Source organism: Somniosus microcephalus, chromosome 26 (assembly GCF_052327205.1).
Source record: "Somniosus microcephalus isolate GS21.2 chromosome 26, FLI_Smic_1.0, whole genome shotgun sequence".
Lineage (NCBI taxonomy): Eukaryota > Metazoa > Chordata > Chondrichthyes > Squaliformes > Somniosidae > Somniosus > Somniosus microcephalus.
In genome coordinates this window covers 36,775,024-36,919,202 of record NC_141012.1, presented here as the reverse complement: position 1 = coordinate 36,919,202, position 144,179 = coordinate 36,775,024, and the positions used below count along the sequence as shown (strand labels likewise).

At 47.3% G+C, this 144,179-nt stretch overlaps 1 long non-coding RNA gene across 1 annotated transcript; it reads left to right on the top strand.

Annotated features, from left to right (window-relative positions):
- The first annotated feature begins 71,176 nt into the window (after positions 1 to 71,176).
- LOC147100395 (uncharacterized) lies at positions 71,177 to 137,996 on the top strand. The gene is made up of 3 exons (XR_015073756.1): positions 71,177 to 71,240; positions 124,499 to 124,620; positions 137,536 to 137,996. It is a non-coding gene; the product is annotated as an uncharacterized LOC147100395 (long non-coding RNA).
- Positions 137,997 to 144,179: the final 6,183 nt, after the last annotated feature.

Sequence of the window (144,179 nt, the reverse complement as noted above, 5' to 3'; positions counted from 1 at the left end):
GTGGCGGGGCCGCACTGACCTGTAGCTTGAGTCCCCTGCAGCCTTTTGCTGCCAATTGGGGACTGCGTCTTTCTAGGGATCTCCCAAGTCGGTGTCTGCTGAAGTAGTGGGAATCGGGCCAGGGCTTTACTGGCTGAGGCGTTCGAGACAACCTGCGAGGGGGTGCCTTGGGCGAGGCTCCCTTAGTGACTGGACCTGTGGTTGGGACTTTAGCCCTCACAGCCCGTGGCTCCACCACGACTGCCGGCTTCGGCTCCCTTCCCTCGGGCTCCGCCCCTTTGGGATTTGGGTCTGTGGCAGACGACTCCTCCCTACCTGTCCCTACAGGTGGAGAATCTCCGCCCCCACATTCTAACTCCCCTAAGCTTGAGTCGAGGGCGGGACCTCCGTCCTCCGACTCCACCTCCTCCAGGATCGTGTCAAGGCCGGGGTCTAGCTGTTCGGGCTCTTCCCCGTCCGAGTCCCAGGCCAATGGGGAAACCTCCCAGGTGGGCAGGATAGCTCCTCCCCTCAAGCAGGCTGCGGTTCCAGCCTGTGTGGTCTGTGACTCTTTACACGCCTCAGGCTGAGGATTTTTACCCTCAGACCTGGCTTCGGTTGTTGTTTCTTTTGCACCCGGCTTAAATAGCTTGCACTGATTTATGTGAAACCATTTAGTGCGTCGGGGCAACTTCACTGCGTAAACCATGGGGCTGGCTTTATCCACGATACTGTAGGGCCCCATGTACAGTGGTTCTAAACTCCCTACTCGGGCATAGATTCTCACCATGACCTGATCTCCTACTTCCCACTCCTGTGTCTTACGGGGTTCGAGCAGCAGTCGGTTGCCCTGATGCTGCTTTCCCATGTTCCCAGCCGCTTGCCCATAAACCTGTTTCAGGCGCTCAGAAAGGGTCCGGGCAAACTTGTCCCGATTTACCTCCCGGAGCTGACCTTCAGTGAGCACCGGGGCTAGTACATGGGTGGGGGTTCGCATGACTCTCCCAGTCATTAATTCGTGCGGGGAATACCCCGTACTTTTAGACTGGCTAGCCCGGATCCCCATGAGGACTAGAGGCAGGACCTCCGCCCATTTCTGGGGCGAGTCCATCGTCTCTTTCCTCAGTTTTTCTTTGAGGGTGCGGTTCATGTGCTCCACAATCCCGGATGACTGAGGATTGTGGGCCACGTGCCACTTCCCTTCGATACCTAAGAGCATGAGGGTGTTCTGCATCACTTGGCCGGTGAAATGACTCCCTCGGTCAGACTCCACAAATCGTGGTAGTCCCCACCGCGAGAACACTTCCCGGACCAAGAGCCTGGCAGTACTAAGTGCCGTGGCTGTTTTGCATGGGAAGGTTTCTACCCATTTGGTGAACACATCCACCAGGACAAGGCAATACTTATAGCCTCCATGGGCGGTGGGCAGGGGCCCGATGTAGTCGACCTTTATCGACTGCCATGGTCCCTCTACTCTCCTGATGTGTCCCATGGGCACCTTCCTTTTCTGGGGGTCTGGGTTGTTGGCAGCGCACACAAGACAATTAGCACAGAACTCGTGGACATCGTCCCGAAGTCCCAGCCACCATCCCACCTGTTCTACCCGTTGCCAGGTGACCTCAGGCCCGGGGTGTCCCGCTCCTGGACCCTCATGGGCCAGTTGAAGGAATTCCCTCCGGTGCTGCTGCGGCACAACCCACTGTTCCTCTCGGAATAGCATGCCTTCCTTGATGGAAAGGGCTGCTGTACCGTACGGACCTTCTACTTCCTTGCCCTCAGTGATGGCATTGAGGACTGTTTTTAGGGTGGGATCTAGGGTTTGGACGGGCTTGAGGTCTGGGGGCAATGTTACCCCTGTGGTCCCCTGATTCCCTTCCCTGCCTCGGATTAGTGCCACGGGTTTGGACCCATAGGGATCCCAGAAAGTGCCAGTGCGGGCAACTTCCCTGGCTAGCGCATCCGCTTGCTGGTTACCCTGGTTGCGGGGTTCCGTGGAGGAATGAGCCTTCACCTTGTGGATGCAGACTTCCCCTTCCTCCCCCACTGCGGCCAGGATCTTTTCTAGTAGGGGCTTCACGGTCAAGGGTCGCCCATCCACAGAGGTATATCTGCGGCGAGACCAGATGGCCAGGTATTCCGTACACGAGTTGCATGTGAACATGCTGTCCGAGCAAATCGTGTATGGGGTGGGGAAGATTTCGGGGTGTGTAACGACGTACACTACCGTGGACAGTTCAGCCTGCTGGGCGCTCATAGTGTTGGGGAGCTTAATCGCCAGGGCAATGTCTGCCGCGGGGTCATAAACTCCACACCCTGTGAGTCGTTCGCCAGCAGATACCGTGCTGGAACCGTCTACGTAGATCTTGCAGCCCGTGGGATGTATCCCGGCCCGTAAACCTACGTTCACTTCCCATACCCCTTCTACAGAACACCGATAGGCTGTTCTGGGATATACCATGTTGGCCGCGAGCTTGGGCTCGCAGAGACCCTTCACCTTCAGATCCATCTGTGAAAGGAGGAGTGTCCAGCGCACAATGCAGGCGCTGCTTACTGTCCCATCCTTAATCCTTCCATCCAGAAGCATCTGGGTGGGTGTGTGATGGGTGAGGAGAGTGATGGGAGAGGTGCCTGTGAAGATCAAAGACCTTTTCACAGCCCAATGCGTGGCCAAAAGATGCCGCTCGCAATTGGAGAAACTCCTTTCCACATCTGTGAGCACCCTGGAGGAGTAAACCACCAGCCTTAGCTTGCCGTGTCGCTCTTGAAGCAGTACAGCGCTCAGGCTATCCCCGCTAGCCGCTACCTCCAGCAAAAACTCTTCTCCTCCATCTATGGCCCCCAGAGCTGGCGTGGTCTGCAAGTCCCCTTGAGTTTTTCAAATGCTGACTGGCAACCCTCATCCCAGGACCACTCCACTCCTTTGTGTAGGAGTCGGAGCTGCTGTGGCTGCATAGTCCTCAACGAAGTCTCTGCAGTACCCGGTCAGTCCCAGAAAGGACCTCACACCCGTTACGGTGGTGGGGATCGGCAGATCTTGCACCGATTCCTGTCTAGCCTTGTCTATGGCTCTCTCTCCAGCGCGGATGGTCAGACCCAGGAATTTTACTTCCTGCTGGCCGATCCGTGCCTTCTTTGGGTTCACCTTGAAACCCTTTCTGCCTAACAGCTCCAATAGCTCGGCCAATAGTGGACCATGCTCCTCCCTGGAATCTGTGAACAGGAGCAGGTCATCCACATACTACACTAGCTGATTGGGCTGGCTGAACTCCTTTAAGCTTCCTGCCATACATTGATGGAAAATGCTGGGGCTGTTATGGAAACCCTGTGGCAAGCGCCAGGGACCCGGGTTCGAATCTGGCCTCGGGCGACTGTCTGTGTGGAGTTTGCACATTCTCCCCGTGTTTGCGTGGGTTTCCTCCGGGTGCTCCGGTTTCCTCCCACAGTCCAAAGATGTGCGGGTTAGGTTGATTGGCTATGATAAATTGACCCTTAGTGTTAGGGGGATTAAATACGTGGGGTTACGGGGATCGGGTGGGATATGTGTCGGTGCAGGCTCGATGGGCCGAAATGGCCTCTATCTGCACTGTGGGGTTTCTGTGATTTCTGTGATACTGTTGCCCTTTAAAAGTAAAGGCAAACTTGTGCTGATCCTCCCTCCTTAAAGGGATGGACCAAAACCCATTGGAAATATCCAGCACCGTGAACGTGGTCGCGGATGCTGGAATACTCCCTATCAGGTCGGCAACTGCTGCTACTGTCAGCGCGCAGGCTGGGATGTTACTGTTGAGGACTCTGTAGTCCGCCGTGGCTCTCCATGATTTGTCCGGCTTCTTCACCGGCCACAAAGGAGAGTTTACGTGGGTGGCTATTGGCCTCAACACGCCCTGCTGCACCAGTGAAGACATTGCTGTCTCCATGTCGGGCTCCGTTTCCCTGGGGAAGTTGTACTGTTTTTGGGGTCGGGCCATGGGGTCCCCGTCTATTCTGAGCTCAAACCCGGTGACCCTCCCGCAATCGTGTTTGTGAGTGGCAAACGTAGTCAGGTGGTCTGACACGAATGCCTGCAGATCCTGTGGGACACTGGCGACCATGAGCTTGAGGTCGCATTGTCATTAAAGCTATGGGTAATAGTTCAACCCATTTGAGTCCAGTTTCTTTGCATAATTTTGCAAGCTTATTTTTCAGTACTCCGTTGTATCTTTCCACCAGTCCAGCTGACTGCGGGTGATAACTGCAATGAAGGTGCTGGTTAATCTGTAAGGCTTTGCATAGTTCCTTAATCACTGTCCCCGTAAAATGGGACCCATTGTCACTTGACAGTTTTGCTGGTATCCCAAAGCGAGGCACAATGTCCTTCAATAAACATTTAGCAACAGTGGTAGCATCATTCTTTCTACAAGAAAAAGCTTCAATCCATCTTGAAAACATATCAACAATAACTAATACATATTTAAAGCTCATACACACAGGTAGTTCAATAAAATCCATTTGCAAGTGTACAAAAGGACCCATGGGGTTTGGGTGGGATGCGGGCTGTACCTTCTTTATTTTCCCTGCATTCATGGTCTGGCAGATAGTACAATTTTCGCATATTTGTTTTGCCAACTTTGAGATTCCTGGTGCATACCAGGTCTTGAGGATATAGTCCGCCATCCCCCCTTTGCCCGCATGGGTGAATTTATGAACACATCGTCAATTGGTGATAATAATGATTTGGGTGCCACCATGCGGCCGTCATGATGGACCCACAAGCCGTCCGTGTTTTTGAAACAGTGATTAACATCCCACTTCGTTATTTCTTCAGGGCTAGCCCTATCTTGATGGGCTAGCACATCATTCAGGGATGGGGTTTGTTGTTGATCTATACTTTCTCTAACTGGACAAGTTTTAACCTGCGATCTTATCTGTGATAAGGCTACGGTTTTGGCAGCTTGATCTGCTGCTGCATTTCCTAGTGCAACCTCATCCAAATGCCCTGTGTGCGCTTGGCACTTAATAATCGCAACTTGTTTAGGTTTTTGGATTGCCAATAAAAGGTTTTTCACCTCTTGTGCGTTTTTAATTTGGGTTCCGGAAGATGTTAAAAAACCACGAAGTTTCCAAATCTGTCCGTAATCATGGGCTACTCAAACGCATATCTAGAATCGGTATAAATATTAACAGATTGACCTGTAGCCAATATACATGCTCTGGTTAGCGCAAATAATTCCGCTTGTTGTGCTGAAAATGAACTTGGGAAACGAAACGCTTCTATTGTTTCGTTCTGGGTAGTCACTGCATGTGCTGTTTTTGGACTTCCCTTCAAGTCTCTCAATGCTGATCCATCTACATAAAATATACAATCTGGATTTGGTACAGGGTCTTCAGTCAGATCTACCCTTGGTTTAGAAACCAACTGGGTGACTTCTACACAGGAGTGTGGTTCTCCTTCTCCCTCTGTGGGTAGTAAAGTAGCTGGATTCAGGGTGTTGCATCTTTTAATTACCAATCTTGTATTTGACAAAAGTTCTACCTCATATTTAGTTAACCTGGCTGAGGTTAGATGTTGGGTAGCACATTTGGTGAGAAGAATTTCAACCGCATGAGGAACATACAAAACGGTCTGGTGACCTAGAGCGATCGTCTGTGCCTGCTGAACGGCATAATACGCTGCTGCTAAAGCAGGCAGACAACCGGGTAATCCTCTTGCTACTGGATCTAATTGAGTGCTAAAAAATGCTACCGGCCGCTGTTTATCTCCATGTAGCTGCGTCAGCACTGATTGTGCGAACCCTGATTTTTGATGCACGAATAAGTTAAACGGCTTGTTATAATCTGGGAGTCCCAAAGCTGGGGCCGATACCATAGCTTGCTTAACTTGCCGGAAAGCTTCCTCGGTACCTGGGTTCCATTCCAATTTCTCCGGCATGGTGGGCATACTAATGTCAAGTAATGGTCTGGATATCTCAGAATAATTTAAAATCCATTGTCTGCAATAGCCAGACATTCCTAAGAAATGTTTCATTTCCCTTTTTGTCACTGGCTTGGGTGAGTTGCAAATTGCCACTACTCGATCACTTGTTAGTTGCCTGGTATTTCGTTCTAACTGATGTCCCAGATATTTTACCTTTTCTTGAACCATCTGTAAGTTGGTTTTGGAAACATTGGCCTAGAAATTCAGTGCCCTTAGCACCGATTTTGCGGCGCTAGAGGGCCTAGCGCTGCAATTGGCGCCGGTTCCTAAATTGCCTGGGGCCCTTCCGCGGCGGTAGACCGGTAGCGCTGCGCCGGCACCGATGACGTCATCGGTGTGCGCAGCGTCCCGGTTGCCGTGGTAACCCGGCCCCAAGCCGAAATTCAGTTGCGGCCGCCTCGCCAGTGGCAGCCGCAACTAAGACTCCGGCAAACGAGTGTTGCCGGAGTCTGTGCCGGCGCTTTAAGGAGGCGCGGCGGCCGGCCGCTTTCCCGCCGGCCGCCTGCCCGCAGCTCCCTCCCCGGACTTCTTCCCCCACCCCCCCCGGAACAGATGCAAGCCCGGCACTTGTCCGAGGTGCCGGGCTCATTTTTGCAGAGATTTGCGCGGGCCGCGGCCGGGTGCAGGCAGCTCCTCCTTAACGGAAGGAGGAGGCCTGCACTTCCCGAGCCTGCCGCACCGCATCGGGCGCCGCAGCGCCGGAATAGCGCCGCAATGTGGCGCGTAGCGCCAGTTTTCAGGCGCAAACAGCCTTCAGTAGCGCCGGCAGCCGTTTGGGCGCGGCGCTACTGAATTTTTGGCGCGCACAGCGCGACTTAGCACCGGCGCTAAATTTCCGGCGTTAAGCCCCGGCGCAGCGCAACCTCAATTTCTAGGCCCTTATGTCCTTTGTCTGCTAACGCCGTTAACAAAGTTAAGGGCCTAGAAATTGAGGTTGCACTGCGCCGGGGCTTAACGCCGGAAATTTAGCGCCGGTGCTAAGTCGCGCTGTGCGCGCCAAAAATTCAGTAGCGCCGCGCCCAAACGGCTGCCGGCGCTACTGAAGGCTGTTTGCGCCTGAAAACTGGCGCTACGCGCCGCATTGCGGCGCTATTCCGGCGCTGCGGCGCCCGATGCGGTGCGGCAGGCTCGGGAAGTGCAGGCCTCCTCCTTCCGTTAAGGAGGAGCTGCCTGCACCCGGCCGCGGCCCGCGCAAATCTCTGCAAAAATGAGCCCGGCACCTCGGACAAGTGCCGGGCTTGCATCTGTTCCGGGGGGGGTGGGGGAAGAAGTCCGGGGAGGGAGCTGCGGGCAGGCGGCCGGCGGGAAAGCGGCCGGCCGCCGCGCCTCCTTAAAGCGCCGACGCAGACTCCGGCAACACTCGTTTGCCGGAGTCTTAGTTGCGGCTGCCACTGGCGAGGCGGCCGCAACTGAATTTCGGCTTGGGGCCGGGTTACCACGGCAACCGGGACGCTGCGCACACCGATGACGTCATCGGTGCCGGCGCAGCGCTACCGGTCTACCGCCGCGGAAGGGCCCCAGGCAATTTAGGAACCGGCGCCAATTGCAGCGCTAGGCCCTCTAGCGCCGCAAAATCGGTGCTAAGGGCACTGAATTTCTAGGCCAAAGAGTCTTGGACACAGGCTTCTCGGTTTGGTGAAGCTAATAGCAAATCATCTACATATTGAATTAATGTTGAACCCGCTGCTAGGGTTACATCATCCAGATCCTTCTTTAAGCATTGAGAGAAAATCGTAGGGCTTTCGGTAAATCCTTGTGGGAGTCTAGTCAAAGTGTACTGCTGGCCTTTATAGGTGAATGCAAATAAAAATTGTGACTCTGGATGTATTGGTATTGAAAAGAAAGCGGAACATAGATCAACTGCCGTGTAGAAAGTAGTGTCTGCCGGTATGCTGATTAAAATGTTGACTGGATTGGGGACCACCGGATAGGTAGGGAAGACTGCTTCATTTACGGCCCTTAAATCTTGCCCAAACCTCCATTTGTGAGACTCTGCCTTTTCTACTGGCAGAATCGGGGTATTGCAAGGGCTTTTAGTAGGAACAATGATACCTTGTTCTAAAAGTGATTCGATTACTGGCTGTATCCTCCTTTCTGCTCTTTCAGACAATGGGTACTGCTGTCTTCGTGGTAATGGTGCCGCTGGATTTATGGGAACTTTATAGGGTTGTGCCGTATACATTTTTCCTACTTCGTTAGGGTGTTGTGCCCATAATTTCCCTGGGACTTGTTCAAGCCATTCTTCAACCTGTTTGGATAACCATACTCCATTGTGTCCCAACTCTCTTCTTTCGAGAAATCCATAAAAAATTTCCTTTGTAGCTAACTTTACTGCAAATCTATTACTACCGTTCTGGAGAAGGGCGGCTCCCTCTTTATACCATGTATACGTTACTGGTAGTGAGCTCATTCTCAGTACCATTGGCCCTAAGTCCTTTGAACGGTATCCTTGTGCCACAGCTAAAGTCAGATGTGGCTTAGAATGTTTTATCCTGAACAACGACCTTGAAGTCATGTTCTGTCTATATTAAATGTTCCATCTGGTGGAAAGGGGTGATTACTACCTGAGGTCCATTTGGACCAATTTGGTAAGTGGTCAATAGCTGACTGACCACAATGTTTTAACATAAAAGCGGCTGGCGTGCCTTTTTCAGGCAGTTTACTGTCACTAGAACCCATTGTAGCAGCTTAAATATGTTAGTGTTAAAACATACAACAATTCCGTAACACTCTATGATCTGCGTGGGACGCCTCTACAGATCAGACATGATTAAACATTAATACATATGACAATAAACAATACACTTGTTAAGCAACAACCAAAGTGTTACTAAATCCCCAACCTATGCAGCCTTACTGGACGAAGTTGATTGATAATAACAAGTAGTTAAATACACACTCTCATAAACATTAAACATTGACACTGTGTTTCAGACAATCACCCACTCTCTCTCCCTCTACCCTATTCCCTTTAGCCAAATCTTTAGCAAAAAGGGCCTTCAATTTGTCCCAACTAACTTCAAGCTGGAACCTTGCTAGTTCAATTTCCAGTAAATCGCTAGCTCCTTAGTTAATCAAATTTGTGACTTAACCTTCTCTCTCTGGTACCTTTATTTCAGCGCTTCCTACCGTCCTTTTCTGCACGATCCTGTTCGCGGGGCGTCAGCGCCTCATGGCTGATCCTCTGTTCCGTTTCTGAAAGGGAAGCAGTCACAATGGCAGTTTAACCTCCGAACCTTGTGAGTCAATTACCCGATGGCAGTACTGTCCAATGGAATAAACAGACTATGCGCAGCTATGCTTCTGGCAGGGAAAGTCCCAAAAATGTGGCAAAACACCACCTTCGGCCGATGGGATTTTCCTAACCGAGCAACGTACTCGGTGTCTGTTAACTCACCAATTGGTACAGCAAGCCATCTCAGTGGAACCTCCAAATTGTTGAAGTGCCTTTTTCTTTAGCTCTGGGTAATGACTCAATACACTCTTGGATTCGTCAGACGGACAAGCCTTTTATTTCTCTTGCAGCAAGGGGAATCAGTATCTCCACTCAAGGGGTGAGGCTACTATTCCAAAGACTCACTTTTCAGGCCGTATATTTATACAGTGTAACAAACAACAATGATTGACACATCATTATCATACATCAAACCGTTTCATGCACAAGAACAATGAATAGAACATCATATCACATTTCTGTACGTACACATAGTTAATCATTGCTACATACACAAAGACATCTGTCACTACAGACTTACTCCTGTTCTTCTCACAATTGTTCAGTTCCTCTTATCTTACAGGTTGTACATTGGGAGCAGTTTCGGTACCTAGCACATTCTGTTCTGACCGTGTTCCAACAGTCTTGCATCAGCTATTTCAATACTTAAACTTTTAACCCATGTCAACCAGTCCATCATGCTTTATGAAATTGACACAAAACTATACAGGATATTTTATATTTCCACAGTACACAGGATCCCTTTCCCTTCCTTTTCTGGGATGATGACTACCTCGCCTCTCTTACCCGTGCTCGCTCCCCAGAGACAGTGATTTCTAAGGTCCATGAGAATCCCGTGTTCCACTAAGAAATCGGACCCAAGGATCCCTTTTCCACCCTCCACCTCCCACTTCATCAGTATACACTTCCATGTGGTGCGGACTGGTCTTAAATGAATGGAGAGAGGGATGGAGAATGCGCCAGCCTGTTCTTTACCTGTGAAGCCCGACAAAGTATATGGAACCCCGGTGGACAGAGGTGAGGTAGTAGGGTTGGCTGTGTGGATCAAGGTGCACGATGCCCCTGTATCCAACAGATAGGTCCCCCTTTCCCGCTCTACTTCCATCACCACGAGGGGCCGTCTCCATAAATCATATCGCAACGGACATAGGTAAGCGGGCTGCGCTGGCTCTAGTCATTGGGGTGAAACGGTCGGGTTTGTGAGAACGACAGGACCGGTGGTGGCTGCTACCCTCCCCTGTGAGATCATAAGAGACCACATTGTCTCTAAAATTTACTCTATTGCAGCGGGATCCATAGCTGCACTGGTTCCCTTTTCTGGGGTAGCGGTCTGGGCTTGGGCTTGGGCTGTGGGAGATCTTCCCTTATTATCCTTCCATGGATTTTTACAGTCCTTGCGCCAATGTCCATCCTTCCCACACCCGTAGCAATTGAGCTTGGCTTGGGGAAGGCGATTCCCCTCCTGATGCCACTCCTTTTTACTTGGGGCTGTGGGTTTTGCCTCATGCACTTTTCCCTTAGAGGGAGGTGCCTCCTGACTCCTGCAATTTTTGCATGCAATGGTGAGCTGTCGGAGCACTGTCTCCTCTGTGGTACCGGGACCTTGGGGGTCAAACCAAGATTTGGCTTGGGCCTGTATCTGTGGTGAGCTGTTGGCAACCAGGCAGCGGAGCCAATGAACCTGCTGGATGTTGTTCATTGCGGCCTGTTCCGGCATGCCCGGACAGCTGCGCCGATACACTGGCCACAGCCTTTCTGTGAAAACCCGCGGGGGTTCTCCAGTTAGCTGCACAGTCCCTTCCCCATGGAAGAATGGATTGCCGTCGTCAACTCCCATAACCTCCAGGACCTCGTCCCTGAGTTCCACATACCCTTTCCGTCCCCTCTTACTCCCGTCTGAGAGGCACTGAAGGATTGCGCTATCCAGGGAGAACAGCAACACCTTCGCCTGTTCAAGATCATCACAATCATTGATGGCGGCTGTCTCCTCTATCTCCCTGAAATGGACTGAGGGATCTCCCTTCTCGGTGAGTTTTGGGAGGTGGCTCACCATCGCTCTGAGTTGTTGGGCACTGTGGGGCAGCACGATCTGGTTCATGTGGGGTCCGTCCGCGCCATTTGCGTCGGTGGGACCGTACCTCTGGTGCCGAGTAGGACACATTGGTGCCGGCTCCGGCTTTACTACCAGGGGTTGTTCTTCCTCCGGTTCTACTTCGGCTTCCTCCCCTTCTACCACCCCCCCTTCGGGCCAAACATCGTTATAGCTCAGTGGTGCTGAGGGTTCAGTGGCTGGTGCCACAACTACTTCGTGTGGAATCGGTCTTTTGGATTCCTTCAGGAAGTCTATTTGACTCGCTTTTGGGCTTACAAGGCATACCATGCCTTTTGCCTTTGCCAGGGCCATTCTTAGGTCTTCTAACGCCTTCTGGCAGGGGCCGTGGTCTGCGCTCTCAAACACGTTCTCAATGGCCAGCTTGTAAGCTGCCTTGACCTCTACTACTCTCTCCTCCTGTGCTCTTAGCTGTTGTGCAAGGCGGGCGCTTTTCTCCCGTACCCTCGCTTCATGCAACTTTGCCTCAGTAACCTGACATTCCAGGTACTCTATTTTAGCCTGATGTTGGCTGGCTACAGTTTGGCGTTCCTGATTCAGCGCGTGAAGCGCTGCGATAAGTTTTTCCCCACCCATGGCCTTTTCCTCTATCTCTGAAGCCTGGGTTTTGAACTTGGCTGTCTGCGCTGCAACGACCTTGTCCAAAATCTGGATTTGTCTTTTGTAGCATATCAGCCACACTGCCTTCTCGACTGACTTCTTATGTTCTTTGCTCTCTGTCCACCTGATGGCTGCGTCTACCGGACGCTCATCCCGTAAGAGATCGGAAATCCACTGCTTAGTGAGATTTACCTTGCCAAAAACATAATCCGCTATCCTCTCATCCATAACATTTTGTCCATTTAGACCTGGGTCTAATACATTGCAATCCTGCTGCCAATGTCCTGCCGCGGTCGCCATTTTCTGTAAGGGGTTTTTAGATCGCAGAGGTTTCTCTCTCTAGAAGCCTCTCTCTCTTGCACAGTAAAACCTTGAGTGGTTTGACCCACTCGCCCCTTAGGTTCTATAGACTGGCCTTTGAGGCAGGAACTACAATGCAGAGAATACTCTATAGACCAAGTTTAATGAAAACGAAATGACATTTTATTGCATAAAGGAACAAAATTGAATGTAAGCCAAATAAGGTACATGGGAGGGGAAAAAAACCAAATCATAATACAGGACTAACCAACATATATACAGGCATGTTATACTTTACAAAATCATCTCGAAATGGGGAAACACACGGAACATCGAGGGACAACAACTCATAATTTATTATACCCAAAATGCCCACCCCCTAAGCCTAACTAGATCAGATTATGAGGGGCCAGAAACATGCTCACCAATCCAATGAGAAAATATAAGATTTTGAAAGGTCTGCATTTTGATCCTCTCAGGCGTCCTGTCTCCACGTGGTCAACGCTACGGGCTGTGACTCTCTCTCTTCTTCCTCGAGGTGAAGGTCACAGACAGGCTGGATGCTGGCGGGCCTGGACGGTGGCGTGGATGGAGACCACCTATTTGATCATGGTCAAATAGGTTACTTCGCAGAGCCCAGCTGGTTTACCATTTTCAGATAGGTTTCTTCTGAAGGGCTGCTGTATTTGTCTTGTCAACGGCCCGGGGTTTGTTGATGATCTCCCGATGGTTACCCCGGGGCGGGACGCAGACTCGAATCACCTTCTTGGCTGGTCTCCGGATCAACGTTCCTCCACGGCTCTCAAAAAGCTACCAGCTACAAGCTCCAGGCTACAAAAGCTACCGATGGCTACCCCAGGACTCCAGTTATAACTTTTCATGGAGGCCCTTATCTCCCGCCAAATCAAGGTTAGTCTTTGTTTAACTTTTGGTGGGCTTGTAGCACAGCGGGGTAGTCTTTGTTTTTAAAGTATCTTCGAATGGCCGGTAACGGCCATCTCTGGTCTGGAACGACCCTGTATTGTCTTTAATGTCCTTCTGATGTCTTAAACAGTGCTTGAGGTTCCCCCTATGAATATGAAACTGTTTCCCTTTGTCTGGGTAAACATTTTGATGGCCTTTATCTACAGGCCGATCTGATCGGATCTGCATCCAATCTATATGTATGGGGCTGTGTCTGGTTTCGTTTCCCCTGAAATTGCCTTCCAGAACCTACTGTGGGCTGAATCCACAGAAGCTGTCTGGGGACTGCAGGAACCATTTTAAAGTGTCCCAAAAGCTGGTCACGGGGTCTGGTGGCCATTTTGTGTGTCCCTTTCTCTGGGCTTCTTTTAAAACAGTCTTTAAAAGTTAAGGCCTTTTCTGCCAATAGACCCTTATAGGACAATGTTCAATTTTGCGAATTCTACACATGGACTGTCCTGCTTAATGTCAGGTTGTGCAACATTTATTAGACCTTCACCGAGCAATGACGTTCTTGAAGAATGTCTTCAGTTTGTATTGTGTTGTAACTCAGTACCAGATCAATGCAGACACTTCGATCTTTGTTTAAGGTTTTCAAAGGTCACTTCACAACCAACCCTATCATTTGATGAGCTTGGTTATAATACTTTTTGGCCTCAGTCTTGTGGGTTCTGGAGCTCTGTGGTCAGCCAGCGGATGAATCAATACCATTGACCTCACTCCCCAAATTACCATCAGTTAAATTGTGATTCTCCTCAAACATTGGTGGTAAACAAGAATCATATATTGATCCAGGATATGTTACATTGAAAAATGTAATATAGCTTTTCACATCACAGACTTGCATATTGAAGGAGGGTTAAACCTTCTTAATAAAGCAGGCCAACTAGATGGACTGAAGTGGTCTTTTCCGGCCTTGTACTTCCTGTGCTCACAAGGTGCCTACATTTCACAGTACACTCAGTTCATGACAACAGAGCTGCAGGAATCCGGTACGTGCATGAAACTCTATCTTTGTAACTATTGATCTATCCTTAAAAATGAATGAAGCATTAAATAAGCACCATCAAAGCATCACTCACCTCCTCTAAACTTCTTCAATGTTAAAGGAAACTCTGAACTGTGGTAACTCAGCTATAACTTCCAATTGCTACTCACAGACCCGTTGGGCTGGAGTTTATGAATGGAGACGTGTTGGAGGCGGGACTGCTGCTTGCCGGCTTTCAGTCCCGCCTCCATCAGCTTCTGGCCAACTTGCGGGATTTTCCCCTGATTGACCTTGTTAAGCCCGCCTGGCGGGCTCAGCAGGTCAATTAGGGGTAAATCAGTGACAGAGCATGTCACCGTATGACGTGTCATCTGTCAAGAATTTTTGGAAAGAAGAAATGTCATTGTTTGACAGCTCTGGGAAGCTGTCAAACATTGACATTCTGTGTAGTTTGATGAGCCCTTGTGTTCAGGACTCATCAAACCTTTCTACTTTGCAGAAATCAGCTGGCTGTTGTATCAGAGGATGCAACAGCCAGTCTGTGATCTCTACAATGGAGATGTCGAGGACTCCGGCTCCACAGCGGCTGAAGGCTGTAGGTAGAAACAAAGGTAAGATAACATTTTCTAACACTTTACACTCACCTCACATACTTACCACTCCACATTTGCACCCATCACTCACCTCTACATCGCATTTTCAGACCCCTCCGACCCCCACAGACCCACTGCTCGCCTCCTACACCCTGGCGGGGTTCCCCCAGGTCGGGAAGCCAGCACTTCAGGGTGAAAAATGGGGATAATCCTATTTTCTGCCTGTTAACTACCTGTTAACAGGCAGTTAATAGGCTTTAATCCCTTCCCACCTCCAAGGAGACGGGACCCGGGGCGGGACGGCTTTCCGCCTCCAGGCAAGAGGGCACGGAGGCGGGTTGGGGGTGGGTTTGCCACCCGCCCCCAAATTCTGCCACTTTCCCAGCAGTCCCGCCTCCATACCCGCCTCCTCGGGGCTGACAAAATCCAGCCCGTGGTGTTTACAGAAATGGTATCGGGCCATCTCAGTACTGGCCTCCCTTGATCAATTGTGGCCAGTACTGCCTGAACTCTGGGGAATCTGGTCTTTTGGCGTCCAATTATGCTGCTGTTGGTTGTCTATGGGAAATGAGATGGAGCTGGTTTGCAATTTTAAACAATGCATTAGTTAGTTGATTTACTCATCTGACATATCCTGTAGCGCCCTGAAAGGATCCGGTGGCATAAAATCTATGGGCTAATTTAGCTGCAGGTCACCTTGCAGCTAAACTCTGTCAGAACCTCTTTGGTGGACCGCAGTTAATCGAGATAGCATTTTACAGGCAAATCCAGGTACGTGATCCTCAATCGATAGATGCAGGTTAGAAGCTAACTTGTGGATGCGTTAAGCACATTTCTGGTGCCACCTCACTGGCCGGGTCATTCCACCTTTGCTTCTCCTCATTTTCCCGCCTTTGCTTATCTTTTTCCTCAAAATCCCGTGAATGCAGATAGATTCTTACTCGGACACCTACGCTGTTGGATGAAATGGTACCTAAAGAGAAGGTACTGACAAAACTCTAGCCAAAAAGTGAATCTTAACGAAGGTTGGCAAAAAAAACAAAAATCAGCCGCCACCAATAATACACTGCAGACTCAAACAGTGGGACACAAAAATATGACAGTGCAGCTTTAAATCTTCAGAGCTATCACAACAGGGCCTTGGAACTCCAGCCGCCTGTTTTATATAGTTGTAGTAATTATGGTACAGTCCAATCCCAGCATCACAGGTGGGAGCAGTATGATTTGGACAGGTTGGGTGATTGGGCAGAAGCATGGCAGATGCAATATAACGTGGATAAATATGAGGTTATCCACTTTGCTGTCAAAAACAGGAAGGCAGATTATTATCTGAATGGCCAAAAGATTGGGAGAAGGGGAAGTGCAACGAGACCTGGGTGTCCTTGTGCACCAGTCGCTGAAGGTAAGCATGCAGTTGCAGCAGGCGGTTAAGAAGGCAAATGGTATGTTGGCCTTCGTAGCGAGAGGGTTTGAGTACAGGAACAAGGATGTCTTGCTGCAGTTGTACAGGGCCTTGGTGAGACCACATCTTGAGTATTGTGTGCAGTTTTGGTCGCCTTATCTGAGGAAGGATGTTCTTGCCATGGAGGGAGTGCAGCGAAGATTCACCAGACTGATACCTGGGATGGCAGGAATGACGTATGAGGAGAGATTGGGTTGATTGGGCTTATACTCATTGGAGTTTAGAAGAATGAGAGGGGATCTCATTGAAACTTATAACATTCTGACAGGGCTGGACAGACTAGATGCAGGAAGGATGTTCCCGATGGTCAGAGAGTCCAGAACCAGGGGTCACAGTCTAAGGATAAGGGGTAAGCCATTTAGGACAGAGATGAGGAGGAATTTCTTCACCCAGAGAGTGGTGAACCTGTGAAATTCTCTACCACAGAAGGCAGTAGAGGCCAATTCATTAAATATATTCAAGAAGGAGTTGGATGTATTTCTTAAGGCTAAAGGGATCAAGGGATATGGGGAGAAGGCAGGGACAGGGTACTGAATTTGGATGATCAGCCATGATCTCATTGAATGGCGGAGCAGGCTCGAGGGGCCGAATGGCCTACTGCTGCTCCTATCTTCTATGTTTCTATGTTTCTATGAGCAGGCTCGAGGGGCCGTATAGCTTAATCCTGCTCCTATTTCTTATGTTCGTAAATGGATTTATTTCCCTGAAAATGAATGTAAATGTGATATTGTAATGAAGCTGTTGCCTGTTTTCCTCTGGTGCTTCCTTCTCGACCAGAAGTAGTGTAACAGTGTGTGAGAGACGGAGATTGGCGAGTTCCATTTCCCAACCTCGTCCCCTCCACCACCCGACTGTTGGTGTCAACTATCAGAAAATCGTCCCCCCGGCCCGAGCTCTTCATTGATCTATTTACATTGTCTAATCAGATTGTCCAGCTAAGACTCAAATTGATCGCTTTTAAAAATAAGGTTTTGGTAAAAATACTGCCAGCTCAATTCCTGGTGGTCCTCTGATCCATCATCAAAGACCCTACCCACCCCAGCCACAGTCTGTTCGCCCTCCTGCCATCTGGGAGACGTTACAGATGCATTCGCACCCGTACGACCAGATTTAGGAACAGCTTCTTTCCCAGGGTTGTCATCCTACTGAACTCCACAAATAAACTCTAAAGCCTGCACATCTGCCAATGCACTTTATTATGGTTATATTTATGTTAATACACTACAAGCCAAATGTATGTTGAATGTTTAAATGTCTTAATCCAAATGTACACTCTCGGGAGCCGTAAGCCTACATTTCGTTGTACTGCACTTGTGCACTAACAATGACAATAAAAGTTGATTTGATTTGATTTTGATTTGATTTGATTAAAGCTGCACGGATAGGGAACTCTGTCAGCTACTGGAGACCTGTTTATTAGTTTGTTTTACTCCTGCTGGATGAAGTACCCAGGGGGCAAAATTCAGTTACACCCCGTTTGGGGGCGGTAACCGAATTAGCGCCTCACATTTAGCGCCGCCCCAGCCGCTAAATTGGGTTTACCTCTGCGGCGAGGAAGCGGAACGCTATCTTGGGCGCTCCACTTCCTCTCGGGGTGGTGCATGGGGCGCAAAGTGCGCTGGCCCCGGAGCGCTACGCAGCCGCTCTGCCTAGCGCTGATGTGTTTCAGCGCCCCTCCCCTTCCATTAAAGGGGAGAGCCGCTGCGTATTTTGCAGGCCATTTGACAGACCCCACTAGCCCACCAGGGCAGAGCGGTGCCGTGGCCACAGCTCGGCACCGAGACGCAGAGCCGGACGGCACGATGGCTGCCACAGACCACACCAAGAGCCGCCAAGAGGGGCCCACCTGGAGGTCGGCCAAAATAAAAAATATCGGTGCGGGACGCAACCGGACCGCCCCTTTAATTAGCGCCCCGCCAGTGGTGTGCGGCCCGGCTCGTGACTCGCGAGACTGTTGCTGACATCGCCCGCGGCAGCCTCGCAGGGTGCAGCTGAATTTCGGCCATGGGGCGTTAAGGGGCCACGGCGGGGCGCCCCAGGGCTCTATCGGTGGTGGCGCGGTGCTTTCGGCTAGCGCCTCAGTAGTGCCCCGCCAAATTTCTCAGCAGGCACTATTAGCGCCCCCGCCCGGACGATAAGCACTTTGCGCCCCGTTAACGCCCCTCCCCCGGAGGCGCTTGTAGTGTATGTACCTTTAAGGCAGAACTACTTTTACAGCTCCTGTATACTGTAGTACCGGCAGTGACCACACCTGTATATAAGCCTTGCGCATGCCTCTGTACCCCCAGACTTGAGACTACCCTCCTCCAGTAAATACATGTTTATTGTTAAGTTACAGCATCCGTGTGGTTATTGAAAAACATCATACTCTCAGAAGCACGGATTTAACAGTGGCGACGAGTGTCGATTCGAATCTACCTGCAACTCTGCATTTCCCTTCGAGGATTCGCTCCGGGAGAGCGGTGTAAGAAAGTCGAGGCCAGAAACACGGGCGTCGACATCGAGCAACCGCCCAGTCGTCCGGCAGAGAGTGAACATCGCAGGGGAGGCTGTGGAGAGCTGGGCTTGGTTCCCCAGCCACGATGATCAGCAAGAGACTGACGACAGGTCCAGCGCAGACCCTTCCCGGACAGCGGCGGCTGGAGCCGATCGCCGGCGGAGAGAAAGCCGAGCAGCGTCGACAGGGTAAGACAGAGGGTGAAGCGCACAGGGTGCAGCCGGGGGTTGAAAACCGAGCGGCGTCGAGAAAAAAAAAAGAGAAACAAAACGGAGAGAGAGAGAGGGTAAAGCAACAGCTGTGTTCAGGACTGAGCGGCGGCGAGAAAAAAAAAAGAACGCGCAGAGCACAGCCAGGGCTCAAGGGCTGAACAGTGTCCGCAGGGAGAAGAAGGGAGAGCGCGGGAGACGCCATTGAGCCGCGGAGAAGAAGGAAGAGCGCAGGAGACGCCATTTTGCGAAGCCGCAGCGGAGAAGAAGGGCGAGCGCAGGAAGGAAGGAAAGCACGGGAGACGCCGTTTTGTGCCTGCGGAGAAGAAGGGGAAGCGCGGGAGACGCCATTTTTGACAGTTAAATCACACCCAGGGATGCCGAAGAGTGGCAGTATCTCTACATTCGACAATGAAGTCGAAGATTGGGCGACATATGTGGAATGTATTGAGGTGTACTGCAGGGCGAATGAAGTGCCAGATGCTAGGAAAGCACTGGTTTTGTTAAATTCCATGGGTGCAAAAACTTATGGGTTACTGCAAAATCTAATAACCCCAGAGAAGCCGGTGAACAAGAATTTCGAAAGCATAGTAGAAATCCTACAGGACCACTTAAACCCCACACCGCTGCTGATAGCAGAACGATTTAAGTTCCATAAAAGGAACCAACACAAAGACGAAAGCAATGCTGAGTACCTAACGGAACTGCGCAAGCTATCGAAACACTGCCAGTTTGGAGCGGGACTAGCAGATACGTTAAGGGACAAGTTTGCGTGTGGGCTACAAAGTGAAGGAACCCAGAAACGGTTTCTATCAGAAAAGCATCTTACGCTGGACAAGGCTTTCAGTATGGCAGTATCACATGAAGCAGCCGCAAGGGGCGCTGCAGAGATACAACGGAGACCGCAAGAATATGGCACCAATGAAATGTCCTATGGAACAGGGAAGTGCTATCGCTGCGGCAGAACAACACATGACCAGAAGGATTGTTGGTTCAAGGACCAAGAGTGCAGACAGTGTGGAAAAGCAGGACACATAGCAAGAGTCTGCAGGTCTGGGAAGAAAACCAACAGTAAGAAATCTCCACAGGAGAACTACAAAAAGGTATACCAGGTGATGGACAGTGGTTCAGATGAACAGAAAAGTGACACAGACTCCGGAAGCAAGGAGCTGGGTTGTCTGAAACGACATAAGGTAACCAAAATGGAGGATCACCAGACTGTCTGGGTTACACTCAAGATAGACGGAGTCCAAGTGAAAATGGAATTGGACACAGGATCAGCCCTAACAGTCATAAACCAAAGGGACTACAACCGGCTATTTTCACCTGACCCTGAACACGGGGGCCCCACAAGGATGTGTGCTGAGCCCCCTCCTCTACTCCCTCTTCACCCACGACTGTGTGGCTGTTAATGGTTCCAACACCATCATCAAGTTTGCAGATGACACCACAGTAGTAGGCCAGATCACTAACAATGATGAGTCAGCCTACAGGGAGGAGGTCCAGCATCTCGTGAAGTGGTGCGCCGACAACAACCTGGCCCTTAACACCAAGAAAACAAAGGAAATAATTGTGGACTTCAGGAAGTCCAAAGGCGGAAGTCACACCCCCATCCACATCAATGGGGCGGAGGTGGAAAGGGTGGCCAGCTTTAAGTTCCTCGGAGTCCACATCACGGAAGACCTCTCCTGGTCCCTCAACACCTCCTCTCTGGTGAAGAAGGCCCAGCAGCGCCTATATTTCTTGAGGAGGCTGAAGGGATGTAATCTGTCACCCCCGATCCTCTCTAACTTCTACCGCTGCACTATAGAGAGCATCCTGACAAACTGTATCACGGTATGGTACGGCAGCTGTAGCTCCCATGACCGGAAAGCCCTGCAGCGGGTAGTCAAAACTGCCCAACGCATTACCGGCACCCGGCTACCGACCATAGAACATATATATCAGAAACGCTGCCTACGGAGGGCACGGACCATCATCAAAGACCCTACCCACCCCAGCCACAGTCTGTTCGCCCTCCTACCATCTGGAAGACGCTACAGATGCATTCGCACCCGTACGACCAGATTTAGGAACAGCTTCTTTCCCAGGGCTGTCATCCTACTGAACTCCACAAATAAACACTAAAGCCTGCACATCTGCCGATGCACTTTATTCACTTTATTATGGTCATATTTATGCTAATATATATGTACAAATGTATGTTGAAATGTTTAAGTGTCCTAATCCAAATTGTACACTCTCGGGAGCCGCAAGCCTACATTTCGTTGTACTGCACTTGTGCACTAACAATGACAATAAAAGTTGATTTGATTTGATTTGATTTGATTTGATATACCCTTGAAAGCTACAGAGATTGTCTTGAAGACGTACACGGGGCAAAAAGTCTACCCCAAAGGAAAAATAAGGGTGAAAGTGATATATAAAGGCCAGGAAATACCTAAAATGGATATATATGTATTGCCAGATGGAGGACCACCACTGCTAGGACGTGAATGGATCCGGAAGATACAATTAGATTGGCATTCCATACAGGCACTGAAGGTTGACGCCAAAAAGGATGACGACGTCACACCTGGACTGTAAAGTCCGCGCCTCAATAATACACGGACTTCGGGAGAACAGTTTAACAGGTACTTTACTGAACAGGAGGGCAACGTCAGTCTTAAATACAGAAGCCTGCTAGGGCCTTTTATACAGGGGTGGTCACTGCCGGTACTGCAGTCTAAAACCAGTTATTCCCTTAAAGGTACATATACAACAATTCCTCCCCTTTTAGATAAACAGTACATAACATTCATTTAACAACTAAATAATAACTAATTACAATTTTCTCGGTACTATATACATCAACTGAAATAGTCATTTATAAGTTCAGTCTTTGAGGAGGCTTCCTGATCCTTACTGGATAGCGCCTTTCTCGAGTATCCTGTTCTTGCGGTGGAGTCGATTCTGGCTCATTGTCATTGGTTGGTTCGTCAGCTTCCAATACCCCTGCTTCTGAGGTAGACGCAATCTGTACTTCTGGCTCATTACCAGGTGCACATGCTTGTGGTATAGGTTTGGCTTGTTCCTGTGACTCTAGAATCTGGTCAGCATGGCGTCTCACGATGCTCTCTCCAACATCCACTGTGTACATTAGTGGTCCCTGTTGTGTGCATATCGTTCCTGGCTGCGATTTTTCTGTTTGGTAGTCGCGGCACAAGACTGGTTGCCCTATCTTGAAGCTCCTGGTTGGCTTCTCATTTATGTGCTGGAACTGCTTATCCTCATTTGGTTTGAGCAAATCCAAGCGACATCTTAGTCTTCGGTTGAAAAACAGTACGGCTGGAGTTTGGTTGGTTACTGCATGTGTCGCATTCCGGTAAGCAAACAAGAAATTATCCACCTTGTGTTGTAGTGGTATGTCGTCATTATACATTGCCTTTATGGCCTTTTTAAAGGTCTGAACAAACCTCTCAGCCAATCCATTTGTGGCTGGATGATATGGGGCAGATGTGTAATGTTTCACCCCATTATTCTTCAGGAACCTCCGGAAATCCTCAGACACAAACTGTGGCCCATTGTCGGAGCAAATCTGTTCTGGCAACCCATTCCTGGCGAAGATGGTCCTTAGGACTGCAAAAGTTTTCTCCGTGGTGGTGGAGGACATTTTAATGACCTCTGGCCATTTCGAATGGGCGTCCACAGCGATTAGAAACATTGAGTCCATAAATGGACCAGCAAAATCAATGTGTACCCATTGCCATGGAGATGAGGGCCACTCCCATGGATGTAGCGGGGCCTGTGGTGGAGCGTTTTGGACCTTCTGACATCCTGTGCATCTCTTGGTCATATCCTCGATTTCTTTATCGATTCCCGGTGTAATGAAATCTGTTTGTCTTGATCCTGTATTCGTTTTGCACTCATGTATATTACCCTCCCCCACTGTGTATAGTTTCACTTCCTCTTTCCCGACTAACCTGGGAGGTTCCAGGTCTTGGCTCTTGGCTCCGCCCCTGACTTCTCTTACATAAAGATCCCAGGATCTGTATGACTCATTCCTGTGAACCAGTCGGCGTGTTGAGATGTTAGCTCTGATCTTAGTGATTAAAAGCCAACTTGTTTAAGTCTATAACTTCTAGTTTTGTGGTTATTGAAGGCCCATCAATTTTAATCACTAAAGAATACTAGGATGGATCGACTCCTAAAACCAGAGCATCTGGACTTGGATCCACATTCTGCTGAAGCATCAAATCAATTTGGACACTGGCTCAAATGCTTCGAACTCTTCGCGGGGGCCTCATCCACTCGCGAGGTAGATAAACTGAGTCTACTGACTACTTGCGTAAGTCATCGGATTTATTCGTTCATCCGGGACGCCACCTCTTACACGGAGGCCATCACTATCCTGAAGACCCAATACCAGAGGCCAGTAAACGAAGTGTACGCCAGACATCTGCTGGCTACATGCAGGCAGCGACCAGAGGAACCAATGGACGATTTCTTACAGGGCCTAAAGGACCTGGTCCGGGACTGTAACTGCAAGGCCGTGACGGCCAACGCGTACTCTGACGAATTGGTCCGCGATTCCTTCATCACGGGCCTCAAATCGAATTATATCCGGCAGAGACTGCTGGAGAAGGAGGTCCTGGACTTAAAAAAGGCAGTGGCCATTGCGCGATCGCTGGATGTGGCCCAGAGAAACTCTGACTCTTATTCTTCCGGCCATGCGGCCCTCACCGCCTCATGCACGCCGAGGGGGCCGCCATCTTGGAATCAGCCATCTTCCCCATCCAGGTCTCAGACCAGCTCTACGCCGCCGGAGTCCCCACACAGAAGTTCACCCAGGAGTCCTACTACAGCGGCAATGTCTCGAGGCCTGAAATGCTACTTCTGCGGCCAGGCCAAGCACCCCAGACAACGATGCCCAGTGAAGGACGCTACATGCTTCAAATGTAAGAAAAAGGGGCATTTTAGCAAAGTCTGCAGGGGGAATCCGATTTCCAACTCCGTCACCGCCTCGTGCGTGCTGTGCGGGCCGCCATCTTGGGATCCGCCATCTTTTCCCGACTCAACGGCCGCCCAGGGCCCAACAGTGGCTTCGATCACGGTGGATCAATCCAGGCCACACCCATTGACAAAATCCATGATGGACATACAGGTAAACGGGAATTTAACGAAATGTTTAATTGACTGTGGGAGTACCGAGAGTTTTATCCACCCTAGCCTGGTACGGCGGCACTCATTAACGGTAACCCCCACACGGAGCAGAATTGCTATGGCTGCTAAGCCCCGCACTTCGGACATTTTGGGCTACTGTGTGGTAACACTGACTGTAAAAGGCACGAACTACAAGGATTTTAAACTCCTCATGATGCCAGAACTCTGTGTTAATGTAATCTTGGGCCTGGACTTCCAGTGCCACCACGAAAGTGTCACGCTAGCATATGGCGGGTCCCAGCCGCCACTCACAGTCTGTGGCCTATCAACCTTAAAAATCAGCCCGCCCTCTTTATTCGCTAATCTCGCTCCGAACTGTAGGCCCATAGCGACCAAAAGTAGACGGTACAGTCTGGAAGACAGACACTTTATCAAGGCGGAAGTGGACAGACTCCTGCGGGAAGGCATTATTGAATGCAGTACCAGCCCGTGGCGTGCCCAAGTAGTCATAGTTAAAAATAGCGAAAAGAAACGGATGGTAATTGACTACAGCCAGACTGTTAATATTTATACCCAGCTGGACGCCTACCCTTTACCCCGCATATCAGAAATGTTCAACCAGATTGCGCAATACCGAGTCTTCTCGACTATCGACCTCAAATCCGCGTATCACCAGCTCCCCATTAGAACGGAGGACCGCCCATACACCGCCTTCAAGGTGAACAGGCGCCTCTACCATTTTCTCAGAGTGCCCTTCGGGGTAACAAATGGGGTCTCGGTCTTCCAACGTGAGATGGACCGCATGGTTGATGAGAATAAACTACAAGCTACCTACCCCTATCTGGACAATGTCACTATCTGCGGGCACAACCAGCAAGACCACGATCTAAATCTTGCGAGATTTTTAAAAACTGCCCTAAAGCTGAATCTAACCTACAACGAAGACAAATGTGTCTTCAACACAACCCGTCTCTGTATCCTCGTCCGTGTGGTGGAAGATGGGGTAATTGGACCGGGCCCTGACCGATTACGCCCCCTAAAGGAACTGCCACTGCCACACAATCCCAAAGCTTTAAAAAGGTGCCTGGGATTTTTTTCGTATTATGCCCAATGGGTGCCCAATTACTCTGATAAGGCCCGACCCCTCATTAAATCGACGTCCTTCCCACTATCAGCTGAAGCTCGGGAGGCTTTCACCAGTATTAAACAGGACATTGAAAGGGCTGCAGTGTGTGCAGTGGACGAATGCATCCCCTTTCAAGTCGAAAGCGATGCGTCAGACTTTGCCTTAGCTGCGACCCTCAATCAGGCTGGGAGACCTGTGGCCTTCTTCTCCCGAACCCTTCAGGGACCTGAAATCAGGCACTCTTCTGTCGAGAAGGAGGCACAGGCTATAGTGGAGGCAGTGCGGCACTGGAGACACTACCTAGCCGGCAAACGTTTCACCCTGCTCACCGGCCAGCGGTCGGTGGCTTTCATGTTTAATAACAAACAAAGGGGGAAAATCAAGAATGACAAAATACTCAGGTGGAGGATCGAACTATCCACGTTCGACTATGATATTATGTACAGGCCGGGAGCCCTTAATGAACCCCCAGACGCCCTATCGCGGGGAATGTGTGCCAGCATTCATACGGACAAATTACAGGGTCTCCACAACGACCTCTGTCACCCAGGGGTCACCCGACTATACCATTTTATAACGTCCCGCAATCTGCCCCACTCCATCGAGGAGGTCAGGGCAATGACCAGAGCCTGCCGCATCTGTGCGGAATGCAAGCCTCGTTTCTACAGGCCTGACCGTGCACACCTCATCAAAGCCACACTGCCATTCGAGCACCTAAGTCTGGACTTCAAGGGACCCCTTCCCTCTGCCGACCATAACGTATACTTCCTCAATATCATTGATGAATATTCCCGCTTCCCCTTCGCCATTCCCTGCCCAGACATGACCAGTGCCACGGTCATCAAGTGTCTCTGTAATCTATTCTGCATGTTTGGCATGCCGAACTACATACACAGCGATAGGGGGACGTCATTCATGAGTGACGAGCTGCGCCAGTTCTTGCTCTCGAAGGGGATAGCCACTAGCAGAACCACTAGCTACAACCCCCGGGGTGATGGGCAAGTGGAAAGGGAGAATGCTACTGTTTGGAAGGCTGTCACGTTAGCCTTAAAGTCAAAAGGCCTTCCAACCTCCCGCTGGCAGGAAGTCCTCCCAGACGTGCTCCACTCCATAAGGTCTCTGTTATGTACTGCCACTAACGCTACCCCTCACGAAAAGATGTTCGTTTTCCCCCGGAAATCCACCTCGGGCATATCTCTACCCGCGTGGCTGACGTCTCCGGGGACAGTACTATTGCGGAAGTACGTGAGAGGCCATAAAACGGACCCCCTTGTGGAAAAGGTACAGCTCCTCCATGCAAACCCTCAGTACGCCTATATAGAATACTCTGACGGGCGAGAGGACACTGTTTCCATAAAAGACCTCGCTCCCTCGGGGAGCGGAGAGAACGATGGGAGACGACCCGATGAAGACCTACACTACAAAGAGACAGGACGCCCAGAGGTATCAATACCCAACTTTAACCTGGAGGACACTGCAGATAACCTGGAAGACACTGCGGAGGCCCGGACGGCGGAGGAACCAGAATCCACTCCCCTAGAGGCACCCCAACCGGCTTTGCGCCAATCACTGAGAACTGCAAAACCTCCTGACAGACTCACTTATACCAACTTTTAAGAAACATCACCCCGATGGGCTAAATCTATAGAAGGGGTGAATGTAATGAAATCTGTTTGTCTTGATCCTGTATTCATTTTGCACTCATGTATATTACCCTCCCCCACTGTGTATAGTTTCACTTCCTCTTTCCCGACTAACCTGGGAGGTTCCAGGTCTTGGCTCTTGGCTCCGCCCCTGACTTCTCTTACATAAAGATCCCAGGATCTGTATGACTCATTCCTGTGAACCAGTCGGCGTGTTGAGATGTTAGCTCTGATCGTAGTGATTAAAAGCCAACTTGTTTAAGTCTATAACTTCTAGTTTTGTGGTTATTGAAGGCCCATCACCCGGCCACCACACAAACGCCCTGGCTAGGCTCTTCATTTTTACCCCTCCCAGATGACCCTCATGAAGCTCATTGAGCACTCTATCTCTCAACTTGGGTGGAATTACCACTCGGGATCCACACATCAAGGTTCCCCGGCACACTGACAGCTGTTCTCTCCTTGGCGAGAATGCTGGCAACAGTGAGTCGCCATATGCAGGCCATCCCTTCACCGTCAAATCATAGACCCGAGAGAGTGTCGGGTCATTTCGGGTTTCCTTTTCTACACTCGAGTTTGTAACAGGCAAACATTCGACTATGGTCGCATGGAATATCAAACATGGTCCACTGCAGGTGCTTCTTCTGCCGTAGGCAACGGTAGGCGCGACAGACCATCAGCGTTCCCATGCTGTTTCGTACCCTTGTACTCTATGTCGTACTGATGTGCCCCTAGGAAAAGTGACCATCTTTGCAGCCGTTGCGCCGTCATCACCGGAACGCCCTTCTTTGGGTTAAAAATGGAGACCAGGGGCTGATGATCAGTCAGTAGGGTGAATTTCTGCCCGTGCAGATTATGATTGAACTTCTTCACCCCCCACACCAGGCTGAGGGTCTCCCTGTCAATCTGGGCGTAGTTACGCTCGGCTGAGGTTAGCGAGCGCGATGCAAAGGCTATTGGCCTCTCTGAACCGTCACAGGATTTGTGTGACAGCACCGCTCCAATGCCGTAAGGTGACGCATCACATGCCAACCGAATCGGTAGTGTTGGGTTGTAGTGGGCCAATACTTCTTTTGAAGTGATTAGGCATTTACATTCCTGAAAGGCACGCTTACACTCATCACTCCATTTCCATGTTACTCCAGTTTGAAGCAGGGCATTCAGTGGGTGCAGAATTGTAGATAAATTCGGCAAGAATTTATGGTAGTAGTTCACCAACCCGAGGAACGACCTCAGTTGCGACACATTTTCTGGTGCTGGAGCCTTGACTACAGCCTCAATCTTGTCCGGCAACTTATGCAACCCTTCCTCATCAATCATTTGGCCACAATACGAGATTTGTCCCCTGAAGAACTCGCATTTGGGGCGGTTGGCTCGTAGCCCATATTCCTGCAATCTCGTGAGCACCTGCTCCAGGTTGGCAAGGTGTTCATTGTCATTTTCGCCCGTAACCAGGATGTCGTCCAAATAACACTGGGTCCCCGGGATCCCTTGCAGGACTTCTTCCATTGCCCTCTGCCAAATAGCCGGGGCCGATGCTACCCCGAATACCAGTCGATTGTACTGGTAAAGGCCTTTGTGAGTGTTTATCGTGAGGTATTTCCTAGATGCTTCTTCCACCTCCATTTGTAGATACGCTTGAGCCAGATCAATCTTTGTAAAATGTTTCCCTCCAGATAGTGAGGCGAAAATATCTTCTATCCGTGGAAGTGGATATTGTACTGTGTGCAGGACTGGGTTCACAGTCACCTTGAAGTCCCCACAGATGCGAACCTTCCTTGGCTCCCCAGGCGTGCTGCTCAATGCTTTCTTCATTACAGGAACGATGGGTGTGGCCCACTCGCTCCAGTCCACCTTGGACAGCACACCCGAATGCTCCAGGCTCTCCAGTTCAGATTCAACGGCTGGGCGGATCGCGTATGGCACCGGTCTGGCCTTGAAAAATTTTGGGTTTGCGTTATCCTCAATCTTTATGGTTGCCTTTACTCCTTTTAGAGTCCCAAGTCCTTGTTGGAACACCTCTTCTGCGTCAGATAGAATTTGTGACAGACGTCCAGGTGCGACGTCATCATCCTTTTTGTCAGTCACAGTTAGCGCCAGAATGGAATGCCATCCAATTGTATTTTTTGGATCCATTCACGTCCCAATAATGGTGGTCCTCCATCTCGTAGTATATACATATATAGTTTCTGTGTTTCCTTGCCGTTATATTTAACTGGCACCCTTATTTTTCCTCTGGGGTAGACCTTTGCCCCGTGTATGTCTTCAATACAATGGACGTGTCCTTTAAGGGTATGTGTGAGAATAGCCGCTCATAGTCTCGTCGATTCATGACAGTTAGGGCTGATCCTGTGTCCAATTCCATCTTTACTGGGGACCCTGCTATCATGAGGGTGACCCAAATGGTTCGGTGATCTTCCTTTGCGATCACATTGTGTAACTTTAGACAACTTAGTCTCTTGCTCCCGGAGTCCTTATCACTCTCCTGATCTTCCGAACTACTGTCTGTCAGTTTCTTTACTTTCCTGTACTGTTCCTTAGTAGTTCTTGTCGTGTTGATTTTCTTTCCCGACCTGCAGACTCTTGCTATATGTCCCATTTTTCCGCATTGCCTGCATACTTTGTCTTTAAACCAGCAGTCCTTCTGCTCATGGGTTGTTCTGCCGCAGCGATAGCACTTTTCTGCTCCATACGCCATTTCGTTAGTGCTGTATCCTTGTGGTTTCTGTTGTATTTCCACAGCTCCCCGTGCTGCTGCTTCGTAGGATACTGCCACGCTGAAATCCTGTTCTAGCGTCAGGTCCTTTTTTGAAAGTAGTCGTTTCTGGGTTCCTTCACTCTGGAGCCCGCAGACAAACTTATCCCGTAAGGTGTCGGCCAGTCCTGCTCTGAACTGGCAGTGCTTCGATAACTTGCGTAGTTCCGTAAGATAGTCAGCATTGCTCTCATCTTTGTGCTGGTTTCTTTTATGGAACTTGAATCTTTCTGCTATCAGCAGTGGTGTAGGGCTTAGGTGTTCCTGTAAGATATGAACAATCTCCTCAAAACTTTTCTCCATTGGTTTAGCTGAGGTAATTAAATTCCGCAATAGGCCGTACATACTCGCACCCATCAGCTTTAATAATACCGACGCCCTCTTTCCATCGGCCACCTCATTTGCCTTGCAGTACACTTCAATTCTTTCCACATACGTGGTCCAGTCTTCTACCTCGTTGTCGAAAGCAGTGATACTGCCACTTTTCAGCATCTTGGGTGATTTAAAATGGCACCTCCCGCGCTTTTGCTTCTTCCCCAATGGAATAAAATGGCGCCTCCCGCGCTTCTGCTTCTTCCCCAACGGAATAAAATGGCGCCTCCCGCGTTTTGCTTCTTCCCCTTGCTGCCACGCTGCTCCTAGCATTCTACAGGGTAATGGTGGCGACCCGCGGCTTCGGTGCGTCTCGCTTTCCTTCCCCCCGTTTATTTTCTCTCCGCTGCCCAGTTCTTGAGCACCGACCATGCCCTGTGCGCTCCACCCTCTCTCTCTCTTGTTTTCTTTTCCCGGCAACGCTGTGCGGCCCGTTTTGTAGAGCCGCTCGATCGAGCTTGAGCCCGCCGCAGTCCGGAAGGGTCAGCGCACTACCTGCTACCAGCACGATTTGCTGGAACACCTTAACTGGGGAGCCAAGCACAGCTCTCCACAGCCTCTCCCGCAATTCTCTGAACACCGATGAATTCTTTGGGCGGTTGCCCGTGGTCGACGCCCGTTGCTCAGACTACGACCTCCAAGAACCCTCCTCTCAGGGCGAGATCCCCGTGAGATGATGCCACACTGCAGGTGAGTTTGAACTTACTCGTCGCCACTGTAAAGTCCGCGCCTCAATAATACATGGACTTCGGGAGAACAGTTTAACAGGTACTTTACTGAACAGGAGGGCAACGTCAGACTGAAATACAGAAGCCTGCTAGGGCCTTTTATACAGGGGTGGTCACTGCCGGTACTGCAGTCTAAAACCAGTTATTCCCTTAAAGGTACATACACAACATGGACGACTGTCAAAAATGCTAACTGACGCAAAAGAAGTGTTCCAGGAGGGACTCGGAACACTAAAAGGCATAACAGCAATGATTAAAATAGAGGAAAATGCAAGCCCAAAGTTTCTTAAGGCCAGACCAGTGCCTTATGCGATCAGACCAGCTGTCGAAGCAGAGCTGAAAGGGTTGGAACGTTCAGGAGTACTGTCCAAAGTGGACTGGAGCGAGTGGGCTACACCCATCGTTCCTATAATGAAGAGGTCGTTGAGTAATACGCCTGGGGAACCAAAGGAGGTCCGCATCTGTGGGGATTTTAAGGTGACAGTGAACCCAGTCCTTCACACGGTACAATATCCGCTTCCACGAATTGAGGATATTTTCGCCTCGCTATCTGGAGGTAAACGCTTCACCAAAATTGATCTAGCCCAGGCGTACTTGCAAATGGAGGTAGAAGAAGCTTCGAAACAATACCTTGCGATTAACACTCATAAAGGTCTCTATCAATACAACCAGCTGGTGTTCGGGGTAGCCTCGGCTCCGGCTATCTGGCAAAGGGCAATGGATCAAGTCCTGCAAGGGATTCCAGGGACCCAGTGTTATTTGGATGACATCCTGGTCACGGGCGAAAATGACAGTGATCACCTCGCCAACTTGGAGAAGGTGCTCACCAGATTAAAGGAGTATGGGCTACGAGCTAATCGCCACAAGTGTGAGTTTTTCCAGAAACAGATCTCGTATTGTGGCCACGTCATCGATGAAGAGGGGTTACATAAGTCCCCTGAAAAGATTGAGACAGTCGTCAAGGCTCCAGCACTGGAAAATGTGTCACAACTGAGGTCGTTCCTCGGGCTGGTAAACTATTACCACAAGTTCTTACCAAATTTGTCCACGGTATTACACCCACTGAACACCCTTCTGCAAACAGGGGTACCATGGAAGTGGAATGACGAACGTAGACGAGCTTTCCAGCAGTGTAAAGAATTGATCACATCAAAAGAGGTGTTGGCCCATTTCAACCCAGCACTACCAATTCGTTTGGCATGTGATGCATCACCCTATGGTATTGGAGCGGTGCTGTCGCACAAATTCCCAGATGGGTTGGAGAGGCCAGTAGCCTTTGCGTCTCGGTCACTAACCTCAGCCGAGCGCAACTACGCCCAGATTGACAGGGAGGCCCTCAGCCTAGTGTGGGGAGTAAAAAAATTCAACCACTATCTGCATGGGCAGAAGTTCACCTTGCTCACTGACCACCAACCACTTGTCTCCATCTTTAATCCTAAGAAGGGCGTTCCAGTGATGACTGCACAACGGTTACAAAGATGGTCCCTGTTTCTAGGGGCGAATCAATATGAAATAGAATATAAAGGCACGAAACAGCATGGGAACGCTGATGGGCTATCGCGCCTGCCACTGCCTACTGTGGAGGAAGCACCAGCAGTGGACTCTATCGAGATATTTTATTCGTCAATAATTGAACGATTGCCAGTAACGAACGCGGATATAGAGAAGGAGACCCGCAGTGATCCGACGCTGTCTCGGGTATATGATTTGATGGTGAGGGGATGGCCAACACATGGCGACTCACTGTTGCCAGCATTCTCATCCAGAAGAGAACAGCTGTCAGTATGCCAGGGTACAGTGATGTGTGGATCCAGAGTGGTGATTCCACCCAAGTTAAGGGAGAGAGTGCTAAATGAGCTATATGAAGGTCATCTGGGGGGAGTGAAAATGAAAAGCCTTGCTAGGGCTTATGTGTGGTGGCCGGGAATCGATCAACAAATCGAAGACCTAACTAAGAGCTGCTCAGGATGCCAGAAGGTCCAAAATGCACCACCACATGCCCCTCTACACCCATGGGAGTGGCCCTCCTCTCCATGGCAATGGGTGCATATTGATTTCGCTGGTCCATTCATGGACTCAATGTTCTTAATAGCAGTGGATGCTCATTCGAAGTGGCCTGAGGTGATAAAAATGTCCTCAACCACTACAGAGAAAACGATTGCAGTCCTACGGACCATATTTGCCAGAAACAGTTTGCCAGAGCAGATTTGCTCTGATAATGGACCACAATTTGTGTCCGAAGAGTTTTGAAAATTTATGAGAAGGAATGGGGTAAGGCATTACACATCCGCCCCGTATCATCCAGCCACAAATGGATTGGCTGAGAGGTTCGTACAAACCTTTAAGAAGGCGATAAAGGCCATGTGCGACGATGAAATTCCACTACAGCATAAGGTGGACAATTTCGAAACGCGACACATGCAGTTACCAACCAGACCCTGGCCATGATGTTCTTTAACCGAAGGTTGAGATCTCGTCTGGACTTGCTCAGACCAAATGTGCGAAGAAATGTTGTGGACAAACAATTCCAGCACATCAATGAGAAGCCGACAAGAAGCTTCAATGTAGGTCAACCAGTCTTGGCCCGTGACTACCGAACAGAGAAATGGCAACCCGGAACGATATGCACAAGGCAGGGGCCATTAATGTACACAGTGAATGTCGGGGAGAACATTGTGAGACGCCACGTCGATCAGATCTTAGCGGCACAGGAACGAGTCAACCCCATGTCTCGAGTACCTGGGGATGAACCCGACATACCGGTAGCATCTACCTCAGAACCAGTAGCAGTGGAACCCGATGAACTACCTGATGAAAAGGGGCCAGAATCGTCTCTGCACCAAGAACAAGAACCTCAGGAAAGGCGCTATCCCGAAAGGGTCAGGAAGCCGCCCCAAAGACTGAATCTATAAATGGACTATTGTTGTTTAATGTACATGTTAAAGTGTTCATTGTTATTTGAATATTAGGGGTACTACTAATCTAAAAGGGGAGGAATTGTAGTGTATGTACCTTTAAGACAGAACTACTTTTACAGCTCCTGTATGCTGTAGTACCGGCAGTGACCACACCTGTGTATAAGCCTTGCGCATGCCTCTGTACCCCCAGTCTTGAGACTACCCTCCTGCAGTAAATACCTGTTTATTGTTAAGTTACAGCATCCGTGTGGTTATTGAAAAACATCATACTCTCAGAAGCACGGATTTAACAACGCTAACCGCGGGCGCAATGGAGGTGAATTTCGCCCCCTACTACAGTCTGCAAAAATCAATCAAAACTCTCAATTGCACTTCAGCTGTTTTATGCAAAATTAAGCCCAGACTCCCATGACCATTGTTGCAGGATAGTGGAAGAGTCGATATTAGAGGTTCCTCAGCACGGAAGAGGAACGAGAGTATTAGTGGCACTATCAATTAAGATTGGGATTCCAACTTGGGTTTCCTGGAAGGGAGCCCAGGCTTCTAGATGCACAGTATAATTTTTAAATTTACTATTCGACCCTACTGCAAATTCTATGCTGCAACGATCTCAATCACAAGCTTCCCAGCACCAGTCAGAGTTAGCCATTGCTGTTTTTAAATGTTTGACATGGGCAATCTCTGTTAGAATGATTCTGTGCATGTCTGCATCTGTAATCCCAGTGGTTTTAGCCTTGGCCCAATTGTTAGCAACAGAAATAGAAATCACAGTTCTACTGCCACTAACAGACACTATTTAAAGTGCAGATCAGATCTAAGTCTCAGCAACAGATGAACACATTTGGAACCAACTCCAAGTTTTGGATTCTGATGTTTTCACTTATGTTCAGATTTTTTTGTTCAACTGTCTCAGGAAAAACAAACTTGACACTTTATTTCCCAAAACCCACTTGTTTACCCTGTCACAGGTACACATCAATCTAGTTTTCAGGAAAATCTAAATAGAGAGAAGAAAGAACTTACATTTATATAGCGCCTTTCATATCCTCAGGTCATCCTGAAACATTTCACAGCCAGTTTGAAATGTAGCCACGGTTGTAATGCAGGAAACGTGCCAGCTAATTTGGACACAGCAAGATCCCACAAAGAGCAATGAGATAAATGGCCAGATCATCTGTTAGAGTGATTTTGGTTGAGGGAGAAAGGTTGGCCAGGACACCAGGAGAACTTTCCAGCTCGAATAGTGTCATTGGATCTTTTGGCCTAGAAATTCAGTACAGCCACGTTTGGGGCGCTACAGCTGGGCGTTCGCTAAATTTTGTGCCCGGCACAAGTTAGCGCCACCTTCGCCGATATTCAGTTGCATCGCCCCAAGAGGTTGCTGCTGCGCTAAAGCAGGCGATGCACGACTATCATAAGGCGAGCCGGGGCGCTACCACCGAGGGCGGGCGCAGCGCAGATGCGGCGAGTTGCTGATTGAAGGCAGACACGCTGGCGCCAGTCAGCTCTTACAGGGGGAGGGTGGATTTGTTTGGCTGCCACGCCCTGCACACTGCAGCCCTGAATCAAGGCCTGAACATAGCTGCTTCAACAGTTCAACGCCCACGACTATGGAGAAGGCTAGGGAGCGAGCGCAGCGCTTCAGCGAGGGTGCCCTGAAGCTACTGGTTGGCGCAGTGGAGCACAGGCGACTTGTCCTCTTCCCTGATAGTGGCAGGAGGCCGCTGCCCAGCGAGTATAGAAAAGCCTGGAGGGAGGTGGCAAACAGGGCGACCTCCAACAGCATGGTTGGCAGGTCTCCTGTGCAATGCAGAAAAAAGTTCAACGACCTCACTCGGGTTGTCAGGGTGAGTACCCTTTCCAGTATCCTCCTCATCCCTGCATGTGCACCTCACTTTATGGCCAAAGGGACCTGAAAGCCCCAATGCCCAGCCCTCATCTAGCAGCTATGGGACTGTCATGAAAATCACTTGCACATTCAGCACTATACACATTGTCAGGGCTATTCCACCATGGGAGGCAGTGCAGGCAAGATCAGGGCTTGACACTGTACTTAGAGGCCGTCCTTTCTCTTGCAGGGCAAGCTGGCCCACAACCGCAGGCAGCAGCGATGGACTGGGGGAGGCCGTCCTGACGTCAAACAGCTCAGCGACCTGGAGCAGCGTGTGGAGTGCATTATGGCAGGCCGGCTGATTGGCCCCATCACCAGTGGAGATGCCGACCCTGTTCTGGGCAGCAATGGTAAGGTCATCACCTTTTTGACCTCTCTCTTTCCACTTGCGCCTCACACCAGCATCCTTTGCCACTATCGAACCAATGCAGTGCATAGCAGCACTCATGCCTCCCTCGCTGCCGCCCTGTCCTCACTCTAAAGCAACTCTTGTGCCTCCCTGCTTTCAGATGCTGAATTGCCAGGTGAGGAGGTGGGCCCTCAAGCTGGCACTGTGTCTGATTCTGAAATCGAGGAGGAGGAAGAGGAAGCCGGCCCATCAGTGCCACCCTCAGCCGAGGCAGCCCATGGCCATGATGGGGACACGTCTTCCCTGGAGGGGAGCAGGGGGGAAGGGTCTGAGGAGAGTGAAGCTCCGGGGCCCAGCGGGCTGCAGCAACGTGGGAGGGGTGGGGAAGCTCGGTGGCCTTCTCCCCGGAGGGAGAGTCTGGACTCGAGTTCTGCTATGGTGAGCGCAGAGGAGGTGCGGCTCCTTGCTGAAATGGGCGCCCAGGCTGAGCGCAGGCACACTGAGCTCATGGCTGCAGTGGCAAGGATGCCTGACTCCATAGAGTCACTGGCAAGGAGTGCTCAGGAATTCACGGCAGCACAGGCTAGGAGTCAGCAGGACCTCGCTGCATCACAGGCGGCTTCCAGCCAAGTGCTCAGTCGTGCCGTGCATTCACTGGCTGGTGTGATGCAGACACAGACCAGGGCCACATGGGCACTAACTGCTGCCACCCTCGCTGGATCGGCCAGGCATCAATGGGGCCCTCGCCACGCCACAGCAACCCAGCAGTCTGTGCTTCAGCAGATTGCTGCGCATGCTGCAGTGCTGGCCCGTGCAAGTGCCAGTGTATCAGCTGACCAGGGAGTGCCTGTGCTCTGTCAGGTTGGCAGCATTCCTGCAGCCAATACTGTCACTTCTCCACTGCAGCTGCCACCACCTATAGGGCAGACTGCTGCCGCCCAAGCAGAGTTGGAGCAGTCAGCAGCCGGGCCCTCCAGGCCCAGAGCTGGTCCAGGCCGTCCCCCAAGGGCATCTGCCGTCTCACCATCTGACCCTCAACAGCCTTCCCCCAGCCTTGCTGCAGCCACTGGGGTCCCATTGAGGAGGAGCTGCAGGGTGGGAAGGGGCCACTCACGGAAGCGAGGCGGATCACCCTCGCAGGGGAAAAAGTAGAAGGTGTGGCCAAATGTTTTTTTTATATATGAGGCCGAGAAGTTTTTTTTTATATATGAAGGCCGAGACTTGTGTTTGTTTTTTATGAAGGCCCAGACTGTTGTGTTTGTTTTTTATGAAGGCCGAGATTGTTGTGTTTGTTTTTATAAAGGTCGAGGATCATGGTCATTTTTGTTTAACTGTTTTTTTCATTTTCTGAAGGTTGTGAGAGCCAGTTATGACTCTGACTGTTTTTTGGGGGGTTTATCTGAATTAGTTTGTCATGCAGGAAGGGCACAGAGTTTGCACAGTAATAAATTTTCTTTAATCACATTGTCCATGTTTGCATTTTGAACTATTTGTTGCCTTGATCGGCTGAGGGCTTGCGGAGCAGCTCCATTCATCTTCTTTCATTGGCACAAGCCATTCCCTGAGAGGGGGCCTAGAATCGAGTTGCAATAAGCCACCGACGGACGGCCCTTGCACTTTGTGCCTCCCTCCCGTCTTGGTGCTCCTCCTCCTCCTCCTCCTCCTCCTCTTCCTCCTCCTCTGGTGGTCCTCCAATGTCTGCTGGCAGTGGCTGAGTCCTGAGGATAGCCAGGTTGTGCAGCATGCAGCACACTAGAATGAAATGGGAGACTCGCTCAGGCGAGTACTGTAGGGCTCCCCCGGAATGATCCAGACAGCGGAACCGTTGCTTGAGCACGCCGATTGTGTGCTCAATGATGTTCCTGGTAGCTTGATGGCTGTCATTGTATTGCTCTTCAGCAGGGGTGCTGGGCGCACGGAGCGGGGTCATCAGCCAGGTGCACAAAGGATAGCCTTTGTCCCCGAGAACCCATCCTGGTGGGTGAGCCTGGGCTTCGAAAATGTCTGCCACAGAAGTCTGGCGCAGGATGAAGGCATCGTGGCTGCTGCCTGGAAAGCGGGCATTGACAGCTAGTATGAGCTGCCTGTGGTCACACACCAACTGGACGTTGAGCGAATGGTAGCCCTTCCAGTTGTGGTAATCCTTGGCATTCTGTAGAGGTGCCCGCAAAGCCACATGCATGCAGTCAATGGCGCCCTGGACCATGGGGAAGCCTGCTATTCCTGCAAATCCCATTGCACGCTCTTGCTGCTTGTCCCGGGTCATGGGGAAGGAGATGTACTGATGTCTCCTTCTGAAAAGGGCATTGGTCACCTGGCGGATGCAGCAATGTACCGCGAACTGGGAGATGTTGGCAATGTCCCCAGTAGCGGATTGGAAGGAGCCGGTGGCATAGAAGTTGAGAGCCACCGTCACCTTCACTGCCACCAACAGAGATGTCCTGCTTCTCAGCTGTGGCTGCAGATCTCTGCGAAGCAGGTGGTAGATCTCAGTGACCACCTCCCTTCTGAATCGCAGCCTCCGAACACACTGCTCCTCAGACATGTTCAGATATGGGAACTGCTGGCGGTATACCCTGGGTGGGTAAGGCCTCCTGTGCCGACGCCTGTTGGCCCTTCTCCATCTGGCCATGACTGGCACTCTCTCACGGCGACTCTGAGCCCTTTGAATGCAATGCAGTAAGCCAACGTTTCCACCCATTGCAGCCCCCATTATATGTGGCGACTCAAGGCTATGGCACTGAAAGTTAAATCCAAGTGCAAAGCGCTGGCCTGAAGCCAGAAGTACCTGTGCGAGTGCTGAGTCAAGCTGGAAAGCTCTCTCCCTTTGTCTCTCTCCAAATATCCATCTCTCACACAGAAAGGAGTGGAACAAAATGGCTGCCACTTATAAGGCAGTCAAGATGGATGCCTATACAGATACTGTACCTAGTCCACATGTGCTCAATAAAAGTGTCTAGCAAAAGCTAGCTGTGTTCATAATAAGAATGTCTATTTATTAATGAACATAAGAGAGTCCCCTTTAATTAGCGCCCCCCGCGCCCTGCAGCGACTGGGAACCGTTCCCCTCTACCAGTCGCTGGGGGCGCCAGGCGCACAGAAGGGTGGCGCCACTGACGTTCCGGTTCAGGGCGCACCAAGGGCATTGCACCATGAAATGACGTCAGGATCTGCGTACACATCTGAGCGGGCACTGCAGTTTTGCACCGCCGCTAAATCTTGAGTGAAGTTCACGAGAGGCGCAGATCGCACCGCGCCCGGGCGCTAGCTGCTTAGCGCCCCACTTCTCCTCCTAAGGCGCTCGCGGCTGGCACTAAGAACTGAATTTCTAGGCCTTTATGTCCACCGTAGAGGACAGAGGGGGCCTCAGTTTAACACCTCATCTGAAAGATGGCGTCTCTGACATGCCTTCAATGCTGCACTAAAGTACAGGTCCAAATTTAGTGAATATTTTGGACTTGGAGCAAGTCACTTAGTTGTATCACCACCTTCACAGAACAACTAGATATGGGCAATAAATGTCGGCATTGCCTACATCTCGAGCATGGAAATGATTGAGTCATTTTAGGTGTTCAAAAAATTGATTATCCAAAATCTTGAACGGATCATCACAAATAACACAACAAAATGGGTATTTATTGCTCGAAACCGAATGCTCAGATATTTTGAATGAAGCAACCTTGAATTAAAAGTAGACTGTACTAACATAGACAATGGCTTCCTGCTTTATACTTTGCTATATGGCGACCCAAGATTACTGCCAACCTGATGACATTTAGGGTGTATGATACTGAAAGCCCTGTTATCGTCCAAGATGGAGTGGATCCACTTGGGGAGAACAGGAGTTGAGGGATAATGTAAAATCCAATGATGTTGGTTTCACAGGCGTATCAGACAAGTGCAACACGATCAACAACAGGAAGGTTATGTAATTTTATATCCTAGAAAAGGTGAAATACAAGCAAGAGAAGCCTTACAGTGAGCTAATGTCTGGTGAAAAGGAGTTTGTCCTGCATATATTCTGGCAAATAGCCGGGCTGATGGGATCACAAGAGTGAGGATTATCAGAGGCTCCACTGTATCCGAAAATATCATTCAATGCCACTTATAAAAATAAGCTGAAATCATTTGAAAAATAAAAACTTTAGATTAAATGGTACTGAATGGACTGAGTATTAACACAGCATGTGTTTTGGTTTCTACCACTTAACAAGTACATCAGTTATTTATCAGGATGAGAATTTTTTTGACGAGCACTTTGTACAAAGATGCTGTGAATTATTCTCATAACAACAACACTGATAGTTTATCTTTACAATGATTGCCCACAGAAATGCCACGGACTGGTGTAGTAACAATAGTTGGACATGTTGCATTATCAACAAAATGTATTCCTGGCACTGAACATTCTGAGCTCCTGTTTGCAGACAGCATGATTTTCAGACTGCACTTCATTTGGTCGAAATTCATTTGGTAGACTGAGGCTGTATCTTTGGTTTTTAGATGTGTCTTTGTGTAAAATTAGAATGAATGAGTGTGCTGCTGTGGAGATCTCTTTTCATTTTATTTGAAATGAGCACCTTGGTGGATTATTGAGGCAGAGCAGCAGAGAGATGTGTGATTAGGATTCCAGATAAAGCTTTCTAAGTGTCCAGGTGTTGATTGATTCTCAGAATTTTGGCTGGAAGTCTTGAGTTTTGCACAAATTTCTGTCTGTCTAAATCACTCATCCATATTAAACTGGACGGAAAAATTGCCCACCGACTAAGAGAGTAGTTCAGGGCAGCTGCTGTTTATCTGAGCCTTGTCTGATTATCTCTATTGACTACAGCATTTCCATATATACAGATGATTTCAGACCAAATTAAATAAAGTTTAAAACCACACCAGAGGCCAAGTATGGGAGAGAAAAGCAGGCGATGAAGCTCAGGACCTTCAACCAATGGAATGCCCATATGATGTGATCTGCATTCACACACTTTATAGTGAGTTGTGCTGTTGATGAGGAGCTCTTAGTATCTGCTGTCCAGTTAGTGAGGACTCAAACCAGTGTCATTTGTGTAAGAACCTATTCGTGACCATTTTCCTTGAGAAGAAAGACTTGCATTTATATAGCGCCATTCATGACCACCAGACGTTCCAAAGTGCTTTATAGCCAATGAAGTACCTTTTATTGAAGCATAGTCACTATTGTAATGTAGGTAATATGGCAGCTAATTTGCACCCAGCAAGCTCCCACAAACAGCAATGTGATAATGACCAGATAATCTGTTTTTGGCGATGATGATTGAGGGATAAATATTGGCCAGGACACCGGGGATAACTCCCCTGCTCTTCTTCGAAATAGTGTCATGGGATCTTTTACGTCCATCTGAGAGATCGGACGGGGCCTCGTTTTAACGTCTCAGCTGAAAGACGGCACCTCCGACGGTGCAGCACTCCCTCAGTGCTGCAGTGGAGTGTCAGCCTGGATTTTGTGCTCAAGTCTCTGGAGTGGGATTTGAATCCATGACATTTTGACTAGGAGGAGAGTGAGTGCTACCACTGAGCTACAGCAGACACCAGAGGAACAGAGGGTAACTGTATCCCAGCATGAGTCAGAATCTTCAGGAGAGGAGGGGGTACTGCACTGAAGTGTCAGCTTAGAGTTTTGTGCTTAAGTCCCTGGAGTGGGACTTGAACCCACAACCTCTGACTCAGAGGTGAGGGTGCTACCAAATGAACCACACTGACACAGCTGAAGGAGTTAAACATGGTTTCTTTTGGGTCAAGATGGTTCCAGGATAACATCCTGGTGATGGAAGCTTAGAACCTGGTCAACTCTCTATGGTAGACTTAGTGGGTTCACAGCTGAGCCAGGCAAGCCTATAGGACTCCAGGGCATCAGTTACTTAGGTTTATGAATGGAATTTGAAGGGGTAGCCCTGTACTGAATCATAGAATGGTTACAGCACGGAAGAAGGCCATTTGGCCCGTTGAGCCCGTGCTGGCTCTCTGCAAGAGCACCTCAGCCAGTCCCACTCTGCCGCCTTTTCCCCGTAGGCCTGCAATTTTTTTTCCTTCAGGTATTTATCAAATTCCCTTTTGAAATTTGGAAGCCGTGATTGAGTCAGCCTCCACCACCCTTTCAGGCAGTGCATTCCAGATCCTAGCCACTCGCTGAGTAAAAGGGCTGGATTTTGTCAATGGGGAGCTTTTGGAGGCGGGACTCCCACTTGTTGAGTTTTAGTCCCGCCTCCATCGACTTGTGGCCAATCCACGCTACTTTCCCTTGATTGACCTTGTTAAGCCCGCCCAGCAGGCTTAGCAGGCCAATTAAGGGAAAGCCAGTTACAGGTGACGCCAGCGAGTGCCGTTTCATCTGTCACGAGCTTTTGACAGATGGAATGTCATCGTTTGACAGCTCTGTGAAGCTGTCAAACACTGACAATCTGTCTTCTAAGTTGTGTCTTTACTCAAGACTCAATTAGAAAGCCTTCCTGACCAGAAAGCAGAATGCTACAGCTTTTGACAGTTCAGCGGCCATTCTGCTTTCTGTGCTGGTGAGCTGAGGGACTCCCGAGATCTGAAGGGAGGAAGCCCGCAGGAAGAAGTAAAGGTAAGTAAATCTTATTAAAACACTTTACACACACCTCACACACTTCCCTCTGCACACATGCACCAATTACTCACCTGCACACCGGACATCTCGGCCCCTCCGACCCCCGCAGACCGATGGCCCACCTCGCTGACCCTGGCGAGGTTCGGAGCAGTCGGGAAGCCCACACTTCAGGGCTCAAAATGGGGATTAGCCAAAAAACTGCCAGTTAACTACCTGTTAATAGGCAGTTAATTGGCATTAAAGGCGGGACCCGGCGCGGGTCGGCTACCCACCTCCTGGCAAGATGGCATGGAGGCGGGTTGGGAGCGGGTTGGGCACCTGCCCCCAAATTCTGTCATTTTCCCGGCAGTCCCGCCCTCCAAACCCGCCTCCCCAGGCCTGGCAAAATCCAGCCCAAAAAGGATTTTCTTATGCCGCCTTTGGTTCTTTTGTCAGTCACCTTAAATCTGTGTCCTCTGGTTCTCGACTCCTCTACCAATGGGAACAGTTTCCCTCTATCTACTCTGTCCAGACCCCTCATGATTTTGAACAATCTATCAAATCTCCTCTCAATCTTCGCTGCTCTAAGGAGAACAACCCCAGCTTCTCTAGTCGATCAATGTAACGGAAGTCCCTCATCCCTGGAATCATTCTCGTAAATCTTTTCTGCACCCTCTCTAAGGCCTTCACATCCTTCCTAAAGTGCAGTGCCCAGAATTGGACACAATACTCCAGTTGAGTGTTTTATACAGGTTTGTTGAGATACCGCGGCAAACGTGGGAGTCGAGACCAGAGTTAGTGAAACACAACTGCTTTAATCAACCTCATGGCAAAGAGGAACTGGAAAAGCCCGCGCAGCGACTTAAATACTTCCCAGCCAGGAAGTGCTCCCGGCAGCCTGTCCCTGCCGGAAACAAATTGCTGGAGGAAAGGACCCCCGGCTGGGGGCGTCTGCTTAAACTGTCCGTGCCGCCGTGAGCGGATTATGTCCAGTGGTGGCGTGTTGCCACAGAGCTCCCCCCAGAATCCGCTTAGGAGGAGTGGACGAGTCATAACGGTGGTCTAATGGTTCTGCCGGAGCGGCTCTGAGTGGTCGCCGGTCTAGTTGGTGGGGCCGGGCGGTTCGCCGCCGGCTGTGCTCGCTTGCTGGTGGGACGGCCTCTAGTTGGAGGTCAGGCCACGGGGACCTGTTCCCTTGGTTCTGTGTGTGCTGGTTTGAGCCGGTCGATGGAGACTGTGTCGACCCTGTCGCCGAGTCGCAGCTTGATGACCTTGTCCCCGGTTTGTAGTACCTCGTACGGTCCATCGTACGGGGGTCGCAGGGGTCCGCGGTGCGCGCGTGTCGCACGAAGACGAAGCGTGCCTGCTGTAAGTTTGGCGGGACATGAGGTGTGAGTTCGCCGTGTCGGTTGACCGGAAGTGGGGAGAACTGTTGAGCGGAAGAGAAAGAGTTGAGCCGCTGCTGTTCAGCCGACCAAGGCATGGTAGCCTCCGGAAGGAATTCGCCTGGGACGCGCAGCGGTTGTCCGTAAACTAACTCCGCTGCCGAGGACTGGAGGTCTTCCTTGACCGCGGTGCGTAGGCCTAGTAGCACCCATGGTAGGCGGTCAGTCCAGGTACTGTCCTGCAGGCCGGCGCGGAGTGAGGCCTTGAGTGACCTGTGGAAGCGTTCACACAGCCCATTGGCCTGCTGGTGGTATGCCGTGGTTCGGTGGAGCATCACCCCGAGGTTGCGTGCTGTGGCCGTCCAGAGTTCGGAGGTGAACTGGGCGCCTCTGTCGGAGGTTATGTCGGCTGGTACGCCGAACCTTGCGGCCCAGGTGTTAACGAACGCCCTGGCGATGTCGGCTGTGGTGGTGGAGGGCAGCGGCACTGCCTCAGGCCAGCGTGTGTAGCGGTTAACCATCGTGAGGAGATAAGTTTGGCCTTGCGATGGCGGCAGAGGACCGACGATGTCGACGTGTACGTGGTCGAAGCGGCGGCTGGGTACCTCGAAGTCTCCCAGGGTGCTTTTGTGTGTAGCTGTACCTTAGCCCATTGGCAGGCGAGGCAGGAGGTGGCCCAAGTCAGAACATCTTTGCTGAGGCCGCGCCAGACGAAACGCTGGGAGAGGAGTTTGACGGATGCGCGGGCACCCGGATGGGAGAGCGCGTGTAGCGCGTCGAAGATGCGGCGGCGCCAGGTTGCAGGGACGACCGGCCTGGGTTGGCCGAGTGAGACGTCGCAAGTGGCTGCCGTGGCTTCGGGCCTGTGTGCGACCTTGGCTAGGCGTAGCCCTGGCAGGCTGGTAGCCGCCGAGAGGAGGTCTGGGTCCGTGAGCTGGGCCGCTGCTAGTTGCGCGTCGTCGACCGCGAGGTGATTCGCGCAGATGGCGGGACAGGAAAGGCAGTCGGCGACAACGTTGTCTCTACCGGAGACGTGCTGGATGTCCGTAGTAAACTCGGACATGGCCGCGAGCTGGCGTTGCTGCCTAGCGGACCAGGGTTCGGTGTGCTTGGCCATCGCGTATGTGAGCGGCTTATGGTCCACGTACGCGGTGAAGGGGCGGCCCTCCAGGAGGAACCTGAAATGGCAGACCGACAGGTGGAGCGCGAGAAGCTCGCGGTCGAAAGTAGAGTATTTGACCTCCGGGGGCGCAGTTGGCGGCTGTAGAAGGCAAGTGGCTGCCACGCGCCATTGACCCACTGCTCGAACACGGCTCCGACCGCGTGGTCGGAGGTGTCGGTGGTGAGCGCGACCCGGGCATCGGCCCTCGGGTGCGCGAGCAGGGTGGCGTCGGCGAGCGCGTTTTTGGTGGCGTCGAAGGCGGCTGACGTGTCAGTGGTCCAGGCTACGGCCATCTTGCCGGAATTACCTCGGAGGGAGTCGTATAGGGGCTTCATGAGGGCTGCAGCTCTGGGGATGAACCTGTTGTAGAAGTTCACCATCCCAAGGAACTCCTGGAGGCCCTTGATGGTTTTGGGGCGGGGGAATTGCTGGACGGTTGCACCTTGTTGGGCAGGGGGCGGTCCCAGCAGGGTTGATGTGGTGACCGAGAACATCGATCTCGGTTAGGCCGAATTGGCACTTCGCCGGGCTGAGGATGAGCCCGTGTTGGGCTAGGCGCCCGAACAGGAGGCGAAGGTGTTCGAGGTGTTCCTGTTTGGAGGAGCTGGCCACGAGAATGTCGTCTAGATAGACGAATAGGAAGTTCAGGTCCCGGAGGACTGAGTCCATAAGGCGCTGGAAAGCCTGGGCTGCATTCTTGAGGCCGAAGGGCATCCTCAGGAACTCGAACAGGCCGAATGGGGTGATGACGGCCGTTTTGGGGATGTCCGCGGGGTGTACGGGGACTTGGTGGTAACCGCGCACCAGGTCGACCTTGGAAAAGACGGTTCGTCCGGCCAGTCGGGCCGAGAAGTCCTGGATGTGTGGCACCGGGTATCGGTCGGGGGTGGTGGCGTCATTGAGGCGGCGGTAGTCCCCGCAAGGGCGCCAGCCTCCGCCGGGCTTGGGGGCGATGTGGAGGGGTGAGGCCCAAGGGCTGCTGGAGCGGCGGATGATGCCGAGTTGTTCCATGGTGGTGGACTCGGCCCGTGCGATTTCCAGCTTGGCCGGGTTGAGTCTGCGGGCGTGGGCAGAAACCGGGGGGCCGGTGGTGGGGTTATAGTGCTCCACACCGTGTTTGGCGGCTTTGGCCGAAAAGGTCGGGTTAGTGAGGGTGGGGAACTCGGCTAGAAGTGCCGAGTAGTTGTCCGTGGCTCTGGCGAAGCAGTAGGTCGTCAGGCCGGCCGAACGGGCCGGGGTGAATGCGCCAGGGATGGGGGCCATAGTGTTGATGTCGATGAGGCGGTGCCTCGGAATGTCGACAAGGAGGCCGTGGGCGCGTAGGAAGTCAGCGCCGATGAGTGGGCAGAGGACCCTGGCTGTGAGGAACTCCCAGCGGTAGCGGCGGCCTGCGAGGTCGAGCGTGACCATGCGGGTGCCATATGTGCAGATGTCAGAGCCATTGGCTGCGGCCAGCGTGATACCCCGTGCGCCGCGTTGGATTCCACAATGAGCGGGCGGATGCTGGCGGGAAGCTGCCGAATGAAAAGCGTGCGAAAGAGGGCGCCGGTGTTTTTGTCGTCCGAGAGGGACAGCATGTGGGAAAGCAGATCCGACGATGAAGCGTCACCAAGGCCGGGGAGGTCGAGGTGTTGGCAGTTGCGTTGGTAAGAGGACGTTTGAAATTTTTTAAGGAGAGCGGCCTTCAGATGTTCGTACTTGCCTTCCACTGGTGGCTCCTGCAGCGCTGCCCAAACCTTGGGGACTGTGGCGTAGGTGAGAGAGGCGATGAGGTAGTCGTACTTCATGGCGTCGACTGTAATGTTTTTCAGCCGGAATCTGGACTCGGCTTGAACAAAGCAGGCTTCGGCCAGGTTCTCCCAAAAGTCCGGTAGTTTAACCGTGACTGCATTTGTATCCGCCATGCTAGCTTAGGATTCGTCCTGAGCGTCGGGGTCACCAGTGTTGAGATACCGCAGCAAACGTGGGAGTCGAGACCAGAGTTAGTGAAACACAACTGCTTTAATCAACCTCATGGCAAAGAGGAACTGGAAAAGCCCGCGCAGCGACTTAAATACTCCCCAGACAGGAAGTGCTCCCGGCAGCCTGTCCCTGCGGGAAACAAGTTGCTGGAGGAAAGGGCCCCCAGCTGGGAGCGTCTGCTTAAACTGTCCGTGCCGCCGTGAGCGGATTATGTCCATTGGTGGCGTGTCGCCACAGGTTCATCATAATTTCCACACTTTTGTACTCTATACCTCTATTCATGAAGCCCAGGATCCAGTAAGCCTTTTTAACTGCTTTCTCAACCTGCCCTGCCACCTTCAATGATTTGTGCACATATACCCCCAGGTCTCTCTGTTCATACACCCCCTTTAGGATTGTACCCTTTAGTTTATATTTCCTCTCCTCATTCTTTCTACCAAAATGGGGGGTTCTTCTTACTCGACACCAAATAACCTTGCAAGCCAATGCCCTAACATGTAGACCAGTCCGAGCTGGTCAAGCAGCGAGAAGCTTACCAGTGCTCTGAGGCTGTGCAGTTTTAGCTGGTCAAACTGCAGCACTATCGTGGTACACTCAGGTGTAGATTTCTCAGTAGCTTGATTAGGAGACCCTTAAACATGGTGATGGGTGTCCACGCGTGTCGGACACCTGGTCGACCAAAATAAAGTTGTATAATTCGCTTTTCAGCAAAATAGAAATTCAATTAAAAAAACACCATGCTTGTTTTACAAAATCAGCGATGGTAACTTCAGAACACTGAGGCACAGATGCAAGTTAAACGAAAAATGGACTTTGAAAGCATCTAAAACTTGATCCACTATCCTTAGAAAAATTCTTATTTGCTGTGACCCTACTTGTTGAATGTTCTTTCCTGCTGCTCTCACCTTGTCTGTGGTAAAGTTCCAGTTGGGTATATAATTCCATAGACTGGACGTGAGATTTTGAAGTATAAACATCTTCAAATTTGCAAGTGTATTGTGACTAGAGATGGGCTAAATCTGATAGCCCATGAAAACGGGTGCAGGGATCACAATGCACAATTCACCCGCTCCCGTTCAATGTGATACAGGCAGTTCGCCAATGTAGTGTGCAGCCAGCGCTAGCCGTGCTGTTCATTGGCTGTACGCGCCAGCAGGGGGCCTAATATCGTGAGAGGTTAGCACCACTTAAAGCTAGACTGTACTACTACAGAGGGAAGGTAAGGTGTGGGAATGCTGGTGAATTGGGAATTTGGGTTGCATTTACTGGTATTGTGCTCGGGTGAGTTCTTCATGGACAGGCCGGCCAGAAAGTAGCTGTCTAAGTTGCCGCCTCCCTTCTTCCTCCTCCTCCTCCACCTCTTCCGCTTCCTCCTCTTCCTCCTCATGCTCCTGCTCCTCAGCTGGTCACCGTAAAGTTGGTGGCAAGGGCTGTGCCCTCATGATGGCGAGACTGTGCAGAATGTTGAGGACCACCACAAATCTTGACACTCACTCTGCCGATTACTGCAGGGCCCCTCCAGAGCGATTCAGGCAGCGGAGGCATTGTTTCAGCACGCCAATGGTCTGCCCTATCACATTTTGTGTGGCAGCATGGCTTTCATTGTTTGCATGCTGCCCACATGTGCGTGGGTCGCACACCGGAATCATGAGCCGTGTCGTCAGCCGATAGCCCTTGTTGCCCAGGAGCCACCCTTTGGTTTGCCGTGGTGGCTCAAATGCAGGTGGCAGAGCAGATTGCCGCAGAATGAAGGCATCATGACTGCTGCCAGGATATCGGGCATTGACCTGCATGCTGCGCTGCCAATGGTCACACACCAGCTGGACGTTGAGAGAGTGGAATCCCTTTCAGTTCCGGTACGTGTCAGAGTTGACATGCGGTGCCTGCAAAGTGACATGCGTGCAGTCAATTGTACCCTGCACCATGGGGAAGCCTAAAATCCTAGCGAAGCTGCATGCTCACTCCACCTGCTGGTCTCTGTAAAGAGAAAATGTAGTCAATTCTCTTTGAATACAGAGCCACAATGATCTCCCTTACACAACAGTGCACGGCAAACTGTGAGAGGTTGCAAATATCTCCAGCTCCAGCCTGGAAGGAGCTTGATGCATAAAGGTTCATCGCTATGGTCACCTTCACAGCCACTGGCAATGCGGTCCTCACCCTGCTCTGAGGTTGCAGTTGTGGCTGCAGTAGCTGGCAGATTTCAGTGAGGACGTCCTTGCTGAAGAGCAGACGCCTCACACATTGTTGCTCGTTGAGGTTTCAGGTAGGAGAATTGCTCCCTGAACACACTTCCTCCTCTCTGCTCTTCCAGCAGCTTGTCCTGCTCTGCGTGGCCTCTGTTCATTCTTCAAGTCATGCTGTATTCCAAGGGCAATGCTGACTACTACGCCCATGTTTGTCAACAAGTGGTTGGTGCAGAAGCCTTGAAGTCAGCAAAATGTCCTTCAGCACATGCCACACCACTCCCTGTAGACTTTAGCAACTTTAAATAACTATAAAACGCACCAATTCACTTGTAGAATTGTAGCAACAGCCCATAGATATCAATCAGCAACTAACCTGTAAGTAGGTGATGATCCCTTTAAATAGCGCTGGCGGGGGGTCCTTCCTGCTGCTGAACGCGTGTTCAGCTGTGCAAGGTTAAGAGAGGGCATTAGCTGGAACATTGAGCTCAAAAATGGCAGCGCTGGCATCAAATCAGCATTGCCCGCTAACTGACTCTGCATACCTCTGGCAGACACTCACTGCGTGCACGCTAACACACTCACCAATATGGTGCCCGGCAGGACTCACACCAAAAAATCGGGTGCTACGGATCCGGATTTTGCGCCCAAAGAGTTTATTTGACAGGGAATGATGTTGAGAGACCAGAAGTGTGCACCTTTTATAGGTACATTTTTGTAATCCTATACAGATGAAACCGCATTGCAGTTATATGTTGCATATTCCACACAGTACGCGGCCTTTTTTTATATTCGAAACAACTTTGGATGGTAAGGCAGTATTTTAACAAAACGAAGAACAGATTCAAAATAACAACAGAGAATGCTGGAAAAACTCAGCAGGTCAGGCAACATCCGTGGAGAGAAATTTGAGTTGACGTTTCGGGTTGAAACCCTTCTTCAACCCGAAACGTCAACTCAAATTTCTCTCCACGGATGTTGCCTGACCTGCTGAGTTTTTCCAGCATTCTCTGTTGTTATTTTGGATTTTCAGCATCTGCAGTATTTTGCTATCGAAGAACAGATTCAGCTCCTAACGCAGTAAACATGCAGGAAGAATAAATCTCACTTCATTAATCCTACTGATTTCCTTTAGTTTTAGGATCTTATGTGGACTTATCACTTCTAATTGGCCTTTGGTACTGAATCAGTATATTAGAATAGAGAGAATCAATAGGTCGATGTTTGCTTTATGGAAGCAAACATTCCAATGAATCAAAGCGACTGTTTTAGTGCTTATGCAAAAGTAATGAGCTGATTGTTGTGGAATCTTGGTGATCGCAGGTTCCTGGCCCTTTTCCCTCTGCTTTGTGCCTGAGAACTGAGCATTCCTGGGTACAAACGGGAAGAAAATCACCCCGAGTGAACGGGCAAAAGACATTTTTGGAACCTTTGCAAGATTTTGCAAAAAATATGTGTCTGTTCTAAGTTAGCTGATGGTGCTCGGAATGCTACAGTCAGCTCCAACACCCTGGGGCTGGATTCCTGCTCCTGACCCTGGAAGAACTGCTGGAAAGTGTGTGAATTTGGATGACAGGTCAGAAGAGTTTCAGGCTCAAGGTTGACCAGTCCACTGATACTCACCAAGGTAGCAATTCCAATCGGCACTGTTCTCCTACAAAACCTAGCACACTCTTACCAAATTTTAATGCAGTTACTAATCCAATTATTTTAAACGGTTTAATGCCTGCTTTAAAATACACAGAGAAGAATTTGCTATGACTGTGGCAAGGATCATATGAGAACAACACTGATCAGAATTTCTACCCTATCATCTGTACAGTTCGTCGTATGTGTCTTCACACTGTTCCCTTTGGGGAACTGTATGAAGTGGTGGAAGGATTTCTGGCTGCGTTTAATGCTCCTTCCCTGACCGTAACCATCTTCGTACCAGCCATTAGGGTGGTTAGTCCTATGGCGGGAGGGTTTTATGGGCTCCCACAACCCATACGAGGGGGGGGGTGCCACCCACACATGCAAGTATCCTGCTGGATGTCAACGCAGAATTGAGAGCCGGAGCTCCGACTCCACTTGCCGGGACTGTCTGGAGCAGGGTTCAAAACCCTACACCTTCTGGCCCAGCGGCGGGGATGCTCCCGCTACGCTAAAGGCCCACTCCATCTGTACAGTTAAAGAACAGGCACTTGAGTGGAAGAAAGAAAGAAATAACTGGCATTTATATCACGCCTTTTATGACTTCAGGACATCCTAAAGCACTTAACAGCCAATGAAGTACATTTGAAGTGTAGTCACTGTTGTAATATAGGAAACGTGGCAGCCAATTTGCACACAGCAAGGTCCCAAAAATCATAGAATCATAGAATCATACAAATAAACAGCACAGAAGGAGGCCATTCAGCCCATCTTGTCCATGTCGGCCGACAAAGAGCTCTCCACTCTAATCCCACTTTCCAGTTCTGGTCAGAAGAGCTTCAGGCTCAAGGTTGACCAGTCCGCTGATACTCACCAAGGTAGCAATTCCAATCGGCACTGTTCTCCTACAAAACCAAACACACTCTTACCAAATTCCTGTCTGCGCTATTTTAATGCAGTTACTAACCCAATTATTTTAAACGGTTTAATGCCTGCTTTAAAATATACAGAGAGGAATTTGCTATGACTGTAGCCCTGTAGGTTACGGCACTTCAGGTGCTAAATGTGATGAGGGTCTCTGCCTCTACCACCCTTTCAGGCAGTGAGTTCCAGACCCCCTCCACTCTCTGGGTGACAAAAATTTTCCTCAAATCCCCTCAACCTCCAACCAATTACTTTAAATCCATGTCCCCTGGTTATTGACCCCACTGCTGAGGGAAATTGGTCCTTCCTATCCACTCTATCTAGGCCCCCTCATAATTTTATACACCTCAATTAGGTCCGCCCTCAGCCTCCTCTGTTCCAAAGAAAACCACCCCAGCCTATCCAATCTTTCCTCATAGCTAAAATTCCCCAGCCGAGGCAACATCCTCATAAATCTCGTCTGCACCCACTCTAGTGCAATCACATCCTTCCTGTAATGTGGTGACCAGAACTGCACGCAGTATTCTAGCTGTGGCCTAACTAGTGTTTTATACAGTCCAAGCATAACCTCCCTGCTCTTATATTCTATGCCTCAGCTAATAAAGGCAAGTATCCCGTATGCCTTCTTAACTACCTTATCTACCTGTCCTGCTACCTTCAGGGATCTGTGGACATGCACTCCAAGGTCCCTCTGATCTTATGCATTTCACAGTGTTCTACCATTTATAATGTATTCTCTAGCCTTGTTAGCCCTCCCCAAATGCATTACCTCACACTTCTCCAGATTGAATTCCATTTGCCACTGTTCTACCCACCTGACCAGTCTATTGATATCTTTCTGCAGTCTGCAGCTTTCTTCTTCATTATCAACCACACAGCCAATTTTTGTATCATCTGCAAATTTCTTAATCATACCCCCTATATTCAAGTCCAAATCATTGATGTATACCACAAAAAGCAAAGGACCGAGTACTGAGCTCTGCAGAACTCCACAGGAAACAGCCTTCCAGTCACAAAAACACCTTTCGACCATGACCCTTTGTTTCCTGCCTCTGAGCCAATTTTGGATCCAACTTGCCACTTTGCCTTGGATCCCATGGGCTTTTACTTTTGTGACCAGTCTGCCATGTGCGACCTTATCAAAAGCCTTGCTTTTAGAGGCCAGTGTCGGGAGCGGTGAGAGTGAATTTTCAGTGAGTATTTAAACTCACTTTCGCAGGCTTTCTTTCACAGGCCATTGTCGGGAGCGGTGAGAGCGGAGTTTCAGTGAGTATTTAAACTCACTTTCGTGGACTTTTTTTCCAGAGGCCAGTGTCGGGAGCGGTGAGAGCGGAGTTTCAGTGAGTATCTAAACTCACTTTCGCGGGCTTTTTTTCCAGAGGCCAGAGTCGGGAGCGGTGGGAGCAGAGTTTCAGTGAGTATTTAAACTCACTTTCATGGGCTTTTTTTTCCAGAGGCTTACCAATCTCACAGACCGGCGGTGGCGTTCCAGAGCCACGTCACGATTCAAAACGTGATGCGGGCAGGAGGAAGCAGCTGATTGGGTGAGTACGGCCAGGTGAGTATTTATACTACTCTATAGTTTGACAGTTAAGGTTCATAGTTTATAAAGTTTAGAAGGTCTTAAGTTTGTGGTTATAGTTTCTAAGGTCTCTGATGTGTAGCGGGGAGTGGTGGAAACAAGGACCCTTGAGTATATCATTTAATTGAAGTATAATTGGTGGTATTGATTTAATTTAAATTAATTAAAGGGTAAGTCATGGCAGCAAAGCTCGGTCCCGTGGCATGCTCCTCCTGCACTATGTGAGAAATCAGGGACACTTCCTGTGTTCCTGATGACCATGTGTGTGGGAAGTGTATCCAGCTGCAGCTACTGGCAGACTGCATTGCGGTACTGGAGCTGCGAATGGATACATACTGGAGCATTCGTGATGCTGAGGACATTGTGGATATCACGCTTAATCAGTTGGTCACACCGCAGGTAAAGGCTGCACAGGCAGGAAGGGAAAGGGTGACTGCCAGGCAGAGTAGTAGGTGCAGGCAGGTAGTGCAGGGGTCCCCTGTGGCCATCCTCCTCTCAAACAGATATACCGCTTTGGATATTGTTGGGGAGGATGGCTTATCGGGGGAAGGCAGCAGCAACCAACTTCCTGGCATCATGGGTGGTTCTGCTGCACTGGACAGGAGGAAAAAGAGCGGGAGAGCTATAGTGATAGGGGATTCTATTGTAAGGGGAATAGATAGGCGTTTCTGCGGCTGCAAACAAGACTCCAGGATGGTATGTTGCCTCCCTGGTGCAAGGGTCAAGGATATCTCGGCGCGGCTGCAAGGCATTCTGGAGGGGGTGGGTGAACAGACAGTTGTCGTGGTGCATATAGGTACCAACGATATAGGTAAAAAATGGAATGAGATCCTAAAAGCTGAATATAGGGAGTTAGGAGATAAATTAAAAAATAGGACCTCAAAGGTAGTAATCTCAGGATTGCTACCAGTGCCACGTGCTAGTCAGAGTAGAAATACAAGGATATTTCAGGTGAATACGTGGCTAGAAGAATGGTGCAAGGGGGAGGGATTCAAATTCCTGGGACATTGGAACCGGTTCTGGGGGAGGTGGGACCAGTACAAACTGGACGGTTTGCACCTGGGCAGGACTGGGACCGATGTCCTAGGGGGAGTGTTTGCTAGTACTGTTGGGGAGGGTTTAAACTAAAATGGCAGGGAGTTGGGAACCTGTGCAGGGAGATGGAGGAAAGGGAAGCAAGGATAGAAGCAAAAGACAGGAAGGAGAAAAGCAAAAGTGGAAGTCAGAGAAATCAAGGGTGTAAATCAAACATGGCCACAGTAAACAATAATTCTAAAATGTCTAAGAGTGTTAAAAAAAACAAGCCTGAAGGCTTTGTGTCTTAATGCGAGGAGCATCCGTAATAAGGTGGATGAATTAGCTGCTCAAATAGATGTAAACGGATATGATATAATTGGGATTATGGAGACATGGCTCCAGGGTGACCAAGGCTGGGAATTCAACATCCAGGGGTATTCAATATTCAGGAAGGACAGGAAAAAGGAAAAGGCGGTGGGGTAGCATTGCTGGTTAAAGAGGAGATTAACACAATAGTAAGGAAGGATATTAGCTCTGATGATGTGGAATCTGTATGGGTAGAGCTGAGAAATACCAAGGGGCAGAAAACATTAGTGGGAGTTGTATACAGATCCCGAAACAGTAATGCTGAGGTTGGGGATGGCATTAAACAGGAAATTAGAGATGCATGCAATAAGGGCACAGCAGTTATCATGGGTGACTTTAATCTACATATAGATTGGTCTAACCAAATTAGTAACAATACTGTGGAGGAGGAATTCCTAGAGTGTATACGGGATGGTTTCCTGGACCAATATGTCGAGGGACCAACTAGAGATCAGGCCACCTTAGACTGGGAATTATGTAATGAGAAAGGATTAATTAGCAATCTTGTTATGTGAGGCCCCTTGGGGAGGAGCGATCATAATATGATAGAATTCTTCATTAAGATGGAGAGTGAAGTATTTGACTCAGAGACGTGGGTACTGAATATAAATAAAGGAAACTATGTTGGTATGAAGGGTGAGTTGGCTAGGATGGATTGGTGAATGTTACTTAAAGGGTTGACGGTGAATAGGTAATGGCAAACATTTAAAGATCGCACGGATGAACTACAGCACTTGAATGTCCCTGTTTGGCATAAAAACAAAACAAAAAAGGTGACTCAACATTGGCTAACAAGGGAAATTAGGGATAGCATAAGATCCAAGGAGAGAACATATAAATTTGCCAGAAAAAGCAGCAAACCTGAGGATTGGGAGCAGTTTAGGATTCAGCAAAGCAGGACAAAGGGATTAAATAAGAGGGGGAAAATAGAGTATGAGAGTAAGCTTGCAGGGAACATAAAAACTGACTGTAAAAGCATCTATAGATATGTGAAGAGAAAAAGATTGGTAAAGTCAAGCGTAGGTCCCTTGCAGTCAGAATCAGAGGAATTTATAATGGGGAACAAAGACATGGCAGACCAATTAAATACATACTTTGGTTCTGTCTTCACAAAGGAGGACACAAATAAACTCCCAGAGATGTCGGGGAACATAGGGTCTAATGAGAGGGAGGAACTGAATGAAATCAGTATTTGTAGGGAAATGGTGTTAGGGAAATTGACGGGATTAAAGGCCGATAAATCCCAGGGCCTGATAATCTACATCCTAGGGTACTTAAGGAAGTAGCCCTAGAAATAGTAGATGCATTGCTGGTCATCTTCCAAAATTCTACAGATTCTGGAACAGTTCCCATGGATTGGAGGATAGCTAATGTAAACCCACTATTTAAGAAGGGTGGTAGCGAGAAAATGGGGAATTATAGACCAGTAAGCCTGACATCGGTAGTGGGAAAAATGCTAGAATCCATTATAAAAGATGTAATAGCAGAGCACTTGGAAAACAGTGACAGGATCGGACAAATTCAAAATGGATTTACAAAAGGTAAATCATGCTTGACTAATCCACTGGAATTTTTTGAGAATGTAACTGGTAAAATAGATAAGGGAGAACCAGTGGATGTGGTGTATTTGGACTTTCAGAAGGCTTTCGATAAGGACCCGCATAAAAGACTAGCATGCAAAGTTAAATCACATGGGATTGGGGGTAAGGTACTGACTTGGATAGAGAACTGGTTGGCAGACAGGAAGCAAAGAGTTGGAATAAACGGGTCTTTTCCGAGTGGAAGGCAGTGACTAGTGGGGTACCGCAGGGATCGGTGCTAGGACCCCAGCTATTCACAATATATATATTAATGATCTAGACGAGGGAACTAGATGTAATGTCTCCAAGTTTTCAGACAACACAAAGCTGGGTGGGCGTGTGTGCTGTGAGGAGGATGCCGAGAAACTCCAGTATGATTTGGACAGGTTGGGTGATTGGGCAGATGCATGGCAGATGAAGTATAATGTGGATAAATGCGAGGTTATCCACATTGGTGGCAAAAACAGGAAGGCAGGTTTTTATCTGAACGACAATAGATTGAGAAAAGGGAAAGTGCAACGAGACCTGGGTGTCCTTGTGCACCAGTCGCTGAAGGTAAGCATGCAGGTGCAGCAGGCGGTTAAGAAGGCAAATGGTATGCTGGCTTTCATAGCGAGAGGGTTCGAGTACAGGAGCAAGGATGTCTTGCTGCAGTTGTACAGGGCCTTGGTGAGACCACACCTTGAGTATTGTGTGCAGTTTTGGTCGCCTTATCTGAGGAAGGATGTTCTTGCCATGGAGGGAGTGCAGCGAAGATTCACCAGACTGATACCTGGGATGGCAGGAATGACGTATGAAGAGAGATCGGGTCGATTAGGCTTATATTCGCTAGAGTTTAGAAGAATGTGAGGGAATCTTATTGAAACTCCTTAAATTCTAACAGGACTAGACAGACTAGATGCAGGAAGGATGCTCCCGATGACGGGGGAGTCCAGAACCAGGGGTCACAGTCTAAGGATAAGGGGTCAGCCATTTAGGACTGAGATGAGGAGGAATTTCTTCACCCAGAGGGTCGTGAACCTGTGGAATTCTCTACCACAGAAGACAGTTGAAGCCAATTCATTAAATATATTCAAGAAGGAGTTAGATATATTTCTTAAGGCTAAGGGGATCAAGGGATATGGGGAGAAAGCAGAGACAGGATACTGAATTTGGATGGTCAGCCATGATCGCATTGAATGGCGGAGCAGACTCGAGGAGCCGAATGGCCTACTCCTGCTCCTATTTTCCATGTTTCATGTTGCTAAAAAAATCTATATGGAGTACATCAAGCACACTACCCTCATCGACCCTCCTTGTTACTTCCTCAAAAACTTCAATCAAGTTAGTCAGACATGACCTTCCCTTAACAAATCCATGCTGTTTGTCCCTGGTTAATCTGTGTCTTTCTAAATGAAGATTTGTCCTGTCCCTCAGAATTTTTTCCAATAATTTTCCCACCACCGAGGTTAGGCTGACTGGCTTGTAATTACTTGATCTATCCCTTTCTCCCTTTTTCAGCAAAGGTACCAGCAATGATTACATTACATAGGATTACATAGGATACACGACACAGAAACAGACCATTTGGCCCAACCAGTCCATGCCGGCGTTTATGCTCCACTCAAGCCTCCTCCCGCCTTTACTGATCTAAATCTATCTAAATCCCTCTATTCCCTTCTCCCTCATATGTTTGCCCAGCCTCCCCTTAAATGCATCTATACTACTTGCTTCAACTATTCCCTGTGGTAGCGAGTTCCACATTCTCACCACTCTTTGGGTAAAGAAGTTTCTTCTGAATTCCCTATTGGATTTCTTGGTGACTCTCTTATATTGATGGCCTCTAGTTTTGCTCTTCCCCACAAGTGGAAATATTCTCTCTGTATCCACTCTATCAAAACCTTTCATAATTGTATAGACCTCTATTAGAAAAGAGACCTCCCTGTTCATCATTTCCTGATATGTATGCTCTCGCATTTCTGGTATCATCCTTGCAAATCTTCTCTGTACCCTCTCCAGTGCCTGTATATCCTTTTTATAATATGGCCACCAGAACTGCACGCAATGCTTTAAGTATGGTCTAACCAAGGTTCAATACAGGTTTAGCATAACTTCCCTACTTTTCAATTCTATCCCTCTAGAAATAAACCCTAGTGCTTGGTTTGCATTTTAATGGCCTTGCTGACTGATGGCCCAACTTTTAGTGATTTGTGTTGTAAAGGAAATAGCCATATTCCAAGAGATAAACCATCCTATGAACAGAATTTTGACTTTATTAATACATGACATACTAGGTTTAAAAGTCTGGAAAGCCTCAATGACACAGGCTGCAAACAGAACACAGGCTTTTGAGATAAGATGAAGTGTTAACACAAGCTGTAAACATCACACAAGCTTTTGAAATGGGAATTGATTGTTAATACTAAGACAATGGCCCTATTGAAACAGCAAGTTGCAGCTTCCAAAATGTCTGCAGTTTGGAACCAACACAATAGCAATGTCCAAGTAAAGTGTTAAAAACTAAAACTTCGAACAGGGGCACAGAATATTAAAAAACCATGTGCCTTTGATAAAAGTAACATGAAATGTAAGACAGGAAACATAAGTCAGTAATATAACCAACTAAGATGGCTAGGAAAACAAACACCCTAGTTGAAGTGTTTTTAAATTACATGTTGTAAATATGACACAACAGAACACTTTGAAAATTTGACTTCAATAGATACACCAAGCAATTACATTGGCCCAGAAATTCGGGTCTCCATGGGTGAGTACGCATGGGGTACTCACCCGTAGGCCCGATGGAAGTGCCGGTTTCGTGCATGCACTGCGCATGCGTGGGAAACCAGCACTTCCGTTCCTCTGAAAGCAGGGGTTCAGAGGTCGAACGCATGCACGGGGGAGTCTGCGCGTGCGCTTTGAACTTACTTTTTTTTACAGGTTTTTCCATGAGGGTAAGTCTTTAGAATTTAGAAATGTAAAAAGCAGGCGTAAGGCTTGCTTTTTACAAGGTAAGTGGTCAATTAATTAAAATTAAAACATTTTTTCCACAGGTTTATTATTTTTTAATATTTTAAAGCAAGGTAAGTTTATTTTTAGCCCCGTTAGAATATAAAATTATTTTTTTCAAAAATTTAAATTATTGTTTAAAATAGTTAGTTAATGTAATTTATAGTTTATTTAAAAAGTGTGATTTTTAAAAAATTTATTTGAAGGTTTACTGCTATTTTGGGGCCATAGTATTTATAAGTCTTGACAGGTCTTCCTGTCAAGACTTATGAATGGGCTTTTCCCTCCTCCGATTGGCTGCCCATGGCCCACGTGATCCCAGGGGATGCATCGAACTAACTGTGCCCCTGGGACACGCAAGCACTGTGCGCCGGCAGCTGGGCCAGGCCCCGGATCGGAATTCCACAGGGCCCTACAGCTCAACTGCCGGCGCGCAAGGTAAGTGCAGGTCAGGGGCTTGCACCCGCGGGAAACCCCTGACCTGAATTTCTGGGCCATTGTGTTTGTGTTGAACTTGGAACACATAGGAGTCACGAAGTCTGATTATAACCAGTTAAGCCAATATTTAGATTTGAATGGAAAACCTTCGATAAAAATGGCATTAAAGAGATAAATCTGTTGTAGCCATTTTATGATAAGTTTTTGAAACACCTATTCAGCAGACAGGATTTTGAGAGTTGGCAGCTGAACTGACAGTAAGACAGAGAAAAGTCAACAGGAAAATGACTAGAGATAATTAGCTTACATCAGCAGAAAACTTCAAAGGATAAACCACTAAAAAAAGGTATAAAAATAGAGCCTTTCAGATGGAAAGCCAGAAGTCGCTGGGAAGGGCAAGCGATTCTCAACTTCAGAGGCAGTCTCTGTAAGTTTTTAATTCTTTGAGCCTCGGGGATCACAAAGGTACTTTTAATTTGATTTTGGTGGATATTCTGGATTAAGAATAATAGAAATGTAAAAATGTACGAAGTTAAGATTTGAGAATAAGGATCTCTGAGAATAAGAAATGTAAGCTATTTGTATTTTGAACTGTTAAAGTTGTGATTGACTCAACAGCTGGTAAGGTAACTGTATGTCGGCTCTTAAATAAATCTATATATTTTCAGAATTGTCTCAAGTAGTATTTCTGTATCAAACTCGCAAACTCAATTTCTGCACACTCTTTTGTGAGGAGTTGCAGAATTCTGGGGGGTATCCTGAACCCTCATAATATCCGGAAAGTTACAGTCTAGTTAAACTTATTAAAAGTGCTATCTGGAGGACGGTAACATCTTTACATTGTTCCTTCCCTTTAGGGAGAGATAGTCTGGACCTTCAGACCCATTTAAGCGTGTTATAGTATTCGGCTATCTCTAACTTTAGTTGAAGGTGAACATCTGGGGAATATGCCTGATCTGGGGTAGCCCGAAAAGGGCTAGGACTAGTAATTATCCCTTCAGTGTATTTTACTCTGAAATCACTTTGTTCCTCTACCCCACCGAAACTCGCACCCTCCAAGTGGTAAGTGACCTCCCTATTCTTCCTATCAAAATATAATACCTCACATTTGTCTGTGTTGAACTTCATTTGACAATTATATGCCCATTCTGCAAGTTTATTAACATCCTCCTGTAATTTTTTGCAGTTCTCCTCAGTATTGACTATCCCCCCAATTTGTTATCATCCGCAAATTTAGAAATTGTGTTTTTGATTCCAAAGTCTAAATCGTTAATGTAAATTATGAACAGCAGTGGTCCCAGCACTGTTCCTTGTGGAATACCACTACCCATCTTCTGCCACTTTAACTAGCTACCCTTTACCCCTACTCTGCTTTCTGTCTTGAAGTCAGCTAGCAATCCACTCTGCTACTTGTCCCCTGACTCTGCATTCTCTGACCTTATTCATTAGTCTATCATGGGGTACCTTATCGAAGGCCTTTTGAAAATCTAGATAAATTGCATCTACTGCACTGCCATTGTCTACTCTCTCAAATCCATGTTGACTATTCATTATTATACTTTTCATTTCTAGATGTTCTTCTATTCTCTCCTTTAGTAGGGATTCCATTATTTTTCCTACCACCGATGTTAAGCTGACTGGTCTATAATTCCCTGGACATGTTCTATCCCCCTTCTTAAATATAGATATTACATTAGCTATCCGCCAGTCCTCTGGCATTACACCCTTTTCTAATATTATTAAATAAGTGTAGTAATGCCTCTGCTATCTTTTCGCTAGATTCTTTTAAAATGTGTGGATGCAATCCATCCGGACCAGCGGTTTTATCCTCTTTGAGTTTGATTAGTTTATTTAATATATCCCCTTTTGTATTTTAAATGCACTTATCTCGTTACTCATCTCATCATCCAATGTCATGTCCACCTGTTCTACCTCCCTGGTAAATACCAAAGCAAAATAATGATTTAATATTTCTGCCATCTCTCTATCGTTACTGTGATATTGTCATGTCTATCCCTTAATGGTCCTATTCCCATCCCAACCTTCCTTTTTTATTGATGTGCCTGTAAAATATTTTACTATTTTGTTTTATGTTCCTTGATAATTTAATTTCATAGTTCCTCTTTGCCTTCCTAATTGTTTTTTTGACTTCTCTCCTAATCCCTTCATATTCTCTCTTATCATGCACTCCTCTGCTGTCTATGTACTTAATGTATGCCTCTTTCCTTACTCTCAGTTGTTCCCTTATGCTTTTATTCATCCATGGAGTCTCATTAGTGTTTAGTCTGTTTTTTCCTTTTAGCGCAATATATTTTTCCTGCACTCTGTTGAACACCATAATAACCAGATTCTGTTTTACTGATGTTGGTTGAGGGATATATATTGGCTAGGCCAGTGGGGGGAACTCTTTTGCTCTTCTTCGAAATAGTGCCATGGGATGTTTTACATCCACCTGAGAGGGCAGATGGTGTCTCGGTTTAATGTCTCATCTGTAAGACGGCATCTTCGACAGTGCAGCACTCCCTCAGTACTGCAGTGGAGTGTCAGCCTGGATTTTGTGCTCAAGTCTCTGGAGTGGGATTTGATCCCGTGGCTTTTTAGAGGGGTGAGTGCTACTACTGAGCTGTGGCTGACATCAGAGGAAGAGGGGGTAACTGTATCCCAGTGTCTTCAGCAGAGAAGGGGGAAAGAGGAGGCAGAAAAAGGAGGGAACAGTGGGGAAAAAAAGCATGGATTCTAAAAGACAAAACCACCTTCCTATATTTTGAGGGATAAGTTCTTGAATGATGTAGGATTGTGCAGCTGTGAATATGTGTTGCAGTCTCGAGAGAGAATTTCAGCACAAATTACTTCCTGCCTGAAGCTCGAGCATAAATCACCTTTTGAGGGATTGAGAAATATATTGAATTTTTTGAATTTGGTTGGTCAGATGCCCGGAGCAAAGGAAACTATCCCCACTGCGTGTAGATTATGAATTAAAGACTAGTGTCTCGCTTGAAGCAAGTTATATTATGCACTGAGAATATTATTCACCTGCTGCACTTGTCCTCTGGGTGGTAGAGGTCGCGATTTGGGAGGTGCTGTCGAAGAAGCCTTGGCGAGTTGCTGCAGTGCATCTTGTAGATGCTACACACTGCAGACGCAGTGCACTGGTGGTGGAGGGAGTGAGTGTTTAAGGTGGTGGATGGGGTGCCAATCAAGCGGGCTGCTTTGTCCTGGATGGTGTCGAGCTTCTTGAGTGTTGTTGGAGTTGCAGTCATCCAGGTGAGTGGAAATTATTCCATTACACTGCTGACATGTGCCTTGTAGATGGTGGAAAGGCTTTGGGGAGTCAGGAGGTGAGTCAATCGCCGCAGAATACCCAGCCTTTGACCTGCTCTTGTAGCCACAGTATTTATGCGGCTGGTCCAGTTAAGTTTCTTGTCAATAGTGACCCCCAGGATGTTGATGGTGGGGTATTTTATGATGGTAATGCCATGGAATGTCAAGGGGAGGTGGTTAGACTTTGTCTTGTTGGAGATGGCCATTGCTTGGCACTTGTGTGGCGCAAATGTTACTTGACACTTATCAGCCCAAGCCTGAATGTGGTCGAGGTCTTGCTTAATGCGGACATGGACTGCTTCATTATCTGAAAAGTTGCGAATGGAACTGAACATTGTACAATCATCGGCGAACATCCCACTCCTGACCTTATGATGGAGGGAAGGTCATTGATGAAGCAGCTGAAGATGGTTGGGCCTAAGACACTGCCCTGAAGAACTCCTGCAGCGATGTCCTTGATTAGCCTCCAACAACCACAACCATCTTCCTTTGTGCTAGCTGTGACTCTAGCCAGTGGAGAGTTCTCTCCCTGATTCCCATTGAAAAAAGAACATTTTTAACTGGAGTAAACTGTACTTCATCCAAGACTGTATGTTTTTCAAGGAGTCTGACAACACAGAGGCAATGGAGGGGTTGAGAGAAGAAGTAGAGAGGTAAAGCTAGTAATTATCAATGTACGTATGGAAGATAACCTCATGTCTGCTGATGAAGTCACCAAGGGGCAGCACATAGATGAGGAAAAGGAGAGGGAGGGATAATGTACTACGGTCATTTAACCTCCAGTTAACAACAGTTCCAACTACCGCTGAAACTTTTATCAGGGGGGAAAATTTCAGATGGTTTGCGCCTCCTGTTAACGCCTTAAGAGGGTGCTAATGGGGCGCAAAGCAACTAGCGCCCGTGCATGGCGATGTTTGCGCCACTCACGAAATTAACTAGATATTTTGCGGCGGCGCTAAACACTACCGCCACAATCTCCTGCGCCAGCAGATCGTGACGTCAGTCAAGTGTGCAACACCCCGGTAGCACCCTGGACTGGATATTGAGTGGCGCGCCCTGCCTTACCACCTGCCGCTAGCAACGACAGGTTGAGGGGAGCATTTTGCAGTCAGGAAGGGACTGGGGGAGCGCTATTTAAAGGCAACCACTTCCTGCCTTTTTTTGTTGGTGACATTTTTGCACCACGCATTCTGAGAGAGAGAGAGACTTCTGGAGAGATTCAACGCTGTGTGAAGGAGTTTTGGGTACTGAGCAGCACTTTGCAGGTTCATTTTGATTTGCCCTTCCTTGTATCGATTTAGAAGAGACTGTGGGGGCTGCACTCTGAGCTCTTTCCCTGGGATTCTCCATTATTCTTTCCAGCAGATTTGATGTACAGGTCTCTCCAGGCCGAGATTCAAGGCTGCAATGAGCAGGATGTGGATGGAGAGCAAGATGAACCCTCCCCTTTAAGAACTGGCCGGCACCATTGTGTTTGTGTTCCATTGCAGACTGACATCACATGAGCTCCGCCAGCGCTCTGAGGTAGCGCCTCGCTCCTCGGCCTTTGCGCCTTAAGACAGATGTGCAGCGCCTGATTTAGCGCTCCAATCACCTCCAGGGGGGATAGAAGCCAAGTTTGCTGTCGGAGGCGATAATTAGCACCAGGCACTAATCTTTGTGCCCGGCCGATAATCGCACCCCAAACGGGGTGATACTGAATTTTTCCCCTCCAGTTGTTTGTACAGATAGCAGGAGGGCAGGTATTTGAATTGTTGGCTATAAAAACATTGCAGACAGTTTTCTGTCTATAACAGCTTTTACTGCTACATTGAATATTCTGATCACTGGAAATTAAACTTACCATCAGCAGTGAAGAATGTTGACTCAGAACTACTGATAATAGTATTGTAGCCTCTTCAGAGACTGGGTCATGTTGTTTTTTATTTGTAAATTCCATAATGAGCAAATACATTTTTTAAAAGAACTCCTACCAAACAGAAAAATACTCAGCATAACTTGATGGGTGATAATTTTGGAAAAACAATTTCTAGGATAAAACTACTCTATACCGTGGCGTATATTGTTCATATATTAAATAACAATGGTTCTAGAATTATTTCACACCCTTTTATGACAGAGCAGAAAGGGCTGAATGTTTAAGCTGCACCAGCCATTTGTCTTGCAGCCGCTTGCTATAGGACATTTTGCATTGGACAACAGACATTCCCTAGCAACCATGCTATCGCCAATAAGCAGGGTACCTAGCCAATTACAGTGATCCCTGCAGTCATAGCCATGACAATGACCAAACCAGTGATTTATTTTGCTTTAAGAAACACCATGTCATAGATCATTCTACATTTCGTTACCTATGGTAGAGAGCTCATTTTAGTTACAATTGGCTGACCTATTCTGAAATACATAATTTATATTGATTTGTTTTTGCTGCTGTAATTGAAAACATGTTGTGGAAACAAATGGATATGCTACTTATTCCATGGCCAGAGCTGACATTGTCAAAAATTAGGTATTTCTTAGAATAGAATCATAGAATGGTTACAGCACAGAAGGAGGCCATTCGGCCCGTCGAGCCCATGCCGGCTCTCCACAAGAGCACTTCAGCTAGTCCCACTCCCCCGCCCTTTTCCCGTAGTCCTGCAATTTTTTTTTCTTCAGGCACTTATCCAATCCCCTTTTGAGTCTGCCTCCACCACCCTTTCAGGCAGTGCATTCCAGATCCTAACCACTCGCTAAGTAAAAAAAGTTTTTCCTCATGTCGCCTTTGGTTCTTCTGCCAATCACCAATCATTCTTATCAAAAATAGATTCTTATCAGAAATGTTTTACTCTCTGAGTAGTTTCTGTAACTATGTGCTGAGAGAATGGCTCCTGTTCTTTTTGCTTTGCATGAAGTACTTCAAAGTAAAGTTGGTTATTAACAGATGTATGCATCTGGGAAAACAGTCACCAAGCACATCCAAGTGTTAGAAAGAATTAAAATGTATCACCTGCTATTAATCAATGACATAATCCAATCACAATAGCTCTAACACTTGGCCTACATTTACCAAACACCACAGATGGCTATCATGGGCCTGGAATTTCCTATATATTTCCGCCCAGAGACCTGCTTCAAAGATCGCAGAATTTTGACATTAGTGAGTTACACGTATAAGTACAATGGCCCAGAAATTCGGGTCTCCACGGGTGAGTGCGCACGGGGTACTCACCCATAGGCCCAACGGAAGTGCCGGTTTCGTGCATGCACTGCGCATGCGCGGGAAACCGGAACTTCCGTTCCCTTAAAGGAAGGGGTTCAGAGGTTGAACGCGTATGCCGGAGAGGCAGCGCGTGCGCATGGAGCTGACATTTTTTTTGCAGGTTTCTCTGGCAGGGTAAGTCCCCAGGAGTTACACATGTAAAAAGCAGGCGCAAGGCCTGCTTTTAACAAGGTAAGTGGTGAATTCATTAAAATTAAAACATTTCTTCCACAGGTTTATTATTTTTAAATACATTAAAGAAAGGTAAGTTTATTTTTTGCCCCGTTAGAAAATGTAATTAATTTTTTCAAAAATTTAAATTATTGTTTAAAATAGTTATTTCATGTAATTTATAGTTATTTTTAAAATGTGATTTAAAAAAAAATTATTTGAAGTTTTAGTGATGTTTTGGGGCTTATAGTATTTATAGTTTTGACAGCTCTTCCTGTCAATTTTATGAATGGGCATTTCCCTGCTCCGATTGGCTCCCCATGGCCCACGTGATCCCAGGGGACGCATCAAACTAACTGCGCCCCTGGGATACGCAAGCACTGCGCACCGGCAGTTGGAGCAGGCCCAGGATCGGAATCCCACGCGGGCCCACAGCACAATGGCTGGCACGCTAGGTAAGTGCAGGTCGGAGGCTTGCACCCGCGGGAAGCCTCCGACCCGAATTTCTGGGCCAATATGCCCAAATCTCCGCAATCCTTTACGATCGTCTATTCTCCGCCAGAATGCATCTCCACCCATAACAACAGCCCCGTCTCCAAACTACAGATCCCTGTAGACAAGTTTCCTGTAAATATGCCTGCTCAGAGGCTCTCTTCAAATTACGACAGGATTTTCAGGCGTAGCAGAAAACAAAGTCATTTCTCTAGTCTTTTATTGCAATTTTTTGAGCATTTAAATTTTTTTTATCCTGCTCTGTTTTTTCTGTTTCTTGAATGCTTTTTTCTGGCCTCAGTGTAAGTCACATTAAAAACTGAAAGGCTTCTCCAATTGCAGGTTCTTCAACCTGCTGTGCCTGATATGCATGAATGCTGGTTAAATGAGTTGAATGTTAAATTTAAATACTTAAATACTTAAAGAAGGTGTCCTCATGCAAGAAACACAGAAAGTTAGCGTGCAGGCACAGCAAGCAATAAGGAAGGCAAATGGTATGTTGGCCTTTATTGCAAGGGGGTTGGAGTGTAAGAGTAAGGAAGTCTTGCTACAATTGTACAGGGCCTTGGTGAGACCACTCTTGGAGTACTGGGCACAGTTTTGGTCTCCTTATCTAAGGAAGGATATACTTGCCTTGGAGGCGGTGCAATGAAGGTTCACTAGATTGATTCCTGGGGTGAGAGACCTGTCCTATGATGAGAGATTGTGTAGAATGGGCCTATACTCTCTGGAGTTTAGAAGAATGAGAGGTGATCTCATTGAAACAGAAGATTCTATTCTATTAGGGATGGGCAATAAATACTGGCCTTGCCAGCGACGCCCACATCCCATAAAAAAAAATAATTCTGAAGGGGATTGACAGGACAGATGCTGAGAGGTTGTTTCCCCTGGCTGGAGTGTCTAGAACTCGGGGGCATAGTCTCAGGATAAGGGGTCGGCCATTTAAGACACGGATGAGGAGGAATTTCTTCACTCAGAGGGTTGTGAATCTTTGGAATTCTCTGCCCCAGAGGGCTGTGAATGCTGCGTCTTTGAGTATATTCAAGGCTGAGATCGATAGATTTTTGGACTCTGGGGGAATCAAGGGATATGGAGATCAGGCGGGAAAGCGGAGTTGAGGTCGATGATCAGCCATGATCTTATTGAATGGCGGAGCAGGCTCGAGGGGCCGTATGGCCTACTCCTGCTCTTATTTCTTATGTTCTTATGTATATGGTGTGGGTTCCGCACTTTCCTTGCAACCCGATCGTTTACGCTGATTTCTGCAGATTTATGCCCATTTTATGTTCAGGTGTGTTCTAATGAGATTGACAAGAAATTTGAGCCTAACTTGACATTGGCGGAATGGGCGCGGGAATGGACGCATTTTCGGGTCTAACTTTTGGGCTGCATCCATGGAGGAATTTCCACTCCATTGGCCCAGTAATTCCGTTCCAAACGCGTGAGTACGGTTGGGGTACTCACGCGTCTGGCCGGAGGAAGTGCCAGTTTTCAGCATGCACAGCGCATGCGGGGAAAACCGGCATTTCCTGTCCTCTGAACGAAGGGGTTCAGAGGCACAGCGCGTGCGACTGCACAGGCAGCGCGTGCGCAGTGAACTTTGTTGATTTCATTCATGGATTCAGTGAGGTTAAGTCCTTACAACTTACACATGAAAAAAGCATGTGTAAAGTTGCTCCAGAGGCTGCGGAGGAAGATATATTTTATCGTGGAGCTTCTGAAAGGCAATATTTTTGTTTCGGAAAGGGAGGAAAGTTATTTTAAGAAATGATGAGGTAAGTTTTAAAGTTTAATTTTTTTTTAACGGGTTTTCAGTACTGTAGGTAGAAGGAGCAATTGTGGCTGTGTGAATTGAATTTGCTGTGTTTATTAAATGTGAAAATGACTGTTCTAAAATGAGTAATGTAACATTGCCAACATTTTTAAGAAAGAAACTTTTCATCAGTAATATATTCTTTTAAGTAATTATGTATGTATGTCCGTATATATTCCTTTACGTATATGTATATATTCCTTTACTTATGTGTATGAATGTATGTATTTAATTATGATTTTCCAATAAGTTACTTTCTCTGAAAGTCATCATTAAATACATACATTCATACACATAAGTAAAGGAATATGTACATACATACATATACGCAAAGGAATATATACAGACATACATACATAATTACTTAAAAGAATATATTACTGATGAAAAGTTTCTTTCTTAAAAATGTTGGAGTCATTTACACATTTAATAAACACAGCAAATTCAATTCACATAGCCACAATTGCTCCTTCTACCTACAGTACTGAAAACCCATTTTAAAAAACAAAAATAAACTTTAAAACTTACCTCAGCATTTCTTAAAATAACTTCCCTCCCTTTCCCAAACAAAAATATTGCCTTTCAGAAGCTCCACGATAAAATATATCTTCCTCCGCAGCCTCTGGAGCAACTGTACTCATGCTTTTTTCATGTGTAAGTTGTAAGGACTTAACCTCACTGAAAGCATGAATGAAACCGGCGAATTTTACTGCACACGTGCTGCCTGTGCAGTCGCACGCGTTCTGCCTCTGAACCCCTTCGTTCAGAGGAAAGGAAATGCCGGTTTTCCCCGCATGCGCTGTGCATGCTGAAAACCGGCATTTCCTCCAGCTAGACGCGTGAGTACCCCGACCATACTCACGCGTTTGTAACGGAATTACTGGGCCAACATTTTACATGTCAATAAAATGAAAAATTTAACAATTGCACGATTTGCCCCCTCGCATCTGCGACTGAGGGTCCAAGGAGGTGCATTGCGCAAGAGGTCATCGTCGTACGTATCCTCACACTGTTCCCTTTCGGGAACTGTATGAAGTGGTGGAAGGATTTCTGGCCACGTTAACGCTCCTTCCGTGACCATAACCATCTTCATACCAGCCATTAGGGTGGTTAGTCCTATGGCGTGAGGGTTTTACTGTGATGAAATATGTCATTCATCAGACTCTGTATTTAACTACATATATTGTATTGCCTGCTCCGGTGTTTTACCTTGTATTGTATATAGGGCACCGCCCCCTTTCTCCCCATTGGCTGTGTCGGCTCCGCCCATACCTGGCCCTACTTAAGGCAAGCCCAGGCTTGTCTTGCAGCAGAACAGCAGAACGCTAGGTGAAGACACAGGCATCTTTCTTTGCTAATAAAAGCCTTGTTTTATTCAGTTAACTTTGAGTCTTGAAGTTATTGAGGCGCATCACCCACAACCCATCTGAGGGGGGGGGGCCACCCACACCCGTGGACGCAAGTATCCCGCTGGATGTCCACCCAGAATTTATAGTTGTAGCTCCGACTCCACTTGCCGGGACTGTCTGGAGCGGGGTTCGAAACCCTATTCCTTCTGGCCCAGCGGCGGGGATGCTTACCGCTACGCAAAAGGCCCACTCCGTGCAAAAGGTGACACCCATACGTTTCCTGCGCATTTTCCCTCCCCGTGACTGGAGCCCTATGCTGCCACTTGAAAGACCAAGCTATCATCTGTCCTTTTTGCGGCGCCTTTGACTTCTCATTACCAATGATGAGCAGGCGCTGCGCCTCCACCTCATTGAGGAGATTGCTGAGGTCATCATCAGTTCAATTGTGAGTTCTTTTAATGCCATGAATTGTGCTCATTCCAGCCATTTCACGTTGCTAATCGGAGTGGGCCTTTGGCGTAGCGGTAGGATCCCCGCCGCTGGGCCAGACGGGGTAGGGTTTCGAACCCCGCTCCAGACAGTCCCAGCAAGTGGAGTCGGAGCTCTGGCTCTAAATTCTGGGTTGACATCCAGTGGGATATTTGCGTCCGTGGGTGTGGGTGGCCCCCCCTCCTCGTATAGCTTGTGGGAGCCCGTAAAACCCTCCCGCCATAGGACTAACCACCCTAATGGCTGGTTCAAAGATGGTTACGGTCATGGAATGAGCGTTAATCATGGCCATAAATCTTTCCACCACTTCATACAGTTCCCCAAAGGGAACAGTGTGAAGACACGTATGACGACGACGTTGCTAAATAAATAAATGGAATGAAAAAAATTCTTTCAGGGCTTTTAAAAGTCTTTAAATTGCTTTAATTCTGTTTAAAACTACTTCAGATTCTTCAAAATAATGTAAACGTTTTTAAAAGTTTATAAAAGTTACCAAAAGCTTCATAAAAATACCAAAAACCTATTTGAAATGCTGCTCTGCATGTAAAAATGCTTTTCAGCTTGTGAGAAACATTGGGGGCGTGTCCTATTAAACTGGGACCTCAAGGGGCGTGTCTCAGTTGCACAGCGCGCTCCAGGCTTCGCGCTGGCTGCACTCCTGGGCGGCGTGACGTCAGACGCTGCCCGGGTTTCTTCTGTTTCAAAAAGGAATTCCAGGCATCCCTGGAGGTGAACGGCAGGCGCGTCGGGTAAGTGCAGATCGGGGGCTTGCACACGCGGCAAGCCCCCGATCCGAATTTCTGCCCCATTATGTTTTTGTGTATGTGCTGTTGGACATGTTGCGGAGAGTGCCTTAATTTTGCACCCTGACGTCTAAAATGCAAGGCTAGGGGTCTGCAATGCTTTGGGTACTGGTGACTTCTCAGTATTTGGTCAAAAGGCCACAGCCATATTCAAAATCTGTTCACTCCAAGTTCCATAAGCCCCACTGATTTCATAGTTGGCACAGAACTCCTACACAGTGAATGTGTGCAAAGGTTGATTAGGCCACTGGTTGGTATGAAAGCTAGGCCAAAGCCCCACAGCGTGGCTGGAGGGTCTGAGCAGTGCCCCAGATGCTGAGCATCTGTTTGGATGTGGAACTTCAGGAGCGTGCCATTTTAACAAGAAAAAAATACTAAGTAGTCCTCCCCGTAGCACTACCATGCCTTCCTGGCCACTTCTTTCTCTTCCAGTGGCTACATCCTGCAAGGGAACTAAGAGCCTCCCATCCTTCCAAGAAAAAAAATAGCAGCAATGTAAGGGTGGAAAGTTGCCCTTCCCCATCATTCTCTTCGCTGACTCATACGGCACTTCCAATGCTACGTGCTGGGAATGCTGCAAACATATTAAAATGGACTCACTTTTATAATTTTGAGGATTCTTTACTCATTTTTTTTACTAGCATAAACATATGGAAAGGCCAGTAAAATATTATCAGGCTCTCCCCAGCAAGACATGGTGCAACCATGCACGCCACTGACCCACCCTGGAGCACACAGCGTGATGAAAAACCAGAGGAAACATCTTATGGTCAACTCAGGGAAAAGTTGAGGAAATTCTTCTCTGACTGCCTAAGACAAGCAAGAAAATCTCTGAAAGACAGTGGTAGCCCACAACAACAACTATTTATATAGCGCCTTTAACATATTAAAACACTCCAGGGTACTTCACAGGAACGTTATCAAACAAAATTTGACACCAAGCCACATAAGGAGTTATTAGGATATATGACCAAAAGCTTGGTCAAAGTGGTAGGTTTTAAGGAGGAGAGCGTGGTAGAGAGGCACAGAGGTTTAGAAAGGGAATTCCAAAGCTTAGGGCCTAGGCAGGTGAAGGCACGGCTGCCAATGGTGAAAATCAGGGATTCGCATGAGGCCAGAATTGGAGGAGCAGAGAGCTCTTGGGGGGTTGTAGGGCTGGAGGTGGTTACAGAGATAGGGAGTGTATGGGGTGGCGGGTGGCGGTGTTGCCTGGCGCGTGCGTGCGCCCAGTCAGTTATGCCCCTGATTGTTTTGTGAGCGGTTCGAATCGCTCCCACGCCCCTGGGTTCTAGACACCGGACTTAGGTACAAGGCGGCAGTATAGAGAAGACTCGAGTAGACAGGTGGTTGGATGCAAACAAAACCAAAATTTTATTGAAGAGGAAAACTTGATACAATCTTATGGAAAAATTACTGGTGTACACTTCTGTAGGCAAAAATTACAAAAGAGTCATAATAATACTATACTTATATACTTATACAGGGAATGGGGAACACACGGCACATCGAGGGAAAACAACTATCTTAACAATCCCCTTATCCTTATCCCACCCCCTATACCTAACTAGGTTAAGCTATGAGGGGTCAGAACTTCATGCTCACCAATCAAAAGGGTTTGTTAGACACAAAACAGCGGTTGGGTTCGGGGTTCGCTCTTGGTGCTCTCTGGAGCCTGCCGTCATCATGTGGGCTCCAGGCGCTGCAAGGGCGTTGTCCAGGTGTGAGTACCCCAAAGTTAAAGTCTCTGCTTGGGTACTTTACCTTGCAGGGATGGTCCTTCGTTGACAGCCGACAGCTTGAGTTAGCATGAAGATAGTCGCAGGTTGGCTGAGGCTGAAGGCCCGATGATTCGAAGCCTACCCTCAGTTGGTCTTCCTCAGTTGGTCTTCCCTCCTCCCCTCATCGCGTCCCGCCTTGCCTGGCCTGAATTTGTCCGTGTCCGCTCGATGTAATGCCGGGGCTGATGGAGTGGCAACAGGCAAGGGCAACGGCCAGGGGGTAAGCGTGGGACGGGGAAAGAGCGGCAGCCATGAGGGCAGGCAGAGGGAGAAGAGAAGAGAAGAGCAGAGCAGGGCAGAGAGAGTGTTTGCTACCCGGGGCCTTCAATTATAACTTTGTCAAAAACCCTTATCTGCACGCCAAATCAGGTTAGTTCTTTGTTTTAATTTTGGCGGGCTAGTTAAAATAATGGTAGCAATTCATACGAACTGGTTTTTAGATGGCCGGTAATCACATCTACCGGCCCGATAATTGACTTGTATTGTCCTGAAAGTTCCTTGATGGGCTTGTCCAGCCTCGATGGCTGTGTTAATCTGTTTCCGATAATAAATGCAGACTGTTGATGGCCTTAACTACAGGCCTAACTGAATTTAGATTTTGTTTCCAATTCGGTCTAACATAGGAACAAGAGCAGGCCATACAGCTCCTTGAGTTTGTACGGCCATTCAGTTATGTCATGGCTAACCTGTACCTCAACTCCATTTACCTGCCTTTGATCCATAGCCCATGATGTGCTTACCTAATAAAAAAACTGTCAATCTCATTCACCTGCCACCGAGAAGGACAATCGGCAGCAGGCGCATGGGAACACCACCACCTTCAAGTTCCCCTCCAAGTCACACACCATCTTAACTTGGAAATATATCACCATTCCTTTATCGTTTCTGGGTCAAAATCCTGGAAGTCCCTGCCTCACAGCACTGCGGGAGTACCTTCACCACACGGACAGCAGCAGTTCAAGAAGGCGGCTCACCACCACCTTCTTAAGGACAATTAGGGTTTGGCCAATAAATGCTGGCCTTGCCAGTGACACCCACATCCCCTGAATGAATAAAAAAAAGAGTCAGTAGTGGCCCTTCGCAAACAGTTAGTAACCCCGCAGTATACAAGCCCTGGATGTATTTCCTGCATATGTAGACTGGTATATGGATGATTCCTGCAACAACTGCCAAAGTACATAATGGCTACTTTTTACTCTGGAGTAGGTAATGGAGGACTGTATAGCGTGTCCAAGTAAAATTGTGCTGAGTTTGGCTTTTCCCTTTCAGGAAGTAAATTTGTCATCAAAGACACCGCTCCACACTACTGTTGAAACCTTTCTGTATAAAGTAGTGCTGTAACTTACCCAGGTTGGAATAATTCTTCAGTTATAATGAATTAGACACAAAGGGAAGGTTATCTATAAATCAGGTCTAATTGGCAAATAAAATTGCACAGGTCTCATTGGTAGCTAAGCAAACTTTCAATTATTCGTTGCTCTGCCTCGCCCTCGAGTTCTGACAGATTGCAATACTCCAATTCATTCACTGTTAATTGTAATGAATTCCAGGATTGTGAATATGCTTCATTTGTTTTCATTATGCATTCCAAAACATCAAAGCATTGTATCTATTGCTTCTAAATGGACTGCTGCTGAGGCGAGTCTAACACTATATCATTGGAGAGCTCTCAACCTTCTCAATGTAACTGTATGTTAAGGGATAATGTATACAAATTCTACTGCTCAAGCACATAAATTATAGTTAGAAAGGATTGTTCTTCAGTTCAATTACCCTTAATCTCCTCCAACTCTAAGATCCCTAATCCATCCTTTTGCTATGTTACAGCATATGATTTTACACTGAACTTTTTTTAATGAGAGCTATTTTCTATCTTCCTTCCACTTTCGCAGTTGCCAAAGCTACCTATCATATCTAGCTACAAGGGAGTGTTTGAGGATGAGCAAATGTGGCCTTCCCTTAATTTTTATTTCACCCATGTGGGGAGCCAGTTAGCCTCTGCTCGGGGGGGGGTGGTGGGGGTTCCGCTGATGGTATAACAGAGGTCAGGAATACATGGTAAGGAGAATCATGGGAACAAAGCCAGAATGCTATTAACAACAACAACTTGCATTTATAACGCGGCTTTAACATAGTAAAACATCCCAAGGCGTTTCACACGAAAATCTTCCAGCCAGCACAGAATCATAGAATAGGATCATAGACTGGTTACAGCACGGAAGAAGGTCATTCAGCCCGTCGAGCCCGTGCCGGCTCTCTGGAAGAGCACTTCAGCTAGTCTCACTCCCCCGCGCTTTCCCCTGCAAATTTCTTTCCTTCATGTACTTATCCAACTCCCTTTTGAAAGCCGTGATTGAATCTGCCTCCACCACCCTTTCAGGCAGGGCATTCCAGATCTTAACCACTCGCTGCGTAATAAAGTTTTTTTCTTACGTGGCCTTTGGTTCTTTTGCCAATCACCTTAAATCTGTCTCCTCTGGTTCTCGACCCTTCTGCCAATGGGAACAGTTTTCGTCTATCTACTCTGTCCAGACCCCTCATGATTTTGAACACCTCTATGAAATCTCCTCTCAATCTTCTATGCTCCAAGGAGAACAACCCCAGTTTCTCCAGTCTATCAATGTAACTGAAGTCCCCCATTCCTGGAATAATTCTCGTAAATCCTTTCTGCACCCTCTCTAAGGCCTTCATATCCTTCCTAAAGTGTGGTGCCCAGAATTGGACACAATACTCCAGTTGGGGCCAAACACGTGTTTTATACAGGTTCATCATAATTTCCAAACTTTTGTACTCTATACCTCTATTTATGAAGCCCAGGATTCCGTAAGCCTTTTTAACTGCTTTCTCAACCTGCACTGCCACCTTCAACGATTTGTGCACACATACCCCCAGGTCTCTCTGTTCGTGCACCCCCTTCAGAATTGTACCATTTAGTTTATATGTCCTCTCCTCATTCTTTCTACCAAAATGTATCACTTCACACTTTCCTGTGTTAAATTTCATCTGCCACGTGTCTGCCCATTTCACCAACCTGTCTATGCCTTCCTGAAGTCTATCACTCTCCTCCTCACTGTTGACTATACTTCCAAGTTTTGTGTAATCTGCAAATTTTGAAATTGTACCCTGTACACCCACATCCAAGCCATTAATATATATCAAGAAAAGCAGTGGCCCTAGAACCGACCCCTGGGGAACCCCACTGTATACCTTCCTCCAGTCCAAAAAACAACCGTTCACCACTAATCTGTTTTCTGTCACTTAGCCAATTTCATATCAATGCTGCCACTGTCCCTTTTATTCCATGGGCTACAACTTTGCTGGCAAGCCTATTATGTGGCACTTTGTCGAACGCCTTTTGGAAATCCATGTACACCACATCAACCGCATTGCCCTCATCAACCCTTTCTGTTACCTCATCAAAGAACTCAATCAAGTTAGTTAAACACGATTTGCCTTTAACAAATTCATGCTGGTTTTCCTTAATTAATACACACTTGTCCAAGTGACTGTTAATTTTGTCCCTGATTACTGTTTCTAAAAGCTTCCCTACTACCAAGGTCAAACTGACTGACTTGTAGTTGCTGGGTTTATCTTTACACCCTTTTTTGAAAAATGGTGTAACATTTGCAATTCTCCAGAACTCTGGCACCACCCCCGTATCTAAGGAGGATTGGAATATTATGGCCAGTACCTCCGCGATTTCCTCCCTCAATTCCCTCAGCATCCTAGGATGCATCCCATCCGCTCCTGGTGACTTATCTACTTTAAGCACAGCCAGCCTTTCTAATACCTCCTCTTTATCAATTTTTATCCTATCAAGTATCTCCACTACCTCCTCTTTCACTATGTCTATGGCAGCACCTCTTCCTTGGTGAAGACAAATGCAAAGTACTCATTTAGTACCTCAGCCATGCCCTCTGCCTCCATGCATAGGTCTCCTTTTTGGTCCCGAACCGGCCCCACCTCTCCTCTTACTACCCTTTTACTATTTATATGCCTATAGAAGACTTTTGGGTTATCTTTTATGTTGGCTGCCATTCTATTCTCATACCCTCTCTTTGCCCCTCTTATTTTCTTTTTCACTTCTCCTCTGACCTTCCTACATTCAGCCTGATTCTCAGATGTATTTGCAACCTGACATCTGTCATACACGCTCTTTATCTGCTTCATCATATTCACTATCTCTTTCGTCATCTCAGGAGCCCTGACTTTAGTTGCCCTGACTTACCCCCTAGTAGGAATGTACCTCAACTGCACCTGAACTATTTCCTCTTTAAAGGCAGCCCATTGTTCCATTACATTTTTTCCTGCCAATCTTTGATTCCAGTTTACCCGGGCCAGATCCGTTCTCATCCCACTGAAATTGGCCTTCCCCAAGTTAAACATTTTTACTCCTGATTGCTCCCTGTCCTTTTCCATAGCTAACCTGAACCTTATGATACTATGATCACTGTTCCCTAAATGTTCACCTACTGACACTTGCTCCACTTGATTATACCTCATTCCCCAGAACCGGATCCAGCAATGCCTCCTCCCTCATCTAGATTAGCCTCACCATTATTCTCAACACAAAATACGAGCCAATATGTTGGATCAAACAGCCATTCAGCAATATGGAATGGATAACCAATACTTGACAACAGCAAAGATTTATGGTCTTGATTGATTAACAAGTTAACACCTCAGACAACCATTGGGTGGGCAATACAAACACAATCTTGGTGAAATGCTTGCACCCAAACTGTCTGGTTTCAGCTGATGGCTTTCTGTTAAAAAAACACTTTGTTGGTGCAGTGAGTGGACACAGAATGAGCTCTAACTTTTACTGGCAGTTCTTGACCAGCTAAGGAATACTTATAAATATATTTTGCAACCCAGTTAGGTAAGAAGGTGAAAGCCAAAATACTGCGGATGCTGGAAATCTGAAATGAAAACAGAAAATGCTGGAAATACTCAGCAGGTCAGGCAGCATCTGTGGAGAGAGAGAAATAGAGTTAACGTTTCAGGTCGACGACCTTTCATCAGAACCTGCAGAAGTTCGAGATGTAACAGTTTTTAAGCAAGTACAGAGGCAGGGAGAGGGGGAGGAGAGGAAAGAACACAAGGGAAGGTCTGTGGTAGGGTGGAAGGCAGGAGTGATTAAGTGACAAAAGGGATGATGGTGCGAGGCAAAAGGAGATGGTAATGGGACAAGTAAAGAAACAAAAGATGGGTCTAGAGGAGCTGTAAATGGCAACAGCAGAACCATTACCAGCACCTGCTGTCCAGAAAAAATGGGAGCAGTAGTTATGATCTGAAATTGTTCAACTCAGTGTTGAGCCCGGAAGATTGGGAAGTGCCTAATCGAAAGATGATGTGCTGTGTCTCGAGCTTCTGTTGAGTTTCAATGGAACAGTCTTAGGATAAGGGGTCGGCCATTTAGGACTGAGATGAGGAAAAATTTCTTCATAATAAATGTAGATAATCACCTGCTGAAAGCCATTTGTACCGAACCCTGCAAGAATAAGCAGACTCAAGCTTTTGATAGGATGTATTGTGCAATAATCATCTGCATTGCTCAGCTATAGAATCATGCATAAGCCATTTCAGAACTGGAAGAATTATCTTACTTCAGAACCAGGGTTGTGAATCTTGGGAATTTCAAACAGGGCAAAAAGTGAGAGTATATTTTAGTCTATGTTTAGAGGGAAAGAGATTGGTGTCTTTAATATTTTATGTATCAAAGAGGGTAGCTTAATGCATGTTCCATTGTGTTATACTGTTTACTGTTCTTTCATCTGTAAATAAAGCCATTTGTTGGCCCAAAGCCTGAGCCTTGTAAGAATGTTCACTCAGTCCAATTGCTGAAGAAAGGAGGATCATATGGCAGTACAGCAAAATTGTACAAAGTAAAGGTTCTCTGTTGTGATCCCAGGATTTCACTATCAATAGGGGGAGTTTGAACTCTCCGATCAGCAGGAAAGGAGCGGGGAGTGGCTCCCTTTCCTATTCCGTTTCTGCCGAGCTGCCATTTTAACGCTGCTGGCTTTGGCGCCCGACTCTGGAGGGAGCCACTTTAGTAAATGCAAATCAGTGTTCCGTGCCCTACATGGGACGTGGATGGTATTTTAACCCACTCCCGAGTCGAGCACCCTGAGCACAGGTGAACCTTTTGGAAAGCCAGTGAGGCCTGCTAAGTAATAATAACTTTCCTTCGTGGTGCCTGGACGAACTTGAGTGCTCTTCCTGGCCTAGTAACTAAAGTCCAGGCTTCAGCTGCTTGGGTCTCACCTGGGCACTCCCCCCGCACTTTCCCCCAGAGGTGGGACCCTCAGAACACACCCTGCTCCTGAACTTACCTCGCTGCCAGCAAGTGGCCTTCGGGCCACTGGATCTTCGTCCTCCCCCCGTCGGCCAGCTGCTGCTTTCTCCCAGAAACGGACAAGCGGCTGACCATCAGGATTCAGACGAGACCCAGCGGCTAAAATCTACCAGGTCTCCGAATCACTCTTGCGCTTGGGATTAACGTCCATTCCCGCCAGGAGTTAAAATCAGCCTTAACATATCAGCGAGCCATCGCATATGCCAACAAATATCAGACAGGAATTTCTGTGCAATTAACATGTAACACCTCCAGCCAGAATTCCATGTTCACTCGACAACCATCTCTTAAGGCAAAGGAGAACTCAATAGAAACATCAGCTATGGCTCCAATTTACAAATTCCACTATCTTTGCTCACTTGCAATTTAAAACAAAAGATATAACAGAAATATTTTATCACTAAAACAGGTTACCTGGTCATATATTCCATTGCGGTTTGTGGGAGCTTGCTGTGGGCAAATTGGCTGCTGCGTTTCCTACATTACAACAGTGTTGGGTGATTGGGCAGATGCATGGCAGATGCAGTATAATGTGGATAAATGCAAGGTTATCCACTTTGGTGGTAAAAACAGGAAGGCAGATTATTATCTGAATGGCAATAGATTGGGAGAAGGGGAAGTGCAACGAGACCTGGGTGTCCTTGTGCACCAGTCGCTGAAGGTAAGCATGCAGGTGCAGCAGGTGGTTAAGAAGGCAAATGGTATGTTGGCCTTCATAGCGAGAGGATTCGAGTACAGGAGCAAGGATGTCTTGCTGCTGTTGTACAGGGCCTTGGTGAGGCCACACCTTGAGTATTGTGTACAGTTTTGGTCGCCTTATCTGAGGAAGGATATTCTTGCCATGGAGGGAGTGCAGCGAAGATTCACCAGGCTGATACCTGGGATGGCAGGAATGACGTATGAGGAGAGATTGGGTCGATTGTGCTTATATTCGCTAGAGTTTGGAAGAATGAGAGGGGATCTCATTGAAACTTATAAATTTCTAACAGGATGGTGGCATAGTGGTTAGCACTGTTGCCTCACAGCGCCAGAGACCCGGGTTCGAATCTGGCCTCGGGTGCCTGTCTGTGTGGAGTTTGCACATTCTCCCCGTGTTTGCGTGGGTTTCCTCCGGGTGCTCCGGTTTCCTCCCACAGTCCAAAGATGTGCGGGTTAGGTTGATTGGCTATGAAAAATTGACCCTTAGTGTTAGGGGGATTAAATACGCGGGGATAGGGTGGGATATGTGTTGGTGTAGGGGTTACGGGGATCGGGTGGGATATGTGTCGGTGCAGGCTCGATGGGCCGAAATGGCCTCTATCTGCACTGTGGGGTTTCTGTGATTCTGTGATTCTGTGAGGACTAGACAGACTAGGTGCAAGAAGGATGTTCCCGATGGCGGGGGAGTCCAGAACCAGGGGTCACAGTCTAAAGATAAGGGGTAAGCCATTTAGGACAGAGATGAGGAGGAATTTCTTCACCCAGAGAGTGGTGAACCTGTGGAATTCTCTACCACAGAAGGCAGTTGAGGCCAATTCATTAAATATATTCAAGAAGGAGTTAGATATATTTCTTAAGGCTAAAAGGATCAAGGGATATGGGAGAAAGCAGGAACAGGGTCCTGAATTTGGATGATCAGCCACGATCTCATTAAATGGCAGAACAGGCTCGAGGGGCCGAATGACCTACTCCTGCTCCTATCTTCTATGTTTCTATGACTACACTTGGTTGGCTGCCTGAGATTTTGGGATGTCCTGTGGTCATGAAAGACGCTGTATAGGTGCAAATCTTTCTTCTTTCATGATGGGTCAGCAAGCATACAGCAGCATAGTGGGAAGAGGGCCCAGCAGAGTAAGCTTGAAGTGCTGCGATGTGTAGGAGCGTAGAGAGGGCAGCTTCTAGTAAACTTTAAATAGTCAAGCCTCCGAAACATTCAGAATGAACTTTGCATAGAGTCTTGGCTATTCTTTGGTTTAGCGGATGACCAAAAAACCTTATCACAGTGGGAAAGGTTTTAGGTCCATTGCTAGTATCAGCACTCAGTAACCGAGACGTGTCAGAGGAGATCATTTTCAATGCACCTAATGAAATTGAACAGCATTATTTTTGAAAGGCTCGAATACTCACTGAAGGATTACAGCATTAAAGTTTTGAACACTCTCCAGACCGTTCATTACATGAATTAGATCAGTACAGCAACAATACAAGCAGTGTCATAACAAATTAGTTAAATATATCAAGCTAATTAGAACCATTAATTAATTTGTTGCTTAAAAAGCCAAACCGTCTGCTGTTTTCCTACATGCTTACTGACAAACTTACTTGATCTTCCATCAACAATAATTTCCTATTCCTTCATGGATTACATTAAGAAATTAAACCTGTCTAAGGCTGGTTAAAGCAGTCAGTAGTGGGACTGCTATCTGTGACAGCTACTTCGGATCAAGCTTTTCTTAATTCAGCCAGCAGGCGCACTGCATTACCAGGATTCATTCAATTATCGCACAATTAATCATGGGCATAGAAAGCCACGTGACCCATCCCAGAGAGGTCAACTCTCATTAATCTTTTTTTTTCGTGTTGGATTCCCCCAAGTCCAAAATCTTTATTCTGTTAAATCAGAACCTTTCTTGATCTTCATGGCACACCTTTGTTAGATATATGGGGGAAAATAAAATGATTTCCCAATCTCAGAACTGTCATTAACATTAATGTAAATAACAGCCTCCATTTATCGGCACAAACCAATTAGAGACATCAGCCAAATTGGTAAGTAAGTTAATATTGCTTTCCAATAGTTGATCCCTGGCTCATGTTTTTCCAACATCATCAACAACAACTTGCATTTATGTATATATATTTTTTTATTCGTTTATGGGATCTGGGCGTCGCTGGCAAGGCCAACATTTATTGCCCATCCCTAATTGCCCTTGAGAAGGTGGTGGTGAGCCGCCTTCTTGAACCACAGCTGTCCGTGTGGTGATGGTACTCCCACAGTGCTGTTAGGGAGGGAGTTCCAGGATTTTGACCCAGCGACGATGAAGGATCGACGATATACTTCCAAGTCAGGAAGGTGTGTGACTTGGAGATGGTATATAGCACCTTTAATGTAGTAAAACGTTATAAGGCGCTTCACAGGAGCGTTATCAAACAAAATCGGACACTGTGCCACAGGAGGCAATATTAGGACAGATGACCAAAAATCTTGGTTAAAGAGGTAGGTTTTAAGGAGCGCCTTCAAGAAGGAGAGAGGGATTTTCTACTCCTTTTGTTCAAGTTAAAGAATTCACTTACAAAGCAGCACCATTTATCGAGTTGTGTATGACATCAGATCAGGCAACTCAAGCTAATCTTTTTTTTAAAATAACTCTTGCATCTGGTTTTATATTCGTCCTGCTCCTTTTGCACCACCTCAATCACACACTTGCAGTATTAAAGCTGTAATGGTTGTGGTCATCAGAAAACTATTCATTCTGAGGTGGTCGCTGAAGTAAAACTAAAAATCAAATAGATTCTTTCCACCACTATCTGTTATGAACATATTCCAGCTTTTTTTTTTCAGCAGGAGGCAATCTAAAGAAGGCCCACGTGCTTGTCCTTAATCCCCTGTCCCACACTCTCCGCCTCTGGCTTCCAGCGCTGGAGCTGAGAGATACTCAGGAGTGAAGAACAGAAGGTCAGCAATGTGTGTACACAAACTGTGCAATCTTGAAATTGAGCCCTGCCTGAACATCTTCATAATGGTTGGCTCCAGGAAGGTTATTTTATTTTCATCTGTATATTAGGTAGGGGAGTGAGGGTAAAATTAATTTATGGCAGTTATAGGGCACTTCAATTTTAAATCCAAGAGCTTTTAACTATTTGTGGCACCTCAAGCTGGGTTGATGCAATGGCAGCTTCCAGAAGCAAATAGGTAGGCCTATATTTTCTGGTGGACACTGGCATAAGCTAGATTGCCACTGGCACAGACCCAAAATATACCCTGACATGAACCTTGTCATTCATGTGGAAATGACTTATGAAATAATACTGGGTGGCCTGCTGGTGGCGCTGTCCAGGGAGAGTATAAATACTCGGGCATGGGCCCAGCTTGTGCAGGACATTCTTTAACAGGAACTAGTGAAGGACACAACTAGATCGCCATGTTGTAAAACAGTTGATCAAAACTTTGTTTAACGCTTAGACCAAGTGCCGAGTCGTTTCTTACGTCATACCCTATAACATGACAACCTATTGTGACTGCCGGTCTCGATTTATTTGCCTCAAAAGTAAATTCTTTCCTTTGTCCGGCCCACTCCTTCAATCTCAGTTTGTATGCAGCATGCCCCCTTCAGTATGTTGGCTGTCAGTCGCACGCTTTAATGCTTGGCCCATTGTCCCTTGTTTGTCAACAGGATGGGATCATCCTTCGATCCCTTTCATTGCTTTAGTCAAAAATTGCATTCGGCTTTCATTGGTGTCAAAGGCTCCTGGTCCTCATGCTCCGTCTACTGTCTCACATGGAATCACTTTGCTGTAGACCAAGCTTTTTGTCTCCTGTCCTAATATCTCTTTATGTGGCTCGGTCTGCATTGGGACGTTTTACTATGTTAAAGGCGCTACATAAGTGCAAGCTGTTGATGTTGGAATTAGTTAGCACTGAAATTGGTAATGTCACTCAGACAGGCCATAGGATTACTGGTGTAGGAAGTGGAAAATTCCATATTGGAGCAGAAGTGGGAGGGTCATCCGAGTTTTGGGATAAGCATTTTATCAGGGCAGAGTTAAAATGACAATCGGCTGTGGAGTGCTTGAGGCTAACAGTGGGTAAAATCCTTCAATTTAATGAGTATAAAATTCACCTCAAATATTTAAAACAGAAATATGTTTCCAGAACAGATGCTATGAGTAATATGACAACATTATTGATTACTGCCCCTATATACAGATCTCGTAAGTGCATATTTTCTTGGCTGCACATTGAATGCACCAAGAAAAAAAACACAGGAGCAACTGTTTCCATATTTTCTATTTTCACTCTTGAGGAGAGGATATTTTGTAATTATCTTCCATGACATTGTTCACAGAGTCAAAACATATAATTAACAGGCCCCGCACAGCCCGCTTCGACCTCCTTCCCAAGAGTCACATCAGGACTGCCCAGGTAGACCCATCATTTCAGCCTGTTCTTGCCCCATGGAACTGATTTCTTCCTATCTCCATTCCACTTACATCCGCGACTCTTCCGACGCCCTCCACCACTTTAACAGTTTCCAGTTTCCTGGCCCCAACCGTCTCCTTTTCACTATGGACGTCCAATCCCTCTACACCTCCATCCCCCACCAGGATGGCCTGAGGGTGCTTTGCTTCTTCCTTGAACAGAGGCCTAACCAGTCCCCATCCACCACCACCCTCCTCCGCTGGCTGAATTTGTTCTCACATTAAACAACTTCTCCTTTGACTCCACTCACTTCCTCCAAATTAAAGGTGTTCTTTGTTCCAATCCTACTCAGGTCTCAGCTCCCTCACCTCTTTTTCCGATACATTGATGACAAGAACTGTTTCCTGCTCTCGTCCTGAACTAGAAAATTTAGTTCACTTTGCTTCCAATTTCCACCCTTCTCTCACCTTCATATGGTCCATATCTGACTCTTCCTTTCCCTTCCTCAACTTCTCTGTCTCCATTTCTGGGGACAGGTTATCGACAAACTATAAGTCCACTGACTCCCCCAGCTACCTGGACTACACATCCTCCCACGCCGCTTCCTGTAAGGACTCTATTGCATTCTACCAGTTTCTCTGTCTCCGTCGCAGCTGTTCTGATGATGCCATCTTCCATACTAGTGCTTCCGACATGTCTTTCTTTTTGCTCAACCAAGGATTCCCCTCTACCATGGTTGACATGGCCCACGACGGTGTCTGTTCCATTTCCTGCACTTCTGCTCCCACCCCTTCCTTTCCCTCCCAGAACCTTGTCCTCACCTTTCACCTCCACATTCAATGGATCATCCTCCGCCATTTCTGCCACCTCCAGCGTGATCCTACTACCAAACACATTTTCCCCCGCCCCCTCCCCTCTCAGCATTCCGAAGGGACCACTCCCTCCACGACACCCTGGTCCACTTCTCAATTACCCCCAACACCCCCTCCCCTACCCATGGCTCCTTCCCATGCAAGCGCAGGAGATGCAACACCTGCCCTTTTACCTCCACCTTTCCCACTGTCCAGGGCCCCAAACACTCCTTCCAGGTGAAACAGTGATTTACTTGTACTTCTTGCAATTTATCATACTGTATTTGCTGCTCATGATGCGGTCTCCTCTACATTGGGGAGACCAAACGCAGATTGAGTGACCGCTTTGCGGAACACCTCTGTCCAGTCCGTAAGCGTGATCTCGAGCTTCCGGTCACCTGTCACTTTAATTCTCCACTCCCACTTTGATCTCTCCATCCTCGGCCTCTTAACCTGTTCCAATAAAGCTGAATGTAAGCTCGAGGAACATCACCTCATCTTTCGATTAGGCACTTCACAGCCTTCTGGACTCAGCATCGAGTTCAACAATTTCAGACCATAACCTCTGCCCCTATTTTTTCACATGGCAGCTGTTGATAATTCTGTCATTCCCATTTACACTGCACCTAGACTCATCTTTTGTTTATTTACTTGTCCCATTATCATCTCCTTTTGCTTTGTACTTTCATACCTTTTGCCATTTAATCATTCCTGTCTTCCAGCCTATCACAGACCATCCCTTTTGTTCTTTCCTCCCCTCCCCCCTTTCCCTGCCCCTGCACTTGCTTAAAATCTGTTACATTTAACTTTTTCTAGTTCTGATGAAAGGTCATCGACCTGAAACATTAACTCTGGTTCTCTCTCCACAGATGCTGCCTGACCTGCTGAGTATCTCCACCATTTTCTGTTATTATTTCATATTTCCAGCATCTGCAGTATTTTGCTTTTGTAATTAACAGGAGTGTTATTATGAAGGCCATTGATTTATGTTGACTGTACTAGTCAAATTGCATTTTTATTACATGTTATTCTGGGACTGTTACTGGTATTTTGGATTGCCAGCTCCATGATTCTGTCCATTTCTTTGTGAAAGCTGTAAATCAGTGAACTTGACTATTATTGTAGGTTTCTTCACCCATGTACTCAACTTATTGATGGGGTCTTGGAGTTTGGCAGCATTGATGGGGGTCTTGGAGTTTGGCAGCATTGATGGGGGTCTTGGCGTTTAGCAGCATTGATGGAGGTGGCTTGGAGTTTGACAGCATTGATGGGGTGTCTTGGAGTTTGGCAGCATTGATGTGTGTCTTGGAGTTTGGCAGCATTGATAGGGGTGTCTTGGAGTTTAGCAGCATTGATGGGGGGGGCTTGGAGTGTGGCAGCATTGATGGGGGTCTTGGAGTTTGGCAGCATTGATGGGGGTCTTGGCGTTTGGCAGCATTGATGGAGTGATCCTGGACTCTAGCAGCAATGTGAAGGAAGCCCCAGAGATTAACAGTACTGTGGAGGAGGAACCCAGGCTTCAGAAGACTACAGCACTGGAATGTGGGATTTCAGGAAATTGGTTAGAAAAAGGAAATCACGTGTTTGATTAGGATTCCCTTCTAAGATGTTTTCACATTTTCATATAATAATAAGTAAATTTGAATCACACACAAATTTATATATAGCTAATTAAGTGAAAAAATTGAATTGAGCAAGAATAAATTTGCAAATCAACAAATCAATTGCATTTAGATATCAGGACTTTGTAACTGCAATAACTTGAATATAAAAGATTGCATCCAAGCAGTACGACACCGAGGAGTGATATCAAGGTGTGATAAATTTTCAGGCTGCATATCAATATAGATAGATATTTCTAACTTTCTGCTTATTCCTGGATTGTCTTATCTGCTCAGTTTTTCTTTTTTGACTTTGTTCTTCTCTACTGTTTGCCTATATAACTATAGCCACTGAACTGGAAGTTCATTGTACAGGAAACTTCTGAGGTATTTCTGGGAGACCTGACAAAGTGCTATGTAAAAATATAGAATTTAGCAGGGTCGGTAAGCAGAGGTCACAAACGTAAGATAATTGGCAAAAGAACCAGGGGAGAGATGAGAAGATTTTTTTTTAAACTTTGGCCGAGATTTTCCGGGAGGGTCAGCGGACGCGATTGGAGGCGGGTTGGGTGGGAAAGTTTTTTTCTCCAGTGGGTCAGGACCCTGCTCTGAACCCGCCGCCACGCACCTTTCCCCGATGTCGGGTCTGTCAGCGCTGAGCAGACTCAACATGCAATGGCGGGGGACCCAATTCAGGTAATTATGACCTTGTTTAGAGATCATTAAGAATATGTTTGAGCTCACCTTTTGATTTTATGTACTTACCCACGGGGTCCACAATGGTCGTAGACCACATCTGTCAAGCTGAGGTGGAAGTTCAGTGGCCATTGAATCAGCTGTTGAGTTGACAGCTTCAGATGTCCAATATAAGCTCCCACCTTACAGAGCTATCTTCCCTCAGCCACAAGCTCTTCTTCACTGTATTTCCACAACAGATTCACCATGCTGCAAGTCTTTACACAAGTCTCCATCCAGTCTGACCTCATTACCTCTCTCACCATTGACAGATCACTTTTGTCATCTCAAATTCATCTGCCATCTAATCCATCAGCATGGGTGCCCTTTATACGCTCTCACCTTAGTCCTCAGGATCCCACCACCAGCAGCACCAGGCACACCAGCAGCACCAAGAACAACACCACCAACTTCTCCAGAGTCACCTGATGCTGCACAGGACAGAGGGCATCAGCACCCAACCACATTGCTGCCCGGGACGCCAGGGATGGCCTCACCATGGCCAGATTTACTTCACTTGATGCTGTACATCCTGGCTGCCACATGATGCACCAGGTTGGCACCACCCCATACCAGCACCATAAAGCATCCCTACAATGCCCAAGCCATTCCTTCCACACTCATCACCATTGCGGGGGGTACCATTATGTCCCACCATTCACTGCAACTCACTAAGCCACTTCCAAAGATGCACACAAATCTGTCCAAGAACACAAAGTGTTGAAAATAAAGGTTTCAATGTTTGACACCACATTAACAGAAACTTTACATGAACATTGCATAAAACACCCAAGTGGCTACCCTTGTATGTTGTTAGTTGGTATAATTGGACTAGGATAAGGGTGAGTGTGAGGGGTGGCTAGTGAGATGGGGAAGTGATAATGTAGATAGAGAGGGATGGGTGGAGGTGCAAGGTATGTTGGTGTGAGTAAGGATGTGCAGGAGTAGGGTAGGAAAGGCAGAGTGATGGGGGTGTGATAAGTGGCACAGCAGGATGAGGTTGAGTGCGGCTTTGCACTAACGTTTCGTGATCTACTGAGATCATTGAAATGTTTGCGGCAATGCATGCAGGTCCTCCTGACCACATCCCTTCTTTTGCCCTCCTCTGCAATGTGCAACCAGGCTGTGTTGATGGCCTGGGGAGGTCTCTTCCGCCCATGGTAAGAGAAGAGGACCTCCCTGTGTGCTGTAACTATATGGAGGGAGTCATGGGAGAGCCTGGGTGCAGCCCTGTGCCTTTGTGCGGTTATTGTCAGTGTTTGCAGCACCTCAATGCTGTAGCACACTGACAGCACAAATATCAAATTAAAGTTGTCCATGGTCCCTTTAAGGCTGATGATGCGTCATTAAATTATGTCACCATACCCGCTTCCTCTAATTGGCCGGGTAATGCACTGGGCGGGCTTAACAAGCCCAATCAAGGGATATCCATTTTACAGAGCAAACTGGACCCAACAGCAGGGTTGAGACCCGCCACCGACATTGCCCGCCACGGACCCGCCGAGGTTAGTAAAATCCCGGTCAGCGAGCCGCGATTTGGACTGCACTGCCTGAAAGGGTGCTTGAAACAGATTCAGTAGTAACTTTTAAAAGGGAATTGGATATATACTTGAAAAGGAAAATAATTGAAGGGCTTTGGGCAAAGAGTGAGGGAATGGGTCTAGTTGGATAGCTCTTTCAATGAGCTGGCACTAGCATGATGGATCGAAGGGCCTCCTTCTGGGCTGTAAGATTCTCCATTTCTTCCAATACCACATGTTCCTCTAATGGCCAACACTGCTTACTGTTAATGCTCAATTGATTCATTTCTAATGTCCTTCATTCCTACAATGCTCTTCATGGTTCTGATACCCAGTGCTTTATTCCACTCATTCCTCTGATGCCCAATTGTTTTTCCGCCTCCATGAATGCCCCTCACGTCCTTGATGCCCAAAACCTGATGTACATGTTTCTCACACCTTTGATGACCATAAGAACATAACAATGTAAGAAATAGGAGCAGGAGTCGGCCATACGGCCCTGTAGAAATAGGGGGGGGGGTACTGGGGTTATTGTCTCTGGCCAGTCAGAAGTATCTGAGCTGCTCCAGAGCCCCATGTGGTTTCGAATCGCTCCCCTTTTCTGGTTCTGACCGCCGGATTTATTTCAGTAGCGATGTAGACAAAACGAGACTTGGGTGCAAAGAAGACCAGTATTTATTGAAAATAAGAATAAAATGAAAATAATGATGAATACAGCACTCTTTTACTTAATACAGCACACCTTTGCTTAATACAGCCCACCTTTGCTTAATACAGCACACCTTTGCTTAATACAGCACACCTTTGCTTAATGCAGCACACTTTTGCTTAATACAGCACACCTTTGCTTAATACAGCAAATATTTGCTTAATACAGCACACTTTTACTTAATAGGGGAGGAGAAACGGACACATCGAGGGAAAATTGACTAAAATTACAATTTAACAAAATCCCCCTTTAATTCCCACCCCTAATACCTATCTAGGTTGCCTTGTAAAGGGCCAGAAAGTTTTATGCTCACCAGTAAACACCTGCTCCATGCCCCTTCGGTCTGTCTTGGATTCTTCACCACCCTGAAGTAGAGATACCCCAGTAATTCAAAAGTAACTGCTGGTATTCCACTTCTTTGTGCGGGCTGTTGAGCTGTTCCCCTTGTAGGCAGGGCACGGAGGCGAGGCGGCAGAGAGAGAGAATGTGGCTTCCTGAGGGGCTATCTTTATACCCCATTGGGAGCCGTTATCTTGGCGCCCAAATCTGGACGTATCTGGGCTATACAAAAGGAAATCGATCTGTCCCCATTGACTGTAATGGGTTTGAATGTGTTTTCCCATTCATTTGACTGGCTTGCGACCAGTTTGAAATGTCCTACTGAATTTCAGTTAACAGCACTCAAGTGCTTTGTAACCAAACCATTGTCCTGCGGTCACCGCCCAATCGCAATTGATTGACAGCTTTAAGTACTTAAGCCTTTGAGTCAACATTGTAGAGAGTTCTGTAAACAAACATCCTTTGTCCTGTGGGTGAAACTTCCTAAACTGCAGTTGATTGACAGTTTCAAGTACTTCAACATTTGCGCAGGCTGGTGTTTTTTTCAAATCCTTTGTCAGCCCGTGATTGAAGATATACAGCCAGGCTGTCTGTTGTCTTCTGCCATGAGGCCTGACAGCCATTTTTGATGCTCTGGGTTTTTAAGGTATATTCCACCCAGGTTTTCTTTAATCAAAAATAATCTTCGGGGGCTGTAGAAATTTTCCAAAATTCTTGCGAACCTTACAGCCCCTCAAGCCTGCTCCGCCATTCAATAAGATCATGGCTGAACTTTTACCTCAACTCCACTTTCCCACCCTATCCCCATATCACTTGATTCCCTTAGTGCCCAAGAATCTATCAATTGTAGTCCTGAATATACTCAATGACTGAGCATCCACAGCCCCCTGGGGTAAAGAATTCTACAGATTCACAACCCTCTGAGCAAAGACATTTCTCCTCATCACAGCGCTTGATATATGTGCCACCTCTGGCTTGTTCCTTCCACCCATCCAATTTCCCTGACTGACCCTCTTCCCAAATTCCACCCAGTTCGTTTGCTTACCCTGTTCTAGGCTCTGCTCAATCAGCTTTCATGAACCTGCCTGGCAGTGTGAAATCATTCTTGCCCTATATTGTCCAGGGGAGTGCTTGATGTTAATAATATAGTTGGTGTAGAACTACAGTTGCATCATTTTCCCATCTTGGCCATCTCTCACTTTGATAAGTGAAAAATGCACGCCTGAAGATTGCAGGATCATTGACACCTTTTATTGTAACATTCATGAGACTAAAAGAAGATTGCTGCAGGCAAAAGCAAAAGCATTTGTGATATATAATGCAGAGAATATCAGCTTCATTTAAAATCCCATTCCGATAAAACACTTCAGAGAACATCCATCCTACAGTTGCACATCATTAAAATTCCTGTAAACAATGAGATATTGATTTTTATGAAACCAGTGAGTCATAATGTAGTTTTCAGCACAGTAAAAATTGTCTTGCTGGCAGTTTACAGATGTAAAATACTTGCTATTCAATTTTTCCAACAACAAATAATAGCTTGTGAAATTGTTCTTTGTGCCTAACATTCATGTTAATAGGAAATATATCTAGTTTTCATGCCCCCCTCTCTGAAGCCGACTCGATATAAATCCATTGTTCACAAGGATCCAAATGGGAAGCCCCATTTATCTCCGCACATTGTTACTGTTGTTCCTGTGGCGACTGTAATCCTATCCTGATGCCTGTGTTCATTCCCTCTGCCAAACATCATTTGGAAGTCATCCACAGAGAGTTGAAAGCAGCGACCTTCATCATTCTGCAGAGGGATGAAAGCAGCGATCTTCATCCTTCCGCAGAGGATGAAAGCAGCGATCTTCATTATTCCACAGAGGGATAAAAGCAGTGATCTTCATTATTCCACAGAGGATGAAAGCAGCGATCTTCATCATGCCACAGAAGATGAAAGCAGTGATTTTCATCATTCCACAGAGGGATGAAAGGAGCGATCTTCATCATTCCACAGAGGATGAAAGGAGGAATCTTCATCATTCCACAGAGGGATGAAAGGAGCGATCTTCATCATTCCACAGAGGGATGAAAGCAGCGATCTTCATCATTCCACAGAGGGATGAAAGCAGCGATCTTCATCATTCCACAGAGGGATGAAAGCAGCGATCTTCATCATTCCACAGAGGGATGAAAGGAGCGATCTTCATCATTCCACAGAGGATGAAAGGAGCGATCTTCATCATTCCACAGAGGGATGAAAGGAGCGATCTTCATCATTCCACAGAGGGATGAAAGCAGCGATCTTCATCATTCCACAGAGGGATGAAAGGAGCAATCTTCATCATTCCACAGAGGGATGAAAGCAGCAATCTTCATAATTCCACAGAGGGATGAAAGCAGCGATCTTCATCATTCCACAGAGGATGAAAGGAGCGATCTTCATAATTCCACAGAGGGATGAAAGGAGCGATCTTCATCATTCCACAGAGGGATGAAAGCAGCGATCTTCATAATTCCACAGAGGGATGAAAGCAGCAATCTTCATCATTCCACAGAGGGATGAAAGCAGCGATCTTCATCATTCCACAGAGGGATGAAAGGAGCAATCTTCATCATTCCACAGAGGATGAAAGGAGCGATCTTCATCATTCCACAGAGGGATGAAAGGAGCGATCTTCATCATTCCACAGAGGGATGAAAGGAGCGATCTTCATCATTCCACAGAGGGATGAAAGGAGCGATCTTCATCATTCCACAGAGGGATGAAAGCAGCGATCTTCATCATTCCACAAAGGGATGAAAGCAGCGATCCTCATCATTCCACAGAGGGATGAAAGGAGCGATCTTCATCATTCCACAGAGGGATGAAATGCACAGGCCTTCCACATTCCACAAAGGGATTAGAGTAAGAGATACAATACCTGGAAACCTGGCAGAAAGCTGCAGGATAATTCGATGAAGTATGGGAACACTGTTGGTGTTTTCAATCTAAACACAGCTTTCAAATAATAATCACACTCTTAAAGATGGAGCCTCAGTACAAAGAAAGCCTCTCATCAATATCCTTTTTTAACTGTCAATAAGAAAAATCATAGGTCTTTTTGTCTTTGTTTGTCTATTTCTGTTAATTTTGAGTGTGGGGGGTTAATTCTGTCTAAAATAAACTGATTGTCTGTGACATAATTCGGAATGGCTGGTGGGGGAGTCCAGAACAAAGGGGCATAAACATAAAATTGGAGCGAGGCAATTCAGAGGTGATGTCAGGAAGCATTTCTTCACACAAAGGGGAGTGGAAATCTGGAACTCTCTCCCCCAAAAAGCTGTTGAGGCTAGCTCAATTTAAAATTTCAGAACTGAGATTAATAGATTTTTTTGGGCAAGGGTGTTAAAGGTTACAGAACCAAGGCAGGTAAATGGAGTTAAGATACAGATCAGCCATGATCTAATTGAATGGTAGAACAGGCTTGAGAGGCTGAATGGTCTACTCCAGTTCCTATATTCCTGTAACTATTGTTGAACCTGCAAGGGTGAATCGAATCAGTGGAAATACAATCACTAACCATGGTACTTCAGCAGTTCTGCTGTTTAGCTCATATTGATTCAGCTTGTTCACGTTGTCAGACTCAGTGACTGCTTCACGTCACTTATCTCCATGATGCTATTAGTAAATAACATGCAAAAAATAATGAGAATGGAATAAAAGTACACTCCGCTCTGTGACTGATACCTGCTGAGAACAATGCAAGGTTAGTAGACCCAAGTTGTACTATCAGTCCCTGGTCATTCCCTTACCAGGAATATATGAGCACAAAGCTGTGTCAAAGTATTGGTTAAAATTGAACCTTCACAGAGAGATTGATGACAAGTCAGGTCTTTCCTCAAATGAAAAGGGCTAAAAGCATTTTAAACTTGACTTCATGCCAAGTGAAAGTGGAATGAGATTCTGTCCTTGAGGTGGTCTCACACCTCTTAAATGAGATTTGCCTGACTTCATATGTCAATATCAAGCCAAAAGATCACTTTGCACCAGTGAGTGATATAACTGGCCTATAAACATTGGCCAGAGTATTGTGCTTGGGTCTTAGTTAGCCTGTGATTTTCTTTCCCATTTAATGGGAAATGATTAACAGGCTGGTGAGAACAGAAGCAGAAAACCATTGCCATTACTTTTGGAAACTCCTCCATTCCCAAGTAAAATGATGTAGGTAGGAATCTTTTGAAAGAGATAAAAATGCTATTTGTTAAATCTGACATAAGAGAGAAAATGGACTGACTGAACCATGCTAAGATTTCACAACTTGCTGTCTAACACCTGATTGATGCAGTACAAAGGAACATCTTGACTAGATTTCTAAGAGACTGCAAATGGTGCATGTTTTGGAAGGCGCATTGTGCAATGACTCAATCTGAAATCCAGGGGCATATAACATTATAATGCCAGCTAGAGAACTGTTTTATGATTAAAGTCTTAAAGCAGCACTGTCCTTTGTTAATTTTAGTGTCAGCCAGTGGCTCAGTGGGTAGCGCCCTGGCCTTGCAAGTCAGAAGGGCGTGGGGTCACAGTCCCACTCCAGGGACTTGAGCACAAAAATTTAGGCAGATGCTCCAGTGCAGTACTAAGGGAGTAACCCGATTTTTAAATTACTGAAATTCACTTTAAAAAAATACGTAAAACTATTTTCTAGTTTTATTGGGGTGCAAGAGTCAGTCTCTCAGTGAATTAAAACAAAAATCACATTTAAAAGCTTTGAAAACATACCTTTAGTGTCCCTGCGTCCAAAAGCCTCCCTGAAGGCCTGCAAATGATCGCTATTAGCGGAAACTCCCAATGGTGTCCAATTTTGTAGGCGGGTCCGGTTTCTAGTGCGATGTATTTGAAACTAGCGCAAGAGATCGCGGAAACTCGAGTTGCGCTGAACGCAAATTGCGCTTAAAATTCCGCGAGTTTTTTGCACCCTTTACGCCGATTTCGGCCGAATTGCGCCAAAAAGAAACAGCACAATCGAGCGGAAACTCCAGGCCAACGTGTTTACCTTCCCCTATAGTCATCAATCCCATTTCAACAATATGTGTAAATCAGCTCCTTTAGAAATCAATTCATTATCTCAGCTTCAACTGCTTTGTATGGCAGTCTGTTCACTATGAGGTGAAAGTTGTTTCAATCCCCCAGTCTTGCTTGTGGCGTGTTAAGATAATGGAAACAACATAGGAAAGGCTAGACGAAAAAAGACCAAGGTGTCATCTAGTTCACCTTCTACCATCCTGGTAGTCGTGTGAGACAATGATAATGGAGTTGTTGACTAATCGTAGCAATCAATTCTCCATCAATTAGTCAACAACAGACCCAGACTTGACATGAAGAAAACCCCAGTGGCGGAAAGTTTTGGGAACCATAGGTCCAAAATCACCTGTTCCTCCTGAGCTCGCTACACTTACCACACGTCATGTCCCAAATTACTCATATACTGTATCCTAAAATGTCATTTTCTGAAAGAAATATGTCAAATTTGCATTCAAATTAATCAATACTATCTGCTTCCACTGTCTCCCTAGGGACTCTGTTCCACTGATTAGCCACTTGTTCACTGAAATATTGGCCCCAATATTAACTCGGAGACGCATTGGGAGAGGGAGGGGCTGGTCTGATATAGTGCACAAATCCTGGAAGTAAGTTCAGCGCATCTGTCAGTGGCTTTTTAACTCAGCCAGCTCATTATCATTTTACTTCCGGATTTGGTGTCCAATGTGTGGCAGCAGGCATGATGAGGACCCACATGATCTGATCTCAACTCCAGTATTTAAAGGGCTAATCCGAAGATCGAATTTGGAGGAGTTTGGAGTTGGCAAGAAGGGAATAGGAACTGTGAGAATGGATTCTAGATGGTCAAAGGCTGCGCTGTGTTTCAATGACGCCTCCCTTGATGTGCTGCTGAGGTCAATGAGGAGCCAGAGAGAGATACTCTTCCCCAGCAATGGAAGGAAGGAACCAACCGCTGAAGTTGTGGCTGGAGGTGACCCAGGAACAGCAGGAGCGAGTGCCGCGCTACCGGATTCAGTGCAGGAAGCACTTTAATGATATAACCAGGTCAGGAAAGGTGAGTACAGTGGCACATTCACCTACATCCTGTTGTGCGCATCACCGCACCCCTTCACTCTGCCTTGTCAAGCCTAGCCAGAAGTGGGCAGGTTGGGGTCGGGTTTGAGATTTTTAACATTTTAACATCCCACCCGATCACAACCCACCTGTTTTTTGTGGGTAACATTGCCCCTATGTTTCAGATTTTCTAAACGGGAGATATAATTTGGAAAGCAAAAGGAGTTTTAGCTTTGAATATCAGTTTACAGAAAGTAAGTTGAAAGGAATGCGTTTCATTGTAAACGGAAGATGAGGCTATTATCTTAGCTTGTGAACAGTGTTTGGGGTCAGGCAGTGTAGGTTCTGTGGCCTAGAAATTCAGTATAGCCACTTTTGGGGCGGTAAAGTCGGGCGGGCGCTAAAGTTTGCGCCCGGCGCAAAGTCGATGGCACTTCGCCGATATTCAGTAGCTTCGCCCTAAGAGGTTGCTTGAGCGCTAAAACTGGCATTGCACGCCTATCTTTAGGCGCTAAGCCGGCGGTGCAGAGGGATAGCGCCGAGGCCGGGCGCAGCGCAGGTGCGGTCATTTCTTGATTGACAGCAGACACCGTGGCGCCGGCCAGCTCTTAAAGGGGGAAGGGTCGACTTGCTCTGCTGCAACGGCCTGCACACTGCAGCCTTCCAGCTAGGCCTGAACACTGCTGGTAATCAGAAGGAGCCATGGCAACGGTACAGAAGGCCCGTGAGCGTGCCCTGCGCTTCTCAGCCCATGACTTGAAGGTGATGGTGAGGGCCTTGGAGAAGAGACAGCACATCTTGTTCCCGGACACTGGCAGGAAGCCTCCAACCAGCGTCTATAGGAAAGCCTGGAGGGAGGTCGCCCGCTGGGTGTCGGCCACCGGCGATGCCCCCAGGGACAATGTCCAATGCCGGAAGAAGTTTAATGACCTGACCAGGATTGTCAGGGTGAGTACCCTTTCCAGTCTCCTCCTCATCCTTGCATGTACACCTGACATGATGGGCAAAGGGATCTGATAGCCCTAATGGCCAGCCCTCAGCCAGCAGCTATGGGACAGTCATGAACATCAATTGCACATTCTGCACTTTACACCATGGGAGGCAGTGCACACCACATCAGGGCTACACACTGGCCAAGCTATTCCACCATGGGAGGCAGCGCACACCACATCAGGGCTATACACTGGCCAAGCTATTCCACCATGGGAGGCAGTGCACACCACATCAGGGCTACACACCGTACTTACAGGCCGTCCTTTCTCTTGCAGGCTAAACTTGCCAACAACCGAAGGCACCAGGAGCAGACCGGGGGAGGCCGCCCCCAGATCCAGGAGCTCACTCCCCTGGAGGAGCGCGTGAGTCGCCTCATGGGACCCCGGGTGATTGGGCCCGTCGCCTGTGGAGATGCCGGCCCTCTTCTGGGCCACAATGGTATGGACATCACCTTTTGGACCTCTCTCGTCACACTTGCGCATCCGATCTACCTCCTTTGCCATTGTCCGACCAATGCGCTGAATGCCACCAGTCATGCCTCCCTCGCTGACGCCCTCTCCTCACTCTAAAGCTACTCTTGTGCCTTCCTGCTTTCAGCTGGTGACGAGGAGCTCCCTGAAGCTGCCAGTGACAGCCCCTCCGAGGAGGAGGAGGAGGAGGAACAGGAAGGCGAACCATCAGGGCAGCAGTCAGGTGCGGTTGCAGATGCCGAAGTAGTGGACACGTCTTCCCTGGAGGAGAGCCTGGAGGAAGTGTCGGAGGGGAGTGGAGCTGCTGGGACCAGTGGCGTCCAGCAACCCAGGAGGGCTGCGGTTGGTCCGCGGCCTTCCCCCCAGAGGGGGGAAGGATCAGAGGGGAGTGCAGTTGCTGGGCCCAGTCACCGCCGGCAACATGGCAAGGGTCGGCCAGCTCTGCCCCCTGCTCCCCAGCGGGAGAGTCCGGACTCCAGTCCGGCCACCTTCAACTCAGAGGAGGCGCGCCACCTCGATCAAATGGCCCAGGGTTCGGATCGCCGGCACGCCGAGCTGATGGGGGTCGTGGCACGGATGCCTGAAGCCATCGAGTCCCTGGCTAGTAGTGTGCGCGAGTTCGGGGCCTCACATGCCGCGAGTGGCCGGCTGATCAGTGATGCCGTCCAGATAGTGGCTGCTCTGTTGCGGTCGCAGACCAGGGCAACAGGGGCACTGACTGCTGCCACACATGCTGCGTCAGCCAGGCATCGCCTGGACACCCACCGCGCTGCAGCAGCACAGTGGGCTGCCCTTCGGCAGATTGGTGCGCATGCTGCAGTGCGGGCCCGTGCGAGTGCCAGAGTGGCACATCACCAGCCAGGGCCGACCATCCGCCAGATTGCACACATTCCTCCAGCCGTCACCACCACTCCCCCAGTGGCGCCTCAACGGCAAGCGGCTGCGAATGATGTTGGCCAGGCACAGCTGCGCCAATCACCAGCCGGACCCTCGAGGGGCAAACCCCGTCTAGGCCGCCCCCCACGGGCATCTGCCGGAAGGACATCTAACCCTCAGGAGCCTTTCCCCAGCCTCGCAGCAGCCACTGGGCAGAGCTTGCGGAGGAGCAGCAGGCCGGGCAGGGGCCCCAAAAGGCTCGACAAGGTCTCGCCCTCGCGGCCCAAGAAGTAGACGGTGTGGCCAAGTGTTATTTTATATGGCGATGCCTATGTTTCTTTTGGCCATGGTTGTTTTGTTTCTGGGGATGTTTTTTGGGTTAAGGCCGAGGATGAAGGCCATTTTTGAACAAATGTTCAGTTATTCCTCCCCAGGTTGTGGGAGTGAGTCATTTGATGTACTGTTTTTTGGGGCCATTTAATGTTTCTGGGTTTCATGCGTGAAGGGGTTTCATTGGTCTAAAAAAAGATTTCTCTTTATTCAGAGAGTGTCCATGTTTGTTGCTGTAAGTGTTTGTTGCCTTCGCCGGCTGAGGGCTTGCGGAGCGGCTGCGTTCATGTTCCTTCATGGCCACAAGGCATTCCCTGACAGGGGGCTTAGAAGTGCCGTTCAATAAGCCGCCGACGGACGGCCCTTGGACCTTCTCGCTCCCTCCTGGGATGGTACTCCTCCTCCTCCTGCTCCTCCTCCTCATGCTCCTCCTGCTCCTCCTCCTGAGGTGGTGGTCCAACGTGAGGTGGCAGTGCCTGAGTCCTGCGGAGAGCCAGGTTGTGCAGCATGCAGCAAACAACGACGAATTGGGACACTCGGTCCGGGGAATACTGCAGAGATCCGCCGGAACGATCCAGGCAGCGGAACCGCTGCTTGAGGATGCCAATTGTTTGCTCGATTATGTTCCTGCTCGCTTGATGACTCTCGTTGTATGCCTCTTCAGCAGGGGTCCTGGGCGCGCGGAGCGGGGTCATGAGCCAGGTACACAAAGGATAGCCTTTGTCCCCGAGAAGCCATCCTCTTGGGGGAGGCTGTGCCTCGAACATGTCACGCACAGTTGTCTGCCGCAGGATAAAGGCATCGTGGCTGCTGCCTGGAAAGCGGGCATTGACAGCTAGGATGCGCTGCTTGTGGTCACACACCAGCTGCACATTGAGGGAATGGTAGCCCTTACGGTTGCGGTAATCCTCGGCATGCTCCACAGGTGCCCGCAAAGCCACATGCGTATAGTCAATGGCGCCCTGCACCAAGGGGAAGGCCGCGAATCTTGCAAATCCCAGTGCACGCTGATGCTGCCTCTCCAGGGCCATGGGGAAGGAGATGAATTGGCGTCTCCTTCTGAAAAGGGCATCGGTCACCTGGCGGATGCAGCAATGCACGGCGAACTGGGATATGTTAGCTATGTCCCCAGCAGCGGATTGGAAGGAGCCGGTGGCATAGAAGTTCAAGGCCACCGTCACCTTCGCCTCCACCGACAGAGACGTCCTGCTCCTGAGCTTTGGACGCAGATCTCTGCGAAGCAGATGGCAGATCTCTGCAACCACCTCCTTTCGGAATCTCAGCCTTTTTACACATCTCGCGCCACTCATGTTGAGGTAGGTGCGCTGCTGGCGGTATGCCCTGACTGGGTAAGGCCTATGTTGCCGACGCCTGTTGCCCCCTCTGCGTCTAGCCAGGGCTGCCCCTCTCACACCGCGTCTGCGAGCCCTACGGACATGACGCTGAAACTCAGCGTTGGCACCCCATGCAGCCCCCATAATATGCTGCCAAACAGTCAAATATACAAGAGGCCACTTGCAACGCTCTGGCCTGAAGCCAAAAATACCTGAGCTAGTGTGGGCCCAAACCAGAAAGCTGTCTTCCTTGGTCTCTCTCCAGAAATCCGTTGCACAAGAGTGTTTGCTGCAAAATGGCTGCCCTTTATAGTGCAGGGTAAGTGCCCTTTAATTTACGCTCCCCGGGTCCCGCGTCGGCTCTGTTGCGTTCCACTAAACAAGCGTGCGGGCCGCCGGTCGCACAATGGGGCGGTCCCACTGAAGTTCTGGATCGGGGCGCGCAAAGGGCGTTGCACGAGGATATGACGTCATTTTCTGCGCGCGCAGTTGAGCACGCGCTAAACTTTGCGCCGGCGCTAAATGTGTACTTAATTTGGGGCAAGGCACAGATCGCGCTGCACCCGGACGCTACACGCATAGCGCCCGAAATTCACTTCTCTTAAGGCACTAACGGCTGGCGCAACCAACTGAATTTCTAAGCCGATATATATTAAAATAAAATCCTCTGATGCCTTAGTGAATGAGGTCTCACAAATCCACGTGCAAGTCTTGGACTGAGCCAAATTAGGTGCTGCATCCCATGGGTTGCCAGCCCTTACATTTTATCCCACACATAAACAACAGCCACGTGGATGAGGTACTGGGTTTTTGCCAGTGTCCATGGAACAATTCTTCAGCAAGAGTCAGCGCCATCAAGATGGGAGAAAAGGAAAAAGTAACAGCATAGAATTTAGACGGAATGATTTAAAACCACAATATTGAAACATTACAAGAAGAAAGTCAACACAACCAGAATAGACCAAGTCACATCAAACATCCAATTAGCCTAAGCGAGAGATGGACCAAGGTGGCCAAGCAGAATCACTTGAAATGATTGAGTGAATGGGCACACTGTTAGCCCTACAGAGACCAAAGAGGAGATTACAGCAAGCATCGCAGCTCAAACTATGTTTGAAAACCATAGCAACTTACTGCATTAAGAACAGAAATATGCAATGAAATGAATCACACTGTTTGAACAACTTAGTTCTAGCCACCGATCAAACGTAAAAATCTCTTTGCAATTTTCACATGCAAAGCTTTCTTTTTATTTTAAACAATTTAGTTCCTCTGTTGAAGGAGCATTCATGAAGCCACAATCATTCTTGGCTACTTTTGTTCAGGAAGTTTTCAATCGATTTCTAATTAATTTACAAAAGTTAAAGACGAGACAAAATAGAAATTTAAAATTAAACCTTGGGGCTCTCAAAGTTTAAAAAAAATTATGATTAATTTACATTACCTGGTACTGAGCACCAAGACATTAGTTAGTACAATAGCAAAATTCAATGGATGCTGGAAATCTGAAATAACAACAGAAAATGCTGGAAACACTCAGCAGGTCAGGCAGCAGACGTGGAGAGAGAAACAGAGCTAATGTTTCAGGTCGATGGCCCTTCGTCAGAACTGGAAAAAGTTAGAGATGTAGCAGGTTATAAGCAGGTGCAGAAGTAGGGAAGGGGGGAGGGGAGGAAAGAACAAAAGGGACGGTCTGTGATAGGGTGGAAGGCAGGAGAGATTAAATGTTGCAAATGGGGATGGCAGAATCGTCAACAGCTGCCATGTGAAAAAATAGGGGCAGAGGTTATAGTCTGAAATAGTTGAACTCGATGTTGAGACCAGAAGGCTGTAAAGTGCCTAATTGAAAGATGAGGTGCTGTTCCTCGAGCTTACGTTGAGCTTCATTGGAACAGTGTAAGAGGCCGAGGACAGAGAGGTCAGAGTGGGAGTGGAGCGGAGAATTAAAGTGACAAGAAGCTCGGGGTCACCCTTACGGACTGATCGTAGGTGTTCCGCAAAACGGTCACCCAATCTGCGCTTGGTCTCCCCAATGTAGAGGAGACCGCATCGTGAGCAGCGATTACAGTACACTAAATTGCAAGAAGAATAAGTAAATCGCTGTTTCACCTGGAAGGAGTGTTTGGGACTCTGGACAGTGGGAAGGGAGGAGGTAAAAATGCAGGTGTTGCATCTCCTGCACTTGCACGGGAAGGTGCTGGGTGAAGGGGAAGGGGTGTTGGGGGTGAGAGAGGAGTGGACCAGGGTTTCGGAATTCTGACCGGGGAGGTGAGGGGAAGATGTGTTTGGTGGTGGGATCACGCTGGAGGTGGCGGAAATGGCAGAGGACGATCCGTTGAATGTGGAGGCTGGTGGGGTGAAAGATGAGGACAAGGGGACCCCTATCGTGGTTCCGGTAGGGAGGGGAAGGGGTGAGAGCAGAAGTGCGGGAAATAGAACGGACACGGTCAACTGTTAAAGTGGTGGAGGGCATCAGAAGATTCGCGGATGTAGGTGGAAAGAGATTGGACAAAGGGAGAAAATATCGGGTCGAGATAGGAAGAGATAAGTCCTGTGGGACAAGAACAGGCTAAAATGATGGGTCTACCAGGGCTGCCCTGTTTGTGGATCTAGGAAAGGAGGTAGAAGCGGGCTGTGCGGGGTTGGGGAACTATGATGTTGGCGGCCATGGAGGGACGATCTCCAGTGGAGATGAGGTCAATGACAGTCTTGGAAACGATGGCTTGATTTTCGGTAGTGGGGTCATGGTCCAGGGGGTGGTAGGATGAGGTGTCAGAGAGTTGGCGTTCAGCCTCCGCTAGGTACATAGATACATAGAAGATAGGAGCAGGAGTAGGCCATTTGGCCCTTCGATGAGATCATGGCTGATCATCCAAATTCAGTACCCGGTCCCTGCCTTCTCCCCATATCCCTTGATCCCTTTAGCCTTAAGAAATATATCCAACTCATTTTTGAATATACTTAATGAACTGGCCTCCACCGCCCTCTGTGGCAGAGAATTCCACAGGTTCACTACTCTCTGGGTGAAGAAATTCCTCCTCATTTCAGTCCTAAATGGCTTACCCCTTATCCTTAGACTATGACCCCTGGTTCTGGACTCCCCGGCCATCAGAAACACCCTTCCTGCATCTAGTCTGTCCAGGCCTGACAGAATTTTATAGGTTTCGATGAGATCCCCTCTCAATCGTCTAAACTCCAGTGAGTATAAACCCAATCAACCCAATCTCTCCTCATACGTCATTCCTGCCATCCCAGGTATCAGCCTGGTGAATCTTCGCTGCACTCCTTCCATGGCAAGAACGTCCTTCTTCAGGTAAGGCGACCAAAACTGCACACAATACTCAAGGTGTGGTCTCACCAAGGCCCTGTTCAACTGTAGCAAGACATCCTTGTTCTTGTACTTGAACCCTCTTGCTACGAAGGCCAACATACCATTTGCCTTCTTAACCGCCTGCTGCACCTGCATGCTTACCTTCAGCGACTGGTGTACAAGAACACCCAGGTCTCTTTGCACTTCCCCTTCTCACAAACTATTACCATTCAAATAATAATCTGCCTTCCTGTTTTTGCCACCAAAGTGGATAACCTCACATTTATCCACATTATAGTGCATTTGCCATGTTTCTGCCCAATCACCCAACCTGTCCAAATCGTGCTGGAGTTTCACGACATCCTCCTCACAGCATACCCTCACCCCGAGCTTTGTGTCGTCTGCAAATTTGGAGATATGACATCCAATTCCCTCGTCCAGATCATTAATATATATTGTGAACAGCTGGGGTCCTAGGACCGATCCTTGCGGTACCCCACTAGTCACTGCCTGCCACTCGGAAAATGACCCGTTTATTCCAACTCTTTGCTTTCTGTCCGCCAACCAGTTCTCTATTCAAGTCAATACCTTGCCCCCAATCCCATGTGCCTTAATTTTGCACGCTAATCTCTTATGCGGGACCTTATGGAAAGCCTTCTGAAAGTCCAAATACACCACATCCACTGGTTCTCCCTTATCTATTTTACCAGTTACATCCTCAAAAAATTCCAGTAGATTAGTCAAGCATGATTTACCTTTTGTAAATCCATGTTGACTTTGTCCGATCCAGTCACTGCTTTCCAAGTGCTCTGCTATTACATCTTTTATAATGGACTCTAGCATTTTCCCCACTACCGATGTCAAGCTTACCGGTCTATAATTCCCCGCCTTTTCTCTACCACCTTTTTTGAATAGTGGGGTAACATTAGCTACCCTCCAATCCATGGGTACTGTTCCAGAGTCTATCGAGTTCTGGAAGATGACCAGCAATGCATCTACTCTTTCCAGGGCCACTTCCTTAAGTACCCTGGGATGTAGATTATCAGGCCCTGGGGATTTATCGGCCTTCAGTCCCATCAATTTTCCTAACACCATTTCCCTACAAATACTGATTTCTTTCAGTTCCACCCTTTCATCAGACCCTATGTTCCCCGGCATCTATGGGAGGTTATTTGTGTCCTCCTTTGTGAAGACAGAACCAAAATATGTATTTAGTTGGCCTGCCATTTCTTTGTTCCCCATTATAAATTCCCCCGATTCTGACTGCAAGGGACCTACGCTTGACTTCACCAATCTTTTTCTCTTCACATATCTATAAAAGCTTTTACAGTCAGTTTTTATGTTCTCTGCAAGCTTACTCTCATATTCTATTTTCCCTTTCTTAATTAATCCCTTTGTCCTCCTTTGTCGAATCCTAAACTGCTCCCAATCCTCAGGGTTATTGCTTTTTCTGGCCAATTTATATGCCCTCTCCTTGGACCTTATGCTATCCCTAATTTCCCTTGTTAGCCACGGTTGGGTCACCTTTTTTGTTTTAGAGGTCAGTTTGCCAAACAACAACAGCGCCACCCTTGTCAGCAGGTTTAATGACAATGTTGATGTTGGATCTGAGAGAATGGATTGCTGCAAGTTCAGAGGGAGGTAGGGTGGAGTGGTTGAGGGGAACAACGAAATTGAGACAGCCGATGTCACACCAGCAGTTTGCAATGAAAAGATCTAGAGTGGTTAAGAGTCCAGAGAGGTTGTTTCCCCTGGCTAGAGAGTCTAGAACTAGGGGGCATCATCTCAGGATAAGTGGTCGGACATTTAAGACTAAGATGAGGAGGAATTTCTTCACTCAGAGGGTTGTGAATCTTTGGAATTCTCTCCACCAGAGGGCTGTGGAGGCTGAGTGGTTGAGTATATTCAAGGCTGAGATTGATAGATTTTTGGACATTAGGGGAATCAAAGGATATGGAGATCAGGGGAGAAAGTGGAGTTGTGGTCGAAGATCAGCCATGATCTTATTAAATGGCGGAACAGGCTCAAGGGGCCGTATGGCCTACTCCTGCTCCTAATTCTTATGTTCTTATGATGTTTCATTGCTGTACCTTGTCATTACCCTGTGTAGGAATGCTACAGTCATGGTAAAGCACAGAAGTACACTGTGTGCTGCCTGGAGCTGGAGTGACTAAAACTATTCTGAGCTGATCTGTTCAGATCAGTGTTGTGAGACATTGCACAGATTAAAATAGCACCATAAAGGTCACCTCCAATGAAACCCAAACCACAGCAGAGATAAAAAATTCTGAACCCAGGCATAAAATAATCCGGTTTTATATGTAGTTCATCAAATACTATCTCCGGGAGCTGTATTTTCAATAAAGCATGTTCCTCACATTACAAATCCATTTTTAAAACAAAAACTGCCCTTGCTTTTCAAATGAAAGTGTTCCCATTTTGAAAATCTGTTGTGTCAGTGGAGGTAGCACAAACAAAGCGGGCTGCACACAAAGCCAAAAGGCAGAAATATCACAATATTCCAGGTGTGGTTCCCTGTATGTACTGAATTAGCGAATCTGAGATAGGCCATCAGTTGGGATACTACAACTAGCCTCAGTGCTCCTGAGCAAGGCAGGAGAAAAGTTAGCTAGAGTTTCCTTTCCTCTTTTCGAACCAGTGACATGTGCTGGAAAGTGCACATATGTCTTCTTCTTCTTAGGCAGTCCCTCGGAACCGAGGATGACTTGCTTCCACATTAAAAATGAGTTCTCAGGTGACTGATGAGTCCAATGTGGGACCTACAGTCTCTGTCACAGGTGAGGCAGACGGTGGTTGAAGGGGCGGGTGGGTGGGGTGCTTGGGTTGAAGTGCGCTCCTTGCGCTGCCTGCGCTTGGCTTCCGCTTGATCCCGGCGAAGAGACTTGAGGTGTTCAGCGCCTTCCCAGATGCTTCTCCTCCACTTTGTGTGGTCTTGGGCCAGGGATTCCCAGGTGTCGGTGGGGATGTTACACCTTTTCAAGGAGGCTTTGAGGGTGTCCTTGAAGCGTTTCCTCTGCCCACCTGGGGCTCTCTTGCCATGCCGGAGCTCCGAGTAGAGCGCTTGTTTTGGGAGTCTCGTATCAGGCATGCGGACAATGTGACCCGTCCATCGGAGCTGCTGAGCGTGGTCAAAGCTTCGATGCTAGGAATGTTGGCCTGAGCAAGAACACTGATGTTGGTGCGCCTATCCTGCCAATGGATTTGCAGGATCTTACGGAGGCAGCGTTGGTGGTACCTCTCCAGTGCTTTGAGGTGCCTGCTGTACATGGCCCATGTCTCTGAGGCATACAGCAGGGTGGGTATCACTGCTGCCCTGTAGACCATGAGCTTAGTGCCGGGTTTGAGGTCCTGGTCTTCAAACACTCTCTTCCTCAGGCGCCCGAAGGCTGCACTGGCACACTGAAGGCGGTGTTGGACTTCATCATCGATGTCTGCCCTTGTTGACAGTAGGCTCCCGAGGTACGGAAAGTGGTCCACGTATGTGCATGTTGGATGAGGACATAGGCTTGGGTGCAGTGCTTTGCACCGTGACGGTATCCAGTGGACCCCCCAATCCCCCACTGTCTCGGCTTGCAGGTTGGCCGCTTGCGTGAATTACTGGAAGACTGTCAGTGACTCTGGAATTGTTCCCCAGCAAGAGTCTGTGCTTTGCACTGGAAGAAATTTGGCACAATATATCCATGGGCATTAAAATTCCAGGGCACATTCTCTCGTGTCGGAAATGCAATGGAGCTCCAGGCTGGTCCTGGATGTACAGCCCAGCCCAAATCATGGGGACAAGATCAGTTCCACAATCAGAGCTACTTGCATTGTTATGCCATCAGAACTCAGAGCCGTAACCGAGTTCCTCATTAGGAAGCCCCACAAGGTGCACGAGGGGGCTGTAAAATAAGGCATGCAAAATTTGTTCTACTCCTAAAGGAGCAAACTGGTGCATTTCTAAAGAAAATTGATGCCCTCCAGGATCAATAACCTTTGCTGGATAGATTTCTAGACACAACAGGCATCAAGGGGTATGGGGAGAGAGCAGGAATATGGTATTGAGATAGAGGATCAGCCATGATCATATTGAATGGCAGAGCAGGCTCGAAGGGATGAATGGCCTACTCCTGCTCTTATTTTCTATGTTTCTCTTGGGCAACTTGGAGCCTTCACAAGGCCCAATATGGCATCTACAGTAGCTCTCAGCTGATGTGAGATTGGGCCTAGGGAGAGTGTAATGGGAAAGCTTCCTGGGATAGCCCAAGAACTCAATTGGATGCACCCCAAAATCTAGTCTTAGGATGCTGAGGAAGAGGTATGGGGTAGGTTGCTGATTCACCCGCCCCTCTCGATTGGAATTTAGGCCACTTAACAAAAGAATGACAGAATGGAAACCCAGCCCAAATGACGCCCGCCCTGCAGAAGATCCGCCCGCTGTACGCTCTCCTTGACCCCTGGAAATTTAGGCCACAAATTCAATCTGCTACAAATACCATTCTGAAGAAGCAGCTTGTAACCAGAAGGGAATGGGTTAAAAGCATCCGCATATTGCTCATTCTGATTCAAAACTGAAGGAAAAATAAGCACAGTGTGGAAAGCCTGTAGAGTGGAGTGTTTCAGTTTGAGGTATCTCAAAAATGTTTCATTTTTAGTATTAATGTCAGTTTGGTTTTCCAAACCTCTTTGTTCTGCGCCTACTTCCAGTTCAAGTTTATTCCACTGGAAGAAATGGATAGGCAGAAACCAACAGTGAAAAGTCATAAATTAGCTGGAGTCTAACCAGCTGACATATTTGAAATTGTATTTTATGGTTATATTTTCTGATTGCATTCTCTGCAGATGGTTCTGATAAATATTCCATAATGTTTTGTTTTATGTAAGAGTGATGGCCAATACTTTAATTAAAAGTTAGAAACAAAGATGTTAATAATTTCCTCAATTTAACTGAACTTTTCAAGTCCAATTTCACACCAAGTCTGACATATTATAATTCTCATATTCAATTTGCCACATTCCCCATCTGTGATTTTCAATATCCATATGTGGCGTTGAAGATACAGGGTATTAGAAGAAACTGAGATGACTGTGCCTTATCTATACAAACGGAAATAAAAATCATAATGGTACAACATTTCCCAGTTTGCACATTGCTAACAATGGAGGAGGTGGTGCTAAATACAATGACACAGAATGGAGCTCCCCCACTGGTTTAGTTGGTAAAAGCCACCAGTGGTTGAGTCATACAGAGCAGAATGTCTCATTTTGAATTTAGTGGTATGCTGAGTTAGTTGGCCCCTATGGAACTGTGTCCCAAGTGGATACTTAAATAGGAACATAAGAACATAAGAAATAGGAGCAGGAGTAGGCCGTTCAGCCTCTCGAGCCTGCTCCGCCATTCAATAAGATCATGGGTGATCTGATCTCGGTCTCAACTCCACTTTCCCGCCCGCTCCCCATAACCCTCGACTCCCCTGTAGCTCAAATATCTGTCTATCTCTGCCTTGAATATATTCAATGACACCACCTCCACAGCTCTCTGCGGTAGAGAATTCCAAAGATTCACGACCCTCTGAGAGAAGAAATTCCTCCTCATCTCCGTTTTAAATGGGCGTCCCCTTATTCTGAAACTATGCCCCCTAGTTCTAGATTCCCCTACAAGGGGAAACATCCTCTCTGCATCCACCCTGTCAATCCCCCTCAGAATCTTATATGTTTCAATAAGATCCCCTCTCTTTCTTCTAAACTCCAATGAGTATAGGCCCAACCTGCTCAACCTTTCTTCATAAGACAACCCCTTCATCTCAGGAATCAACCTCGTGAACCTTCTCTGAACTGCCTCCGATGCAACTATATCCCTCCTTAATTATCAATTATTATTGGGATGCTTTTAGTGTCTTCTACCATGAAGACCGATACAAAATATTTGTTCAAAATATTTGTTCAAAGTTTCTGCCATTTCCCTGTTTCCCATTATTAATTCCCCAGTCTCATCCTCTGAGGGACCAACGTTTACTTTAGTTACTTGTGTACTTGTTGAGCCTGATTCAAATCCAGATCAGAGAGGTGAAAAGGTCTTATACCATCATACCAATTCCCCCGGATTTGAATCTTCCAAAACAGAGTGGATTTCTATATATTTTTCTCTCTGGAGCTAATTCTTTGAGAAACTCTTCATTGATTTTAATAATAATTAATGAGAGATGCGGCTTCTGAAGGTGAAGCTGAATTGGTTAACCATCCCAATTTACAACTGGAATGATTCTTATTTGATTTTTACAGAAAGTTTATGCTTCAGCAGTGACAGCTGTTCTGCCTGTAAGGTTGTTGATGTTTCTTTACAATACAAGGACATTAAAACCAGAATTATGGACAGCAGCAATAAATTGAAATCCCACAGAAGCAATTAAGGCATAACCTCACCACCATCACCACTTGACCTCTTATATTATCATGAACAAAGTTAAACAAAAACAAATTGGAATTAATTGGACCTCAGCAACCAACACCTCAGACTCAATTGCTCATAAATTGAGTCCCAGGCTCCTTCGATGGCCCGATCCTCCAACTCAGTTAAAATGTGAGTGAAAATTATTACTTCACTTTAATTAGGTAAACTTTAATGTTATTTGAATTATTTAAACGTACTTAAACATTAAATTGGTATGGAAATGAACTGACTGCTTTGTATGGTTGTTCCTGATTATTAATCTGATTGGTTCATCCTAACCATGTGATCAATTATAGCATGTGGTTGTCCTGGACCAATCAGAAAGCCTGCAAGAACTATGCTTCACTCATTGACAAAGTCTGTTTTTTTTAAGGAAGCTCCTTTGTTGCACTCATCTGTTTGAGGGGTGTCAGTGCTAGGGAATGGGACATTATTTCATTTTTGTCATCCTATAATGGCATCAAGCTCTTCTAGGTCAAGCATAGGATGGGCCAGGGAAAGACTACATCACATTCCAATCTGTCCCAACAAAATGCCTTGACCCCACCCTCAGACTTCTGCACCAGTGTGGCATTTCCATTTCCCACATTATCTAATGCAAGTTATTTTTTTCCCAGTATAGTTTCAATTTGGGCTGAATTATCTGTTGTTTACTGCTATGTTGTGCATTGTTAACTATGTTATGAGCCACCACAATAAAGAGGCTTCATCATAGGAGTATAGCAATGTTGGAATTCACTGGTCAGAAGAGTCCATTGCAATCCATCTAGCTGGGACCATACTTTAATAAATACCTCTCAATCCCAATTATGGGGAAAGATCTCCTCGGTTTATGCAGCAAGATCATAAACATGAACAGCTTTACAGAATAAATCCTCTCACTACATGCTTTAAATTAACTTAAGAATGGAATTGTGAGAAGATGCAGGAAAAGCTACTTGTTGTCTTAAAATTAGAGCTAGGCCATTCAGGAATGAATACAGGAAGGGGCTGATTTTGCCAATGGGAAGCTTTTGGAGGCGGGACTCCCACTTGTCAGGTGTCAGTCCCTCTTCTAACAACTTCTGGCCAACCCACGCTATTTTTCCTTGATTGACCTTGTTAAGCCCACCCAGCGGGCTTAGCAGGCCAATTAAGGGAAAGTCAGTTGTAGAGAACATCAACGTATGATGTTTCATCTGTCAAAAATTTTTGACAGATGAATTGTCATCATTTGACAGCTCTGTGAAGCTGTGAAACACTGACATTCTCTGTAGTTTGATGAGGTCCTGAATTCAAGATCTCATCAAACTTTGTTCTTTTACAGAAATGAGATGGTTGTTGCATCTGAGAATGCAACTGCCATCTGCCATCCCCAAAGCGGATGTCCGAGACTCTCCGCATACACACTGACTGAAGCCTGCAGGAAGAAACAAAGGTAAGTACACTTTTAATAACACTTTGCACTTACCTTAGATACTCACCTCTCCACTCGTGTGTAGGGGGTGGTGTGTGGTGGTGGTTTGGCGCGTACGCCCAGTCAGTTATGCCGCTGACTGTTTATGAGCAGTTTGAATCGCTCCCACACCCCTGGGTTCTAGACACCGGACTTAGGTACAGGTGGCAATATAGAAAAGACTCGAGTAGACAGGTGGTTTGGATGTAAGCAAAATTCAAGATTTTATTAAATGGAAAAATAACACAGTCTTATGAGAAGTTACTAGTGTAAAAATTTACAGGCAAATACAAATAACTATACTTATACAGGGAATGGGGAACACACGGCACATCAAGGGAAAACAACTATCTTAACAATCCCCTTATCCTTATCCCACCCCCTATACCTAATTAGATTAAGCTATGAGGGGCCAGAATTTATGCTCACCAATCAAAAGGGTCTGCTGGACTCAAAACAGCGGTGGGGTTCGGGGTTCGCTCTTGGTGCTCTCTGGAGCCTGCCGTCATCACGTGGTCTCCGGGTGCTGCAAGGGTGTTGTCCAGGTTCGAGTACCCCAAAGTTAAAGTCTCTGCTTGGGTACTTTACCTTGCAGGGGTGATGGTTCCTCTTCCTCAGTCGACAGTTTGAGTTTGCATAAAGATAGTCGCAGGTCAGCTGAGACTGAAGGCCCGATGATTCAAAGCCTATCCTCAGTTCGTCTCCTCGGTTGTCTTCCTCAGTTCATCTTGCCCCCCTCACCTCGTCCCGCCTCGCCTGGCCTGAATTGTCCGTGTCCGCCCGATGCAGTGCCTGGGCGATTCCAGATGGAGTGGGGAAAGGCACGGGCAAAGGCCAGGGGGTAAGCGTGGGACGGGGAAAGAGTGACAGCCACGAGGGCAAGGAGCAGGGAGAGGCCAGAGAGAAGAGAAGAACAGAGAGCGATTGCTACACGGGTTCTTCAATTATACTCCTTTCGAAAACCCTTATCTGCACGCCAAATCAGGTTAGTTCTTTGCCTTAATCTTGGCGGGCTATTTTAAATAATGGTAGCAATCTATCCTAACTGTTTTTAGATGGCCGGTAATCGCATCTACCGGCCCGATAATTGACTTGTTTTGTTATGAATGCACCTTGATGGGCCTGTCCAGCCTCGATGGCTCCCTTAATCTGTTGCCGATTATTTATGCAAACTGCTTGATGGCCTTAACTATAGGCCTAACTGGATTTAGATTTGTCTCTAATTTGATCTAATACATAATTCAAAGTCCTGTCTGGGTTTTCAAAATGCAAAGTCTCTCTTCACAGAAACTGCAGCTTTGGTTTCGATTTCTCCACAAGCTGCCTGCGTCGCAGAGTCCAAGTTTTAAAAATCTCACAGGCTTTCTGCCATGAGACACGGACGCCATCTTGGGTACCCTTTTTGATTTAAAATGTCCACGCAGGGTCCCTTTTTATTAATAATAACCTTCGGGGAAATGGTGAAATTTTGCAAATCTTTCACTTGCACCCATCACTTACCTTCACAGTACACTTTTGCACCCCCCCCCGACCCCCGCAGACCCACTACTCGCCATGCTGAGCTGGTGGGTTTTGGAGCCTTTGGGAAGCCTGCACTTGTGAGGGCAAAAAGGGGATAATCCTATTTTCTGCCTGTTAACTACCTGTTAACAGGCAGTTAATAGGCTTAAAACCTTTCCCGCCTCCAAGGAGATGGGACCCGGAGTGGGACAGCTACCCGCCTCCTGGCAAGATGGCATGGAGGCGGGTTGGGGCGGGTTTGGCACCCGCCACCAAATTCTGCCATTTTCCCGGCAGTCCCGCCTCCACACCCACCTCCCCAGGGCTGGCAAAATCGCCCCCGAAGCACCTTTTCATACAAAAGGTAATGGAAATCTAGAATGCTCTCCCCCCAAACAGCAGTAGATGCTGCGTCAATTGAAAATTTCAAGACTGAGATTGACAGATTTTTATTAGGTAAGTCTATCAAGGGATTTGGATCAAAGGCAGATAAAGGGAGTTGTGGTACAGATCAGCCATGTTAAGAGTCAACCACGTTGGTGTGGGACTGGAGTCATATATAGACCACATTGGGTAAGGACGGCAGGTTTACTTCCCAAAAGGAAGAAAGACTTGCATTTATGTAGCGCCATTTATGATCTCTGGACATCTCAAAGCACTTTACAGCCAATGAAGTACAGAGTAATGTAGGAAAGGTCATTAGTGAACCAGTTGGATGTAGACATCAATCCAACAGCTTCTTGGCCACTTTTACTGACACTAACTTTGCATTTTCAGATTTTTAAAACTGTATTCAAATTTTCAAACCGCCATGGTGGGATTTGTCCTTGCATTCGCCTGTGTTGTTAGTCTATGCTTTATGGAATACTAGTCCAGTAACATGACCACTGCACTACTACATCCTATTAGCAGAACAACAGTGAATTTGATCAATGCCATTTCACTTTATCTACACCAAGGGGTCAGAAACAGGCCTCAGTGATTTCTTCGGTCATTTGCAGAGAGAATTCTCCTCCAGAAGGAATAGTTCACAGATCACACAACTCCACGCATGCAGTCTTTGCTTTAACTGCAAACAGTAGAAGTTGCTTCGAAGCTGCCACACCTTTCATACTGACTGGAACAGTCTGCGCTTTGTAGTCGCAGTCTCTTTATTTTGGTACATCGTGTTGAAAGAACGATCATAAAACGAGTTGCCTCGGTCCAGAATGCCCTGCTTTAGTTTTTTGGTATCTCATCAGCCCGAGGTTGCTGATTGCTTTCTTGTGGTGAGATTTGTGGATTTAGCAGCTTCAGGCTTTGACCATGAAGACCAATTCCAGTAATTAAAATGTCGCAGGGATCTGAAGGTAAGCTTCAGGTATTCATTTTAAGAACCTTTATTTTTCTCAATTGAGTCTTCCAGAAAGTCCTAACATCTGAGCACACACGAAGGATCATTGTGTCCATTATGACTCCATGGCGCAATGTCATGATGTCAGTATTTTCTACATGCTCATTGGTCAAGCTATCTGGGCAGGCATGAAATAACAAGCCCCACAGTGCATCCGATTTACAGGAAGATGAGCTTCACTGCCTACTTGTAAATGCTGAAAATTTGCACCTTAATACTGCAGAAAAATGACCCATGATAGCATGATACATCTATGCTAGGAACAAGCACCTCATTATCTATGGAGTATGAAAAATAGAAGAGAATATAGATTAGAATATGAAGAAAACTGCATTAAATTTTAAGGCTACTTTTGTTAATATTTTACTGTAGATATTTCTATTACAAGACAGAAGTGAGCCTACATATCTTTTCAGCTGTACGGTAGACTTGCTCTGGTTGTTCAGCTTCCTTACTTTATCAGGCACGATAACTTGTCCTGGTCATTCACCCAATTAATTCATTGGTTTTCACTAATCAACAACAACACCAACAGAAATTATTATGCCCGTGTATAATTGAGACACGGACGGCAGGAGTTGATTATAACAAGTCTTTACTGAATGGAGACAACCTGGAACTGAAACTACAGAAGGCTGCTAGTGCCTTTTATACAGGGGTGGTCACTGCCGGTACTGCAGTCTGAGACCAGTTATTCCCTTAAAGGTACATACACAACAATTCCTCCCCTTTTAGATAAACAGTACATAACATTCATTTAACAACCAAATGATAACTAATTACAATTACAATTACGGTTGCTAGATACATTGGTTGAGGTTAAGCAATTATAAGTTCAGCCTTTGAGGAGGCTTCCTGATTCTGTCTGGATAACGCCTCTTTGGGGTATCGGGTTCTTCTGGTAAGGTTGAGTCGGGATCAATGTCGTTGTTTGGTTCGTCTGCTTCCAATATCACCGATTCTGTGGTAGATGCAATTGGTACATCGGTTTCATCGCCAGGTGTATCAGATCGTGGTGTGGAGTTGACATTTTCCAGTGACTCTAGAATCTGGTCAGCATGGCGTCTTACAATGCTCTCTCCAACGTCCACGGTATACATGAGAGGTCCTGGCCATGTACAGATCGTTCCTGGCTGCCATTTCTCTGTGCGGTAGTCCCTGGCCAAAACTGGTTGACCTATCTCAAAACTCCTGGTCGGCCTTTCATTCATATTCTGAAACTGTCTGTTCTCCACATCTCTTCTGATGTTCGGCTTAACCAAATTCAAGCAGCATTGTAGTCTTCGATTGAAGAACATCATGGCAGGAGTTTGGTTGGTAACCGCATGTGTCGCATTCCGGTCGGCAAACAAGAAGTTGTCCACCTTGTGTTGAAGGGGTATATCTTCATTACACATTGCCTTGATAGCCTTCTTGAATGTTTGAACAAACCTCTCGGCCAATCCATTAGTGGCTGGAGGATATGGGGCGGATGTGTAATGCTTAACACTATTGTTCTTTAAGAACCTCCGGAACTCTTCAGACACAAACTGTGGTCCATTGTCAGAGCAAATCTGTTCAGGCAGCCCATTCCTGGCGAATATGGTTCGTAAGACTGTGATAGTTTTTTCTGTGGTGGTTGAGGACATTTTTATTACCTCTGGCCACTTTGAATGTGCATCCACCGCAATTAAAAACATCGAGTCCATGAAGGGACCAGCAAAATCAATGTGCATCCTTTGCCATGGAGATGAGGGCCACTCCCATGGATGTAGCGTGGCTTGTGGTGGGGCATTTTGGACCTTCTGGCATCCTGTACAGCTCTTGGTCATCTCTTCGATTTCTCTATCGATTCTCGGCCACCACACAAATGCTCTGGCTAAGTTCTTCATTTTTACCCCTCCCAGATGACCCTCATGAAGCTCATTGAGCACTCTATCCTTCAATTTGGGTGGAATTACTACTCTGGATCCACACATCAAGGTTACTCTGCACACTGACAGCTGTTCCCTTCTCGGCGAGAATGCTGGCAGCAGTGGTTCGCCATGTGCTGGCCATCCCTTCACCGTTAAATCATAGACCCAGGATAGTGTCGGGTCATTTCGTGTTTCCTTTTCTATGTTTGCATTCGTCACAGGGAGACATTCGACTATGGTGGAGTGGAATATCGCCACTGGATCCACTGCAAGTTCTTCTTCCACCGTTGGCAACGGTAGGCGCGACAATCCATCAGCATTCCCATGCTGTTTAGTTCCTTTATACTCGATGTCATATTGGTGTGCCCCTAGGAAAAGGGACCACCTCTGTAGCCATTGTGCTGTCATTATCGGTACGCCCTTCTGAGGGTTGAAAATGGAGACAAGAGGCTGATGATCAGTTAGTAGAGTAAATTTTTGACCGTGCAGGTAGTGATTGAACTTCTTCAGCCCCCACACCAGGCTGAGGGCCTCTCTGTCAATCTGGGCGTAGTTACGCTCGGCTGAAGTTAACGAGTGTGACGCAAAAGCTATCGGCCTCTCTAACCCATCAAGGAATTTATGTGACAGTACCGCCCCAATGCCGTAGGGAGACGCATCACACGCCAGTCTTATCGGTAGTGATGGGTTGTAGTGAGCCAATACTTCTCTTGAAGTGATTAAGTCCTTACTCTTCTGAAAGGCCCGCTTACATTCATTGCTCCATTTCCATGCTACTCCCGTTTGTAGTAGGGCGTTCAGTGGGTGCAGAATTGTGGACAAATTCGGTAAAAACTTATGGTGGTAATTCACCAATCCGAGGAATGACCTCAGTTGCGACACATTTTCAGGCGCTGGGGCCTTAACTACCGCTTCAATTTTGTCAGGGGACTTATGTAACCCCTCTTCATCAATCACGTGGCCACAATACGATATCTGTTTCTTAAAAAAATCGCACTTGGGGCGATTGGCTCGTAGCCCATGTTCACTTAGTCTAGTGAGCACCTGTTCTAGGTTGTCAAGGTGTTCACTGTCATCTTCACCTGTCACTAGGATATCATCCAAATAACACTGAGTCCCCGGAATCCCTTGCAGGACTTGTTCCATCGCTCTTTGCCATATCGCCGGTGCTGATGCTACTCCGAATACCAGTCGATGATACTGGTAAAGACCTTTGTGAGTGTTTATCGTGAGATACTTCCTAGAGGATTCTTCAACCTCCATCTGCAAATATGCTTGTGCTAGGTCAATTTTTGTAAAACGCTTCCCTCCAGATAGTGAGGCGAAGATATCTTCTATCCTTGGAAGAGGATATTGTACTGTGTGAAGGACTGGGTTCACCGTCACCTTGAAGTCCCCACAGATGCGAACCTTCCTTGGCTCCTGAGACTTATTGTTTAACGTTTTCTTCATGACAGGAACGATGGGTGTCGCCCACTCGCTCCAGTCTACCTTGGATAACACGCCTGCATTCTTCGGATTCTCCAGCTCTGCCTCGACGGCTGGGCGAATTGCATATGGTACCGGTCTTGCTTTGAAAAACTTGGGAATTGCATTCTCTTCTATTTTTATCGAGGCAGTTACGCCTTTAAGAGTGCCCGGTTCTTGTTGAAATACCTCTTTGGCGTTAGCTAAGATTGTTGACAATCGTCCAGGAGTGATGTCGTCACCCTTTTTACCAGCCACCGTCATTGCCTGAATGGAGTGCCAGTCTAAGCTTATCCTTCTGATCCATTCACGTCCCAATAACGGTGGTCCACCATCTTGCAGTATGTAGAGATACAATTTCCGTATTTTCTTGCCGTTGTATTCGACAGGCACCCTTATTTTTCTTCTGGGGTATACTTTTTGCCCCGTATACGTCCTCAAGACTTTGGATGTCTCTCTCAAGGGTATGTGTGAGAATAGCCACTCGTAGTCTCGTCGATTCATGATGGTTAGAGCTGATCCTGTATCCAATTCCATTTTGACTTGGGACCCTGCTATCGTGAGGGTGACCCAAGTGGTTTGGTGATCCTCTTTTGCGATTACATTGTGAAGTTTGAGACAGCTTAGTCTCTTGTTCCCGGATTCACTATCGCTCATCTGGTCTTCGGAACTACTGTCCGTCATCTTTGTACTTTCTTGTACGGTTCCTTAGTAGCCTTTTTGTTGTCGTTGGTCTTCTTCCCAGACCTGCAAACTCGTGCAATGTGTCCCATCTTTCCGCATAGCCTGCATATTTTGTCCTTGGACCAGCAGTCCTTCTGGTCATGGGTTGTTCTGCCGCAGTGATAACATTTTGCGAATCCCCATGTCATTTCGTGGGTGCCGTATTCCTGAGGCTTTTGTTGTATTTCCGCAGCTCCCCTGGCTGCTGCTTCGTACGATACTGCCACGCTGAAAGCCTTATCTAGCGTCAGCTCTTTCTCTGAGAGTAACTTCTTCTGGGTTCCTTCACTCAGGAGTCCACAGACAAATTTGTCCCGTAGGGTATCTGCCAGTCCTGCTCCGAACTGGCAGTGCTTTGATAGCTTGCGTAGTTCCGTAAGGTAATCAGCATTGCTCTCATCTTTATGCTGAGTTCTCCTGTGGAATTTAAATCTTTCTGCTATCAGCAGCGGTGCAGGGTTTAGGTGTTCCTGTAGGATAGCAACAATTTCATTAAAACTCTTCGCCTTTGGTTTGGCTGGAGTAATCAGGTCCCGCAATAGGCCGTACGTTCTTGCGCCCATCAAGTTTAGCAGTACCGATGCCTTTTTCTCATCCGCTATTTCGTTTGCCTCGCAATATACCTCGACTCTTTCCACATACGTGGTCCAGTCTTCTATTGCATTATCAAAGGCAGTGATATAGCCAGTCTTCGGCATCTTGGAAATCTAAAATGGCGCCTCCCGCGCCTTGCCTTCTTCCCCGATTTAACAAAATGGCGCCTCCCGCGCTTTGCCTTCTTCCCCGCTGTTGCTAGCGCTGCTTTCCACGGTTTCCGTTGTAAACTGCAGCTCCTCGCGGCTTTCTGCGCGTTTAATTTTTTTATTTTATTATTTTCCCGTCGTCGGAACAACCCTGTGGGACTCTTGCCTCCCTCTTCTCGGGTCTATACACTGCCCGGCTTCGTAGCACCGGCCGTGCCCTGTGTGCTCCACCCTCTCTCTCTCTCCTCTTCTCGACAACGCTGCTTGGCCCCGTTGCAAGCCACCCACTCGAGTTCTAGACCACCGCAGCCCAGGAAGGATCAGTGTACTACCTGCCACCAGCCCGATTAGCTGAAGCACCGTCGACAGGAACCAAGCCCCACTCTCGACAGCCTCTCCTGCAAATCTTCAACTCCGCTGACTCAGAGGCGGATGCCCATGGTCGATGCCCGTTTCTACTGTTTCTTTCTTCTTTCTGGCCTCGACCTCTGCTCACTTCGCTTCAGGGATGGATCCCATGAGGTGGTGCAGACTGTAGGTAAGTTCGTATCTGCTCGTCGCCAATATTATGTCCGTGTATAATTGAGACACGGACGGCAGGAGTTGATTATAACAAGTCTTTACTGAATGGAGACAACCTGGAACTGAAACTACAGAAGGCTGCTAGTGCCTTTTATACAGGGGTGGTCACTGCCGGTACTGCAGTCTGAGACCAGTTATTCCCTTAAAGGTACATACACAACAGAAATCATTATAGTTCAGCAGAATTATTTGCAATTCTTTGAATTTTGTTTGTGATGGTTAGCCAAGGTTACCTTGAGCAATCACACTCCTTTAAAGTCAGGAATTTTTTTTGGGATGCAATAAAATTATGAAGTGTTAATCTCAATCCCCTTCCTACAGTTCATGTTTTATCATGTCACATGTAGTCTGACTCAAACTACCTTTACAGCTCTTTATAGTGAATTGCTTCAAGTGTGACATAATTTGTTTCAAACTTTGATTTAGATTTACAGTATTTCTGTTTTTGTGCTCCTCTTCCATGAATTAAAATTTTACATTTTCTTATTATTAATAAAACACACTTGATGGTAATCAGCATCTTCCTGTGCACCTGAGAAGTTTTCCAAGTTCAATTCATTTCTAAATATTTTGGGAAAAAGATAAAAGAACTCAAATTTACATGAGGAAAGTTATCGGGTCTCTTTTCCCTCCTGACAGGAAAGTGACCTTGCGAGCAACCAGCACATTCATGAGCGGTGGTCGGGAGGCTCACTCGATTTTAATGGCCATGCCTCATTGGCCAAAATGGCCAGGAAGCCGACAGGAAATGGCAGCCCAACCGTTAAAATTCGGCAGGTCGCAGGTCAATGCCGGGGACACTTACTAGGACTTTTATGGACCTCGACGCAGCTCCTGGCAGATTTGGCCTGGAGCTGAAGGCACCACTGCTCTCCCCTTCTCTCCCCCACCCCCCCACCCCCCACCCTCAGGCCTCCGGTAATAATAGCAGTCGGGACCCAATGTCATCATCAGAGCCTGATCTCCATATCTAAAGGAGGATCCTGCTCACTTTTAGTGGGTGACCTTGCTGTCTGCAATTTAAAATTCCAGTCAGCCAGATTGGGGTGTCAGGGAGAGAATGTAGTGGGTAAAAACTCCGGTCCATTTTACGTGTCCCCGACCTAGTTTCCACCCTCTAAAATCGACCCCACCAACTCCACCTTTCTCTTCGTCTCAGATTGACACAGTTTCTCAAGTAAAAGTAAATGAATAGTTTTTATTTAATACAAAAAGAAAATACTGCAGAAATGCTGGAAATCTGAAATAAAATCAGAAAATGTTGGAAATACTCAGCAGGTCAGGCAACATCTGTGAAGAGAGAAACAGAGTTAATGGGCCAGTAATTCCGGTCCCAACACGCGAGTACGGACGGGGTACTCACGCGTGGGCCCGTTGGAAGAGCCGGATTTCAGCATGCACAGCGCATGCGCAGGAAACCGGCATTTCCTCCAAGGGGTTCAGAGGTCCAACGCATGCGCGCAGGATTCTGCGCGCACGCGTTGAACTTCCTCCTTTTTGACTGGTTTGCCCGTGTGTAAGGACCTCAACTTTTTAGAAATGTAAAAAGGAGACGTAAGGACTTGATTCTTTAAGGTAAGTGGTCTATTATTTAAAATTATGACATTTTTTCCACAGCTTTATTGTTTTTAAGGACTTTACAGTAAGGTAAGTTTATTTTTAGACCCGATTTCTTAAAAAATTATTTTTTTCAAAAATTTGATTAATTGTTTAAAATAGTTTTTTAAAGTTATTTATAGTTCATTTAATTAGTGGGATTTAAAAAAAATTTTATTTAAAGTTTAAGTAGTGTTTTGGGCGCCTGTAGTTTTCATGAGTTTGACAGTTCTTACTATCAAACTCATGAATGAAGTTTCCCCTCCCCTGATTGGCTGCCCAGTGCTCACCTGATCCCAGCCGGCACATATTTCTAACTACGCCGCTGGATCAGGCAAGCACAGCGCGCCGACAGCTGAACCGGGCCAGTGACAGGAATTCCAAGCAGGCCCAGGCTTCAGCTGTCGGCGCGCCGGGTAAGTGCACATCGGGGGCTTGCACGCGCGGCAAACCCCCGATCCTAATTTCTGGGCCAATGTTTCAGGTTCTGACGAAAGGTCATCGACCTGAAACGTTAATTCTGTTTCTCTCTTCACAGGTGCTGCCTGACCTGCTGAGTATTTCCAGCATTTTCAGTTTTTATTTAATAGTTTAGTTGAAAACCTATTCAAATTGCTCATGCCATTTCCCTTCAATCATTTTCAAAAATGCACAAACTGAAATTCTTTCACGAGGCTTTTGCTCGATCGATAGCATTGTGTCTGTAGAACTCTTCTCCAGATTGGACTAGTTTACCCATTCCAACGCTCAAGGGTTAAACTGCAAGGTGGGTGGGGAGGGGATTGAAATGGGATAGAAATTGGGGGGAGGGGGAAATTTCAAAGCAATAATTTTTTGTTAGAAGTTATTATTTGTTCCATTTAGCTGCACACAAAAGATGCGTAATTTCCAATTGCACAGCCTGGGCAGTAATGTGGCGAAGCAAATCGTTCACGTTTTATGAAACTCAGTGGATTCAATGGGATGAAAATTGGATGAGTTCCATAATGGGCGGCTGATCTGCTCTAACATATTGACGAAAATGACACCCATTACCTCTCGTATTTTCGCTCAGTGAAGTGTTATAATTGTGCCTCCAAATGAAGCTTGAACATATAATGATTGTTATCAATATTAATTATTAAGTGGGCAGCTTACAGAGGACCCTGTGTGTGAATCCTGCTCTAAATTCCTAATATTCTGTTGCCCACTTTCAATATTACACATCTCCAAAGTCGCAAAGACAATAGGATGTTCTGTTGGTACCTTTCGCTTTGCTCTAAAGTAATAAAAGCCCCGTGTTTCATTCTGTATCGTTTTATGTCATATAAAAACCGCTTAAAATGACAGCAAATCTATTTTGCTGCCCCAGTGATTGCCGTCAGGGGGAAGGTCCTCAAACTCAGCTGCGGGGTAGTGAATTTAGTAAATAGTGTCAAAGAACGCCTGCAGCAAAAAAAAAGTGAGACTGAAGCAGCCTCCGCAGTCATCTCTTGCAATTGAATCATTGCAGATCAATAATGTACATTGTAAACCTCCCAAGTCCGGCTTGGCAGACAGTTCATCTCAGCTTTATTTGTCACAATATCGTCATAATATTGAATCAACAAAATATTACTAGAAATTATTATAGCAACCTTCTTTTATCAAGAACATTGACGGCACTTCTGTATTCACATCACATTTAGGCTCAATATCCTTAGAACAGTGGAGTATGAATCTATAAAGGCTCCTCCATGCGATATTTTAGGAATGCGGTATGAACTCATGAAGCAATCGCACCTGAACTGCGCTATTGGAAAATATGTGCTAATAATGCACTGGTCAAACCATGCCTGGAATACGGTGTTTGATTTGGATCACCACACGTCACTGCAGAAATCTGTGAATTCCTTTATGCCAACTTAGAAAATAAGCAAAAAGCTGGACAAGGGTTTAAAAAAAAAAGTTTAGTGAGATGACAACTCAAAAGTGGTCCTCAAATCAGGTCTGTGACAATGAACAAATAGTGACAATGAACAAATAATGACAATGAAAGCGCAGTGGGACGTGGGCGTTCCATAATTTAAGCTGGCAAATGCACCCAATGGGGCGAATTTTACAACTGCGTAAATATCAGTTGGAAAATTGAGGTCAGTCTACGCTGAATTTCCGATTCGCTTTATTGGCAGATAAGGATTTTTGGCGGTTTCACCGATTCATCAAGTCATCCCTTAATATTTTACTTCTTCTGTTGCAGCGGAACAGAAAACTTAAGTACTCGACATGAAAGCACAGCTTACAGCAATGGGCGATTTAAACGTTTCCGACAGGGGATCGATAAGACCGCTTTTACCAGCATTTTGCTGTAATTTTACTCTTCAAGCCAAAACTAATTGATCCTGGAAGGGTTACAGATATTTCAAACATGAAAATAAAGTTGTTGGACAGAATCAAATATAACTTTATATGGTCCAATTCATTCCTTTGGGAATTTAACCCTAGATACGTCATTTTGATTGGTGAATTGAGACTTTCTACAATGCAGCCTACGAGTGTCTGATGGAGCCTAAAACCAGTTAACTGGGACCAAGCTTTCTCTAGCCCTAATATTGGGCAAGAGACCCGAGTCTTCGATAAAAGTATAAAAAGATTATGCCCCTGCTGAGAGAGGGAGAGAGAGGGAGACCACCTCAGCTGCAGTGAGGCATGAGGCATCTCAGCAGGGGAGGAGGCAGTCGAGTGAAATGTTAGCTATGCTGTGAGTATAACTCTCCTATTAGTTTTGAATAGACAGGGTATAAGAAGAGCATATCCAATGCCAGTAGTACCTCCCTTCAGCAGTAATGAGTGCACTGTGTTGGACTGAAGTGCAGTATATGCCCTGCTGATTTGGCTCCTGCTCCCGAATTGGAATTAAAAATAATTGGCCAATGATTTTACACTTTAGGCAAGTCGGCTCAGAGGAGTCCTTACTGAAATGTTTGAAATCAGTTAAAATGAACCCTATTAAATCTTTTAATATAACAATTGACTTTTGTAACCAGGACACACTCAAGCTCAGAAGAGGGAGGTGAACAGACAGTTAGTCACTTCACACAAAGCGTGGTGGATGTGTGGACCAGACTACCCATGGAGACAAGGATGAGCATCTCAGCAAGATCAAAAGGTTTCTGGATGCCTTTTTTGAAAAGAGATGGAGGGATGTGCAAGAGAGATGGTATTTATTGAACTTTGGGTTAGCCACATGTAGGGGACAGGTTTTTTTTAATCAGGTCTTTACATTACTATGTTCCTAATGAGAGAACCTGATCCAAATGACCTGTGAGGTGAATGTTAGACCTCTTGCACAGACTAAAAATGAAAACAACAAGCACATAGCTTGATGAGTCAGACTTTTTATTTGGAAAAAACAGCCTAAGAATATATATTAGGTGTAGATTCTCCATCCAGGACAAGCTTCTATGAATGTTTATGAGATTGACTACAGTGCATGATGGCAAAAACTAGAATCCCAGCATGCACTGTGCCATTCCTTCTTTAACTGTGCAGAGCTCTGATCTATTAGCTTCTCTGATGTAGCAATCCAACTGCGGGCACTTCCTGGCACTTAAATATTCTTGGTAGCTATTTGCCTTAGTGCTACTCATTTCTTATTAAAAGTTTCTTAAATTTATGCAGCCAGAAATGTCTAATATAATAAAATAGGAATTGCTAAGTGGAACTATAACCCCAAATGGTTGGCATATATGAAAATAAAACACCTACACAATGGTCTAGTCATATAAGTCACTTAATTAATTCATAATTAATCAAGAAGATTACATTTTTCCATTCTGCATTTAAAATTGCACATACAAAATTAGAAAGATTACCCAGGATAGTCCCTGTATCATTCCATTGTCTGCATCTCTATTTACACTGGTGTTGTAAGAACATAAGAAATAGGAGCAGGAGTAGGTTATTTGACCCTTTGAGTCTGCTCCGCCATTCAATGAGATCATGGCTGATCTTCTACCTCAACTCCACTTTCCTGCACTATCCCCATATCCCTTGATTCCCTTAATATTCAAAAATCTATCAATCTCTGTCTTAAATATACTCAATGACAGCCTCCACAGTCCTCTGGGGTAGAGAATTCCAAAGATTCACCACCCTCTGAGTGAAGAGATTTCTCCTCATCTCAGTCCTAAATGGCCGGCTTCTTATTCTGAGACTGTGAACCCTGGGAAACAACGTCTCAGCATCTACCCTGTCAAGCTCTGTAAGAATTTTGTATGCTTCAATGAGATCACCTCTCGTAGAATCATAGAAAGTTACAGCACGGAAGAGGCCATTTCAGCCCAACGTGTCCGCGCCGGCCAACAAAGAGCTATCCAGCCTAATCCCACTTCCCAGCTCTTGGTCCGTAGCCCTGCAGGTTACAGCATCCCAAGTGCACATCCAAGTACTTTTTAAATGTGGTTAGCGTTCCTGCCTCTACCACCCTTTCAGGCAGTGAGTTCCAGACCCCCACAACCCTCTGGGTGAAGAAATTTCCCCTCAAATCCCCTCTAAACCTTCCCCCAATTACTTTAAATCTGTGCCCCTTGGTTTTTGACCCCTCTGCTAAGGGAAATAGGTCCTTTCTATCCATTTTGTCTAGGCCCCTCATAATTTATACACCTCAATAAGGTCTCCCCTCAGCCTCCTCTGTTCCAAGGAAAACAGACCCAGCCTATCCAGTCTTTCCTCGCAGCTAAGATTCTCTACTCCTGGCAACATCCTTGTAAATCTCCTCTGTACCCTCTCTAGTGCAATCACATCTTTCCTGTAATGTGGTGACTAGAACTACACGCAGTACTCTAGCTGAGGCCTAACTAGTGTTTTATACAGTTGAAGCATAACCCCCCTGCTCTTGTATTCTATGCCACGGCTAATAAAGGCAAGCATTCCATATGCCTTCTTAACCACCTTATTTACTTGGCCTGCTACCTTCAGGGATCTGTGAACATGCGCTCCAAGGTCCCTTTGTTCCTCTACACTACTCAGTGTCCTACCATTTAATGTGTATTCCCTTTCCTTGGTAGCCCTCCCCAAATGCATTACCTCGCACTTCTCCGGATTGAATTCCATTTGCCACTGTTCTGCCCACCTGTCCAATTTATTGATATCTTCCTGCACTCTACAGCTTCCTTCTGCAGCAGCAACCACACAGCCAATTTTAGTATCATCTGCAAACTTCTTAATCATACCCCCTATATTCAAGTCAAGATCGTTGATATATACCACAAAAAGCAAGGGACCGAGTACTGAGCCCTGCGGAACCCCACTGGAAGCAGCCTTCCAGTCACAAAAACACCCATCAACCATTACCCTCTACTTCCTGTCTCCGAGCCAGTTTTGAATCCAACTTGACACTTTGCCCTGGGTCCCATGGGCTTTTAACTTTGTGACCAGTCTGCCATGTGGAACCTTATCAAAAGCCTTGCTAAAGTCCACATACACTACATCAAACGTACTACCCTCATTTACCCTCCTTGTTGCCTCCTCAAAAAATTCAATCAAGTTTGTCAGACACGACCTTCCCTTAACAAATCCGTGCTGACTATCGTTGATTAATCCATGTCTTTCTAAATGAAGATTTATCCTGTTCTTCAGAATTCTTTCCAATAATTTTCCCATCACCGAGGTTAGGCTGACTGGCCTGTAATTACTCGGTCTATCCTTTTCTCACTTTTTAAACAAGGGTACCACATTCTACGAATGCTTAGGATGGGGCACCAATAAATAACTCCCAGGCTATGTGGAATGGATACTTGTGGCAGGTGCTTGGCAGAGAAAGCTGTTCCATAGCCTTACCTTATCAACATTCTTCAGGTCAGCCATCTTCTTCCTCACCTGGGGCTAGAACCACTGCATTGTGCAAACAGCGCTGACTCTCTCCACTAACTTCTGCCATGCTCATTACACACTCTGCTTTGGAAGAGGGCACCATTCCGGATCACCCAGAGCAGCCTTCACTTCCTGTATCAGCAGCTTCAGCACTGGATCAGCTAAGAGAGCGGTTCTTGCTCAGGATGCTTCCATTTGCCCGCAATTTCAAAGCTGAAGAATATTACAGAGGTGTTGGAAGTATAGAGAGCACTGGCAGTGTACAGCCTCAGGGATATACTGGATGCTGCAATCCGAGGATGGCAACACTGCAAAAGTACTTCATTGGTTGTGAATCACTTTGGGACATTCGGTGGATGTGAAAGGTGCTATTGAATGCAAGTTCATTGATACATTCAAACAAATCAATCTTTACCCTGGTTCTATCATGATAGGACTCCAATAAGGTTACATACTTCCTTAATTCTCCCAGTATTAATGTTTAATACTGGTAGCAGAGAGGACTTCCTTGCATGTGTCTTGGAGCAGGTGTTTGTCTGGTAGAATAGTATTGTTGGCAGATCTCTTGAGACCTATTTTTTCTGATATCTTGCCAGCATTTACATGGCACTGCATTCATATTTTCTGCCAGCACCTCCCATCCCTGTTGCACTGGGCATTTCGGTGAGCGCATGGTCTTCAGTCCCATAAAATGTGTCCTTCCACTCCCTGACTCCTTCCAGCAAGGCTTCCAGCACCTACTCCGCGATACTCCATTCTTCAGTAATATTTCTCAGTAAACAGATGCCTTGTCTTGCCCAGTGTTATTTCAACTGTTTAGATGGTTCGTAATTGTAGATCACAGATGATCATCTGGATGATTGATTCAGTCGCATTATGGAATAACTGTGTGGGTGTTAAAGCACAGGGTCGATTTTTGTCTCCACACCCTGGATGGCAATGTGGTGGATCTGATCACCTGCTCGTCATTGAGCCTGCCCAGATTTCCTTCCAGATTATCGCCCAGGCAATGAAGATGAAAATCTACCCCGATATGTTTTAATGTAGCCCCAGGAAACTATAAAACAGTGGGTTAATAAACTAACTCAATACCATTAAGCTACACTCAGTTAATCTCTCTGCGGCATGCAACTGTAGTTTCTAGGCTTAAGTGCCAATAACAGACTGCTCAATGGAGTCATTGTAAAAACCTGGAAAAGCAACCAATGGGAGCACGTAAAAGTATTAGTTACCACAACGGGAAGCTTGACGGTTGCAGTTTCTGTCGCCAAGGTCTCTACTCACCTAATTATTCGCAAAAAAAAGTAGTCAAGATGTTTCTTTTTTTTAATGTTTAGATAAGATAAGGTGTTGACGGAGAACCAAATTAATCTCCCAAAGTTTTTTGTTTATATAGAAGGTGGCGTGCAGAGTTCCAGATGTAGAAATTTGCGTGAAATTTTAGCTTACTAATTCCGGCTTATTTATTTTTAAACCATAAAACAGTTTTTTAAAATTTGTTTCTGGGATGTGGCTGTCGCTGGAAAGGCCAGCATTTATTGATCATCCCTAATTGTCCTTGAGAAGGTGGCAGTGAGCCGCCTTCTTGAACCGCTGCAGTCGTCGTGGAGTGACTATGAATGAGCTCTGTCTGCCATCACTCACAATTCTTTTAGCGGTCAGCAATTAAATCAAGTTAGAGCTCTCATTATTTGCCAATGATGACCTATTTGCTTTCAGATCTAGGTGAAGGGCCCAGGCCCAAATTGCAGCACCCCAAAGCTGAAAAGAGTAGCAGAGAAGACTAGACGGAGAGAAAGATTGGACCCCAGAAGAGAGAAAGCAGCTTACTTGGCGTGAACTTTGACTTTGTGCGATAGTGTAAAATGGGTGATAGTGGGCCAGATATTCCGATCCCTATGGGTGGGTATGTGCTGTGCACCCACCCGTAGGGACATCGGAAATGCCGGTTTCAGGCATGCACAGTGCATGTGCTGAAAACCGGCATTTCTGATCTGTCAAGATCGGACGCCTGCCCTGGAGAAGGGCCTCTGCGAGTGGCGGGGGGGAGAGTTCCGCTTTCTGGAGAACCTCCGCCCGCTGAAAACCCTTAGAAATCTTACACCTAGTAAAAGCAGAGTAAGGCCTGCTTTTACCAGCATAAGATTTGAAAAAAAGTTTTTTTTTTAAATTTCACTCATTTATAATTTTAAAATAGTTTAAAAAAGGTACGTTTATTTTTAGCCCCGTAAAAAACTTTAATTATTTTTTTCAAAAAATAAAATTTTTGTTTAAAATATTTAATTTATTGTAATTTCAACTCATTCTTAAAATGTGATTTATCTTTTTTTAATTTTATGTAATGTTTTAAAGTGTTTTTGGGGTGATCATTCATATATTTGACAGGTCTGTCTGTCAAGTGTATGAAGGGAGATTCCCTTCTTTGATTGGCTCCCCATGTCCCACGTGATCCCAGGGATGCTTGCGAACCGCCTGCGCCTCTGGGATACTTGGGCCCTGTGCACTTGGAGTTGGAGAGGTCCAGGATCGGAACATTTCGCACCTCGGGAGCCTTCAGGTAAGTGCGTAGATTTTTTTCCAGATCGGAGGCCTCCGCTCACGGGAAGCCTCCGATCGGAAAATACGGCCCCTTGAATCAGCAGACCATTTTACATATCCCATTCGGAAATGAAAATGGGGGGGGGAGATGTAAAACGGGCTGCCGATTCGCTATCACCCGTTTTACACTATCACTATCAAAATCTATCCCTAGTCTCAGACAGACTTGAGCTTTATAGAGAGCTGAGAGTTGCTGAAGGAGAAAAAAGCATTTTGGTAGGAAAGAGGAAGCCAGGTCACTTGAAGGCAGCTTTAGCAATGAAAGGAATATGGGAATTATGTTTGTGATCAGAAGAGATACCAAGACTCGATGAAGGATTAAGGGCTTGTGAGAAATGTGAAAAATCTGTGCCTTCGCACAATTGGTGAGAAGGTCATGGAAGGAGCCCCGGGAGGGGCGGCTGGTGACCAGGCCTGGGCGTTGGGCTGAAGATTGTCGGACAGGAGGAATGGTGGAAATGGATTGGCGGCGCGCACAGACGCAGCGGCTTTGCTTCTCCCAGGACGGTGCTATTTACGTTTAATGTTAATGTTATTTGTACTGGACTCATGGGAGCTTGCAAGATCACATTTCGTTGTTCATGTACTTGTGCATTGTACAATGACAATAAAGTTGAATTATTATTATTATTATTAACTAGTAGTTGTTCTACACCATTGAAAACAGGTAGGACAATAAGGCTAAATAATTCATAAATGCGTAAAAACTTTGAGCGCTTTTAGCGATGTTTAAAGTGATGAGACGTGAACCACCAAAGTATTCAATAGTAGAGCTCCAAAGGTCACTATTTATCAAAATAAGTCTTTGTAAATAAGTTGTCATGTCTGTTTTGTCAAAACATCTTTTGATTTTAATGCAACAGCACTCTAAGTAGTTGTTTGCTACTCACTGTAGTTTCTATTGACAAAAAAAATCTTTTTTTTAGGGAACATATTGGGGAAATTCTACCATATTTCTTACATTCTTATTGTGTCCAGAACAATTTCTTGCTCTCCGAGGTGTCTTCTAAGAGTAATATTTCAGTAGTTTGCCTGGATTTTTATGATCCGGGAAAAATTCATTGTTAGAAAGAAATGTTGTAAATCAGTAGAGAATACATTACATTTCACCCTCACACAATATTAGGAGACAAAAGCTATCTCAGTAATGATGCTCACAGCTGTATTGAGGTATTAATCGCTACACATCAGGCAGTTTCCCAATAAAAAGAGCAAGAAGTGCAAAATAGTAGATTCTAACTTAAATTACGAGCATACATACAAACATATGAATTAGGAGCAGGAGTCGGCCACTCGGCCCCTCAAGCCTGCTCCGCCATTCAATAAGATCATGGCTGATCTGATTACTCCACATTCCCGCCTACCCCCGCTAACCTTTCAACCCCTTGCTTATCAAGAATCTATCTACCTCTGCCTTAAAAATATTCAAAGACTCTGCTTCCACCGCCCTCTGAGGAACACAGTTCCAAAGACTCAAGACCCTCTGAGAAAAAATTTCTCCTCATCTCTGACTTAAATGGGCGACTCCATATTTTTAAACAGTGACCCCTAGTTCTAGATTCTCCCACAAGAGGAGACATCCTCTCCACATCCACCCTGTCAAGACCCCTCAGGATCTTATGGGGGCTAAATTTGGTTGATTTGCTCCTCCCGTTAGTGCCCTAATGGGCGTAAATCAACTAGCGCCTGGGCGCGACGCTGCTAACGCCTCCCGCAAAATTCAGCGGAAGGTTAGTGGTGGTGCTAACCATTAGCACCGTGCAGCGCTGTGCCACCGGCAATGACGTCATCGCTGTGCGCAGCGCCCCGCTCACGCCCCGGCTGTAATATTAGGTGGCGTCCCCCCGACTTACCACCGGATGCTATGTCCGCCGGGGTCAGGGGAGCCTACCTGCGGCTGGGGCAGCGCTAGTTAAAGGGGAGGCGGCAGGTGGCCATTTTTGTTGCCGGCTGCCTGACAGCACCTGCCCCCATTGTTGCCCCCTGCCCCCGTGAAGCCCCCCTGAGAGGTGCCGACTGCTCTCCATGAGCCCAGCACTCCTCTTGAGTGCTGGGCTCGTTTGCCAGCAGACCCGATCCCTGGTGGCCCAGCTGGGCACTGGGACGTGCTGCACCAACTCCATCCCCTTTAACAAGGGGAGGAAGGCCTGCAGTACCGCGGCACATAGCGCCACGATATTGGCTTGCAGCGCCCCAAGAGAACCCGGGGCGCTTCCAATAGCCAAAGGGGGCGCAACCCAATTTTTACCCCTATATGTTTCAATCAAATCACCTCTTACTCTTCTAAACTCCAGCGGATACAAGTCTAGCCTGTCCAACCTTTCCTCTTAAGAGAACCCGCCCATTCCAGGTATCAGTCTAGTAAACCTTCTCTGAACTGCTTCCAATGTATTTACATCCTTCCTTAAATAAGGAGACCAATACTGCACACAGTACTCCAGATGTCGTCTCACCAATACCCTGTATAACTGAAGCATAACCTCCCTACTTTTGTATTCAATTTCCCTCGCAATAAACCATAACATTCTATTAGTTTTCCTAATTACTTGCTGTACCCGCATGCTAACCTTTTGCAATTCATGCACTAGGACACCCAGATCCCTCTGCAGTTCTTTAAGTTGCTGGAGAGATGTTAGCATTTTTGTACGGGTGGGGTAATTCCGCTACTAAAAATATTCCCCAACCTAATAAATCTCAACCTCCATTTTGAGTTACCCTACTATAGGCGAGTACAGGGCTTCCAAGGGATTAAAGATGCAACAAACAGGCTTCTGGCAAAACAAATCCAGAATTTTGTGAACAGTGACAGACTAATAGGCCATGTGCCTATTTCCCCTCAAGCCTGGTACATCAGATGGCACACAATATGGAGCAATATTATTTTTACTTGGTCCAGTGGTTATATCTAGGCAGCAAAAATTAATCTTCCCATTTTGCCCCCAGTATGAATGCCAGAGGTTGCAGCCCATTTTCCATTACCTGATGGGGTTGCCCTTCAACTTTTGGTTGCACTTCACTCCCACACTTTGTAATCTACGGTCACCTGGTGCACAGAGGGTTGAGCAGATAGAAGGACTTCCTGCTGGGTCTGGTTCTGGCCCTGGCACAAACTGCTATCTACAGGCCCAATATGGGCAAGATGACCAGAGAGGGTTTCTCAGAGTACTTGCTTCTTTTCTGAGCCTTGCCCCATGCCCAGGTGACCTTGGAGCAATATCATACGATGCCCATTTGTTCGTGAGAAGTTTTCCATGACCTGTGGAGACCACAGAGCATTATCTAGTAAATGATGAGAATGAAATTACCATATATTGCACTTGCATGCATGTTTAGTTAATTGAGCTACTTGTTATCTGGGGACGCACATGTAAAGGTCCCATCGAAAATGCCGGTGGATGGATTGGGAATGGGAATAACAGCAACAACTTGCATTTAAATAGTGCCTTTAACATGGTAAAACAACTCAAGGCTCTTTATCAGGAACGAGGCAGTCGGTGTCTTGCCACAGTTGTTGGGGCACTGCCGCCCCATTCCCATTGGGCAGAGGCCAGAAAAATTGGGGCCAAAATGTTTTAGGGCCTGCCTCAAAACTGGGGATAAAACACATCTGCTCAGCTGCTGCACTCTCACCCTGCACTCAATCTCCACCTGACTCACTGGAGCTCGTTCCAGACTACCCATGTTGTAATATAGGCAGTGGCCTTTTTATCCATTCTCACTCATATGGCTCGATTTTGCTGGGCCCGAGGAGGTGGGATTGGAGGCGTGTGAGGTGGTAAAATCGCAAAAACTGGCGGGCGGACCCGATCCCACCTCCATCCCGCTTCCTAGCAATTTTCCCAAATGCGTGTTTTCTGACCCCATTTCCATCCCGCCTCCAAGAGGCGGAATAGACCCTTAAGGCCCTTAACAACCAGTTAAGTGCCTCTATAATCTCATTTTGAGAGGCCTTTCTGATTTTACCACTGTTCCCATGTCCTGCACATCTCTGGAACACGCCAGTGAATCCTGACAGCCTCACAAGTGACTGCTTACTAACAGCTGCAGCTTCACCATTAAAAAGGAGTTTTCAGCAATCATCATTTGCGGGTGGCAGAACTTTGTTGTCTCAGGTCTGGGGGAACTTTTAGCAGGCCTACTCAATGTTGTGGAAGTTTGGAGCCTGACACCCATCTCCAGAGTGACCTCCTGGGAAACCCCTCTCGCCACCTTGACTGAACACTTCCTCAACTGAGGCATGGGAACCATTTATTTCCTTTCCTCCTGGACATCAGATTTGGATGAAGATCAGCCGTGGCAGCAGCAGAACCATGAACAATAGCACCATCAACAGCAGCAGCAACAACAGGAGTGTCAAGCTGCTGCTCATCCACCTGAAGCTGCACAGGCCAAAAAGTGCCAGCGCGCGACCACATTGCTGCCCGGGATGCAAGGGACGCACTCATCTTGGCCAGATTTGCTTAGCCGCACAGTCAAACACTTTTGCCTCACACCTTCTTATCAGACCATCATCGACAATGGCAAAGAACCTGCAGATTCCTATCACTCTGACCACCATACTGACAATTGCAAGTTGCCCTAAGCCCTCAATGTGGAAGTTCCATTAGCGAAATGACACACGCCACAACTGCAACAGTTTGCCATCAGAATTTTTTATGACAATAAGCAACTGATGGCTTTTCAAAATTAAACACAACATTACACCCAAGTGACTACCCTTGTGATTACTTGTGCATTATCTTCCTCTTACGTGTGCTCCTACATGGTGCTTCCCCTGTGGCTTCAGCAGATGTGGAGGCCCCTTGCTCACTTTCTTGCAGCTCCTGTCTCGATACCTTTGGCGGGCGTCCTCTGGGGTTGCGAACCTGTGAGGGCTTGGCAACAGTCTGCTGCTCCTACGGCTGTGCAGGGGTTGAGACGCCAATCTCAGTTGGGTGGGGACTCTGGTGGGACTCTGACTGAGGGCTCTGCAGTGGCATGGAAGTGTGAGCGCTTGGAGAGGAGCCCCCACTTCCTTGATATATGCCACCAACATCCCTCTCATGGGGCAGCCCCACTTCAGAGCTAGCAAGTGGCTGGACAGCACCTTGCCGCACTGCAGGGGGGCCATGAGGACCCGTTTCTGCATTGGAAGTCCTACTCCAGAGGACTTGCATAAAGGTCTGGTTTGTTTGCTCAATAGCTGACCATTGCTCCTCAAGAAATTTCAGTCTATTCTGAACAATTACCAGGTTTTCCATACCCTGGCAACTAAGCTCCACCATGGACGTAGCCATCCTCTCCTCCTCCGTAGCCATCCTCTCCTCTATGGTAGCCAGCCTTACCATGGAGGTAGCCATCCTTTCCAAGAAGGTTGCCATCCTTTCCGTGGTGATGCCTTCATGCGCCAATGCCTCCACAAAGGCTCTGCTGATGTTAGCGATGGACTCCTCCATTCGCTCCACACTCACAGTGACCCTGGAGACAAAACCTGCCAGAGACTCCTGCACCTGTTCCTGGAGTTCCAGCACCGCTCTCCTTCTGGATGGACCCGGAGGCACAGGCTCGACATGCAGCGGAGCCGAGCTGGGAGCGTCCTCTCCACTGCGACGAGAACTCTCCACTGCTGTCCCTGTCTCCACAATCTGCTGATGCTCACTTATGAGCTGTGATACACCAGGTGACAACTCTACTCTATGTCCCAAAGGTCCCACCGAGGTGTGTCTGCGCTGGTGCTGGGTGCGCTTTATTCTGCTGATGGAGCCCACTCATAGGTTGCAGCTTCCTCTGAGGAGTCTGGAAGCTCAGGCTCTTCTTCCTGGACAGTGGGGACGGGGGCTCTCGATGGTCCTGTGGGGGAGTAAAGGAAAGAGTTAGAGATGTGAGGTAAAGGTTGCATGCACTTTGAATTGTGCAGATGATCATAAGTCCATTTGTTAGAGCATTAGAATCATTATCATTCAGTCATGCAATGTCAATGAGAGAGAGATGCCAAACTATTCTGTCACCAGCTTGCTGTGATGCGCCCGCCTATCCGTCCCCCACTTGGGAATCCTCCTCGATCCCGGCAATTTGCAGGGCCGCCTCCTCCAAGGTGGTGAGCTGGGCTACTGAGGGTGGCCCTCCTCCTGTCCTCACTCTATCCCTCTTATTGTGGGCTCTCTGTTCCTGCAATGAGGGACACAAGTGGAGTTTGAGTGAGAATGAAGGAGTGAGTGTAGAGAATCCATAGCATAGATGCTTAGAAGGAGACAAAGGGCCCTCCGTGTGTGTTGTAAGTTGTTGTCATTGCGTCACAGTGATAGGGAGTGTGAGGGCTGCATGTTCGAATAGTTAAGTGAATGTGACCAGAGAGAGAGAGGGAATGGGTAAGGGTGCAGGGATGTCAGTGTCAAGTGAGATGTGGAGGAAGAGGTTAGCAAAGCAGAGTGCTGGTGAGGAGAGGCGATGGGGATGAGATTGAGGGTGATGAGAAAGTCATACTCGCTTTTCCTGTGCGGAGAAGGTCATGAAACCTCTTCCTGCACTGCAGCCAGGTTCTGCGGCACATAGAGATGGCATTGACCTCCTGGGCCACTTGCAGCCTCACAGCTTTAGTCTGTTGTGGTGGCTTTTTTCTCCCTGAGGAAGGGAAGAGCACCTCCTTATTAGATCTTGCTCCCTGCACCAGAGCTTGGAGGGAGGGCTCATCAAATCGAGGTGCATACTTTTGCTTGCTGGTGGACATGGTCGGTAAATGAAGTCCTTCATACAATGTCCAAAGCGTTTCCAGTCTCCAGAAGAAGCAAGGCTGCTAGCAGGCCTTAAATTCAGCAGCACTGATGACGTCATCGGAGGCGGCTTTCAGGATGGAAAGACTCATTGGGCCAGGGGTTCCCACACGCTGGAAATCAGGGGCCCAATTAGGGAAAATTGCACTTTTTTCCCACTTCACATCGGAGTCGGGGTCTTGACACGAAAACCACCTGACACGCCCCCAGCCCGCCACAATGGCAAAATCCAGCCCATAGGGCGCAATCTTGCCAGCCCTGGGGAGGCGGGACTGCCGGGAAAATGGCAGAATCTGGGGGCGGGTGCCCAACCCACCCCCAGCCTGCCTCCGTGCCATCTTACCAGGAGGTGGGTAGCCGACCTGCGCCGGGTCCCGTCTCCTTGGAGGCGGGAAGGGGATTACAGCCACTTAACTGCCTGTTCAGGCAGATAAGAGGATTATCCCCATTTTGCCCACACAAGTGTGGGCTTCCCGAAGGTTCCGAAACCCGCCAGGGTCACCGAGGCAAGTAGTGGGTCTGCAGGGGTCGGAGGGGTCTAAAAGTGCGCTGTGAAGGTAAGTGATGGGTGCAAGTGTGGAGAGGTGAGTATCTGAGGTAAGTGGAAAGTATTAGAAAAAGTGTACTTGCTGTAGTGTATGTACCTTTAAGGGGAGAACTACTTTTTACAGCTCCTGTATACTGTAGTACCGGCAGTGACCACACCTGTATATAACCCTGAGTCGGGATCTGTACAGTTAGTTTTAGAGTAACCCTCATCCAGTAAACACCTGTTGATTGTTCTCTGCAGTCTCTTGTCTAGTTATTGAAGGACACACAACATCAAGATACACGGATTTAACACTTACCTATATTTCTTCCAGCAGGCTTCAATCAGTGGGTATGCGGAGAGTCTCGCACCTCCGCGGCAGGGATGACAGATGGCCATTACTTTCTCCAATGCAACAACCATCTCATTTCTGCAAAAGAAAGAGGTTTGATGAGTTCTTGTATTCAAGACCTCATCAAACTACAGCGAATGTCAGTGTTTGACAGCTGGGCAGGCTTAACAAGGTCAATCAAGCAAAAATAGCATGGGTTGGCCAGAAGTTGATGGAGGCGGGACTAAAACCCGACAAGTGGGAGTCCCGCCTCCAAAAGTTCCCCATTGGCAAAATCCAGTCCTAAACTTCCAGTTGGCAGTAACAGACAGTTAATGTGTGATGATAACCTCCATTAAGAGATCGCGAATAAGTTGTAATCATTGCTTGTACAGTTAGTTGTCAGAAGATAATAGTATATGTTGAATGGATTTAAAAAAATAAAATCTTGGGATTTTTCCACATTGTGAACTTGCTGTGGTTCTTATTATTCTTTAAATGGATCCCTAGCTAATTAATTTTACCTCACAAGCTGAGGAGATTTCCTCTGGTCGCAGTGTGACATAAGAGATCATTTTATATGTCCCCTAAATCCAGTGAAATGGTGCAAGAGTTTTCAAAGATCTGAATTCAGCAGCAGCAAAATACATTCTCACATTAGTTGTGGCTGGTGATATGACACAAGTGAAAAGGATTTTACAGCATTAGCTGTAGACTTTTGTGTCACTTGAAACAATGTTCTAAAGTCATGCAAGTGTCCAATGAGTGGAAGTGTCTGAGGAGCACTAAATCCTATCTGAGATGATTGCTACATTTAGCTTCTAATGACTATGGTGCTGACACACACCACTCTTGTTGTGTAATGCTGCTGAAGCTTTAATTGAATGTCTCTATTGATTTAACACAGTTACCAAGGCTGTACAAAGGGTGGGATGAGCTGGGGATGTCATTCAATTTCAGATTCGAAGAAGGCCCGTTAAAGTAACTGATTATGTTGGAGCCATTTTTCTTGTCACACAGTGCTCGGTGCAGATGGATCTCAGGAAATTTGCTCCTTGTGTCAGATGAAAAAACAGACGAAGATTAAAACAATAACAGAAATTCCTGGAAACACTCAGCGGGTCAGGCAGCATCCGTGGAGAGAACAGACAAGTTAACACTTCAGGTGCCAACCCTTCATCAAAACTGGAAGAAATTATAGACCAATAGTATTTTAAAAAGAACCAAACAAAAGTAAGGGGAGGAACACGCAAACACAGACAAACACATAAACACACTCGCACTCACTTTCATACACACACACACAAAATCATACACATACACACTCATAAACACACAAAATCATATACATACACAGGTTCACAAACACACATTCATATACACACACACAGATTCATATATATACATACTAGCTGGAGTACCCGGCGTTGCCGAGGGAAATGAAGAAACCTCTGCCATGTTTATAAAACTGTTTATGAAACTGTTGGGATTGAAGAACTCTTCCTAAGCACCCAGGAGGTGGTTCTTTAACTTTGTTTTTTGTTAATGGAGAGGGAAGGAGAGAGAGAGAGGGGGAAGGAGAGAGAGAGAGGGGGAAGGAGAGAGAGAGAGGGGGAAGGAGAGAGGGAAGGAGAGAGAGACAGAGAGAGAAGGAGAGAGAGAAAGAGGGAAGGAGAGAGAGACAGAGAGAGAGGGGGAAGGAGAGAGAGCGAGAGGGGGAAGGAGAGAGAGAGAGGGGGAAGGAGAGAGAGAGGGGGAAGGAGAGAGAGAGAGGGGGAAGGAGAGAGAGAGAGAGGGGGAAGGAGAGAGAGAGAGGGGGGAAGGAGAGAGAGTGGGAAGGAGAGAGAGACAGAGAGAGAAGGAGAGAGAGACAGAGAGAGAGGGAAGGAGAGAGAGAGAGGGAAGGAGAGAGAGAGAGGGAAGGAGAGAGAGACAGAGAGGGAAGGAGAGAGAGAGAGAGAGAGAGAGAGAGGGGGAAGGAGAGAGAGAGAGGGGGAAGGACCCCCAAAAAACCAAAGTTCTTGTGTTCCAGCAAAGATCCAGACATCAGGGACCCAGAATAAACTTCACACTAGGAGCAACTAAAATTGAACAAACTACAAATTACACATACTTAGGCTTAAAAATCAGTTCTATGGGAAATTTTCATTTGGCTGTGAATGAACTGAAAGAGAAAGCAAGAAGTGCTTTATATGCCATTAAAAAGTCAATCCAAATAGAAATTCCAATTGGCATTTGGCTCAAAATTTTTAAATCAGTAATTGAACCAATTGCACTCTATGGCAGTGAGGTGTGGGGTCTGCTAACACAACAAGAATTCGCAAAGTGGGACAAACACCCAATTGAGATCCTGCATGCAGAATTCTGTAAAAGTATCCTCCGGACTCAGAGTAAAACCACAAACAATGCATGCAGGGCAGAACTAGGCCAATATCCACTACTAATTAATATCCAAAAAAGAGCCATCAAATTTTGGAAACACCTAAAAATGAGCAACCCCCACTGCTATCATTACGAAGCCTTGAAATGCCAAGAGATGATCATAGAGAAGAGTCCCCTCAGTCAACTAGTCCTGGGACTCAGTGAAGTAACTACCAACACTACTAATAATAATCAGCCCCAGGACAGTGACATCCTAGCACAGAGAATTCGACCCAACACAATTATCACCAAACAAAAGGAAAAATATTTGACCTATTGGACAGAAACGACAAAAATCCAAAACAAACTCGATTACTATTTGGCCCTAAACAGACAATACACCATGGCTGAATACCTGACCATGGTAAAGGATAGCAAACTGAGATAAGCCTTGACAATGTACAGACTTAGTGAACATAGCCTGGCCATCGAAAAAGGCAGACTTGGCTGCCCAGAGAGGACAGGATATGCTCTCACTGCAGTCAGGGAGTGGTGGAGACAGAGATGCACTTCTTCACAACTTGTGGAAACTATCAGGACATAAGGGAGAATTTCTACCCAAAATTCACAAAAATATGCCCTGAATTCAAAAATTTGAATGACCACCAAAAACTCCCATATCTATTGGGGGAACAGAGAAAATGTGTAACTATAGCGGCAAACTATGTTACAGCTTGCCACAAGCAGAGGGACAACCAGTGACCATTAAATCTAAGAAAAGATTATATGCATATTATATGTGTGTATATCTATGTATACATGGGTATACTTGTCTATACACTGTATGTCTAGATCTGTGTTTATGTGATCAATCATACATGTATTTCTGTGCTTTGGCAACATAAGATGTATCTTGTCGTGCCAATAAAGCAATTTGAATTGAAGTGAATTGGAAGGAGAGAGAGAGAGGGGGAAGGAGAGAGAGGGGGGGAGGAGAGAGAGAGAGAGGGGGAAGGAGAGAGAGAGAGAGGGGGAAGGAGAGAGAGACAGAGAGAGAAGGAGAGAGAGAGAGGGGGAAGGAGAGAGAGAGAGAGGGGGAAGGAGAGAGAGAGAGGGAAGGAGAGAGAGAGAGAGGGGGAAGGAGAGAGAGAGAGAGAGAAGGAGAGAGAGAGAGAGAGGAGGAGAGAGAGAGAGGGGAAGGAGAGAGAGAGAGAGGGAAGGAGAGAGAGACAGAGAGAGAGAGGGAAGGAGAGAGAGAGAGGGAGGGAAGGAGAGAGAGAGAGAGGGAAGGAGAGAGAGAGAGGGAAGGAGAGAGAGACAGAGGGAGAGAGAGGGAAGGCGAGAGAGACAGAGAGAGAGAGGGAAGGAGAGAGAGAGAGAGAGGAAAGGAGAGAGAGAGAGAAAGGGAAGGAGAGAGTGAGGGAAGGAGGTAGAGAAGAGAGGAAGACACCCCGGGGAAGGGCTGGACTCAGAGCCCGGCGGGTGAAGAAGGGCAGCCGCCATTTTGTGAGGTCGGCGGGAAGTTTGAATCGCGGCAGCCGAAGGAAGGAAGGAAGGAAGAAGGCGAGATTGTGGGTTTAAATTTTTTTTTTAAAGGATCCAGAGAGAGGAGATGTAGGTGAAGCCGGAGGTTCTGATCGCTCGGGCTGTATGTGTGTTGTGTGAGGAGACGGAGACTCTCCGCAGCCCCGCTGGACACCATCTGTAGTGAGTCTCTCTCTCTCTCTCTCTGCGCTTTGCTAAAGCTCTGAACTCGGGGATTGATGTTGAGGTGGTAGGCCGTGGATCCCCGGCCTCCTCCTCCTCTTTGATACTGAGTGTGAGCTGAGCCCAGCCCCCCCCCCGGGTGTGTCGGGGGTGATTGGCCGGGGGTGGGGAGGAAGGAGGGAATGGCGCCGAGTCTCTCTCACACACCCCGAGCTCCCCGGGGCTGTAATAGAGCCGGCTTCCCTCTCCCCCGGGCTCTCGGGCTGCGCGGTTGAGACCGTGGGGAAGGGGTAGGACTCAGAGCCCGGCCTTGGTGACCCGGAGCCCCTGTGCGCAGCGGCTCCCGCTCTGAACCGCCGCCGCCGCTCACCTGCTCGCTTTCAGTCGGGCTGACCACTGATGAGCTCCCGCTCCGGTTTTTCCCGCTCCCACACTAACGGCAGGCTGTAGGATTAGGCCCCACCCACACATGCCATGAAACACCCCCCGTGACGCAGCGCGCTTCCCCCGTTGGATTGGTCAGTCATCACATCACTCAACACTAATGAGCGGATTTTTACCATTTTTTGAAGGTTTTTCCAAAAAGTAAATATACCTATGACACTCCCCTAATCATAAGCTTTCTTTTGATATAACATATGTGTAGGTATGCTCTATAACTTTTGAGTTAAGCGCGGACATACAGACAGACAGACAGACACCACCATTTATTATATACTAGCTGGGGGAGCCCGGCTTTGCCAGGGCTGTTTTGGGCCGGGCGGTTTAAATCGAGTCCCAGGCTTTGGGGCCTGTCTGTCTGTCCCTGTGTGAATCTGCTGCCAGGCAACATTTTAAATCAAGTCCCAGGCTTTGGGGCCTGTCTCTGTGTCCCTCTGTGAATCTGCTGCCGGGCAACATTTCTACCTTTTAATAGCTTCAAAGATGAAAGTAAAAGTACTTATAAAACGTTTTTGGTAAATGTTATGTAATTTTTAAAAGAGATACTAACTTTTTCGAAGCTGGATTAGCAGATTTTGAGCTGGAAGTAGTGAAGCAATGGCTGCCCGATGCCTGAGTTGAAAAGCATTAGTCCCGCCCACAGATGCAGCGATTGGCCAACCATCAGGCGACTGAACTGTAGGATTGGTCAATCGTGACGGCACAGGATTGGTCGACCTTGACGTCAGTCAATCAATGCTAATTAGCAGATAATGAGTTTAATTTTGAAGGTTTTTTGCATAACGCGCGAACAATTTTTGCCCAACCGAAAAGTAAATATGCTTATGACGGTTCTGGAATTGTAAGCTTTCTTTTGATGTAACACACGTGTAGGTACGCTCTACAAATTTCGAGTTTATTCAATACAGACAGACAGACGGAATGACAGACAGAAGAACCGCTTTATATCTATAGATACTAGCTAGAGTGCCCGGCGGTGCCGAGGCTTTTTTGAGGGCATGTTGTTGTTGGAAGAGAGAGAGAGAGAGAGCGCGACTGGGGGGAAGAGAGAGCGCGACTGGGGGGAAGAGAGAGAGCGTGACTGGGGGAAGGGGGGAAGGAAGGGGGGAAAGGGGTGGGCAAAGGGGAGGGGGAAGGGAGGGGAAGGGGGGAAAGGGAAGGGAAAGGGGGGGAAGAGAAGGGGGAAAGGGGAGGGGAGGGGGGAAAGGGGGGGGAAGGGGAGGGGGGAAAGGGGGGGAAAGGGGAGGGGAGGGGAGGGAAAGGGGAGGGGAGGAGGGGGGAGGGGAGGAGGGGGGGAGGGGAGGGGGAGGGGAGGGGAGGGGAGGGGAGAAAGGGGAGGGGGAGGGGGCAGGAAGGGGAGGGGGAGGATGGGGAGGGGGGGAGGAAGGAAGGGGAGGGGGAGGAAGGGGAGGGGGAGGAAGGTTGGAGGGAGGGAGGGAGGGGGGAGGGAGAGAGGAGGGGGGAGGGAGAGGGGGAGGGAGGGAGAGGGGGGAAGGGAGAGAGCGGGGGGCAGGGAAGAGGGGGGTGCAGGGAGAGAGGGGGGAGGGAGAGGGAGGGGAGAGAGAGGGAGGGGAGAGGGGGGTGAGAGAGCGAGGGAGGGGGAAGGAGAGAGGGAAGGAGGAAGAAACCGGGCAGCCCAGACTAAAGATGGCGCTGTTCGGGCCCACATTGAAGTTCCGCCATGATCAAAGATGGCGTCACGAGGAAATAGCCGTGCCGCCAGGATCAAATATGGTGCTGTGGTGTCGCTGCATTGAACTGCTGCCAGGATGAAAGATGGCCGGGCCCAGTTGCCGGGGTAACCCTCCTCCCCTCCCGATCTCCAGAGCCGGTTGCCGGGTTAACCCTTGAGAGGGGGGGGGGAACCGAGGAGAGGGGATAGGGGGCAGGGGCAGAAAGAAAAAAAAGCTGTCTGCCAGCCTTCAGGGCGGGTGCAGCCAGCCTTGAAGGTGCGTGAAGAAGCCGGCGGCCATTTTCTCATGTCGGTTGGAAGTACGGAAAAAAAAATTTTCTTAATAAAAACTGCAAAATTTCTTTACTTTTAAAAAAAGTAGCTGCAAAGTACAAAATCGGAAATCTTCTAACTTTATATGTTCTTTCCTTAAAAACTTTCGGCTTTTGTATATCTTCTAACTTTA